This window comes from Camelus dromedarius, chromosome 22, assembly GCF_036321535.1.
Source record: "Camelus dromedarius isolate mCamDro1 chromosome 22, mCamDro1.pat, whole genome shotgun sequence".
Classification (NCBI taxonomy): domain Eukaryota; kingdom Metazoa; phylum Chordata; class Mammalia; order Artiodactyla; family Camelidae; genus Camelus; species Camelus dromedarius.
In genome coordinates, this window is record NC_087457.1 from 22,405,630 (window position 1) to 22,525,458 (window position 119,829).

Genomic DNA, 119,829 nt, shown 5'->3' on the forward strand with positions numbered 1-119,829 from the left:
TAATTCTGAAGCCAGTATAGTAACATGAAAAACATCTGTGACGAAATATTTATAAGAGCAGAAAATCGTATGTTGAAAAAATATGCACAAAAAAGAGACCAAATGGGAACGTACCAAAATAACAACAATGGAGAAGTCATGGGAGGTTTGTCTTTCTCTGTTTCCAAGTTTTCTTTTATGTAGCTGTTTCCAAAATTTCTGTTATGTATTTTTCTGTAACATATAATTCTGTTACAATTTTTTTTATTTTAAAAGAGATAATTAAAGATAATACTGACTTCCTCAAAAAGGAATCAGTAGGTGTTTATGTATTTTTTTCCTATGTAGCAAAAACTAGTACGCTATATGCAGATTTACAGAGGGGTTGTATTAGTGACGGAAGAAATAGGGAAGAAATGACAACGCTCAAAAGTGGTAATTAACTGAGAAGAATTTAATTAAAGGAAACAGAGTATGGTTGGACACCCTAGGGAGTTAGGTACTCACTGGAGAGACAAAGGGAGAGAGAGCAGCTGTCGCCCACAGAAGCTGTGATCTTCCATGATCAGGTCTGGGGAGTAAAACAAACATCCCTACGTTATTCTCTGATCTTCTAGATCACCTGTCCACCTCCCACTGATTGAACCAACCCGAATCCAGAGTGGAAGGAGTTCTCTGATGAAAGGTGAGCCTCCCATAACACAAAAAAGGCAGAGAATGGATGTGGAAGAGCAAATGGGAACATCCAGCCCGTGGGGATTACTTACAATAGCTGGGGGTGCTCTGGTGAGAAGACTCCGGAGCTCTTCCATACAATGTACACCTTTACACTAAAACCTGGCATCGGCAAAGTCTGAGGAATATACATTTCTGCAGCAAATTGTCCACGTGAACACATCCTCCCACATCTGCCGTAACAGAAAATCCAGCATGACTAATCTAGCCTACAGCTTGACAGAGCTGAATATACCCAATTACTCTTCGGGTCCCCCAGTTATTATCTGCTTAACCAACAGAACAGAAAGGATCCTGATGCCACTGGAGGAAGACAGATGACCCTGGGCTCGAAGGCTGGAGTTAGCCCAGAATAAGCACCTCTGGTGAGAAGCTAAATCCAAGATGTAGCTTTATGGACAGGAATTTGTGTATAAGTATGTGATAAATTTCTCCCTGTCCATCCTTTGAAATTACTTCTATATAAACCTGAGGTTGAAGAGTCCATAGTGTTGTCCCTTATCCCTCTGGTACAATCCAGCTGGCTTCCTACTCTAGTTTCATGTCTTTAAAGGAAGAAAGCTCCTAATGCCATAAACCTAACAGTGCTTTTGACTTCCTATAACCTCTTGGGTTTTTTTTTGTTTGTTTGTTTCTGTAAAACAGTACAGCTATAGAGAGGCAATTTTTTTTCTTGCAATTACAAACATAGAGCTTCGCTCATAAATATTCAGACAAGATAAAATGCCCAGTCAGCTCTGTCCAGCGGAACTTTCTGTGATGGCAGAAATGCTCTAGATCTTCACTGTCCAATTAAGTAGCCACTTAGCCACATGCTCTACCACTGAGCTATATACCCTGCCCCCTCCTTTAAGATGTGAAATTAACACTGTGTTCCAGTCAGTTCTTGGTTGCAAACACAAGGCAACACTAGTGAACTTACACACACAAAAAATGTTTCTGCCAGTATACAGACACCCCACAGAATCAACAAGGAGCCCGGAGAACCCAGCTGGAGCTGGCACGGACGAAGCGGATGGGTCCTGCCCCCAAGAACAGCCTGCCTAGGATGCCACTGCTGGCCTTGGCCCTGCTGGGCACTTGCCACCACACTGCAGGCTTCAGTTGCCCTTGGTCACTCTGCTGGCCATTGAACTCTCAACTCCACAATGGCCACTTTAATAATTTCTAACTGAATTTTTGCCACCGTGTCACCACTGAAAGATCATGCCAGTGCACAGAGAGGAAATATCTGCTCACTTTTAGGTTTATAGACACTGCTTTCTCCCCCACTTAAGGGCGAATGTGGATCGGTATAGACAAAAGCACTCATTTAAATGAAAAGTTCCAATTTTATTTGTAAAGAGATTAACCTTAGTGCAAACTGGAGAGAAGTGGAAGCAGAATCAGAGTGATCTGCTATATGGACAAATGTTCTTTTAATTCTTTTCAATTTTCTGAATATGTTTTTATTAATATTAGCCACTAAATTATAGAATAAAACTGTATAATTATAATAATTAGTTATAAGCATGTATAATTGATCATGAAGTTATAATTCATGATTTATAATTGGCTTGGTTAAACTAAGGGCTGATGCTACTAAAATCTAAGATACCAGGAGAGCTGCACTGTGTGGTATGCGCCTGCCATCTAGTGGCAAGATACATTAACGCTCTCCTAGAGACCCCTCAGGGCTTGAAAGGCAAGATTGGCCAGAGAGTTTTTCCCACTTTATAATTTTCCCAGTGTTTTGACCTAGTCCACCAGACACTCCTTAGGCCTTTGAAATTCTCTTCCATTATATTCCATTACATTCCAGGTTAACTGCAAACTATAAATCTCTTGAGAACCAAAGTGTATCTCAGCACCACTTTGAAACACATTCCCTAAACCAAGTTCCCTTTCTAAGACTGCTTTAATGTTACTTGTGTCCAGAAATGATGTGTGGTTTGGGCATGTTATGAAGGTCCCACAGAGAATATCTTGGTTACTCTTACACAAGTGCAAATTAACACTGGAGTCGTTGATGTCACAGATTGCTGACTTCTAAAGGAATTTCTCCTTTTTCCCCCAGAGAATGATAATCTTAGTTTAAGAAAACAATGAGAGAATCTATCAGTATTTTTTCAGACCACTTTAAGGTGGTTTGGCTGCAAAAATGAGATGAGGTTGGTACAGGCAGCATGAATGGAGGTCCATGGCTCCCTGGGCTTGGTCCATGCCATTCTTGATTCATACTATGAAAGGCAATAGGTAAACATTTTAATCTGGATCTAGAAGGAGGAGGGAGATGTGGATGACATAACCATGGTGACAAGCTAGACTGGAGGTTTGGGGGAGGGATAAGAGGAAGATCAAGTTTCCCTTGTGGGGGCAGGACCTGGTAAGAGGGGTTTTTGAAGGTGAAAGACATTGATAAATGGGTGGGTGGAGCATCATGGGAGAGGCCTGCTGAGGGCAGAGTTATGGTTCCTAGAGACCAGGTGGGCCAGGTAAGGGGACTTCCTCTTCTTCTCAGATGCTGCTCTTGCCCTCCCGCTGCCTGGCCATTCCTTTCCTCTTCTTTCCCTTTGTGTTGCCCTCTCCCTCCCTGGCTGTGGCTGACTCTCTTTTTCATAAGTGGCTGTAGCAGTTTTATCAAAGTTTATTGCCTGGAAGTCATAATTTGATGTCATTACTGAATATCTAAAATTGGTGACTCGGACCTTCAGTACTTCTCTCTAACGAGTAAGTCTCCAATGAAGTTTCTTCTTAACTGTTGATAAACTTCAAACTGTTCTTCTGGGGATGCACAGCTCCAAATAAAGCAAAACAAGGGATGACATAGCTCAGAAGTAGAGTGAGATTCTGGGTTCAATCACCAGTACCTCTACTAAAATAAAAAAAATTCCTGAGTTAGACTTTCCATTTTAGATGAGAGTGATACCCTAGGAGAACTCAGTAATGGTAGTACTCCTAAAATGACTCAAAATAAGTTGCAGTTATTCCACAAATACTTATTATAAATATGAATAATTAAATCACATGTTAGATACTAGTAATAAAAATGTAGCCTCCTTTAAGGATGTTACACCCGCATATTCTTCCAAAGGGTAAAAGATATGAAAACCATCAAATGCTCTCTCCATTGCCCACCCCAAAGCCCTGTAAGACTGAAGAGAAGCCGCACAGGGCACTGTAGTGTTCAGTATCTAAAGAGGCACAATTTGCACTTTCTTTTTTCCAGTCTGGCAAAATTGATCCCCTACTTTCATTCCTTAGAATTCCTCAGTCACCTTCAACACTGATTTTCTTATCTCTGTGGAGGTGCCTCAGTCCTGGTATGAACTTTCATTTCTCGTTTTTAGAGTCTTCTGACTGGGAGCGTAAGTTGAGGTTTCCAGGGAAGTTATGTTTTTATATTAATCTACCCTACCGGATACCTATAAAGGGTATGAGGTGCTACACTAATATAAAGTGATTCACTGGGATAGAAATGACCTCATTCCAATTATTTAAAGCCCCATGGAAACTTGACTGGCTTTTTCTATGCATTTTAAAATAGATGTGCAGAGATTCTGGTGTGTGTCTTTAATATAGTAGCTATTTCAAGAGAGAAGATCAGCTTGCTGTTTAATCTAGTCACAGGAAGATAATCGCAAAGACATAAGAGCTTAAATTTCTTTGACTGAATTTATGCAAATCAGTACTTCTTTTTATTTCTTCATTCTACAGACGAATATGAAGATGAATATAAAGTAATTTCATCCAATATGGTTGCCGTGTAGTGTAAGCACATATCCATTAATGTTAAATAAAATCATGCACATTATATATCATGATTATGTATATAATTCAGGGATGCTACATTTATTAAGGTGCTTCCACGTGGAGTTAGGTGCGTTCATAATCAGTTGAAGGGAAAAAGAAAATCTCAGAAGCATTCGTATCTTTTCCGTTTCATCAACCAAAGTGCCAGGGTTTCGGTCTCATTACCTCTAGGATTCTTTCAGGATTTTTAGCGACCACTTTCGAACCAGCTCTACGCCAAGTTGAGAACTGCCATCACAAAGGAAAACAGTGTAGCAAAGAACCGGCTGGAGTACACAGAGGGAACCCCCGGACTCAGGAGGGGCGGTGGGAATGGTTACTCTTATAATCTCTAAATGACTTAAAAGAGTTCAAATTCTCACAGCAAATAAGTGTTTCTAACTCCGGGGGGAGGGGGGTCTCTGGATTCAAAAGCCAAAGTGCTCCTTCCTCACCCACCGTGCACGCAGAGTTCGGCTCCGCAGCCGGACGTCGCGGCGCATTCCCGAGGCCCCAAAAAAGCCGGTTAGAGAGGAGGCTTCCCCGACGGCCCGCGCTCCTTCAGGTCTGGAGCACCAGCCCCGCCCTCGCGGTCCTCCGCCTGTTTACCAGGACCCGCAACTTGAAGCGAGAATGTTCCAAGCGGGAGGCAGGGACCGGGCCCTCGGTGCCTAAAGACTTTCTCGAGGTGCAGCCCACGGGGTGGGCGGCTCGCCCCCTCCGTGCTGGGCAGGCAAGGGGTCCACTCCGCGCAGGCGGCTCCCGGGGCCGCCCCTCCCGCCCCGCCCCCGTGCGTCTCCGCGCCCCGCGCGCCGCTATCGCCGCCGCCGCCGCCGCCGCCGCCAAGTGCCCTCGCCCCCTGCCCGCTTCACCCCAGCCCAGGGGCCAAGCAGAGGGCGGAGGGGCCAACGTGGGTCCCTTCACTCCCGCCTCGGGCGTCCCTGAGGTGCCCGGAGGCGAGGGCGCGAGGGCTCGCGGCGCAGCGGGGACCGCCCGGAGTGCCCCGAGAGCCCGCCCGCGGGGAGGCGGCCGCGGGTGGGGGCGGGCGGGACGCGCAGAGGCGGGGCGGAGGCTCAGCCGTCTCCTCCTCGCTCGCCTCCTCCTTCCCGTCCGCCTCCCCCTCGCCCTCCTCTCGCAGCCACCGCCTCCGCCGGGCTGAGGAGCCGGGAGTCCGCGGCGCCGGCTCGGGGCTGCGGGATGGGGAGTTAGCGCCACGGCGGCGGCAGTGGCCGCGGCGAAACCGGCCGCCGCCCCCGGGCCCGTCCCGCCGGGGACGCCGGGCGCGGCCAGCCCGCCCCGGAGCCAGGCCCGCGGGCGGCGGCGGCGGCGGAGCTGGGCAGGTGGATGCGGCTGGAAGATGGCGCCCTCGGGCCCCGGCAGCGTTAGGCGGCGGTGCCGGCGGGTGCTGTACTGGATCCCGGTGGTGTTCATCAGCCTCCTGCTCGGCTGGTCCTACTACGCCTACGCCATCCAGCTGTGCATAGGTGAGTGCGCGCCCGCCGGCGCCCCGGCCCTCCCGCCGCCCCCGGAGGACCGGCCCGCTCGCCCCTCGCCCCCTCCGCCGCCCGCCTCGACAGTCCCGGGACGCGGGGACCCCGAGCGCACGGCGCCCCGCTCCCGCTCTCCCCACCCCGAGACCCCCTCGCGCCCCGGGCGCCGCCAGCTAGCTGCATCTCCGCTGGCACCCCGGCTGAAAACAGCCCCGGGGCAGCCTCCTGTCACTCGCGCTACCCTTACCTTCCCTTCACAACTCTCAGGTCACCATGTCACCACCGCCCCTACGCACAGGCAGCCCGGCCACCCGCTCCGCCTTCCGCTAACCACCGCCACCCCAGCCACACCCCCTACCTCGGCAGGACGGTGCCCGGGAGAACTGTGGTCCCCGCTGCCCGCAGCCTCCGCGGAGGGGTGAGGCCCGGGGAGGCTGCGCTGGAGGCTGGAGGGCTCCCAGCTGGGCCCAGGATGCGAGCTGCGCCAGACCCGCGCGGGGGAGGGTGGCCTCGGCCTCGGGTGTCGGAGCTAGCCCTTTCTGGTTGTCCTTAATCCACTTTTTAAAAATTTGTGACAGAACTCAGGGGCGTTTTTGCTGCTTTTATGATTCGAGGTTGCCAATTGGACACTTTCTAGTTAAGAGGAGGTGGAGGAAACGGGTGAGCGGGCTACTGAAAAGTGTTTTGGAAGATATATGCAGTACGCAAGACCAAAATTTAGATGTTAGAATAATAGAAGGAGGGGTAGGAAGGAAGAGGTGACCATATCCGATGTTTTTTCGCGCAGAGAGCCAAGTGGCTCGAGTCCAAGTTTTAGGCTCCTGAATTGCTGTATAGGATACTGTCAATGCTGAAGATCAGAAGAAAACTAAAAGTTGATGGTGTACATTTAAGGAATACCAAATGTCCACCGATGTAAGCAGGCTTCTACCTTAGAGGGTTTGTGAAAGATGATCTGTGTTATCAGAGAAGGCGTTAAACCAGAGGAGGATGACCTTTCTGCCAGTGACTTATGAATGCTTTTTGTGTTTTCACCCTCCGGAGCACGAGCTTCCGGAGAGACAAGGAGAAAGGTTAAGTCATGGCCTGTTGAGTTGAACCTTCTCCACTTAAGCATTTTCAGAGCTTCAGGATTCAGACATAGAATCTTGCCTGAAGCCATCTTACCTCAAAATGTTGCCTTTTGTGAGAAATAGTAGGTATCAGAATAATATACTAATAATTATTGACGTAACTTTAAAGAGTATTGAGACTAACTTCCCATTTCATATAGCTTTAAAATATGATATGATTACTTTTTTGAATTTAGAGACAATAGTTTGGTACCAAAAAAGTGAGTCTTAAAAAAAAAAGGATTGAGTACTGAAATCAAGACAGTGCAACTAAAATATAATATTCAGGTTATCAAAGGTGTATAGGAAGAAAGTTGTCAGATAATAATACCTTTGTATTCACTGTTGATATTAAAGTAGCTTGTCTTACTGAGATGTACTGTTTGTGTTGCATAAGTATTTAGAAACCTTCATTGTTTTTCATTCCTTCAACCTTTTAGAAGCCAGGAGCAGTTTCAATTAATGTGACTGGTGCACAGGCAGGAAGTCTCAGAAGGCCTCAATTATCAAAAGAGACAACTCATTCACTTGTGTTATCACATTACGCTAAGAAGCTCAGCCTGATACAGTCTCACGCCTATCAGGAGGAAGCATATGAAGGCAGGGAGAGCTTTTCTTCCCTTAAAGTTTCCTCTGCCCTGGCTGAGGTTCTACAAGGGAGGTCTTAGTGCCTTAGGTGGACAGGTGATTGGGGAGGAACTAAATGGAAAATTGCTGTTTTATCTGGATATTATTTTTATATATACTCTCTGTAAGTTTAAGATTAATCTAAAGCATCCATGAAATCCACATCACTATTTTAGTAAGGGCCTAAGTGACCTGGCCTGTGTTTGATACTTTCCCTGCTGATCAAAAGTGAAGGCTCCTATCACTTCTCATTGCTGCCTGCCTGGCCTGGTACAGTGCCTGTCAGGTGGAAAGCAGTCAATAAATAGTCTTGAGTAAACAGCCACAAAAGAATGATTCAGAGGCAGTATCTCTGAAACTGTCAGAAAGTAGTTTTCTGTTTTATTGCTGTTGAAACATATTGTAAGTTATCATATGAAAGGTCTAGATGACAGAGCAGCTTGAAAATGAATTTGCTAGAAACTATGGCAGTTCAGGAATGGTAAGCTCTAAAAGCTTGGATAGCCCTGGTTGGGTGGGAAGCTGAAATTAACTGTACAGTTCCTTTACAGGCACTGAAAGAGCAGGCCACTGGTGTGACGGGCACGCAGAACCAGGCTCCTCTCTTTTCACAGAGAAAACGCATGGGAAGGCCTGCCCTACCCACCCACCCCCACCCCCCAGCATTATTCGTATCTCAGGCTGCCCTGCCCTTTGTGGATTCTTTTTCTCTTGGAAGTTGCTTTTTACGATCAGATTTTCCAAATTTCACCTATAAAACTTTGGCCTGGGTTGGGACCAGAGGGTGGGGGGTTGGAGGCTGGGAACGAGCGGGTAACAAACAGGATAGAAAAACAGGGCGGTTTACCCTGGATTCCTTCTGCATCTGCTGTCAGCTGGGGTGATCGTGAGTATAAATTACTTTGTGCCCTTTGCTGAATTAACTGCAGTTGAGGAGTAGTGCGTACCCTGGTATCCTTGGAAACGGGAGATAATGATTCTCATTATAGTTAGTTTCTATATTTAACAACGTGGATGTGTGGCTCTCGAGGCACTTTTCCAATTAGCATGTTTCCTTAGTGTTTGTATTTTTGGAAAATAAACTCATATCTCTTTTTGGAATGTGTGTGTATTAAAAGATATGTATCATGTGCATATATTGTATGAGAGCCAAGTACTTGGGGGTAGATTTCCTTCGTCTACTAAAGAGGAAATAAAATAGACCTGCTAATATTGGTGATCATTTGTAACATGTTTATCTAGTTTATTGATTAACTAGTCTCTTTTATTCATATTATTTCTCCCCTCCCTCCCCCCTTCTCCCTCCTATTCATCTCTCCACCCAGGCTTCTTTTGCATCTTATCTGTCTTTTGATCCCTTGAATTATTAGACAGCTCATTTTCCATAAAGTAAGACAAATTCCAAGGGTAAAATTTGTTAGGTGGTGCTTTAGGATGCAGAATAGAGGGAGAGGGGTAGCCTCAGGTGTGTGTGGTTCAGTGGACATACTAAACCTGGTTTATATGTTCTACAGATCCATTGTGGTAGGTACTGTATTAACTTTGCTGAGTAAGATAACTGAAGTTTTCCCTTTTAAGTGCTAATGTTTAAAATTGTTTTAACTATTTTTTACCTTTTTATTTGATTATAATTTTAAAGTTTCAAGAGTAGTACAGGAAAGCTCCACATACACTTGTTTAGTCCTTTTGGTTTCTCCTTTTTTTTTTTTCACATTTTTTTATTGAGTTATAGTCATTTTACAATGTTGTGTCAATTTCCAGTGTAGGGCACAATTTTTCAGTTATACATGAACATACATATATTCATAGTTGCATTCTTTTTTGCTGTGAGCTACCACAAGATCCTGTATATATTTTCCTGTGCTATACAGTATAATCTTGTTCATCTATTCTACATATGCCTGTCAGTATGTACAAATTTCGAACTCCCAGTCTGTCCCTTCCCATCACCCCCCCCTCAGCAACCACAAGTTTATATTCTATGTCTATGAGTCTATTTCTGTTTTGTATTTATGTTCTGGTTTGTTTGTTTTTTTTAATTCCACATTTGAACGATCTCATATGGTATTTTTCTTTCTCTTTCTGGCTTACTTCACATAGAATGACATTCTCCAGGGACATCCATGTTGCTGCAAATGGCATTATGTTGCTGTTTTTTATGGCTGAATAGTATTCCATTGTGTAAATATACCACATCTTCTTTATCCAGTCATGTGTCAATGGATATTTAGGCTGTTTCCATGTCTTGGCTATTGTAAATAGTGCTGCTATGAACATTGGGGTGCAGGTGTCATTTTGAAGTAGGGTTCCTTCTGGATATATGCTCAGGAGCGGGATTCCTGGGTCATATGGTAAGTCTATTCCTGGTCTTTTGATGAATCTCCATACTGTTTTCCACAGTGGCTTCACCAAACGGCATTCCCACCAGCAGTGTAGGAGGGTTCCATTTTCCTCACAGCCTCTCCAGCATTTGTCATTTGTGGACTTTTGAATGATGGCCATTCTGACTGGTGTGAGGTGATACCTCATTGCAGTTTTGATTTGCATTTCTCTGATAATTAGTGGTTTCTGCTTTTCTAAAATGTATTATTTCTCTGCTGTCACCTTAGGCAGGTGCTATGAAACATTTATTATTAAGTTGTGTGCTCCTGCATTTCTGAGTTTGCATGTGGATTTACTGAAGTCATTTCAAACAGTCGTGAAGATTGAAAAGCTTAAAGATCATCTAGGCCAACCCCCTCTGACTTCTGTAGATGAAGATGTTGATTGTTGAAGAGTTGCTCCAAGTTCTGTGTCCTTTCTCCAGATTAACCAGCTGCTGTGATTTAAACATTCACATGTCTCCCTTTCTTTGCAAACCCCTCACCAAATTTCTCTAGCCCAGTCAAATCATTTATCAAGTCTGTTAAACTTTGTTGTTGTTTAATAAGAGTTAACACAGCCCTGAAAGTAAGCTAAGAGCCTTTACACAATAATTTCAGTTTTCAAAGGGTTTGTAGTTTGAGCCAGATAGTTACATCTACTCAACTCTGCTGTTGTAGCAACTTTAGGTAGTATTTTAACAAATGGGTTTGGCTGTGTTCCAATAAAACTTTATTTACAAAAGTAGTTGGCAGGCCAGACTTGGCCCTTGGGCAATAGATTGCTGACCCTGGCGTATGTTAGAAGTTAGACAATTGGAATATTGAGGTTTTACTCATGATTTTGCAGTCTTTATTAATAAACATCTCCCCTCTTATATTCCACAATGATTACTGAACATATTCAAGAATTAAAAGAATTAGTCTACATACCTAGGAACTGGTTTGGGAGCTATGCAGTCACGTTTTCCTTCTTTTAAAGATATCTTTAAGGATAAACCATATAAAACCTCATACTTGGATTCTCTTATGTTGTGGTCTACCATTAATTCAAGGCCATGGCAAGTTCAAGAGTGGAGACTGAATGTGGCTTTAAGTTGCTTTCTGTCATGAAAGGAACTTGAGCCCCACAGAGAAAGAACTGTGTTCTTGTTATTGGTAAACTATCATTTAAAAAAAAATTATGCAGGACTTTAAAGTTTTTCTTAGAAGAAACTATAGACAGGTGATCTTGGGAATAAATACTGCTAATCTATAATTATTAAAATAGTTTTAAATGACATGGAAGGTACATCCATAGAAGATGGATGTGTACAAAATGTTTAATGCCTAAGTACTTAGAAATTATTTCTTGTTGACAGTAACGATGCAAAATATATTAGTTCTATGACTTTTCTTGGTATTATCAAATATTTTCAATATTTTAAATTATCTGAACAGAGGGATTAAAAACTCAACATTTCTTCATATCTAAAACTCAAATGCATAAAGTATATGCTCCAAATTATTGATCTGTATATCTTTTTACTTTAATCTAACTGGTCAGTGGGAAAGGAGAAGAAAAGAGACTGCTTAATGCTTTCTTGGTTCCATTTAGTGTGTCAGAAAATTATTTTTAAGTTATATATTGGACAATGCAGCATTACTGTTTGTTATTAAATCCTGTTAGAGATAACATATGCAGGGCAATTACCATAGTATTTAGCATGCAGAGGTGCTCAATAAAAGTTGAATGAATTAATGTCTGATTTTTACATGCAGATGTATAATATAAATAGGTAAGAGATTAGGGTCTAGAAGTCAAAACTCAATTTAAAAAGTTGTTGTAAAAAAAGTTTGTTTTCACATGCTTTCTGAGAATGCCATCCATACCATTAAATTCAATACTTGCCCAAATGTTTCTAGTAATTAAGTAGAAGCTGAAGGGATGGTTTCTTCAGTCAAGATAATTGTCTCTAGAGAAGGTGCATTTCCACGAGGTTAGAAAGAGGCCCCAGCTTCAGAAGGATTTGAGGGCTGACTTAGAGGAGATCTGAGTGGAGATCTTTTCCTAATAGCTAGGGGGAAAAAAAAATTGCCTCTGGAAAAGCAAAACAAAACTGAATCCTTCTGTCCGGATTGGACAGGAGGAAAGGGTTGTTAACTTTCAGAATGCCACTCCACCGCCCAGGGGCAGGAGAGCAGAAGTGGGAAACGAAACACCCCCCTCCTGGGAGCCTGTGAATTGGTTGCTGGACCAGTGTTAAGGAGTAATCGATACAGCAGGTAAAAGGAGCTGATGGGGAGCACTTCAGTGGTAGTGACTGTCTCGTCATCAATCTTCCCACATGGAAGCAACTCAGAGCAAGGTGAGGACCTGTCGTTTTCACCCTTGCCCTGACCTGCATGGCTGTTTCCACTTCCCGGTTTTGTACCTGATGCATGGGCCCCTTTCACTCTGCTCCCAGCTCAGGGCCTGTGGCTTGTGAGTGAATGTGAGGAGACCGTCCATCTCAGTGACTCCACGGGAAGACTGGAGGACCAAGCTTAGAACATGAGCAGACACTGAGGGAAGGTAGGGGACGTGGGGCTGACCTCGTACCAGAGGAACGGCCATTGGAGGAGCTGCTGCCCTAGCAGCCGGCCAGCCCCGAGCTCCGGGGCCGCCACTGCTCCCTGTGACTCTGTAAAGATGGCTCTGCGAGCACCGGCTGGCTGAGCTGGGGTGGTTGTGCCCACGTCCCAGACGGCAGGGTTTAGCAGGAGCAGGTGTTTGATCTCTTTGGCTTGCATGGTAGGAAGAAGTGCCAGGAAGGCAAAACACAAACAAACAAAAAAGACAAATATTCCAGAGATTAGTATAGACGAGGAGTTCTCAGTGAGAGGATTCTCAATGATTTCAGTTGTTTGTTTATTTCATTCATTTTTCTTTTTCATCTTGATAGACAATTTGTAGTTTTTCTTCTCAAAAATGGAGCCATGACTTACATGGTATAATTTATAGTGCTGATTTCATGCATTTTGACAATTGTAGCACCTCTCTCAGCCTTCTTTTCTCTGGAAAGTGGTGAGTTCATGGGTCCCCTGTGATGACCAGAGAAATACTATCTCATCTTACCTGCATGATGATAGATTAGCCATAGATTGTTAATATTTACTTTTGGGAAAATGATTTTCCAAGTATCGTTTAGAAAGGTAGTCTTCATAGTATATGGACTCCTATGATTTTATATTACCATGTAGATATATTACAGAGAATGAATAATAAAAGTATAAAATAATTGAATTAGGTTCTTTAATAGTCCATTAAAAATTGTTGAAATATTTTTCTCTAATTCTTTTAAGAGTAATATTATTTTATCTTAATTGTTAGTCAAATGCTGAGAATGGAAAAAGGTGGAATTTGCAGGGCAGGGGGTGGGGTGAGGGCAGCAGGGAGGAGACAGATGACCTGATTTCTTAAGAAGCATATGTTAGCAACAAAGTGACTGCCTATGATTGCTTGAAATTTTTCCTTTCAAAGTTAAATCACATTTTGAAACATTTGTGTAGCATTTTTCCTAGTTTGACTTTCATCTGACTGTGACTTTTAAATTCAATTATAAATATTAGTGCCAGGAATGTTAAAAATCCCCTTTTATTTGGGAGACACTGGAGCAAAACGATCTGCTGCATTTATCATCTTAGCTCTGCTCTGCGCTCTAAAACGCATGCTTGATGGTAGTTCTCTTTAGATGTGCTGTTGATTACATTTTAAAATGCAAATGAAAGAGAATGCTTTTATAGATGACTGAGCTTTATTTCTTTGCCAGTATTTCTCCATGGTATCCTGAAATTTCCCCTTATAGGAAGTGTCAGTTAAGCTTTCCTGCCATACTTAAAGTATTTTGATTTCTTTGTCTTTATTCACTAGCATTGCCACCCTAGAGGAATAGAATGGTCCGGGTCAGCGTGTCAGTAAAATAAACAACACGCAATAGTCAAAAACCTTTTTCTCTACATCCTTTAAAACCAAATATCCAAAGAGTATAGTAGTTTCAAGGTAGTTTGTTTATCTTCATGGTCATCTTGTAATAGATGTAATCCTTGTGAAAAGCAGTTCATGTATTTCCATGCACTTTATAGATTTATTTGATTGTAATTCAGTGAAATTTGGCAAACCGGAATGCTTTGTCATGCTTATCTATTTTCTTATATATATAAAATTAAATATTTGTCTCTGTTTACTGCATTATGTAAAAAGTGGATTTTCACCATATTTGAATGAGTATGTTTAGAATGAAGTGACTTTAAAACCCAGACTAGACTGTGTCCCTGATGCTCTGGTGGCCCAAAGATCATCTCAGAAGAGGTGGCAGGTGGCTGAATCTGAAGTGTAGCTTTTCACCAGATTTGTAGGGTTGTGAGAGATGGTGCAACTTCAAGCGCAGTGTCTGTAACGTCCATAGAATTCGCATTGGAAATGCTGTAGTGGGCAGAACAGCTGACGTTGAGCTGTAATGAGACACCTGATAACATTTACAGAGCAAAAAAAAAAAAAAAAAAAAAAGATTTAAATTTTATGAGCCTCAAACGGAAAGTCGCACGCCTGCTTTGAACTGCAGGGGCGAATTTGTGATCAGGTTTATTACTCAGTGGGCATCTCCGTGTGACATGTCTTAGGAAGAAAGGCAGTGAGGGATTTATGTACTTAACTGTGATGACGAGTGATTATCCAGGGCACCTCCAGGGAGGTCCATTAATGTGAAAGGATGCAGGGCAGAGACCAGCTGGACTTAATCAAGGTTTTAATTATAGCATATTTTTAATGAAATGAAGTTTGTTCCAGGACTGGGACATACTGAAAACTTAAGACGTGCAGAACTGAGAGCCGTGTGTCAGTTGGAGGGGGTGGAGAGGCGTGATTCATTACAGGCCCCTGTAAACTTGCATTTTAGCAAATTCTTTTAAAAACCAAGAATTGAGTGCATTTTAGCTGTCCATAATTTATTGAATACACTTTTAGTTTGTTCATTAATTCAGAAATATTTGTTAACTACTCTTCAAGTTTACATTCTAGTTGGGGGATGGGGAGAACAAATAAGAGACATTTGCTTGTGTATAATGTGTTAGAATGTCCTAAGTATCGTAACAGAAAAACAGAAAGCAGAGTAAGGAGGTTCGGGAATGCCAGTGGAAGTTTTCCCTTTGTTTTCTTTCCTTTTTTTTTTTTTCCTTTTTCTTTTCTTTTCTTTCTTTCTTTTTTTTTTTTTTTAATCACCATAATAAGTCTAGTTGTCAGCTGTTACCACATAAAGATACTAGTTAATTATTGACTATGTTCCCCACACTGGACTTTTCATACCTGTGACTCCTTTATTTTGCAACTGGAAGTTTGTACCTCCTAATCTCCCTCATCTGTTTCTTTCCTTCCCTCTGGCAACCACCTGTTTGTTCTCTGTATCTGTTTACTCTGTTTCTTTTTAGTTATGTTGCTCATTTGTTTTTTAGGTTCTGCATATAAGTGAAATCACACAGTCTGCCTGTCTTTCTCTGTCTGATTTATGTTGCTTAGCTTACTGTCCTCTAGGGCCATCCATGTTGTTGCACACAGCAAGATTTCATTCTTTTTTATGGCTGAGTAATATTCCAGAGTGTATATAGATAGCGCATCTTCTTTATTCACACATGTGTAGTGTGGGTGTGGGGCAGGGGGAGCAGAGTGGTCATGAAATTTAAGCAATGACCTGAAGATGCTGAGGGACTCATTCATGCTGGCATTGGGAGGAAATGCATCTCTGGCAGTGGGACGGGTCAAGTCGAAGGCCTGGAGGCAGGAGTGTGTGAGCGTGTTAGCAGAGGAACAAGATCGTTTTGGCTGGAGGGGCATGAGCAAGGGGAAGGGAAGTAGGTGACAAGGTCAGAGATGGGCAGAAAAGGTACTGATGACAGGGCCTCATGGGCAGCGGTGAGGATTTTGGCTTTACTTGGAGTGAACTGAGGAGCCAGGGCAGGCACCGAGTCCGGAGTGATAGGCTGTGTCTTAGTTTAGAAAGGTCGTCTGGCTGCCGCGTGTGATCCAGGTGAGACATGCTGGTCTGTGAGACCACGGTGGGGGTGCTGGCAACAGGGAGACGTGGCCAGCATCTGGGTGTGCTTTTAGAGACAGCAGGATTTCCCAACAGACATTTGTGAGTGGTTAAAGAAAGAAAGGAACCAGATGATTCCACTGTTTTGACCAGAACCATCGGAAGGCTGCAGGTGGAACTGAGCTGGTGGAACTGGCGTGGTCTTGGTGATGGTGTGTGGATGTTGAAACAGAGATGCGGAGGAAGCAGTTGCATAGATGAGTTTGGCATTTTGGAGAGAGTCTGGACCGGAGGAGTAAACTGGGGAGTCCTCAGCATTTAATAGATTTAATGAAGTCACACTGGATAGTTGTTCCATCAAGGAAAGGCATGTACACTGAGCAGAGATGTGGCCCAAAGAGGACCACTGTTGAGAGTTCAGGTGACACGTAGGAACCAGCAGAGAAGCCTGAGAAGGAGCGACTAGTGAAGTGGGGGAAATGGAGAGAGTGGGGGCTCCTGAAGCCTGGAGAGGAAGAGGTCTCTGGGAGGAGGGAGCAGTCCGCTTGGACAAACAGGTTCATGTGTTAAGTGAAATGAGGACTGGGAATTTAACAACGTGAGAGTGAACTCTTGCTTTAAATTTATTACTGACTATGCTCAGAAGACCCCAAATTTAACTTTAAAAGGTTTACCAAAATGAAACACGTATACCAGCGTGTGGGATATCTCCGTCTGTTCAATCCAAATTAAAAAGACTCTATTCTATTAGGCAAGCTTAACTGTCTTATTTTCAGAAGATAACTTGTGGAAAGCCACGAGAGTGGTAACCATGTCTGATTACGGCTATAGCCCTGGTGCCTGACACAGAGTAGCATTCGAGAGGTACTTTTCTTAAATGAATGAATGCTGGCTGAACCTGTTTCATGGAGCCTTTTGTGAGCACAGAAGACATTTCAAGCATCAGAGAACATAAATCCTTTATGAGAGAATTATCTGCTTAAGCTTTTTTTTTTTATTTCATTACTCAGATGTTCATAAATGAGTTTCTAATATTTTTACAGTTTTACAATTCGCAGTCCCCAGGACCTCAGAACATGACTGTATTTGGAGGCAGAGCCTTTAAAGCGGTAATTAAGTTAAAATTAAGCCATTAGAATGAGCCCTAATACCATGTGATTGGAGGAAATTTGGACTTAGACACGTACTGAGGGAAGACCATGTGAAGACACAGGGAGAAGACGGCTGTCTACTCGCCAAGGCAAGAGGCCTCAGGAGAAACCAAGCCTGCTGAATCCTGGTCTTGGACTTCTGGCCTCTGGGGTTGTCAGAAAAGATATTTCTGTTGTTTAAGCCATGCAATCTGTGGTACTTTGTTAGGGCAGCCCTAGTGAACTAATACACAAATGTAACAATCAAATGCCCCTTTTTTTCTTTCTGAATACTGAAATGTAATCATCTATAGTAAGGGCTTAGATGATAAAATTATTTGTTAACCCATTTGAAAAAATTTTTTGAAAGTCAAGAATAATTTAGAATATGCAAAATATTTGCCGTATTATAAAATAATCACTAAAAAAACCCAAAATAAGTGAAATGTATTTGTAGGAGGCACCCAAACTTAGCCAGCATTGCCCAGAGATGCTGTATTCCATTTTAATAGTTTTCAGATAACTAAAATCTCCCCTTAGAATGCTAAAATGTTTACCCATTTTAGGTTTAAAAAAAGAAAGACTTTCAAAAATGTTTTAGCTTCCCCTTTCCTTGCCCCAGCCTTCTTAAATAGAGTATACTGTAGATAATTTAATTTGAGGCTGACAGTCTGAGACAGATACATGTATGAAGTTAATATCCCAGAATTTCCAGGACCCTTGAAGTCTTTGGATTTTACACTCACAATTTCATCTATTTCCCTTTGACTGGAAAAGGCCAAGGAGGCATGGAATTGGTAATTTTGCAGGGGCATTCTTCAGAATCTCAGACACTGAGAATCTGTGAAGATTCATGAATGAGCCACTTCAGTAGAAGTGCCTAGCTAGACATCTACAGCTCGACAGAGCTTTGTTTTTCTCTACTCACCACTTCTGAGCTTGCTTGCTTCAAAGTATTAAGCAACAGAAACCCTTCATTGTGGAAATAACCAGAGATGGTAAAGAAAACTTCAACTACAGATGAATATTACTTTAATGTGTGGTTTGAGAGTAGTCTCTGAAGCAGGTTTTTTTTTTTTAATTTTTTATTGTGGTAAAATATACATAATATAAAATTTTACCATTTTACCCATTTACCATTTTAACTGTGCATGTGGAGTGGCATTAAGTGCAGTCACCTTGCTGTGCAGCCACCATCACCATCCATCTCCAGCACTTTCTTATCTTCCCCAAGGGACACTCTGTCCCCATTTAGCAATAACTCCCCATTCTCCCCGACCCCCAGCCCCTGGCACCCACCATTCTGCTTTCTGTTTCTATGACTTCTACTATTCCAGGTGCATCATACAATTGGATCATATATTTGTCTCTTTATGTTTGTTTATTTCACTTAAGCGTATGTCTTCAGGGTTCATCCATGTTGTAGCATGTGTCAGAATTTCATTTCTTTTTAATAATCTGTAATATTCTGTTGTATTATATACCACATTTTGTTTATCTGTTCATTGGTTGGTAAACATTTTGGTTGTTTCCTTCCACCTTTTGGCTATTGTGTATAATGCTGCTGTGAACATTGGTGTGCAAATACCAGTTCAAGTCCCTGATTTCAGTCCTTTGGGTACATAGCCAGAAGTGGAATTGTTGGATTATATGGTAATTTTGTGTTTAATTTTTTGAGAGCCGCCATACTGTTTTCCTGGAGCAGGTAATTTCGGATGGACCTGTGATTCCAGAGAAGCCTAGATGTGCCCTTGGAAACATAACTAAATCTGAGGTCTCTGGACGGGTCTGTGACGTCGGTGTCAATGTCACCACAGCAGGTTTTAACCACCTTGCCCTTTCATGGTGCAGCAGGAAAGCTGGTGGTCAGGGAGTTGCAAGTAATCCCATCTTGCCCGTACAGCAGCCTTCTTTCCTGGGGACCGTGTACCTTGTGAGAACACTGGCCATCACGTATGGCCAAGGCAGAAATGTTGAGAGCTGCTCGCCTACTGCGCTTAGTGTAAAATTCAGTAACAGTTTTGGGGGAACCAGAGCACTAACACTAACTGGTAGACATAATATCTTTTTAAAGAGCCACATGTTAGCAGGTGGTGCATTCACTGGGTAAACATGAACCGGTGGGGAGAAGAGGCAGACACGTACCTGTTTCTGTGGATGTGTCAGTAACCCACGGTATTAACCGTGAGCCAGATCCTTACCCACAGCACAGGGCGTGAGCACGATTCGTGAATGAATAGAACGGTATTTGTTTTGCCTGCAGGTCTAGGGTAAGTGACGGTGGTGTTAGGAACAGAAAAGAAAGATCAGTACATACCATTTGAGGAGAGTTTCCGGCAGGAAAGCTGAGATGTAGCTCACACACTGAGCAGAGGAGGAGACTCAGTCCAGGTATTGATGACTGTCTTCCTCGTTCTGTCCACCGTCTCGTAGAGCTTCCCACTGGCGTTGGTGAATACATCTCGTGTATAATTAGGTGGAATTTGTATCCTGTTGCGCTGCTGTACTGTGTCTTACCGCGGTGGTGGTGCAGATCTTTCCTCTGGGACCTGCCGGTTTAGGATTATGTCAAACTTGCTTTCGCTGCAACTGAGTGTACGTACTGTCACTGCAATTACTGTCAGGCAGGCTGTGCTGGTGCCGTTGTGAGTGCCGTATGGGCCAAGGACGTGATGGCTGCAAGTAAGAGGAAAAATGCATGCTGTAATTCAGGCTGAGATCAAAGGAAGATTGTGTGTCTGAGAAGTTTACTTCGTGAACATATGACAGTGAAGAGAAAATACCGCTTCCCAGTGACCCAGTACTGAAGGGTGAGGCAGTGAATAGTTTGATACCCTTGCATGTTTTAAAAAGTATTGTGACCCAGTGCTCTACTGCAATAATTACTGCTGATGCTAATGTTGTTTTAAATCTCTTAATTCATCCCTTCGAGTGTGCCACTGTAAATTCTATTCTGACGAGCACCGTAAACACAAAGGCTGGAATTATAGCTTTGTACAGTTCCTTTCTCTGGAATACTTCTACGGTAACAGAAGTGTCAAATAATTTACATGAACTTAGAAATATTGGTTTAATTTTTAAATGTGTTGTAGGTGCTCTGTTATCAGTACTCTGATCAAATAGTACTCAACATGTGGCAGCTAACCCTGGGAGATAGTCTTAGAAGGTTGTCTGTTTCCATGGAGAAGCAAACAAGAAGCGTTCATTTTTCTACTTAATAAATCAGAAATCTGATGTTTGGTAGTGAAAAAAAAATTCTCTCAGCATTATCATCTCTGTTATAATTCATTATCATCTCTGTTGCAATTCTGAGTATACCAAGTAATAAGAAATTGATCTAATGACATTAAATAATGCACTACAAAAATTATTTCCACCTGATTTTATGTATGTATTTTTAAATGCTAATGTAACCAGAATACAAGTTAGATTTTTGCTTGCTACCAATAAATAAATACATACCTATATAGGAAAGTGGTTACACTGGGCAAATCAATAATCATTAAGGCCCTTCCAATTCTGAAATTTGGGTCTGACTAACTAGGGAGATGTTTTCAGGACCTAAAGTCCCAACTTGACCTTCCCCCTGAGAGTAGACTACCATTATTGGGGAACCAGGTAGAACTTTGCTGAAGGTGTAGTGTCCAGCACCAACCTGCATGGTTCAGAGAAGTCAGTCATGCCTCGCAGGGCCAACCCAAAGAAGGGCTTCTGGAACTGGAAAGGAAGGAGATCGGAGTTGAGAAATCTGTGCATTGGAGGAACTTCAGTTGTAGCCATGTGTGGAAGTGGGAGGACCCATGCTATTCTATCTAACAGGGTAAATAAACTCACCTGCACTGAAATCCACATACCTTGTTGGCACTGAGAATCTCTTCCATTTTAATTTGAGACAGAGGGATTATGGGAATCCATGGAGAAAGCTTTGACATGAGGACACCAAGAGCAAGGGACCAGCCCTGAGATCTGATTCCTTATCTAACAGCACTGCTCAGTACAGTCAGTGAGTCAGGAACTGTCTCTCTCTTTGCCAAGGGGAAAGTGGCAGTGAGTGTTTTCAGAGCCACAGTCATGAGACAGAGTCTTCATTCTCCTTTTAAAACTGATGAATCGGAAGACCTTCACATGCCTAATGATTAAGCACAAATGTGCAGTGACTGTGTTCCCAGCCTTCAGTTTGGGTACCTTAGAGTTTACAGTGTCAGTTTCTTAGAGTAGAGCTTCTTAGATATTTAGAGCAATGATTTGGTCAAGTTGCTGAAGAATGTTGAGAGAGAGAGATGAACTTCTAACTTGAAAAGTTAGAATTACAAATTACCATTCCAAGACAGATGTACGTTCCATCTCTCCTCTGCTAGTAGGGGATAAGCCATAGGAGTGTTTCTGGGGAGTTCTGACCTCAGGGTGATCTTTCCCTCTGGTGCAGAGAAGGGAGGTCGGGAAGCCCCTGCACATCTCCCAGTCTTCTCCCCTGTATCACCATCTCACTCTTGTCCTAGGAACACAGAGCTCTCTCCCTGCCCCAGCTCTTGAATTGAGAGCTCAGGAAGGCTCAGCTCTAAGTACTAAAACATGACCAAATACTTGAATTATGTGTGTCCAGGGTTTGTAAAACGATCTGTTTCCAGGTTATGTTTAAGTTGGTTGGCGGAGGATGGGTGACAGAAGAGGACATCTTAAACCCTGATCTCCAGAGCATCCCTAGTGAGAAGTAGCAGGTAGTGGCCCAGGTGGTAAAAACAGACAGGCCAGGATGTGGGAGCAGCTGGAGGAGACAAGCTGCCCAGGACGAAGGAGCCCAGAGGGGATCTGCGGATCCTGGGAGGCCGGGTGGAATCAGTGAAAGAGTTTTGGAGTCAGAGTTAATATTTAGATCCTACCTTCATAGGTTATGACTGAATGACATTAGAAAAGTTATTTTACTTCTGTGAGACTGTCTTCCCAACTTTTAAGATTATGATAATAATGCCTTTTTTACAGATTATTGTAAAATTTAAATGAGGTAAGCATTGGAGAGAACAGCACGATTCCTGGCCTGGAGTAAATGTAGAAGAAAATGCTCCCTTCCTTCTGTTTATTCTCCCCCATTGCCCAGGCCCAGCTCCTCACCAGCCCTCTGATGCCCTCTCCTCCCCAGCCAGCCTTCGCCCTGCTCCATCCACAGGCTTATTTCAGAGAGTGTCGCGGGCTGAATCGTGTCTTCCCCAAAATTCATAGGTTGAAGTCTTAACCTGCAGGAGTGGAGAATTTGAAAATAAGGCCTTTAAAGAGGTAATTAAGTTAAAATGAAGTCATTAGGGTGAACCCTCATCCAGTATGACTCATGTCCTTACAAGAAGGGGAAATTTGAATATAGAGATATACAGAGAGAAAACCATGGGAAGACACAGGGAAAAGATGGTCGTCTGCAAGCTAAAGAGAGAGGCCTCAGGGGAAACCAGAACCAGCCCTGCCGACACCTCGATCTCAGACTCGTATCCCCCAGGACGTGAGAAGCCACCCAGTCTGTGGCCCTTTCCCAAACCGACTAACTCAGGGGTCATCGCTGAAGACTGAGGGGTGGGGGTGGGTCTGCTCTCGCAGCCTCTTGTTCCCTGTGATGAAAGGGAGGTGAGTCTGAATGTTGCAAACGCAAAAAGGCTTCCCTTGACACAGTAGCTGGTTTTTGTAATATTATTAATTTGCAATTTTGTAATATTCTTTCAGGCACATTAAGCATTAGAAAGGCTTTTGAGGGCTGATACAGAGGCCTGACCCCCAGGTAACACATGACTGGCATCACCTTTTGGATCATAACCTGTTCTGAAGTGAGAGACTTTCCGTGTCTTGATTTATAGTCTGACACTGTGGTTTGTTTTTGTCTTTGATGTTGCATTGTGGTGTTCCTCAGGAGAAGGTGTCATGGTGGTTTAATCATTTCTAACATACAAGATACCCAGTTTAGATCACTGTAGTTGGTTAGATATGAATTCTGGGGTACAAGTAGGGGGAATGTATCAGACCACCTGGGAAATCCTATTTCTCCCCAAATCACACAGCTCCCCTGCTCCTCACATTGAGACTCTGGTGTATGCCATGCCGGCTCAGTGCCTGGACAGGCCGTGGGAGGTGGGTGGGGGGCTGAAGAAAGAGCCTCTGGAAGGAGTAGGGAAAGAAAATGTAGTTTTAAAATTCACTGGTTTAGTGTTTTCTCATTATGTTAATTTGCCCACATTGTAATCCACCTGTTGATTCACACTCAGAAAGGTGTTCCAGCAATTTATTCCCAACCACCTGGCATTTCATTCTCCAAAGAAACTATAGCTCTACCGTAAGTTTAAGATGCAGGGTCTGCTTCTTTCTCCAGATTGTTTAAAAAACTTAACTCTGAAGCTTGGGGAACTCCTACTCTTAACATTTCACTGTTTAGCAATGTATTTATGCTCCATATTCAGCTGACATTTACTGAGCCCCTAGTATGTGCCAGGTTGTATTCTAGGCGCTTTTACTTGCATTACCGAGTTCATTCCCCCAAACAACCCAATGAGATGAATATTGAGACAAGACTGAGAGAGGATAAGTAACCCGGCTGAGAAAACATCCCACGGGGCAGAGCCAGGATGCAGACCTCAGTGAGGGTCATGGAGGGGAAACAAATAAAAACAATTACAGCTTGTGCTAAGTGCTCAGAGAGAAAGCGTGTTGTGATCAGGACTGTAGGGGCAGACTAGAGAGCGGGCCTTGTCTACGGCCATACCACCCTGAACGCACCCGATCTCGTCTGATCGCGGAAGCTAAGCAGGGTCGGGCCTGGTTAGTACTTAGATGGGAGACAGTGGGCCTCTGTGAGAGCTGACGTGTAATTGCAGCTGAAGGACGAACAGGGGTGAGCCGGGAGTGGCGCCAGGTGAAGGGGGTAAGGACACTAAGGTTTAGTGTGTTCTGGGAACAGCCGGAAGGTCAGCCTGTGTGCAGCTTCGTGAGCAGGAGGATGAGTGGTGAGACGTGATCTTGGAGAGGTGGGGGGGAGCCTGATCATGTTCCAGCACTGCGGCCTGAGTGAGGAGATTGGACTTAAGTTCATTGCAGAGCCATGGAAGGGTTTTAAGTGAGATGACATCATCGGTTTACATTGTTAAAGAGATCATGGTTTTCTTATTACAAAATATGTTCAAGGAACCGTATGGGGATCCGATGCAATGGGAAGTGTAGATTGCCTGGCCTGTGTTCGTGGTTGGGGCTGTTAGGAAGGCGAGGTCTGGCTTTTAGGTACCTGAGAGCCCACATTGGAAACCACATGTTGAGGGTCCAAGTGATGTGAAGCCTTACCCTTACTCTTTGTTTCTGTTCTGAAACTTTTACCTGTCCTTGACAAAAGAGTTCCTACAAACTCACCAATAAATTTATTTGTAGACTATTTTTTGCCCTAGGTTTTTCAAAGTCAATGATTTTTTTCAAAATACTTGAAAGTAGGACTGAGGGTAATTTTAGAGTTGGAGGACCCATCAAGATAAAGTACAAATTTTTGTTGAAACAATAGAATCAAAGCACAGATCAGCTGAATATCATGATCAAGTTCACACTTACTGGGAGGATTGGAGTCTGAGTCTTCTACCACACAGTTAAATGCAAGGGCAGAGGATCTAGAGAGGGGACGGTGTTGGCATGTTTAAGAAGCAAGACAGCCCAGAGTGGCTTAAGCCCTGTGCACAAGAGGGGAAGTGGCATGAGATGAGGTTAGCGAGGAAGGCAGGAACTTCTGCTGTCGGTAAAATTACAGTGCATGTGAGGATCACCAACGAAAACACAGTTGATAAAGACTTAAAAATGTAAGTAAATCTGTTGTAAAGAAAATAAATTCAAAAACATTTATTAGGAAGAAAAGGATGCCGTTGAATTGCAACTGGAAATACCGTGTAAATAATATGTTTTTCTTGGGTCTGTCATTAAAATGATGTGGCACCGTGTCACTGGTATTCATGGGACTGACTTGATGTGTCTCTCCTACCACCCAAATTCTGATCTCCAATACATTACAAGTGAACTAGAGCTTCTTGGAAAGTAGCTGAAAGGACAAAGGATCCTGCTTCCAGGGGGTTTTCTCTGGCCAGTTTCATCAAAGAATTCACTGTCGGTTCAACAAAGCATCTCAAAAACAGCCTAATTAATTCTGCTGGTATAACTCAAGCACCAAGAATTAGCAGTAGGGGGGTTGTTGGTGACCTTGACAGCAGTGATGCCAGTGGCATGTTGAGGCTGCAGACGCAGGTAGTGTTTGGTGGAGGAAGTAACAAGAAATTAGAAGGGAGAGGCAGTGCATTTGGATGACTGTTAAAATAAGTTTTCCTGTGAAAGGGCCAGGAAAATGGGATGGCAGCTAGAGATCTGAGGTCAGAGGAGCAGTGTTGTTAGTACAGGGGATAGTGAAGCTTATTTGTAGTACTACTCCTGTTTTTGTCTTGAGTTTCAGAATCTGATCTGCTTCTGTTCCTTAATTGAGAATGTTTTAATGTTTCAGTGTCCTTGTTTTTTCAGTTAGCTTTAACTTCTAACTAAAATGGTCCCATAAACTCTTAAGCTTTTTGAATAGAAGAATGGAGTCTTATTTACTATTTTATCCTCAACAGTGCAAGTATGGTATAGTCAGTGAATGTGTTTCAAAAAAAAAGAGTTAAAAATAAGCAGAAAAAAAAAGAGCTTGTCTGTAAAGTTATCCTTAAGATTTATTCATTGGAACGGATTCTTTATTTTTGGTATTCTTCGTTATCAGGCTGAGTATATGGGGCTAAGATGTGTCTGTGTCAGATGAACCTGGAAATAGCCTAGTGGATTTATAGAGAAAAGACACTGAGTGTATGCAATAAAAGTAAATTATTCCTCCAAAACAGGGAGTTTGAGTTTCAAGGTAAGAAAAAGAAAATTCAGATTAAGAAAAAGATAAAAATAAATAGATGAATAAATTCATCACATATACATTTGTGATGAAAATACCCCAAAACCAAATTGTTCTAAGAGCAATTATGTAAGTGTTCTTTGCTAATTTAAGGGGGGAAAGTACATTTTAAAAAAATAATCTACTATGAAGGCGTATTTTAGCATCTGAAGGTTTGGATTTTGGATGCACTTAGAACTAAAATTTGAACTAAATTCAAGTTACTGACAGTGTAACAGTGGTGGGCTCCAGCTTATCAAGATATCGTTATATAGATACCATTATACCTTGTATAGATACCATTTTTGACAGCATACTCTCAATTGTATAATCGCTTAAAACAAAATTTTAAAAAAATCAGTTGGTAAAATGAAGAACTGGGATGATCTTTGAGATGAACCTTTGCTTTTAATCAAGATCGAATTTAAATCAATTTAGACTAAATCAGGTCTAATATTTTTAGAGCTCTTTAGAGAACAGGGTTGGTAGCACCCTTAGGCTGTCATGTTAAGTGTGTATATAAAGTTAATTTGGATAGAATTATTTGCAGTCAGGTTTTTAGAGTATGACAGAGGATTTTATTATTGTTTTCCCTCTAGCAGATACATAAAGTTAACTTATGTAGTTACTTTGCTAGATGTAATTCTAACTTATTAATTTATAATAATAAACCTGGCTTAAGAACTGATGCAAAAGATCAACACATATCTTCTTAGAAGAATATTTCCAGAGTAAAAATGAATTATAATTCAAAGTATGATGATATTTTGTGTGTCATCCGGGCCAGGCTGTGGTGGCCAGTTGTCTAGCTGTTGCTGTGAAGACATTTTTTAGATATGATTAATGTTTAAATCAGTGGACTTTGGGTAAGGCAGGGTACCTTTTATAATGTGGGTGGGCCTCATCCAATCAGTTGAAGGCATTAAGAACAAAGACTTAGTTCCCCTGGAGAAGCAGTTCTGCCCCTAGACTGCCTTTAAACCTAAGGCTGCAACATTAACTCTTCCCTGGCTCTCCAGCTTGCCAGTCTGCTCTGAGATTTCTGACTGGCCATGTGTGCCCATCCTTAAAATTCATTCTCTCTCCTGTCCCTCCTTTTCCCTCCTTCCTGCTCTTTCTCCCTCTCCCTTTCCCTCTCATATATATATGTAGATACATACACATGCACACACACACGCACACGCCCATTGGTTCTGTTTCTCTGGAGAAATCGGACAAGTCACAGGGGTTGAAAAGCTTTCTCTACAGAGGACTAGACAGTAACAGTCCAGGCTCTGCCAGACATTCTCTCTGTCCCACCTACCCCCCTGCCGTGGTAGCACAGAAGTAGCCGTGTAAGTGAGTGGATGTGTCTGTTTCCAGTAAACTTTATTTACAGAAACAGGCGACTGGCTGCCTTTGGACTGAGGACTGTCGTTTACTGACCCCTGGATTAAATGACTTTTTGATAATTCATGCGAAAGAGATAAGTGAGGTATACGTTTTTAAGGATGAATACTCAAGCTAGATTTGGAAGAAGCAGCAGTTTGTCCTCCTTTTGTATATTAAGGGTTTCTACTTTGGCTGACAGACTCCTCAGCTTTGGTTTTACCTATTTTATTTTTACACAGTTTCTTAAGTCAGTACTACAGCAAAAGTATCACTCAGCAGCTCTAAGCTGATGCCTGCCCAATCAGCCTTTTCTCTGATGCCCCACTCTGCTTCTTCAAGAAGTGATTAATGAGGGAGGAGGGGGTTAGGCAGAAAGGGCAGCCAGAAAACAGAACTGGCCCCTCAAATGACCAGCCTTGCAGTATCTTGATGGTTCCACATTCCATGGTGTAATTCTTAAAAGCCTTTTTGCTCTGGCGCAGCCTCGGTAACACTTGTAATAATTTGTCATTCCCACACTCTCTCTTCCAACACACCATCAGTGCCAAGAAGGTATTCCTTTTTGTCTCATTGTATTGCAGTTAATCAGGGAAGTGTTATAAGTTCTGCAGGTATATTGGAAAGTTAGACATCTCTAAAGCAAAATATTATCATTGTAGGCTATGGAACTGGAAAGAAATTAGGCTAATCCAAGATGAAATTAGGCAAATAAATTTTCGAAATGAAAATCAAATTGTGACCCACAGTGTTACTATTGTACGTATTTAGGTGGTCACTAGATGTACAAAATGTTTTATTGTGATAGTAACAGTGCTCTTATTCTCAAGAGCAAATTGCGCCTAACTTCTTTGCCACATCAAGGATGAAGTTTTAGTCTCCTCCTCGCCCTGTGTTAAGGATGAGCACCGCCACCTTTGTTTATGCTGTCCAGTTTCTGGAATGACCCATCTGCATAAAGAGGTGAGATACCGAGATACTAAGTTATTTCTCACCTTTCCTTTTTCACTTGTTAAAGTCTATTTTCAGCCAAAATTTTGTATCAATTTCTTTCAGCAGTCTGTACAAATACTACTTTCCTCTTTGTAATTTTTCTTCGTTGTGGGTCCCCTTTCCTATATGTTACGTATTACAGTTAGTTATTAGCAAAATCAAATACTATGAATTGTTTGTACACTGGGGGGCTTACTGTGTGCCGGGTACTGTGATATGCACGTTACCTACGTCATTACCTGTTTTAATTCCGCAGCAGCTCTGATGGCACTGCTGCTGTTGGTGTTCCACTCACGTGGTGACGGACTGCTTGTGTGGAGTGACTTGTGTAAGCCCCCAGGTGGCCGAGCTGGAATGGAGCTTTGCCAGTCTTTATCCAGAGCATTTGCTCTTTAGCACCATTATGCTTAGTAAGATTCGCTTTCATTTTGACAAACTGAACTAGTGAAAAGTAAAATGAAGAGCCAAAACTTGGTAGGAAAGACCCTAGGAACGTATAAAAGTTTTCTGTCTTCATTCAAAGTTGCCTGAGGCCCAGTTGAAGCTAGTATATATCTTCTTCAGCTTTTCCTTTTTAAAGGGTCGTGAACACTTGATCTTCCGTCTCTCCTTCCTTATTTATATAATGAGGTTCTGCCTTCATTTCTGGGCACCTGTGCGAGCAGGTGAGTACAGGTAAGATTACTTTTGGTTTTCTAAATTGCTAGTGGAGTGTCCGCAGCGTGCTAACGTGACAGGTGAAAGAAACAACTTCTTTCTTGAATTGTTTGAGCCTACAAAAGAAAGAATTAACATTTCTCATAGGTCTGCTTTGGGGTTCCTCTTCAATGTGATTCAAATGAATGGTATTTTCTTCTGTTTGCCTTAATCGCTTTTTTATTCAGTAAACATTTATGGGGCAGATGTTCTATGCTACTTGCTGTGCTTTAATGAGGAACTAATTTTAATAAGATCCAGCAGAGCCTAAAGTCATAATATTTTTGTCACATGCATAAAACTAAGACTGAAAATTAACTAATGTGCTACTCATTGTGGCTTGGAGTAGAGGTCATCTGCCTCCATTTTCTTTTAATAAAAAATAGAAATAATTACTAATTTACCTCAAAAGCTGGTTTTTAGAAAATATGATAGTTGGTTATTAAAGATTTGAAATTTCTGTATGTGTGCAGTTGAAGAATAAGTATCACCATAATTTTTAAATTGACCAAACTGTGAAATTCTGTGAAATAATAAAATACCACTGGGTAAAACTCAAAATTCACACTAAAGCCCAATAGTTACTTTTGGAAGATCTGTCAATAAAAAATGATTGGTATTGCTATTTAATTCTCATGTTTGTGTAAATAATTAAATTACATTTGACCTACCCTCTTGTTTTCCCCAAAATGAGTCTGTATTTTCCATATACTATCTTTGTATACATACATATATTGAAACATATGTGGCAAAATCACAGCCTTTTCTTAAACACTTATGAACAAAAATACTTGCATTTGCAAATAACGTTGTATTCTATGTGTTTTTATAATGAGAAAGGAAACATTGAAATTGACAACTCTTTTGCTAAATGGAAAACTGTGAAGTGATCATTGACCTACTAACCAGGCAAACATGGTTGAAAGAACATTCGTTTCCTCAATATCGTAAAGCAAAATCAAGTATAGTCCATGTGTCTCTTAGCAAAAGAGGTCAGTGTGAAGGTTTTGATATTGCTGTTTAATCGGGGATAAATCATAAGATTTTGCTAATATTTACTAAGTCATTTGGAAGTAGTTATACATGACGTTATTTACATACGTAACAAATATGGGATTACTTCCCAGAATATATAAAAGCCTCTCAGTAAATAAAAAAGAATAGGGAAGTGGTAATTCAAGTAGAAGAGATAGGGAAAACCATTTTATTTTTAATAAATCTTACTTCCTTTCTTTGTTTTACGAGGAGGAGGTAATTAGATTTATTTATTTATTTATATTTGGAGGAGGTACTGGGGGTGGAACCCAGGAACTTGTGCATGCTAAGCATGTGCTCTCCCACTTGAGCTATACCTTCCCCCCGGTAAAACTTATTTTTCTTAACTTCACTAGTAATCAGGGAAATGAATTCGAAAACAATGATTTTTATTTTGGCCTAGAATGTTGACAAAAACTGAAGGCATGTTATGTTTATAGGAAATTGGATAGGGTCAGAATTTTTGTGGGTGTGTAATTGATACAGCCTTTTTAGAATTTCACATTTTACTCTATAAATGTTATCTGAATTGTTTACCATGAGTATGCATCCAGGAGTAACTTGTTTAATTGGAAAAAAGAGATAGAAGATCTGTGAATTTTGAAGTACATTAAGAGAAACACAAGCTGTGAAGGGCAGAAATAGCTATTCAGATGGTGTCTTTGAATGCATATCCAGCCAAAAGAGTAATGGTCCAGGTCAAAAATATTATCACCTCATACGAACTGTACTTCTTTTTTTAAATGTCACTTTGTTTTACTGTTTTCAGTTCTGACAGCTAGAGTCATGGGTTAGCAAATACATTTTCTTTAAAATGGCAGCATCTCTGAAATGGTCATTAAGGGTCATTCCTACATAAATGCACAAATGGAATCAAATTACTTTTGCATTTCCTTAGATTAGCTGGAGGATGGGAGATTTGATCCAAGGAAGAACTGTAGTCAGTTTTGGAGCACTTTGAAGACAGGGAAGTCAGTGCCTAAGGAGAAATGCATGAAGGATGTGGTGCGGTCAGATGTGAAAGACAACTTAACTAGGGTCCTTCCTCTGCCCTCATGTGAACCACTTCAGGATCCTGTGAGAAAGTGCACTGGGACTTTCTAGCCTCTGATTGACAAGCACACTTGCGGAACAGGCCAGGTGTAAGTAACGATCATCTGTGTCTGCCTGACCTGTGCTGGAGATCAGAAATGTTGAAGGAAATTGAGAGACCAGGAAATACTTAAAGGAGCCACATCAAGGTTGATGAGAAATCTGGAAATCATCTGTTATTTGGGCTAAAAGAGAACATTTAAGGGGGATGCAGTAACTTTAACTATATGAAGGTCTGCCGTTTAGATCTCTGCCGTTTAGATCTTCTGTTTATTGCTACAGATTGGAAGCCCAGATACCATAGGTAGAAGCCACAAAGAGGCTCATTGCAGCACAAGCTAATCTTACAATCATTCTTCAAGCAATCCAATATGGGGATGGGCTGCCCTCCAAAACTGTGGCTCCTGCTGGCTCTAGAAATGGCTAAACTGACTGGCTTTTAGTAGCTTTCTTGGGAAAGAGGTTGGTTGGATCAGGTAATCTTAAAAGTCTCTCACACTGTTACCCTCTGATACCAGTGCTTCTTAAGGCAATGAAATTATATTCCAGGACGAAGGCCTGGAATACCGTACCCCTTTCACTAGCCAAATAGGAACAAAAAATTCATAAATAAAGTCAAATCTTCCCTTGCTACAGCTAAGATAGTCCAAAACTCCCCAAAGACTTCAGTACAAATTGAGGAAGACCAAAGGGGAAACAAAACAAGCAGGCAACACAGAAGTAAGAAAACTGCCTGGGTTACTAGGTGGGGTGTCTTGTCCCAGCTTGTTGGAGCTCTGTGGTCCCTGCCCGAATCCACCTGCCAGCTTGGGATATTTACAGCAGCCCCTCAGGGATGGCAGTTTCTCAGGAACGTGGCCTGGGCCCCTCATTGTACAGTAGGGAGCGGTCAGTCATTGGCAGTAAGCATTGGTACTTTTAGAAATACGAGAAGGGAAGTGTGCACTGTGGACACAACATTTTTTCCCTTCTGGAGAGTGAACTTGGTGGTTGCCAACTTGTATAGAGCAATAAATGTCTCTGGAAACATGATGAGCTGGAGAACGCTGCTTTTATCCGAGCTCTGTAGTTGAAAGGAAAACCGAGAAACTGATTAATATTAGGAGTAAGACCTACGAGGGCCACGCTGGACAGGTCTGGTTTTCAGCGTGGGAGCCAGGGCTGCAGTGCCAGCAGGGGCGTGGCTGAAGCAGCCTCCAGTCTTCCCTCCCCCCGCCTCCCCCACCTTGCTGGCCTCTCCTCTAATCCAAGTAGAACAGATATGTAAAGAATGTTGGTTTGAAAAGGAGCCAGATTAAACTGCTCAAGTGCCTGTGTCTCTGTCAGGCCCTCTGTTTGCCATCAGCTTCGCATAACCTATCTCTTTTTTCTGTTTATTTCTATAGTATCCATGGAAAACATTGGAGAACAAGGTAAGATATTATTGCTTTAAATATAAAACTTCAAAAAAAATAGCTTGAAAAACCAAACAGCATTCATTGGTTGGAGTTAATCAGTTATACTTTGAGGATGTTTGGGTCAAGATGGGGTTAAAGACATCTCATTCTCCTAGTCTCCAGGCTGAATTCTCTCAGACACTTGGCAGGGAGCTCCACCCTGAAGTGGCAGTCACTGTGCCAAAGACTCCTGTGGTTTCGAGAAACAGGAAAATCAACAACTCAGAGTATTATCCCATACCTGAGTCACCTGTGTAATTCATGAAATATCATTGGCTCCAGTCATCTCACACTGATTTAAGTGCCTTATTAGATAATTGAATGTTTCACTGATTCTATGAGTATCACCATTTTTGAAAAAGTTAAAAATTGCTTTTAAAATTACCAAACATGCTATATTTTAAACTAACATATTTTGTTCAACTGTATCTGACTGAATTAAGTTATATGTTAATGTATCTGACTGAATTAAGTTATATGTTAATGTATTATCCAGAATTAATTATTATCATTCTACACGAAGTTAATGTTAGTTTTGCAAAGTACTTCAAGATTAAAACATCACACAAAGTGTGTTTATGTACATAATCTAAAAAAAAGTATTCAGAATGCTTTTCTTAACAGTTGTCCCATGTGATAACTAAGAAACTTGGACTCCTCTAGGAAGAAATCTCTTTGTTCACATGGTCTCTGTTTAAATGTTTTGTCACTGAAACAATTAGTGCCACCTGATTGGACTCAGGCTGAACAAAAGGAGACAGCTTCTCAAGTAGGAACTGCTTTCGCTATTCTTTGTTAGTGAAGCACAGTTCTTAAAGCCTGAGTGTTTTACCATTTCTTTAACACTGTGTTTATGATTTAAAGTTGCAGACATAACTGCCTTATTTTTACAATCTGGGAGAGGTCCTTATGGCCATTTTGCCAATAGATGGGCCTGTTTACAGATGAGAGGATTCTAATCATGGGGTATTAATTAAATAATTAACTTATTTTGTTATTTTAGAACAAGCACATCTTTTGTTAATACCCTGGTTTTAGTTATGTGTTTGCATTTACAGTGATAATTATGTTTCTCTCATTTTAGTTGTGTGCCTGATTGCTTATCATCTACTTTTCGCAATGTTTGTCTGGTCATATTGGAAAACTATCTTTACGTTACCAATGAATCCTTCAAAAGAAGTAAGTTAAAATATTAGTATAGTTATCTCCTAAAGATGGAAATCTGTAATACTGATGTCTGAAGTGTATTTTGTCTTTTTATTAATGTTGCAAACTTATTAAGTGTAATGATTTTTCTTATATTAATGTGTTAGTTGAATACTTGAATTTTCATTTGGTAAATAGTATTTTTGCACTGAGTGAATATTATGTTTCTAGAATCAAATCTGTTATGTGTTCCATTTGTACTTTAGAGTCAGGATGGATGGATGGATAGATATGATAGAGCTGAAGGCAGACATGTTTCTATTATAATTATCATACTAATGGTGCATTATTTGGCTGTCAGCCACCAGAAACAACAACAAAATAACAATGTAACTAATCTCTACTTTCAAAATCTGTAGCTAGTCTACAGCTGCCCAGGTACCCAGGCTCCTATCCTGTTGCTCTGACATGTGTAGCCTCCATTCCCAACATTTCCTCTTGGCCTAAAATAGCTGCTCTAGTCCAGCCATCACATCTGCATTCCAGCCAGCAGGCCAGAGAAAGTAGAAAAGAAGAGTAGAAGTAAATGTCCTTCTCTTTAAGGACACTAGTAGAAATTGCTGATACCATTTCCACTTATGTTTAGAACTTAGTTATATGGCCATATTTACTTGCACAGAAGGCTGGAAATTTAGTCTTTATTCTCAATGGCCATGTTAACCATATTAACTAAGTGAGAAGAAGGACAGAGTGGATACTAGGGGACAACTAGCAATCTCAGCTACACAAGGTTTTTCAATAGAGTTAAATGGCCAAAGTTGCATTTTGAAAAGATCATTCTTGCTAACTTTGTTCCTAGGTCATTCGTCCTGGTTAAATGTTTTTGAGCAAAGGACTGTGTCTTACTCATTTTTGTATCCTTGGCACTTAGTCCACGTTGTTGAATAGAAATTCTTTGCTTCAGTAATAATAGTGTGGTTTTAATAAGTTAGCTTAAAAAAAAAGTCTAGGCATCACTGTAAATTGTCTACTGAAGTAATCTGTTTGAAATGCAGCTGTGGTCAAAAAGGCCAATGAATATTCTATATGAACTGGGAAAGGATATTAAAAACAAAACCACAGATATTTGGACAGAATTAATGGCATGTACGGCCTCAAATGTGTTAGATATAGCCTTTTTTTCTTCTATTTTTTTTTTCTATGTTCTTTTCCTCCCTCCTACCATGTTTGCTTATTTCCTATCATCTTTCTTACCCCTATCCTGGCCCTAGTTGCAGGTTTGAAGGAAAATGCTGACTTTTATCGTAGGCGATCTCAATATTCTCTGGTGATTTACCTATGACCTCTACGTGGACCATTCTCAAATCTATTTCAAGCTCCGACCTCTCCCACCCATTTCAAACTTAGATATCTCCCTGCCAAACACAGCTCTTTCCTTAATCATTCCACTGACATCACAGATATTACACCTCAAAAACCGAAGTCACCACCCTCTCCTTCCCCAAACCATGACTCATCTGTTTCTTATACCGGTTCATACCACTGCCAACCACACTGTCATTCAAGCCAGAAGCTTGGCAGCCTTGCCCCTCCCGAAATACCCAAATCCTGGAATGTTTCCACCTCCTAGTTGTTCTTTTTCAGTCACAGCCCTTTTCCTTTATCATTGCCCTAATTCAGAGAGCCTCAGTCATCTCTTTTGCCTGAGACATTGCAGTCTTCTCCATGGCGTCACTCTTTACCATCTTGCCTGCGTTCCCTTCCGAGAACCCTGTAAACATTCATCCTTCATTCTAAGCTGAAGTTTAACATTTTCATTCTCCTGCTTGTGTCTATTCAGTGAGTCCATGCATCCCACAGGGGATTTTGTGTTTTTGTTGTTGTTGTTGTTGTTGTTGTTGTTGTTGTTGTTGTTGTTGTTGTTGTTGTTATTGTTTTGAGCAGAGAAAGATTTATTGCTGGGCTGAGCAAGGAGAATACATGGCTCATGCCCAAAAACGTCCAAACTCCATGAAGGGTTTCAGCTGAGCATTTTTAAAGTTCTGCTGAAGGAGGGGCATCCCAGGATACATGATCAGCTGTGCACAATTCTGATTGGTGGATGGTGCACAATCCTTGGGCACCAGAAGATCTGGGGGCCATGTCAAGTAGCTGATTCCTTCCATTCCCTATAAACCTTTCCTTGCTGTTACTTTTCTCTGTCACCTATCGTTCTGTAACTCATCCCAGAGTCCTCTTCCATTCTGTCCCTAGGCGGTAGGCTCTACAACAGCATGAACTTCATCTGTTTCACTCACTAATTCATCACCAGTACCTAGAGCAGTGTCTGACCCTTCAAAGGTATCCAGTAAATGTTTGTTACATGGTTGAAAGTAGAGACATTAAGTGTGTAGATACAGGTTTGTATTTATAGCTTTGGTAGAAAGTTGAGGTGGCTTCTGACTTCTCCCTAAAATTCTATGTGAGATCATCAACTAAGAATGATGGGGAAGGTAGGTTGACTGAGATTTGGGAGAGGAGAGAAGGCTTGAAAGTGTAGTCGGGAGAGGGGAAAAAATGAAAAGATACAAAAATGCAGAAGAAGTAACATAGTGTTGAGGGAGTAGTTGAGATTGATGACAGTGAGTTTACAGTTGTACCAAGCTTTGTTGGGTGATTTTTGAACAGAAGACATATACCTTATTCAGTTCATGTAACCGTGGGAGATAGGTGTTTATTTATTACCGTGTTACAGATGGAGCAGTAGGCTAGAACGTGAGCCCATTATCCTAAGGCATCGAGTGCTTGTATGTGACAGAGCTGACTTTCAAACCGAAATCCTTTTGACCATCGAGGCTGCACTCTTTTTTTTTTTTTTAACATTTTTTATTGATTTATAATCATTGTACAATGTTGTGTCAAATTCCAGTGTTCAGCACAATTTTTCAGTCATTCATGGACGTATACACACTCATTGTCACATTTTTTTCTCTGTGAGTTATCATAACATTTTGTGTATATTTCCCTGTGCTATACAGTGTAATCTTGTTTATCTATTCTACAATTTTGAAATCCCAGTCTATCCCTTCCCACCCTCCACCCCCCTGGTAACCACAAGTCTGTATTCTCCGTCTGTGAGTCTATTTCTGTCCTGTATTTACGCTTTGTTTTAGTTTGTTTGTTTTTGTTTTTGTTTTTTAGATTCCACATATGAGCGATCTCATATGGTATTTTTCTTTCTCTTTCTGGCTTACTTCACTTAGAATGACCTTCTCCAGGAGCATCCATGTTGCTGCAAATGGCATTATGTTGTCGGTTTTTATGGCTGAGTAGTATTCCATTGTATAAATATACCACATCTTCTTTATCCAGTCACCTGTTGTTGGACATTTAGGCTGTTTCCATGTTTTGGCTATTGTAAATAGTGCTGCTATGAACATTGGGGTGCGGGTGTCATCCTGAAGTAGATTTCCTTGTGGATACAAGCCCAGGAGTGGGATTCCTGGGTCATATGGTAAGTCTATTCCTAGTCTTTTGAGGAATCTCCACACTGTTTTCCATAGTGGCTGCACCAAACTGCATTCCCACCAGCAGTGTAGGAGGGTTCCCCTTTCTCCACAGCCTCTCCAGCATTTGTCATTTGTGGATTTTTGAATGATGGCCATTCTGACTGGTGTGAGGTGATACTTCATTGTAGTTTTGATTTGCATTTCTCTGATAATTAGTGATATTGAGCATTTTTTTCATGTGCTTTTTGATCATTTGTATGTCTTCCTTGGAGAATTGCTTGTTTAGGTCTTCTGCCCATTTTTGGATTGGGTTGTTTATTTTTTTCTTATTGAGTCATATGAGCTGCTTATATATTCTGGAAATCAAACCTTTGTCGGTTTCACTTGCAAAAATTTTCTCCCATTCTGTAGGTTTTCTTCTTGATTTACTTCTGGTTTCCTTTGCTGTGCAGAAGCTTGTAAGTTTCATTAGGTCGAGGCTGCACTCTTGTCACTGCTCCATGCTCTGCTATGAAGAGTAGACACCACACAGTGTGCCCAGGACATCAACTGGAACATGGAGAAAAAAATTAGCAAAACTTCTATTTATATGTTATTCTTTTATGTTTTTCCTTTTTCAGAAGTTTCATATATAAAGTCCATAATATATTAGCTAGTAAGAGTACATGTATAAATAAATATGCATATATTGGCAGTGCAGTCTCAAACTATTTTTTATTGATGGGGTACATGATCAAGAGAGTTTGGAGATCATTGTCATGAAAGAAGAAGCCCTTGCTTGCTGGTTAAAAATCTGGGGTTATTCCATTAATAAAGTGCAAGCTCTTGGGCTAATCTCCTAACTGATCAGCAGCCAGAGACCCTGCATTTTTAAAATGAGGGTCCTGGACTATTCTGACAGCTAGGTGCTCTTAGGTGCTTAAAATCCTTGAAAAACAGGACTAAATAAGTAGAAGGATAGATAATATAAGAAAATAATGTTAATATTTTCTTGTCACCATTGAGAGAATATAATTTTTCAATTCATGAAGTTTTCTCCCAATATGAAAGTAATAACAACCATACTAAATTATATTTTGAAAATGAAGAGTAGGCAAAAAGAAAAAGAAAAGAAATCTCCCCACTCTAATTCAGCCAGTTTACATTCTGAATTTCTGTTTTTCCTAGTTGTACTCAGAGTGCACATGTTCTTTTTTTTTTTCATGTAATAGTTCTTCATTGGTTTATTAAATCATTTAAAATAACAGCATAATGTTCTTATCGAAACACTGGGATTTTAGACTGATCGCAGCTTTTCATATTATAAATAATGTTGTTAACATGTTTGTATATGGAGCTTTACCTTTATTTTGAGTTATTTCCTTATAAATTCACAGAGGTAGAATTACTAGATGAAGAAAATGTAAGTCATTTGCCAGATTGCTTCCCAAAAGGACTGTAGCAGTTCCCAAGGCCACTGCTTTCATCAGAACCCTGGCACTGCATGTTGTTACTAAGAAAACTGTTGCCAGCTTAATAGGCAAAAAATTTATATGTTTTAATTTTGTTTCCTATTTGTTACTAAATCTTAGTTTTTTCCAATTTGTACATCTTTTAAAAATTATACTCTCCTTTAATCTGAAGACTACACTTGATCCCAGATCTTGATTTCTAATATCATTCTCTAATAAAAAGAAGACTTGGTTGAAGTATAACTGAAACACTATGAAATTAATTAATAGTGAGCAAATGCTGTGAACTTTTAATAGGAGGAACACTTAATGTGGACAATACATTTACTCAAGTATCTTTCAGAAACTCTTAGGGAGCCTAACTGCAACATATCTACTAGTTGAATGCATGTAAATTTGATATGCTGATTTAGAATAATTCATATTATGTAAAATGTCTACTTAGAGAAAATTTCTTTTTATTTACTTTACTTTAATGGGTCTGAAATTTTAAAATTAAAACATCATGCATTAGGGAATATTATGGTAACAAAAATTACTTACATTTGAAAGCTGGAGATTTGTTTCTGTTTTTAAAATAGCCTCAGCAGAATTGTCAACCTCTAAACAGATTTTTAATTTTTATTTCTCTGAAGATAAAGATTTAGACTCAAATATCATGACCTTGTTTTCACCAAATTGTTTTTCTTTCCTTCATTGACATACTTAGGTCATTTTTTAAAAGCTAATAAAGTGAAAACACCTAAACAATCACTCGGCCAAATAGAAACATTATTTATGTTTTCGGTGTCTTCTGTGTTCTCCCATGTTGTATTTCCCTGCATTTCTCAGTATAGCTATCCTGAGTTTTGTATTAATCATTTCCTTGTTTTTCTTTATAAATTTATCATATGTATGTATCTGTAAACAATAATACAGTTTAAAGTGTATTTTACTTATACATGTATCAATACGTTGAGAGTCTGTTGTGCACAACTGTATTTCATTCACTGTGAGGTGCCGTATAGGATTCAGTTATTTAGATACATCATACTCCTACCTATCTATACATTATCCTTTTCATGGACATTGGGTTGTATTTAGTCTTTTATATTTCAAAAAAGGATGCTGTACATGCCTCCTTAAACACACTTATAGGAGTTTCAAACAGACTTTTGAAACTGTTTTTTATGATTATCAAGTTGAGGAGCCCAGATTTTTGTTTTTCTCAAATAAGTATTTTTTTTAATTGGATGGGCCAAATTGGCAGGACAGGAAGTAAAGTTTAATGACTAGTCCTTTTAAGTCCTAGTGAACTCATGGAATGATTATCCCTAAGTCAAAACTCACTTCGATGAGAACACACGCTTGATGTCTTTCTATTCTTGTTTCTAATTATAGCCAATTGAAAAATGCATCCATTGAGCCAAATTTATTTTGCCATTTCATCTATTAATATAACTAATATTTGGATAGAACTCTACAGTTTAGAAAGCACTTGTACATGCTGTATTTCTCTTGATTTTCACAAATATCTGAGAAAGTAGGTATGATTATTTCTTTTGTTAGATTTATAAACTAACATTTATAATGATCCATGAGATTTAACAGACTTGCTCTGATTTCAAACTCTTATTACCTCTCTGAATATATATGTCATATACCATTAATATTTTATAAACACCTTTTTGTGGGCATAGTGGATCAATATGTTATCATTTCTTTGAGAACACTGATTAAAATTTAAATTTCTTCCACAGTTCCACCTGTCTTACGCAGAGAAAGAACTGCTGGAGAGAGAGCCCAGAGGAGAAGCCCATCAGGAAGTTCTCAGACGAGCAGCCAAGGACCTTCCCATCTACACCAGGACCATGTCTGGAGGTAGATGGCAAAGAGTTTTTGGCGGGACATGTTTTGGTGACTGTTAGCGTATTTATACTGGAAACGATCAAACACTCACTGAAACACATTGTGTTATGACCTGGATCATTATTCAGTCAGCTCCATAAAACAGAATGGAAGCTTGAATAGTGCTCTGGCACAGACATCTCAGCCAACTCAGAACTGGCTTTGCTTCTTATTTTACCTTCCTGGTTGTGCTCAGTGAAGGTGTTGGAACAGCTGAAATCTTGATGTGTGGTTGTATTCAGTTTTAAAGGTTTAATTGTAGACCTTCCTGTTCTTTTTAATTTAATTTAAAAGAGCAGTATCTATAATGAACATAACATTGATAATTTTACATGAATTTAAAAGTTATTATATAAATTATACAAAACTTAATTCAGGTATGGATACAATTTCTTTATCTTTAAAATGTATGGTAATTTTTAAATAAAGGCAACTTAATAAATGTCACTTGGGTCAAATTTTTTAGGTAACTTAGTAAGTATCTAATTAAAGAGATGTCTTGCAAATTGAACATATGGACCACCAAAATTCACCTGGAGATTCTGTGACTTTAGACCCATGTACCCATTATGGTAACCACTAGTCCTTTGTGACTACTGACGACTTAAAATGCAACTATAAGTGTAAAACACATGACAGGTTTCAAAGACTTGGTATGGAGAAAAAAGTAAAATATGTCACTAATATTTGTATATTAATTATATATTGAAATAATATTTTGAACATATTAGGTAAAGTAAAATATATCATTAAAATTAATTTCCCCTGATTCTTTTTACTTCTTTTAACGTAGCTTCTAGAGAATTTACGGGTACTCACAGGGCTCGCAGTGTATTCCTTCTGGACGGCACGGCCTCACGCTCTGATTACTCCCCAGGAGCCAGTGGTACCTCGTAGCTTCCCTTGGGGTGCACCTGGGAGACCTGTGCCTTCAGGAGATGAGCAGCCCGTGCCACTCATCTCCGGAATTCCTGGAAAAGAAAGTCATAAGGGGACGATTAAGAACTTATTTCAGCAATGAAAACAACTCATCTTGGCCTTGTTGTCTTATAAAAAAAAAAAAAAGCAAAAAGCAAATTTTATTCTTAGTTTGTAGTGGACGTTTCCTTTTTCGGTCATTCTAATGTTAGCTAATATAACCTTGGCAATTGCTCACCAGCATTTTTTTTTCCAAATTTTAAATTCATTAGTTTGGTTTTTCTGTGGTCCTACTGGACTGCTCACTTAACTACTTTCCTGTAGTTTTGGTAAACTGAGTGCATCCTGTCAGGCGCCTGTGTACTGAATGAGCATCTCGGCATCAGTCATCCATAAGACACAGCTGGCCATTGTCTTTGATTAGAGAAGAAAGGAGCAGGACTTTGGTCCCAAGAATCAGAATTCTCTACTGGAAGTACTTCTTCCACTACTCGCTTCTGATCTTGTATCTCACCCAGCAGACAAGATGTGAGCTCTTTCCCAGTTTAGGCAACTGATTGAGTTTACCCACAAATTTCTAAATTGTGTTTCTCGTAAAAGCTGCTAAAATGTGCTTGTATTCTCACCTAATTATCCTGGCAGGCACAGGGGATACATTGATTTGAGAGAGACCCTCTGTGTACTTTGATAGACGTGGACATGGTAGCATCCTTCGTGAGCCTTACTAGGACTACTTTATGAAGTATCCGTATACTCGAGAGTGCCTTCAAACAGTTTTCCCAAAAGATTTTCTTTTCTTGGGAAACCTTTTCAGAGAACTGAGGCTGTAGGCGAGTTGTTCCGTTTTTGTATTTACTCAGAGTCAAATATGTCACTTTTTTACCAAATTTAAATTCATTATGCTTGTTAGAATTTAAATTTGGATAGATGATTAAAAGCCATATCATTGTATATTCAACTTACTGTAAAATCTGAGGCTAAGTGGAGCTTTTTGTTCGTAGCAATCCGCTATTGTGACAGATGCCAACTCATAAAACCAGACCGCTGCCATCACTGTTCCGTCTGTGATAAGTAAGAACACCTTTTACTTCTAAAATGTCTACATGCTGGTGCTCTTTTTATATAATGTGTTAATTTCCTTTTCTGAGTGTGGCTGAGGACCATGATGAATTGTCCCTTTTCCCCCCGATTCATTTGGACATGAATGAAGTGCATGATTTTTAGCAACTCAGACTTGGCTAGTTCTAGTTAACAAATCCTTCTGTAACTGAGTTCCATCTTTATAAAGATGATCAGCTTCATGACAGTCTGGTGTTATATAATTAAAGGTCCAAGGACAGTACTACTTGGCTTAAGACTGGACATTAACAGAAAAGTTTTATCCAGACTTTCTGTAAATACGTTGACATTTTGCACTTTCTTTAGCATAAGATAGTTATATATTAACATACTGCATTGTTTTTAGAAAACGAGTTATTTTATTTGCACCTTAAAGCTTGTGTATGTTGAATTTAAAGTTCTATTATTGTATCATATATAATTGGCCACAGGGTTTGTTTTAGATGAGGACTTGTGCTATTACTCAGTTTTTAGATAAGTAAATAATCTTGCAATATTTTACTTGCCACCACTCTTTTGAAGTAACTGTTTTATATTTCCTTTTTATAATGTATGGGGATTACAGTTTTGTGGGATGTTGAGTTTTGTGTGTGTGGTTTTTTTTTTTTTAGATGTATTTTGAAGATGGATCATCATTGCCCATGGTGAGTATGGCCCTATGCTTAAGTTCTTTCCTTTATAACATAATAAGTTGAATCATTGATCTTTTTAAATCGTTTTATGAATGATATCTTGCCTTTGCTGACCTAGGAGGTCCTTTCAGATTTAGTTTGTGATATTTGTTTAGTTAACTCAGAAGAACCTTTCTTTATTCAGGAGAGTTTCCATGAAATAATTTTAACACCAGTTGGTTTACAATGTAAAAGTTATTTTCTCATATTTGCTCAGAGCAAATGCGTTTCTTTTTTGCATGTGTATAAACACAGAAATTCTGAAATAATTCCCAGAAATTACACCAAAATGTACACATAAATTATACACAGTGCTTCACTTGAAGTTTTTCTAATAAAGCTGCCTGTTTTTAAGAAAGTAAAGTATTATTAAAAATATGTATTATTACTGTATTTCCTCAAGTATGAAGTACATATCGAACTCTAAAATACTTGGTCATTATTTACTGACTTTCTCTGACAAATTACACCATGCCCCTAAGTAGAAGTTAAAGTAGGCTAAATTAGATGTTGTAAAAATCTATATTCAAAATCATTTTGCTTTCTATAAAAATGCTATTTGTCATCTGATACAAAAGCTGCTTCTTACATTCCTCTTGGAAGAGAAACAGTCTTTCCTATTCTCATGTTCCCCTAGTCCTCAAAAGGGTCATTGTCTTCATCCACATGGTCCAGTCTTAATGTTCTCAGCCTTTGTCTGTCCATTCTCTCCTCCTGAAACCAGTACAAGTAAGTGAAGGGAATGTCCCCTGTCCTTTTGTAACAGAACACAATTAGATGAGGCTTGTATGGAACTGTCTGCAGTATTCTTTCTTGCCGTTACTTCCTTCAGATATCCTAAGAGGCAATCTCAGTAACTGGTTTGCACTCGTACTGGAATCTTCTAGAGCTGCAGATGTGACTGTGCTCATACAAGGTGCACGCACAATTTTTGCCCTCTTTATGAATTCATTTGCCATACAAAATACCCTTAAGTTCCAGCATGACTAAATCTAATGCTGTTCCCTTTACCTTGTATCTTTTGAGGGAGGAAGATATAAACATTTTTCATTTTCCCCCCAAATTTCTAGTATTTTCATAAGCCCAGTAAATGTTTAATTTTTAATTTTTTAATTAAAAATTTTTTTATTGCAGGAACACTTACCATGAACTCTGTTCTCTTAAAATTTTGAGTGCACAATACAGTATTGTTAACCTTAGGCGCAGTTGAGTAAACATTTTTCATATCAGCATAGTTCCACTGTAAACATTGAGAAAGTCAATAGAGAGCGAGGTTACCTTACCCACATTAGAGCAGAAACAAAGGTATCTGAGGAGAGGAAACATGTATGTTCGATGCAATGGGTATGTTATACCAGTTAACAGAGTTAACCTTCCATCTAGGTCTTGTGTCATGTTTGTACAAGATCGTCCAGGAATTCCCTTGTCTTTATGAAAAAGGAAAAAAATTAAAAGCTTTGATAGAAAAATGACTATAAAGTACAAGTGGTATTTGTATTTATGTTTATTAATAAAGTAGTTGGAATTCTTACCGTCCCCACCCCCATCTCCAAATATAATGACTCCAGAGTAAAAACGGAGAATTATAAATCTCCATATTTGGAATCATAGCACATAAAGCTGGTGCTCAGAAAAGATCTCACAGTGCTTTTTTTGACAGAGAAGGAAAATGAAGTTCTTAGAGACTGTCGCACTTTATTAGGGCCTCATAGTTAGTTAGCATCAAATGTGCATGATGACCTGGCTGCCTGGCTCCCAGTCCTGTTTCTTTTCTTAAACCTCCCATTTAATGTACTTTGATCATCTGGTTGCTTCAGTGGTGCCCTAACGGCAAGTGGCTTGTGAAGAGACTTCATCTAATTTGGGAAAGCCTGAAAGATTTTTAAATTACTTAATCGTAGTTAGGAATCAAACCCAAAGGTAACATAGAGAAGAACTTAGAAAATTCCCCTTATCTGCTTGATATTAGTAGATTTCTCACAAGATCTAGGCTTAAGGCATGTGCTTATTTGAATAATTGGGCAGGAAATACAGTTACAGGGTTCATGATTGTTTGAAGCAGAATTACATATCAAATTTTAAAAAGCTGAACACAGAAATTCCTTTCTAGTGAAATGAATGTCTTTAAATGTTTGTATGTGTAAAGAAATCTTATGAGTTATGCTTAAAGAAACACCAATAAATTTTAAATGATAGGAGACCAAATACTTCTGTTAAGGTTGAACCTGTGTATACCTAGGGAGACAATGCAAAACTCATTGAAAATGTTGTTTTTTGTTTTGTTAACAGGGTGAACAATTGTGTTGGATTTTCAAATTATAAATTTTTCCTCCTTTTCTTGGCTTATTCTCTGCTGTACTGCGTTTTTATTGCTGCTACAGATTTACAGTATTTTATCAAATTTTGGACCGTAAGTCATTACCTTGGTGACTTTTTTTGGTATACAAAAATACATATATAGATTTTCAGTAGTGAATTAATTTAGGCACTAATGTTATAGACAGAGCTAATTTTTATATAATCAGTCCTCATTATTCGCAGATTCCGTGTTTGTGAATTCACCTACTTGCTCACGTTTATTTGTAACCTCAAAGTAAATACTCAGCATAGCTTTTGTGGTCATTTGCAGACATACACAGAGTAGGAAACACTTGAGTCACCCATGTGCACATTTCCAGTCGAGATCAAACAAGATGACCTGCTGCCTTCCTGTTTGAACTCGCATACTGTAAATAAGTGTGCTTTTCAGTGTATTTAGTGCCACGTCTTTTGCATTTTTGTGCTTTTTTTGTTGGTGATTTCATTGTTTAAAAGGTCCGCAAGCGCAGCACTGAAGTGCTGTCTAGTGTTTCTGAGCAAAAGAAGAGGCTGTGATGTGCCTCCTGGAGAAAATACGTGTGTTTAGATAAGCTTCCTTCAGGCATTAAGTTATGATGCTGTTGGCTGTGAGTTTTATGTTATTTAATATATGTTAAATAAGGTATTAATAAGGTGATTATAAGCAGAAGCATGCATAGAACAAGGTTACATATTGATCATTTGACAAAAATGTTGTAACCAGAGGTTTGCAGGAATCTAACCCTGTATTTTCCCTGGAAGAGGTGGTTCAGGGTTCACAGATTCGGTGTTCATGGCAACTTTGTAGAACATCACCACTGCGAATAACGAGAATTGACTATATAAGAAGTTTTTTTTTTCCAGTATTTAAAAACAGAAGTATTTCTTTATGTGTAAAAAGATTATCAAACTGTTATGTCTATGATGTCCTGAATTGTTATTAGGTATATGCTTTAGGCAGCTCATTTTCTTTTCTGCACTGTATATTTTAAATGTAAGCAAAATGAAATTCTAATTGTGGTTTTTAAATACCCAAAGAGACTTAACTCCTCATGAACATCAAACAATAGTTTAAAAAAAAAAAAAAGTTATCCCCTGCCAGAATTGCTTTATTACATGCATTAAATGATCCTTCATTTATGGTAAGACTTTCTGAATTGCTGGATCATTGACGTGAGATTCGAGCCACATTCAGTACCAGAGATTTATTGAGTGCCTACTATGTGTGGGTTACATCGCTAAGCGCTAGGAATACAAGGGCGAATGACCATGCTCCTCGCGTTCAAGAACACTTCCGTGTCCAGCGAGAAGAATGACCCCTGACGACTGTCCGAGAGCATATGCCTCACTGCTCCTCATTCCTGAGGATGGTTTCATATCCAAACCACAAAGGTGTGTGTGGAGGAATGACTGGTTTTCAGTGTGAGGACTCTGCTGTCAAAGCCGTCAGTGAGAGCTTGTGACCTGGGTCAGTCTGGCAGATAGTACAGGTCACTGGAGCAGCCTCAGCAGGGGACCCCTCCTAGCAGCTCAGGTGCTTCACTCAGTGTCCCCAAGCCTGCCATGCAGGAGGGAGGGCAGATCTCCTTGGACATATGCACAGTGAGAGGCAATCTGGTTTTGCTCCGGGATGGCTGTTTTCATCCAAAAGGTGTTGTAAGGTTTATGTTAGATAGGTGTTATACACGGGTGTTGACCTTTGCAGTGAAAACATTATTTAAAATCGCTTAAAGCCTTATTGTGGGTGTGTTGTATGTGTTCTTGTAGTTGATTCTTGTTTGTTTGTAGTGATGTAAAGCATCAATGAGAATAGTAGTTAACTTGTGCCAGTTCACCTTCATTTTCTGGCATTATAATAAAACTGTTCAAACGTCAGTCAATCTGGAATATGTTAACAAAACATTTTCAGAAAGTTAATTCAAAACTATATTCTGTAGCTTCCTTTTATCTTGCTTCCTACTGATAAAGTTTATACACATATTACCATAGTTTTTCTATGAATTTGGTGGTACAAAACAAACGAAATAGTCCAAATTTTAATCTTTTCCATATATATATATATACTCATGTTATAGTAAACATTTATTTGAATCTGAAGATGTATTTTTTTCTCAAAGTTTTAACATAACGCCATGTATCTTTCTCCAGATCTAAATTTAAGGAAAAATTTAAACAAACAAAAATCTTATTTATAAACATAGGGAAATACTCATCCCTTTGACAAAACATTTTATTTTCTTCCTTTCTTTATAGAATGGCCTACCTGATACTCAAGCCAAGTTCCATATTATGTTTTTATTCTTTGCTGCAGCTATGTTTTCTGTCAGCTTGTCTTCTCTGTTTGGCTATCATTGTTGGCTAGTCAGCAAAAATAAATCTACATTAGGTGAGTATCCAATTCTTGTAGTTAACAGAACTTTAAATACAAAACTAGACATTCATCAGAAGTTGCTATATGAGTAAATGCTAACCTGTCCTGAAACTGTAAAAATCACTCTTATTTCCCGTATTGTCTTGTGGGACAAATACAAATTCACTCATTCCATTTATTTTTTGACTGTCCATTGTGTGTGAAACATTGTGTATATACAGTGGTGAGCAAGGTTGAAACAGTCCAGAGACGGACACGGAAAGTCAGTAGCCAAACATGAAAGTGACTAGAAAATGCAAAGTGCTTTGAAGGAAACAAGATGCTAAAGTGTGAATCAAGGGCTAGAGGTGGTGAAGGGAACCTGCTGGGGCAGAGTGGTCAGGCAAGAGCTCACTAAAATGAAAAGTATTTAATCTAAGCAATCAGTCATGGAAAGAGACAGACCATCTCAGGCAGAGAAAACCGAATTCCAGAAGCCCTACAGAGATGGGGTGCAGCAAAAGCAGTGCTTTGCAGGCAATGTACAGCCATAAATGCTGACGGTAAAGCAGGAATTCCTCAAGTCAGTAACTTTACACCTTAAGGAACTACAAAAAGGAGAGCAAAGTAAACCCAAAGCTAGGAAAAGGTGGAAAATAATAAAAATTAGACAGCAGATAATGGGAATAGAGAATTTAAAAAAACAGAAGATCAACGAAATCAGTTAGTTCATTGAAAATATCAACAAATTTGACAAGCCTATAGTGAGAAAGAAAAAAAGAGGACTTCAATCATGAAAATCAGAAATCATGACTCCCAGCTTTGCAGAAATGGAAAATGATTGTAAGAGAATTCCGTGAACAATTGTACATCAAAAAATTAGATCACCTAGGTGAAATGGACACATTCTTAGGAACACGCAAACTACCAGTTTGACTCAAGAAGGAATAAAAACCTTAAATAGACCTGTAACAAGTAAGGAGATTGAATCACTAATTTAAAACCTACCAACAAAGAAACGCCCAAGACAAGATGGTTTCACTGGTGAGTCTACCAAACATTTAAGTAGAATTAACACCAATTTTTCTTAAACTCTGCCAAAAATTAGGAGAGAGGGAAATTTCCTAACTCATTCTATGAGGCCAGCATTGCCCTAATATTGTCTGACCAAAGTCAGAGATACCACAAGAAGGCTACAGACCAAAATCCTTTATAAATATATGTGCAAAAACCCTCAGTAACATCTGTAAACTAAATCTAGTAACATATTAAGAGGATTATATACCATGATCAACTAGGATTTATCCCAGGAATGTGAGAGTGGTTTAAGATACAAAGATCAATCAGTGATAACATACCACATTAATAGAACATTGATGACCTTGTTCAAGTTCCACTGCTGTTGTTTATTTTTTGTGTGATTTTGGGCGAGTCCCACAGCCCCTCTGAACCTCAGCTTCCATAAGCAAAGTGGGCATAACTGAATACAGCGTATGATTCTGCACTGGATCCTGACTTGGACAGAGACTTTAAAGTACATTTTTAATCAGCTAGAAAAAACATTTACGATTGGATGAGATAAAATTTTAATGAAACTGGAAAATGGAATTTATTAACTGAAAAAAGGTTGTAGTCTCACTTTGGTTAAAAAATCCATATATTTGTATCTATTTCTAGTCAGCCAGCCAGCCACCTATCTAATAAAGATCTAACAGATGTAAAGTTTTCATTTATTTGCTTGTTGGCATTTTCTGATTTTCTTCAATGCATGTGTGCTGCTGCAAGAATAAAAGGGTTACTTAAAAATTAAAGTAGATCTAGTCATATTTTCTATTTGTTTTAGCAGAATAGACCATCTTCACTGCAGGGCTATTGGTAGGCACATAAGTAGTCAGGGGAAGCCAGCCATTGGTTTTCAGAGTTTCCTCATTCAACCTGGTCATTTCTAACTCTAGGGGTTACTGGTTGATGTGCTCTTTACTCATGTGATTGCTCTCCCATCTCTTGTAGAGGCATTTAGAAGTCCAGTCTTTCGACATGGAACAGATAAGAACGGATTCAGCTTGGGTTTCGGTAAAAATATGCGACAGGTTTTTGGTGATGAGAAGAGGTACTGGTTGCTCCCCGTTTTTTCAAGGTACTTTGTTGTGAAAGTATTCAGCCTTTAGACTAATGCAAGTCATCCAACAAAAGATCTCTAATTCTGCGAAAGAACTCCTATTTTTAAAAAGTATTATATTATGATTCACTGTTACATCCATATGGAAATCAGTTCGTCACATCATCACATCCCCATAAACATGCTGTATTGAAGGCAATGTCTGATGCACACATTTTGTCCATAATATAATTATGTTCTACTCACAGACGTCATCTTTTTTACTGCGCAATTGTGTTTATTTTAATTACAGTCTAGGTGATGGCTGCTCCTTTCCAACTTGCCTTGTTAACCAGGATCCCGAACAACCATCTACTCCTGCAGGATTGAATTCAACATCCAAAAAGTAATCCCGTTTTTTTTTGTTTTTTTTTCTATTTTACTTTCAAATAATATATTTTATCCTCGAGTCCTATGATTATATGTTCCTTTGAAAAAAAATTTTAAGAACTTAAGATAATTTACTACAACTGGTTTCCACTTGGGATGGAGGAGGGAGGAAAGTGTGACTGGGGAGGGGTCCCTAGAGGGCTTTAGTTACAATCGTACAATTCTAGTAGTCATCTGGGTGGTCAGTAAACAGGTGCTAATTCTCTATACACTTTGGTTTATTGAAATATAGTATGATTTTCTAAATGTAGTGCTTAAAAGAAAAAAATTGTAAGCCCAAGTTAGTCTCCTTATGATCAAGTGAGCAGCCAGGTAGACTTTCCCTCTGACCCTCCAGGTCTCTCCTCTCCGTGGGAACTGTTAGAAAGAGATCAGAAAAACTTCCCTGGATCAGGCCTTAGAAGATCAAATGGAATCCCAGCCACCTGCTTGATAGTCCTGTTAGCAGTGTGCACCGTGTTCCTGGTGGACTCTTTCAAGATCTCTAAGCATGATCTGAGCCACTTCTGTGGAGAGAAGGAGTCTGGGGAATTCATTATCTGGAGACACCGTCCTCCACGTTAAGTCTCTTGGCTCCAGTCTATCAAGCATTTGAGGAAGACCTGAAATTTGATTCTCACTTTGCTACTAACTGGCAAAAGGCAAAACCACCAAAACTTTAAAAATGCTTTATATGAAGTTTATAACTTTAAAACTTATGTTTTACATCTTTAAGACAGATTTTTGTATTTTGGAATAGGACCATACCTCTCATTTTTAAATGAAAGCCAATAGCAAAAGCATGATCATAATCTTAAATTTTACAGATTTTCCTTTTAGGAACACCTTGTGCACGGCACCTTTGCTTACACTCCTCCTGTCCAGTTCCCATTTCTCACTGATCACAGCCTTTCTCCTGTGGAGCCTGACATGACACCAGAATCCTTCAGAAGGCAGTGACCCTGGTAGCCATTCCAGAATCATTTAAAATTGTCACAAGATGAAATCTATTTGCCACCTCATCCCCAGAGTGAGCTGTGTACAGATTAGGCCTTTCCAGTTAATGAGGAGGCCATTCTGATCTGTGCCACAGGGACATTCAAGGCCACCAGAGTCTTACTGGGTCTTGCCCTATAAATTTTGGCTTGAAAATTCAAGAGCTAAATCCTGTTTTTTTTAAAACCTCAGTGCAGAAAAATCTAGTTTAATAAATTATTTAGAATATGTCTTTATGCTTTTATAACATTTAACAGCAGTTTTCAATATTTTTTTTTATCCTTGTTAAGTGGTTTTTGTGGTTTAACACTGTTTGGGTTTTAGAGATAGTGTTTCTCCTGCTAAGTGTACCATGGGTGTTGGAGAAATCCTTTCTGGCACTGTTACCTGGCTAGGTGATCTTGAATAGTTCAAGTACCCTCTCTGGGCTTCTCTTCCCTTTCCTTTTAATGTTGAGATTGGATTTTGACGGCTAAATTCTCTTCTACAGAATTCTACAGTTCCCCCGATTTGCTCGTATAAATTTGCTGTGGATAGTGCTGGTCTTCTCTCCGTACTCCAGAGCTGTGTATTTGTCAACTTAACGTTACCACCTACATGTCTTAAAGTCATTGCTGACTGAACAAGTGCCAAGCAGATCTCTTGATTCCCAGCCGTCTTATACCATTGCCCACACCTGAAACCTGATTCTCCTCCCTTCTTTCATAAGTCGGGGTCGTGATCTCCATTCTCCCAGGGGCTCGGGCCAGAAACTTTGAAGTCACCCTAGATACCCTCCTTTCAGTGACCCTGTGTAACATTCCATTTGCAAATCATCAAATTTAGGATAGATAGACAAATAGTTGTTCCCTCAAAATATATCTATTATCTGAATACTTTCTTATCACCTCCCTGGTGCTTTCCTGGTTGAAGCCGTCATTTTTCACATAGAGTATTTCAGTACCTTCGTTACCGATCTTTCTGACTCCATGTTTTCCCAACTCCAGTCCATTCTCCATTAAAAAGTCAGAGTGATTCTTTTAAAACGTATATCAGGTAGTTCCACTCTCCTGCTCAGAACCTTCCACTGGTTTCCCATCCTTCTCAGCATGAAAGCTAATGAATGTCCTTACCTTGTCCTGACAGATCTGGCGCCGAGCACCTCTCTGATGTCATCCCTTACCACGTTCCCATCACTCACAGTTCTTGGACACATAATCTTGCTGTTCCTCAGATACACCAAGCATGTTCCTTATTAGTTAGTGCCTTTGTACCTGCCAGTTCCCCTTCCTGAAGGTCCTTCCTCCAGGTGCCGGAATGGTCTGTGCCTTCTCGTCACTCACTTTCTGCTCAGGTGTAACTTCACAGTAGCGGCCATCTTTAAAACCCTTCAGGTAATAGTAACCTGCCTCTCCCTTCCCTTTATACTGTCTTTTATGATTGTCATCGCTCTTATTATCACCTGACTTATTTTTTATTACTCTTCCTCAATCACAGCAAAATTTCCGCGAGATCAAAGACGTTGCTCATTGTTGTCATACGTCCTCAATGACTCTTGTTGAATGAATGGATCCTTGCCATTTGTTAGAGTGCTGTTAGCAGTAACCAATCTCAGGAGTCCCTGAACCAGGACTGGGCTCGCCGCACCTGGTCTGTGGTCCCTTTCTTGAGGAATAATCAGAATCAGAATATAAGCAGTTTTTCATATGAATAGGAGCTTTTCTTTTTCAAGATTTTCCTCCAAAATTTTAATGAGGGTTGTTAAAGCTGCACAAAATTGAAATATTCTCAAATTTTAGATAATGCGGTAATTATTAAGGAGCATAGGCGTATCCTTTAAAAATATATGTGAAATTACTGTCGGAAGGATTTTAAGTAGTTTTTTTCTTTTGAACATTATTATCGTTACTATGTTAGGGTGTTGTAAAAAGTACACTAATACTTTCTATGGAAATAATTTTTTTAATCAAGTGAAATGTTATTTTAATCATTGTATATTTTTTCATATTATCCAATAGGTCAGTATGTGGCACATCTACTTAAATTTTAAAACTTAAATTCTTTCTTTTAAACTCTTTACTTCCCAAATTAAACATCAGATTTTTAAGACCTGAGAATGTCAGGTGTTTTCAACATTTCTGCAAGATAATGTTCAAATTCACTGTTTCAGCTTTAGAGAGAAAGACAGAGAATTCTTTGTGCGAGACCAGTTAGGCTACTTTAGAAACGCTATGCCAGTTTTTTCTGAAACTTACCTTTCCACCATCACCTTCTTATGTTTTTTCCCATATCCACGTGCCACTTGTGAAATTAATATTTTTCTTTAATATATTTATTTAAATTGGTACTTAAATTTATCTTTAAACCAAACTTTATATCACTGTCATAAGTGAGAAACTATAGTATAGTTTGCCATAGAATATACCTTAAGAAAATAAAATTGGCAATAAAATATTGTTAGGTTCTGACTAGATTCCGTTACCTGCCCAAGTCTAAGGCTCAGGCCTATTCTCTGTGTTAAAAATGGAGATTTGCCAAAGTTAGCAACTGTCATCGTATTGCAATCGGAAGAAAGAAAAGAGAACTGAGGAGAGACTTAACTCACTGTGAGTCAGTGAGGTTTACTGCCTTGTTCCGGTTTTCCCCAAATTCTCTGGGGTAACTCCTGCAATTATCTTGCACCACAAGTGGTTTGAGGTCCATCCTTTGAGAAACACTCACCTTAATACTATCAAGAGTTAATGTAATGATGATGATGATGATGATTTTTCAGTTCTGAAAACCATCAATTTCCTGCCAAGCCATTGAGAGAGTCCCAGAGCCACCTTCTTACTGATTCTCAGTCTTGGAGCGAGATCAGCACAAACCCGGGAAAAGGCAAAACTGGTAAGGAAACTTGTTGCACGCCTTGGATATAGTTTATTTTTAGAAGGTAAAAGTGGTGGAAATTCTTCATTCTATTACTTGTGGAATTCTTGTTTTGGAGTCAGACTACCGTTATAAGTGTAGAATTATCTTCAAAGGACTATTTTTGAGGTACTCGGATTCATGTCTGTAAGCCATAGAAAATCACTTTGTGAAAGAGATCTACATTGCTTTTTTTTCCAGTTTAGAGAACCACATCTTTACTACTGCATATTAAATACAATGATAGAAATAAACTCAGAATGTAACATTCTTTTAAATTGGAAAAAAATGCAGTTAACGCCCACAAAAGGTTGAAAAGTATCTGCTGAAAAGGATCTCAAGTTATGTAGTTCTTTTACTCTAAGATTTCTATCCAGTTTGAAAATGTCAAAGTAAAGGGATTGCATGGTTGCCGTAACTTTGTCTGCCTGTTATTTCTTCATATCCCACTCACAGTTCTCTTGTTATTGGTGTCGATTTTAATCTTTTGATTACTTGGGTCAGTATAGTTAATTGGCAAAGAACAAGCAAGTCTTTGAAGTCAGATCTGATAATCAAATCCCAGTTTGAGCACCTAATCAGCGTGTGGTAATTGTTCATTCACCTCTTTTTGGACTTAGTTTCCTCTTCTTTAAAATACTGCTTATTTCTCAGGGTTGGTAAGGATTAAACAAAGTGTGTGATCATACATGCTGGAGTGTGTATACATGTGTGGTCCCTTGAGTGGAAAACTATACACCCATGATTAAGGCACTGTTAGCCAGAAAATCTCCACTTAATGGGTGTATATGTCCTCTGAAGAGCCCACCATTGAGGGTGTTCATAATTTGGTGTCTGTCTCTCCACCTTCAGATGTGCCATTCCATTTTTTAGTCTATGGGAAGTACTAGGTATTATCTAAATAAAAGCTGATGACACCTACTTGCCTCTTGAACCCTTCAGTTTCCTTAGAGACAAAGAAGTGATGTATATTTGGGTGGTAGAAAGACAAAACCCTCTTCTTCCTCTCAGAAGAGATTCATATTTCACCTTATGGTTCTACATTAACATAGAAGTGATTTTCTGGTTTCTATGTGCTTTTAATTTGGGGGCATGTTAGATGAATTTTCCGTTACTTTGATAGATGAGTTGAGAAATTGAAGTTTAAAGGATGGTGCAGAAGAAGGAAGAGGAATATGAGAATGGTGAGATGAGAAAGGGCTCAAAGATCAGTTTGACCCGACTGAGGCAGGTAGATGAAGAATGAGAACGTGGTACCTTAGGTGATGTGAGAAGTGCTGGGTTCAGTGTGTCTTACAGTATTTTGTTCATACCCCTACTTCCTCACGTGTGTGTCTCTATTTCTAAAAAGCTTTTTTGTGACACTAGTTGTGGCCAACTGTATTGTGTGTGTGTGTGTTTCTGTGTAACCTTATTAACACCCATACTATGTACAAGACACCTTTGGAAGAATACTGGGCGGAATTCATAGATGAAAAAACAATCTCTCCCTAGCAACAACAAATTGCTAACTTACGTTCTTTCTTGAAGGTATGAGCAATCCTGCACTGACCATGGAGAATGAGACCTAACTCTTCTAATAAAATTCACTCAGACTTTATGAAAGTAAGAAAAACCTTTCCTGTATTGTTGTTTTATATTTTTAGTAGTTTTCTAGTTCTCTTAGAGCAAATAATTTCCAAAAACAGTTATTTTTGAGTGGCTCAAATAAGAGGTGTCTTAGCTGACCTCTGGACATGGATTCAGCTTCAGTATCAGCTAGCATTTAGGTTAAGCTGATAAATTATAAAAAATAAGGTGATGAACAAATTTCATTTTTATAGTAAGGCATTAAATAGCAAGGATGCAAAATATTGAACTTTATATGACAGTTTATCTTGTTAATTCATAGAATCATGTACGATTTTTATTTTTGGTTGTTTCTGTCCTTCAGGGTGTACGGTGGTCATATCCTTGACCCTCCGTTAGCTGAATCTCACTGGGTCTAATTACAAGATGATTACATCTTGTTAGCACAGATCTCTGCCGCCCTATTTTCGGTCACAGTAAGACCCCAGAACATGTGTCACCTTTAAAGTGATAGGAGTTCCAAATCATTTTCTTTAACACATAATTTTCTTAAACCTGTACTTCCAAATCATTTTTCTTATAACCAAATCTTTTTATACGTCTATAGTCAATAAAAAGCTACAGTAAAGAGCCCGCCTTGGAACAAAGCTAGAAACATCTTAACAAAACAAACAACTCTATGTACTGTTACAAGAAACAATAAAGAGAATTGAATATTAAATTTACCAAGATCGCTCTCTACTTGCAGATCTGTGACTTAGCAAGAGAGTAGCATCTAAAACAGAATCATTTGTGTCGAAGTACTTCATGGCTGTCTGGCTTTAGTTTGGTTTTGGTTTTGAAGAATAGCTATGTAACTCCGTGTACCAGTGGGCAAGTGTTTTGGTTTTGGATAACTGTACGTGATGGTATAGTAGATCAGACTGATCATACCTGTGGTTGGAATAGTGAAAATTTAATGTTCTTAATTTGGTTACCAAAGAGACAATGTAAATTTCTGGAAATAATTCTTAAAGTGTAACTATGATTGTACAGATGTGAATCACTAGCCAATACCACACGCAAAATATTATAGTTCTGGAGAGCATACAAAGTTTCACAGGATTTTTTTTTTCAGTATGTTAAATTAGTTATAATTACCATTGTTTGTGATGTTGTCTGTATTAAACATTTTACAAGTTGACGTAGTAACGTGACGTCATGTGTAAGTCAGGTAGATTTCCCAGGATTTTGACAAGATCAATGTTGTGTTTGTTCATCATTATTCTCACCACTTTGCAGTGCCAGACACAGAGTAGGTTCTAAATAAACCATTGGTAAATAGGTGATAAAATAACACCATGAAATTAAAAATCTCACAGAAACTTGATTTTATTATATTTGAATATATGACCATAGTGGTCATAAAAACCCAATGGAGCATGAATCAGGTGCATGATGTGAGAAAAAAAGTCATTTTCTGATGTGATGTTTTTCGTTCTGTTGACATAACCAATGATAGGAAAATATTTCTTTAAAAAAACTGGATTTTCCTAAGGTAGCTAATAGACAGTCAGAATAGCTTTCAAAAGTTTTTCCTGCATTACATCTCAGACTTGTACTTCATTCAGTACACTTTATACTGAACAATATTATCTGATATTGATACACCTAATTTTACTGTATTACTAAATGAAATCTTCATAGTCTCTCCTCCTCTGTTTGAACTACATTAGTAAATGACCTGTGGCCTTTTTATAAAATGTTTCTTAGTTCATCATAGTTGCCACATAGTCATCCTGTGCCTAAGCCCACAGTAGTGCTGAAGGGTAGATTAAATTTAGCCTGCCCAAACTTTGCTCTTATGCAACAGAAATTTTTAAAATGTAGTGCTTCTATGCACTTGAAATTTTAAATTATTCCCCTAAATCCCCTGCCGATTTCACTTGTCACTCCTAAACGCCCATGGGTCTCAGACAAATTGAGAACTAACAACATAGAACTCTGTCCCTCAGACTGGGGCCCCAAGCCACAGCATTGGTATTACCTGGAGCTTAATAGAAAGGCGGAATTCTGGACCTTATCCTAGACTTACTGAATCCGAATCTGCATTTTAACAAGACCCTCCTGTCTTGTGTGTGTATATTATAGTTTGAGAAGCACTGATGTAGAGGTCTTTTTCTGTATTGAAGAACTCATCTACTGGGCCTTCTAGCATAGAAAACATTTAATTTTGAACAAGGATGTTACTGCAACAAACAATGAATGAGTTGGCTTGCTTTGTTTGCTTTTTTGTTTGTTTGTTTGCTTTTGTTTTTATTGTTAACACAATGGTTTCACGTTTTTCTGTTTCATTCCAAGGTATCAATACTGTCAATGGATGGAAGAGGCTTCCCACACGAAGGCACCATTAGCCAGTTTTTCCCATTTCCCTCTGGCTGGATATACAGAATATGAATTGATTAGTTCTCTCCAAGCCGTTGCTTAAAGCATAACACATTTTTAACCCAGTATACAGTTTGTTTCAACTAACACAAATTCCTGTTAAATACTAAAAGTGGTTATGGTTGATGAATCAAGGACAAAAATATCTTCTATCATAAAAACCTGAAATAAATTCATGGGCCAGTTTTCACCCAAATATTTGGGTAGCACAGTTTATTACATAAAAAGCCCATTTGATCCTCTGATTTTCTGTTCATAAAATTGAAAGTATTAAGATACTGAGATTTAAAGGAATTCAAGTCACATTGTAATAATCAGCTTTATTCATAAAACCTAGTAGTTACCTGTGAGAAGGGGGAGGTAGTAAATGGGACTAGTTTACTCCCTCCAGTGTGAATCCAGCCTCAGACTGCGTGGACTGTAAAAACTATGAATTTATTACAGATTTCAAATGGCCTGCAGTTGAAGATGACCATCAATTTTTTTGCCGGACTTTAATCTAATTCTAGCCTTTGTTCCCTGCTGGAAAAGAAGTGTGATCATTGAAGCTGGAGCTCAGCTGGCTAGAAAATCTTTGTCAGAACGAGTGCATTTCCATTACATCAGAAATGTATTTTCATCTCTTTTAATTATCTGAAAATTGGGGGAAAGTCTACAATCCCAATTCTGAAGATTGGTTTATGTTATTCTTTTGCTGGCTTGGCTTTTGAAAATCTCTTTTTAGGTTATTTCTCCTATTGAACATAGAAAAAATATTGAATTTCTGTTAAGAATTCTTCATGGACCAATAGATGAATCCTCCATTGATACCTGTTTTATTTCTGTGTCCTCTCATCAAAAGTTTGACAGTTTAACTACATAGGTCCTCAAAAACCGGCTACGATTAAATTATGTAAATCATCAAAAATCACATTTTGAAATATTAGTTCAGCGTGAACTAAACAGTGGCTTGCTGTTTGGAAACTGAGTTTAAGGTAAACTAAAGTGGTGTGTTTGTTGATGCCAAAATGTTCGGCTTCAGTAAATACACCAAGAAGCTCTTGTGCCTTGTATGCACTATTAAAAAAAAGTTTTATTTTATTCTTTTTAATTTGATGGAGTGCAAGTTTTGTAAATGTTAGCAATTAGAATATGCTGTATACATTTTTTTGGTACTGATTTTGAGAATTTAAAGCAGATTACCTTTTAAGACTACACAGCTAAGGAACTGGTATTTAATCAGAGAAAACGGTATTAAAGTTTTCAAAATCTGACTTAGACAAACTGAACACAAACTAGACTAGAAGATGAGAGGATAATGGAGTAAAAGATCCTTGCAATTATTCACGCTTGCTAAAAATACAAAGTTTTATATTAAATGACTTTATGAAAGAACCAATGTCAGCCCGGTCCATTTTATGTCATTTCAGTGCAGTTCTTTGAACAATAGGATGGTGGTCTTTTTCAGATTTTTTTTTTAAGCTAAAGCTTTTGATCTGAGAGTCTACTTCAAGAAATCTCAGAAGGTATGATACATTTTTACTTTCTATCTTAAAGTATTTTTGGTCATCATTTTTCATTACCTGAAGTGCCAGGTTGGAACCTGTAGCTGCTGCTTGAAGTCTTAAGGGCAACAGCATAATGTAATGTATTAAAAATTATATGCAGCCAGGTTTCCTCAAAGCACAGTACTAGAGCTGTCCTTACTGACAGGTGTCCCCTCCTGTCAAACTAGAAGCTAGGGGAAGAGTGGGCTTTTGATTCTTCACTTTGCTAGAGTGCTGTTAACCACCCCTCTTTAGCTTTTTCATGTAATTATTGAAACACATAAATCAATACACATTAGAATCAGATTTGAAAACATATTTTAAAATAAAATGTTTTTCATTAAATTGTAATGGTCCCCTTTTTGGTTTCATACAATGACAAATCTTTAAGGGTTTTTTGTTTTGTTTTTAATTTTAGGGGATTATAATTTTTGGAGATGATGGCACTGATCACTAGATATGCAGGATACATTTTACTGGAGTGAATAAAGCATCAAATAAACCTGCATTTTGTATGTATTTATAAATTGCACCTTAAAAACACCTTAAACATTTTACTTTAAATACTCAATAACTCAGATTTGAAGACACTTGAAGCATGAGTCCTGACAATCCATTAAACTGACATTTTGATTTTTCCTGTTTTTAGAGATTCTATCATATAGGTATCAATATTTAAGAATTTTTTCATTTAATAATATTGTACAAATGCTTCATATGTATTAGCTAACTATTTGCCATTGTGTAGGGAAAGAATTGTTTTTTTCAAAGAAAGAAAAACTGCATCTAAATACAGTGATGAGACATTCAAGGAAGTGCTTATCTGCAAACTCCCTCCTGTTATTCCATAATAAAGGCAGGTTGATCACCTTTGTTAGCTGTTTATATGCAATTGCCTTTGCACTGACAATCTAAATGGCTTTAAAGATACACTTTTCCTAACAGACTGCCAGAGCTACTACAAAACTCATGTCTGCAGCCTGCTCATAACATAGGTCTTTTGAGAAGAGATGGATGAAAGGATGATGTAATTACTCCTTAGTAGTTAAATGAGCCTGAAGACAATTAGGAACAGACAAAATTCAAGCACACTGTAAGCAACAGATAATTGGAAATTTGGTATATGTTTGACAGAAAACTATCTTCACTAGGAAAGTCAAACACAAAGGTCTTATAAACCATGTTCATAAAAAAAAAAAAGCTAGTAATCATGTGATTCATGTTTCAAGAAAACCTGTGAAAAAGCTGTTACCCTATTATCTTACCAACTAGCAAGTTTTCCCTATTTTGAAACAGTACGTGTAAACCTACTGGGCTGACTCTGGAGTTAACACTGTATACTTTGGTATACAATTATTATATTGTCAGATATTTACTTGTATAAGTGATAGTTCTGATACCTTTATGAATTTTTTAAAAATACCACATACATACAAACCCCATAAATGTTAAAAGCAAATCCGCTTACACCGTGAACCACGATGAAGGTATCCTCCAGTATGACCATCCCATCCACCTTCACAGACTACAAATTCCGATCTCGTCTGAAGTGACACAGTTCAACAGTGGATTTTCACATGTAACATACATCTCTAGGTTAAGAGCCTTCTGTAGACAACTGTCTGAAGTCATCCCAAATATTTGAACAGCCTGCACTTCTTTCCACATACTTAGCCAGTGAGGACTTATTTCCTCTTACGTGTGGAGGCAGACTGCCTTATACACCTTAAGTATTTGTTACTCTTTTACAAAGAACCACTGGAATTTTTTTTAACCTTGTCTTGGTAAAAATTCATAGACTCTCATGTTTATTGAAACTTCAGCAATTTGATCACATCACTTATTAAAAGCATTAAGTACATTCCAACATTAGAGAAGTCTTGATTTTTAAAACTAGCAGTCTTTTCCTCCACTAGATTTAGAATTTAGTAACACAAAAACCTTTGTTACAGAACACAAGCAACTGTGTTATACTTTTTTAATGGTCCAAACCATGCACTCTCCTTTTTCTCTTTGCCATGATGAGTTTGTTATTCTTTTACAGTAGAGTCCTGATTTGTATCAAGTGGACATCACTGAAGGGATGACTTCGAGTAGGCTTGTTTCAAAGGAACTCCTGTGGATCATAAACTATGCACACGAAGTATCTCCCAGCATGATGTTCAGTGTAGCAAGAGGCTCTGAAATAGGATGTTTTTTCTGTCTTCGGAAGAAGAGGATGTAAGTAAAGAGGATGCTTGTCCATAATGCAATCCTAGGTTACTAAGAGTGCAGACTCTGACACCCTTTAACTGTTCTTTAGCAACAAAAAGTTCAAATGAAGTAGCCTGGCCATTGCCAATAAAGACGACTTTAAATCATTTGCAGTCTTTAAATCATTTGCACTCTTAACTACAGGAGAGTGATAGCAAAAACAAAACTGGTGACGGTGCCCATAGTTCTTTGATATTCCTGTTCATAGCCACTATTCAGTATTCTGTTTACACTTGGTGGGGAAATATGCGTTGGGGTTATTCCTCTTTTGTGTTGACTCAATTCTGAGTACCAGTTAAACCAAAGGGGGCCTTTTGATAGGTGATTTTAAACTCTGATGTATGCTAAAGCAGCTCCTTATTGCTCAGAAAAAGCCAGAACTATTTAGATTCAGGAAAACAAACTGATTTATGTTGCATCTTCCAGGGAAGGTTTAACAATGTAAGGAACTCAATTCTGATGTGAATGTAATACTTATCTTAATACGTCTTGTTTGACAGATAAACGTGCTTAATCAAACTGAGGGGGAAAAAAAAACACCATACATTGGCTCCAACGTAGAGTTCTGTTGATGCTGAATTAAAGAACTGCTACCATGGAAAGCCTCCGTTCTGTTGTTTTTTATTCAGCTGAAAGTAAGGCTACTGTCAGAGTTTAGATTTCATGTCTTTTTTTTTTTTTGGTATGTATAGGCCCTAAAGTCTAGTATTAAAAGTACCTTGTGACCTGATCAAACATTTATTGTGTGAAAGTTGAATACTTTTTTAAAAAGCAACCTTAATTACACACTAACCTTAGTGTAAAATGCAAACATGTTTTAAAGTTCTTTAAAAAATATACTTAGGTAAGAAGTAGAGGATATGGATGAGTCCTGAATGGCTAGAAAGGAGCAACAGGAGGACAGTCTGCTTATCTGCATATGTACACTTCAGGTATGACGATTTTGTTCGTTTATGTTTTTACATGTTCTTTGCCCTGGTATAAGACTCCAGCTAACAATAACCGATGTTAATTCTTGCTTAGAAAAAAAAGAAAACAAAGATGTATGACACAAGTGAAATGGGTCCCTGCCAAACCAAGCACCTTAACATTTCATAAGTTTTTCAACTTGAGCAACTAAACTTTTTCCCGCTCCTTGTATATACTGTTACATCATCCTGTCTTAGACTCCGCTACTGACATAGCGGTTCCTCAGCTTCTTTGAAAATATTCTCACCTATAGTTATTCCACAGAAACTTAATAATTAGAAACTAATTCTTTAGTCACTTCAAACACAGCACTGATTTCTCAAAAATAAGGAATAGCTGGGCAGTACTGGTAATATCTGACTCATTAAGAGCCAAAGAAAAACACTCAAAATCAACTGTCTTCTTCCATAATTAACTGTTGATATTGTGCCTTATGTCCTCACTTTTCAAGCAACTGTTCTCATCAAAAAGCTGGTCTTAAATTCAAACATGATGTAACTCCCCATCAATAAATGGCTTTGCTTGGCTAACAGATGGGCCATTTATAAACATACTGTGGTTGTAGCCCTATTTTCATTTTTTATTTCTGTAAAGAAATTAGACTGTGATGAGGTACTTCAACTTCAAAATTCCTAATTCTCCTAACTGCTGCTTTCCCATGAGTTGGGAACACTGTGATGAGTACTTAGTCTGGTTATATGAATGAATACATGTTGCACTTTTCTAGCACAGTTACAGTGTGATAATTGCATAATAAATACAGTATTTTTTACCATATAATTTGATAATATAATCCACACTCCAATGTACCTTAAAAACACACCATTCAAAATGCACTTTTCTTGTTTTGACATACACAGTGCTATGGTACAGAGATACACATGGCTCTCCCAATGCTGTCAGGTCACGATGTGCATCAGATTTTGTAGCATACTGAGCAGGAATGTGAAATGAGAATGCCATGGGCAGTTTCTGCAGCAGTTGCTCAACTTTCCCACTGTAGTACAAAGATACCCACAGACAGCACATAAGTGATGAATGTAGCTGCATTCCCATATAACTATCTTTGGACACTAAATGTTCAATTTTATATAATTTTCACATGTCTAGAAATACTATTCTTTTAATATTCTTTTAATTTTTTCCCCAACCATTTAAAAAATGTAAAATCCATTCTTATCTCATTGGCCATATAAAAACAGGCAGCAGGCTGGTTTTGGTCAGTAGGCCAGTTTGCTGACCCTTGCTCTAGTAGATTTAATAAAATATGGTGAGTCCAGAATAAATGGCTTAGGAAAACTAAAAAATTATCAACCAAGTATCTTTTATCCAAAAGCTAGATTTAGTAAAATAAAGGTCATAAAGTTCCTCTTTTAGAAGTTATAATAAAATGCATTAGTTCTTAGAGACAGAAACCAAAATTGATACAAACTATGAAATTCAGCAACTACATGGCTGTTCAAAGGCAATCTTTATAATTCCTATTTTCTTAAGAAGATGAAGATCAAAATAAAGAGAAATCAACTAGATACCTGCTCTACTGTGTTGGCTTTAAAAAGAAACCACAGTAAGTTATCCAAATGCATTTACTTCGTAAATCTTTCAGAATAAATGCATTCCTGGAAAGGGTAGATAGAAGTCAGTTCTTAACATCTAGCTGAGGTATGCATAAAAAAAATGTCAACACTGTTGAAATGCAGAAGGTTCAGGTTGACTTTTCAATTAAGAGATTTAAAATCAGCTAGTTAATGAAGTTACTGAGTTCAATTCAGTTGCCCAAGTTAAAAAAAAAAAAAACCCACACTATCCCTCAAATAAATATTTATAAAACAAAATTACCAGTCATCAACATATATAAGAAAACATTTCTGAAGCCTTTATTTACAAAAGCTTTAAAAACAAATACCTTCTGTTTCGCAAATAATGTTTTGTTTAAAAAGGACCACCCAGTTACAGCATTGCAATATCATGAATAGAATGTACAAGGGGAACAAACCAATGTGGCTAACAGTTGGAGATTTGCTAATACTACTGATTGAAGTATAGCTAACACACATCATAACTTGTAGTCCATCATTTCAGGGCAGAGTTAATGATTATCAAAATGTCTTCCTACACATGCTCTGGTCTGGTCACATATTCTGCATGGCTAACTATTTCACAGTCTCTTTTGTCAATATATATAAAATAGATTGCAAAGATATACACAAAAAAATAAACAAGCATTACACTCCTCAGGTAATTTTATTAGCTATATTTGCATATAGCTAATAAATATATATTTCTTGTATTTTGTTGTTTTGCACCAAATCTGTCCATTATTTATCTCTGTAGTAACTGTGAAAGCACAAATTTTTTGTCTTCTAATTTAATTTGGTACAAAATATACCTAAAGACTTACTATCTTTGGATTTTAATGAAATTGATTTGTGGAATCAACAAATCAAGAGCATCCTAAGTATGGCTATAAAATTTTTAAAAAATTAAAAATAAGGGTACACAGCAATGGAATAAAAAGAAGCAGGTCAAGGGAAGTGTGCGATCATAAAATAATTGCAGCTTCAACATCTTGGATACCAATTTCCTGGCAGACACTAAACATCCAATCACAAAGTATTTTTCCTGAAGGGTGTAAAGCTGGTTTGAAAAATTCTTCAGTCACAGAGCAGCCTACACATGCCAATTAGAACTGACAGACACTAGATGTGCTTAGAAGATTAAATACTACGTACAGAAACAGCAGTTACTAAGCTCCTCAGTAGTTTTTTGTCTTTTTTTTTTTTTGTAGTCTTGCTGAATCAACCATTTGCACAATGCATGTGCTTTATTCTGTGGGTCAAAAACAAGTAAATACTGTATAAAGTTGACAGACGGTCATTTTTCCAGCTAAGAGCAAGAAAAACCAAAACTGCTGATAAAACAGAGGATGTGAGTCACAATCACTCTCTAAAGTGCAAAATTGATGGTCCACAATCTCAAATAGCTAAAACTCCTGCAGAATGGAAGGGAGACATGAAACAGGGAAATAAATTACAGTCAGTGCTAGTTAATTTAGGAAAGGGAAAAAAAATAATAAACCAAGCTCAAGTAGGTAAAGTTTATAGTATTCAATATGATGTAGCTTTCCCCACCTTGTCACATATATCTACTAACAAGTATATTAAGTTAAGGCCAAATTTAACCTGAATGCTTTTCTATTTATTAAGATCTGAGATAGGAATGGTCATACTTAGTACTGAAAGGCAGAAAATAAAATGAGCTATGAAAGAAAAAAAAAGAAAAAAAAGTAATGTCTATTGTTCAAGGGATTCAACAAGAGATAAAACCTATATACAAGCATGTGTGTATCTCAAATAAAATAAAAATAAAGGAACTATTTCATGTCATGACTGCTTGTTGGCTTCCTCTTCATATGCATTCCCTGTGCCATTCTGTACATAGGATGAACCAGAACCAAGGCCATACAAATGACCACAATATTTGGCATCATCAATATGATCTTCAAAGAACATCTAAAAAGGAATTTTGGAAAAAAAAAAAAAGATAATTTTAACCAAAAGGTACCACTAGTAATTTATATTTCAGCAATGTAAGTACTGACTGTTCATTAACTATGATGACAGCTCTTTCCTATGATGCTCCTTTGAAGCCACATGTTTAAAATCAATGACTGACTGATGTTCTCAGGAAATACACAGCTCAAAAGAAACCAAAGAAAAAGACTACCAAAAAATGTATAAACACACGTCTTTCCTATTAACACTTAGACCAATTTTATGAGAATACAGTCAAAATCACTTCCGAGTCAGTTCTCACTTGGCAAAATAGCTATTATGCTTTCTACTGTTAATACATTTCTACAAAAAATTTTAAACTCCCTGAAGTGTTTTCAGTCAATTCTTTAATGTCCAAGAGGATATACTCCAAAAATGCTATAGTAACTATTTTGCAAAAAGGAAAATTTTTTTGTAAGCAAAGGAGTCCATTCTGTTTTGTATCTGCACAGCTGGCTTTCTTTTCTCTGCATTTACCTACAGTGAAATATCCCTGTGCCTATCACTTAACCTAAAAGTAGACTTGTGTTCATTCAATTTCACTCTTACGTACCTAACTTCTTTATATTTGAAGAACTTATCTCTGCCTTTTGCCACTTAAGGAGTGTCTGCCCAACATGATTTTTAATTTAACTAACATTTCAGATTTATGTAACCACTTTAGAATTCAAAACCTCTTTGTAAGAACCTCCTAAAAAGCATGCATCCTACTTTGTAAACCCTCAAAGGACAGAAGAACAGCAAGAGCAAATGGTATTTTCAGCAGCAGTTTAATGCCTAAGAGAAGCCAATGCCAGGGGAACTTAACATATGGATTCCTTGACTTTACAGAAGCAAAACTGATGTGTCTACAGAAAGTTCTCTGGAGTTCTCACAATAGTCATCAGTATGACGTTGGATAAAAGTTGCTAGCTTCTAGCCTCAGTTTCTTCACCTAAGAAATAATATGGTTGGACCTACATGATTCCTAAGGTAGCTTAAATTTTTAAATTTTTTATTCTATAATGAACTTATTTTTTCATTTCCTTCTGAACTACATTTCAAGATGACTAATTTTTGATTACTTTCAAGTGTGGTGGATATGACTTATATGGTACCTATAATTTTATTGTCACTTAAGTACTTATTGCCCCCAAACTTTTGCCATTAGATTTAATGTTCTCAACCTAACAACCAAGAGAGAAAAAGGCACTGATGTCTTCATACTTCTCTCATTTTGAAAAAGGCCATTCCTGTGAGCAGTGAGTCAGATCCTGCCTGATGCTGTGGTCCTATCCGTTCCAGCTCTAACTGTTCAGCAACTTCCTGTAAACCACCCTAGAAGAAAGAAAAATTTGCCCGTCAAAAGAAAGAAACATTGGAATACCTGAATTCACAAATTACATAACTTAAACAATGATCAAAATAGAAATGAACTTCAGTATGTAAAGACGGACCTTATGAGGATGAGCAAAAAACAGAATGTGCATTACTGATTATTTGCTGAACGTGGAAAATTCATCATACAGGCAAAGTGACATGCAGACAACTGTACTGCAGATGTGGGGGAAGCAGGTCATACACAAGAGTAACAGGTATACAGGGTTATGTTTATCAAGCACATTCACAGTCCATGCATCAATTATTACAAAACTGACTGCAGTTACTTTTATATTTTCTTAAGCTTCACAGCAATCTATCTCTAAATAGTTTCATCTAAATAATTTGTACAAAACAAAGCTGTTATGACTAATCAAATCTGTAATAATTCACTAAATGCTTAACAATGGTTTTTGTTAATTTAAAAGAAGTGTTTTAAGAATAAGCTCCTTAGAAGGGTCCGCTAAACACGCCTACATTAATATTGCTAGGATTAAAAAAGAAAGATGAGAGTGAAACTTAGGAAGCAAGAGAATAAAACAGAAGGAGGGGAGAAGGAGAGGGGACGGAAGGAGAATAAAGAAGGGGAGGATGAGAGGAGAAAAAGGAAAGAGACACCAGGACCCGCGACAAAACACAAAACTAAATTGTGGAGGCCTCCGCCAGCAAACTAGCCCTCCCCGACACCACAGCTTCAAACAGTGCTTCGCACGCAGCTGCTTCTGTGCTAAAAATAGCGTGAGGATTAGGTATCACTAGCAGCTGCTTAGAGCAAGGAGAGAGTTATTCAGTATGGGATACTATAGGGCAAAAAAAAAAAAAAGTACCTTTGTCACTAACGTAAATTTTAACACAGCTGGTTACTTGGCATATTCAGAGTATCTACTGTGCTTAGAAATTCTCCAATCACATACACATAATGAAGAATAATTTGATTCTCTGTTCTCGAAACTGTCTTTGAACAGACATGTCAATTTTAAAAAGCATTTTCACAGCCAGATGAAAACACTTCGGCCTTGGGTTCCCAGTATGCAGTACTTGCAGGGGCTATCCTTTCCAGAGTAATAAGGATAGCCCACTGCAAGTTCACCTGACTCACAGAAGTCTCTTTAAATTGCACAGAATTCTGCTGTGCTTAGGTGGCACAAACGTGTAATAAGCTTTTTGAGAAATTTCCCTGGTTAGATGTTGTATCCTGTAACAAGGCAAGCAAACCTGGCCAAAAGACTGCTGTTTCAGTTCATCTGTCAAAAGCAAAGTTTCCTTATTCAATTCCTAAATTACTTCTTTCTGCATAAAAGTAAAGCTCTTAAAGGTTTTACCATTTCCTAGAAGTCTAACTTTCCTTGCACTTCCAGAAAGCTGGTGAGGAGAAAACTTGGTCAACTTTGATGTAGGTTCTATGAACCAACCACTTTACCTAAATGTTTTCCTTTAGTTAAAGCTTAAATACAAATACACCTAAAATAATTAAACCATTATATTCCTTAGGACCCTGTACCCCCACAAGTGAATTCATTCTCAAATTAAAGGAACACTTTTCCTTATTAAAGACCTTTGTTTTTGAAAGAATTAATGTTTAGAAGTAACAATTATTACATAGGTGGTAAAGAGTGTCAGAATGTAAGCTACTGCCTAGACAGGACCTACCTCACTGTAGCACTTACTGTTAACAAGCTGACATCCATGGGCCGGGGGAAAGAACCTTTTAGTGATGTAATTTACTCCTAGGAACATGACCCTACGACTAGACCCAACACAATAATCTCTAGCCAAAATAAGCTGACGGGGAAGCTCTCTCTGCTACATGACTGACCACCTCTGCACACTGCTGGCCACTTCAGATTTTATCTTGCACGGAGAGACTGCCTGTGTGTTGGAAGAAGGAGAATCTGCACTTCTGTGCAGGGAGCCTCAGTTTCTGTGATGCTCTGTGATTTTCAGCCTAACAAGCAATGACAAAAATCTGATCTTTGGTTTGAATCGTGCTGAAAAACTTATTCTGCCGATATATACTGAACCTTTGTAAAAGGACTTCATATAAATTATTACTTATGCAAGAAAAAGAATCAAATAACTACATTTAATATAAAACTTAAAAATACGGTTTAAATCAACATCCCAGCCCAGGATCTTGTAAGTCACCCAGTGTGAACAGTGCACTGATTACAGAAAAAGCCACTCCAAGCCTTACTTTGAGATTTTTGCAGCTCTTCATGAGGTACTTCACATCATAAATGACAGGAAAAAACAACCGAAGGATCTCAAAGAAGTCAAGTTCTTCTTCAGGCAAGTTAGAGTTGGTCAGGATTTTGATTAGGTAGCCAAAGTCATAACCACTAGAAAAGGGTTAAAGAATACAGAAGAGAGACCATAAATACCAGAGATGAAAAAATAAATTTTTTTCTGATACAGCTTTTAAGTGAGTCATACTGTTGACAAGAAAAAAAAAAAGGAATCAACCAAAAAAAGTACACAAAAGGACAGAGAAAATAAACATGTTTACAATTATGATGGGAAAATGCCATCAGTTCGGAATGGCATTCAGAGGGCGAAATAATATCTTTCCATCTTTTACATAAAGAGATCATATACTTCAAAAATCCAAAGAGTAATTCCCTAACAAAGTATTTTTACTTCCCTTAAGTGATTTTAAGAGGTACTCTGTCCCCTCAGATTCTGTTCCCATCTCAATCCCCAAGACACTGATGGGACTGCTGCACGTGAAAGCAGTGAAGGGAGGAAAGGCGGAGAACTACCACCCAGAGGGTAAGAAACCAACCCCACACTCTCACACTCTCACATCAAGGTCTCCTAACCTCAGTGTTTGACTTTTCCCACAGCTTTATGCCTCCCTATACTCCTGTCCACAATCAGACCCCCATTTTTCCTATCTGCCTTTCCTTTGAGGACCTCTCACAGGAGGCTCTGCCTGAAGAGCCCGGTTCCCAAAGACTGTTCATACATGCTGCTTCCTTGTACTGCCCTTGAAAGCACATGTACTGTTTCCTCCACATGTTTAATTAAACAGGGTAGGTATCACATCTAAAAAAAATTTTTTCTTATTGCACATAGTTGGGACTCAAATATTTCATGAGACATGCTATTAACATATTTTAAGTGGGGATTACAAATATTTACATTGAATGTTTAGAAATTTACTTCTTACTTCAGAAAGAAAAAAAAATTTTAACAATGAAGACCATTAACTAATATTAAGGTATAAGCAATAAACAGCAGAAACCTTTAAATTTCTGGTAGGTGACAAAGAGGTAACTTTAACTTTGCTGTCTATCTAAAACATAAGTCAATATATTTGCTTACTACTAGTAAAAGTAAGATATTAGAGTTGAGGATTTATAAATTTCTGAAACTAGTCTGTGTACTAGAAATAGATTAGAATATGAAGAAAACACTTAATGACATTTAGTAGAATAAAATCTTAACATATCCTGACAAATCTTCAAATATATCAGTCTAATCTGGACCCTAAACTCTAAGACATGACCCCTTTCTGTTTTTCCTCATCTTAAGATCCCAAAGCCTAGCACAGTATTTGCTCATAGTATTTTCTGAATGAAAGAACATGTCATGCATAGTAAAAAGGACAATGCTTTCCAGTTCTTTTATATCTTAATGACCAGAAAAGTGAAAAAAGAACTCAAAAAACATTCAAGTTACCAGAGACTTAAGCCTCATCTCCTGAGGTATAAGCTCAAGTGGAGAACAGAGAAGAAAGATAGGTGGAAATTAGTATATTCAATACTCCAACTGAAAAATTACTGCTGAATGCTGCACTGAAGTTTACCATATGAACAGTTCTTCACGATTCTTACTCATCACACAGGCCAGCGCTGGAAATTCTAAAGCATGCAGGGCCTTTTTTTTTTTTTTCAAATGTGTGAAATGGACCAACTATAAGAACATTAATACCTGCATAATGCAATACTTTTAAAAACATAACAAAAGGCCAAAGAAAATCATTCCCAAGGCCACTGATAGTCCCTGGGCTGCCAGTTTAATTTAGTTTACTTAAATAGGAAAACTCTTTCTCTTTTCTAAGTCTGTTTTTACAAAATGGAATTAATTTCACTTCCAGAAATTCTCTTCCACAAACTAGCTTTACTTCATAATAAGAAAGAATTAAAAACTACCAGTTACTGAGAATTTACTGTATATAAAACACTTAATTAAATGCTTTAAATGTTATTACTGATCATTAAAACAATTCTGTAAGATATTTCCAAGTGATTTCTTCCTAATACTATTTTTAAAAAAATTAATACCCACCACACACACACCCCTGGCTTTCTCTATGCCATTCTTTTTCCATAGCACTTACCACCATCTCAGAACCCACAATATACATTTCATCATTTAAAAAAAGTTGTCTACCCCCACCAGAATGTAAACTCCATGAAATCAAAGATTTTAGTGTATTTTGTTCATAGCTTAATTCTAAGAATCTTACCACAGTGCTTAGCATATGGTAGATAATAAATAAATATTTTTAATGAATCAATGGTTTCATTCATTCTAAGGCTTAGAAACGTTAAATAACTCTAGGTAACACAAATTCCAAATGGCACTGCTGGATTGAAACCAAAGCCTATTTCCCAGCTGTACTCCTTCCACTAGGCAAGACTCTCCTTCTCGCAGGCTACGGTGGATCCCACACCATTAAATGAACCTGTAAGCAGACCAGCATCAGCCTGTTGAGTTAGGAGACGGCTGTATGGCAGCTGATTCTTTGTAGAACTAAGCCTGGAATTCTGACACAGTGACCCAAGCCAAGTATGAAGCAGCTAGGGAACGGTAACACAAATGCCACTTTCAGGGCAATCTTTTTACCTATGAAATGACAGCCATTTGACCCCTTCACAGAGGACCACTCCTGATGTCATAAGAAGTTCTGCAAAATACTGGGTCTCAATTCCTTCCTCCTCATGTTTTTTAAACTGGATACCAGATGTTGTTAGTAGCTCTATAGAGTCCTGGGCATACATGTCCTCCCTGGCAGGAGAAAAAGAAAGACAACATTCAAAAGTGCCACAACTGTTTAACAAACTGTTTTTCTCCCACTTACATCCACAACTACAGTGCCAAAAACAACAAGTGAGAGGACTGGCTTGGGTCCATTTATCCCAACGTTTCACATATATGGAGAGAAAATAAAATTTAAATGCAAAGGTCATTCAGTGTTTTAGAAAAATGTACATATAGTAAATAATCATTCAAAGCAGTCCAATGGTGAGATTTTAATCTTTGCTATCAGTTTCATTAGCCTTTCACAAGTTAAATAAATTCAACTGGATTTGAAAAAAAGGGTCCTCTACTCACCAGTGGCTACCACCACAAAGTAACAGACAAGTTCCTGTCAGAGGCTCTCAGGCTCAGCAGCCATTTTAACGCTGCCAAATGGAACTGTAGCCGCGGGGGTGAGGGCCTGATCCATATCCCATGCTCTCAGCAGCACCAGGAAGGAGACCAAGTGGAAAACATCTGATGTGGCTGAGTTAAACCACATTCTGTCTTAAAGGAAAAGGAGATGCTTCCTCTCCCTAATGATGGGTCTTTCAAATGGCTCCAGTAAGCAGTAAACTGCTTAAAATGAAGGACTCCATTATAATAGCAATAATTTCTTCTTCTAACAACCTTAGTCCTAGAAGATTACCTTCCAAAAATCAAACCAGGAAATCTAAACATAAACCTATCTTTCAAGATTTCACTTAAGCCAAAAAGAAAGCCATCTCTAATTTCTAAGCACAAACACACAGGTAACCAAAATACTGTATTAAATCAATAAAGTGACCAAAATGAAGATGTATGTTTCTGAGAATAATGAAAAGTATTTGGAGCACTGACTGCTGGATTTCTCCTTTTATTTATTTTTAAAATTGTGAGGATACTGGTTTCCACTGCATAACAAAAGAAAATTCTATAAAAGCTTTAATAAAACTAAACTGAAAGGAACATTATTACCCTTGGGCCAAAAAGTATTCCTACGGTCTACTCTCTGGGAATCAATTTGCTTCTAAACGTCTTTGAAAAGTAACAAAACCAGGAACTGAAAAACAGAGTGGAACCGCAACAATTACTTTAAGTCAAAATTTCCTGGAAATTTTCCCTGGAAAACCCTTTTGGAGAGATATCTGAATAAATCCAATACAACTAAAAAAAATTATACAACAGGTATTATTGGCCTTAAGATGCTAAAACCTTGAACAAGTCGACTCTCACTCATCAGGCCCTGATGCTCACTGAGAGACATGCTTTAGCAACTACAACCAACCAAAGGCATAACAGACCCTTTCTCTAGGCTCACATTATTCTGAGACAATATGCTTCCTCTTCTTTTCAAATCAGTGTTCCCCAAACTTACCCAATGAAAACAATCACCCAGAGAACTTGGCAAAAATATGATGGATTCCCATGCCCCTCGCCTGGACCCACCAGATCTTAATCTCCAGGAGAAAGACCTGGATGAGTACCTCTCGTGTTTTGTGATCAAGTATCATATTTTGCTTCAATTTTCCTGTACATTAACAACTCCGAATTCAGTTTAGAGCGAATTACCAAATGTTCATCAGTACCTAACAATTCTAATTCTTGGATTTCAGCAATACAAAGCAGACAGAAGAGTTACGGGACCATGAAGTTATAATGGTGATGATCAACTCTCCTCAGCACTATGTCCCTGGTGGCTAGCACAGCTGCTGACACATTGATTCTAGGCACTCAATTAAAAAGTCAATTTTCATCTTTCAAGATTCTGTTCATGGTGCTCTTTCTCCACATTAGGTCGTATCAGTTTTATCTTCCAACTGACCTTTTCTATTTAAATAGTATTTTTCACTCTATCCTTCTTAAACATCTCTTCAGACATTAACCTTAGTATGAATGGCAGCAAAATCTGGTAGCAAAACTATCGTAGTACTCTCTGTATAAGAAAAAAATGCCTCTCAGATATTGTAATAACAAAGCAGTTATTAATAGAAAAAAGATGTTTCTAGAAAAAGAAAAGTGTCAATTTCATCAAAACTGAGACACTGATGGGTCACCTCCTACACTCATGTACTGAGATCACAACAGTACCTTAATAAAGAACAACGTTCTAATTATCAGCTTAGAAAAAAGGTAACATGGAACAAATGAAATGGGAAAAAAAAATTTTTAAGGGCTATCCTTTGCAAAAAGGATAAAAGGCAATTTTCAGAACTATAATACTTACAAAAGGTTATTATCAGTTTGGATAGAGATGAGTACTTTTCACCCTTTACAAAGTTCTGGAGAGTACATTATTAAATCCAACAGAGTAAAACAAAGAGTCAGGCTAAACATAATACAATTATAAGCCAAACTATTAAACCACTGACAACACTACCCTCTAAAATCATCAGTCCTGCTTTTTTTTTCAGCTCTTATATGCTAAATGCCACATTACAGAGCCTGGGAGGTTCTTACATTGGCACTACCATTAATTGTCCTATAGCTTCTTTTACTGTTTTTCAAATCAGATGTTAGAGCCTATGACACAAGCAGAGGCTGTCAAATAGAAGGATGCTACAACATAGTAACATACTTAAAACGTATTAGACATTTCCCCAGCATACAGTTTGTAAATAATCTGCCCTCACCCTAAGACACGGGAAACCTCCCTAAGCTATCAAGACTACTCCTACCAATGATATAGAAACACTGTTAAGTAGGAAACTAGGTTCTGACCCAGGGCTTAAGAAATCAGATTCTGAATTGTTTCTAAAAGAAACACCAGGTTCAAGAAATACCATTACTTCTTCTAAACATAACTTACAAGAGATTTTGTGGGCTGACCTGGGAATATAAGCATTATATTATATAATATTGATTTAAAAGGACAAAGCACCCAAGTTTCCACGAAATATCTTACCACCTATGACGTGTAATCTGCTCATAAACTGACCATAATAAAAATCTCTTCATAAGAAGGATAACTATTACAACAAACACAGATATATTTCAAATTGCACACAAAGTTTGAAAGCAAAATTAATGTTGCAAGGTCATTTTTTTCTATCAAGAAGTACTTTCAATACCCAGTTTTCTAAATTTTGAAAGAGCGGCAGTCATACTTTTCAAATAACATCTCTAAAACTCAAAGTATTTGAATTTAAAAGTCTTTATCCTAATTTTTTGGTCCCATAACAAAAAGAAGCATAACCTTTTGAAATTTTAGGTTTTAACTATTTCAGGATAACTACACCAAGTTTAGTTTTGAATTTCATTCATCATACTTAAGAGAAATTAATCTGAAAACTAAAAAACTAAAAAAGAAATTTGGGTTATATTAATTTCCTACTTACGTCAAATTAAATTTAAAGTTAAACTGCCAAGTTGAAGTTCCTGGAGGGTATTCTCCTTGTTCATTCATAAATGTCAGTCCAAGCTGAATTATCTTTAACAAGTCTACATTACACCGCAACAGCTGGTACTGATAGTCAGCATTGCTCCTGAATTCTCCAATGGGTCTTGCAACCACACCTGGAAACTCGGTGTCCTGTAAAATAGTTTTAAGATTCATTATTTAGTAAATATTTGAAACCACAATCCACAAATTCCTAGGATAAATAATTTGGGGTACAAGTCAAAGAATCCTATTATAGGTGATATTCTACACAGTTCATACTCAAAGTACCTTTTAACTAGGAATGGCATTACTTTTTAGAACCATAAAATAAAACTCTACTATCTTAATGACTTCTTCTTACTTTAAATATAGTATCAGTAAAAAATTACTATGTATAATGTACACATGATAAATGCAACTAAGTACTCTATTCCCTAGGAAGGGGGGAAAATCACAAACTCATATTTCTCAAGGAGTATGTGAAACTATGCTCACAGTATTCTAATGTTAAAAGCAATGAAGAACTGGTTAAAAAGAATGGAAAATGCACCATATCTTCCAATTGCTTTTCTGAAACAAGATTTATATGAACACCAAAAACCCTCCTAATTTCTTGCGCTAACAGTACTCCCTCTCTCTACAATCCACAGAAAGCACGCCCTTAAAAACTGCATGCCACCCACTCATTCCTGTAGAGTGTTATCACATCTCTAGTGTTGTCATTCCTTATCATCTGAGAAAATAAATAATCACTATGAATTTCTACTGGAAAAAAATAACTTCAATTCTAATTATGGGTAAAGTACATCTATTAAATAGAACACTGTCTATGTACACTCAAATATTCGTATTTTAACCAGTCAACCTGCCCCTCCCAAAAGAAGTGTATTTATTTATTTGGATTACATAGAATAAGAAAGTAATACAAGTATCAAAAGTCAAATTAGGAAACTAAGAACAAAACCTAAATACTACCTCACTATGAAGTAGTAAAGAAATTAAAACTTAACTAAATCCAGTTCAACCCAACAACCAGTATATTGGATGCTATGTGTTATGATAGGTGTTGAGGGGAGAAAGAATGATTAAGACATGAATCTCTTACTTCTCAGAGCCAATAATCTAGAAAACAGCAGAGCAGCCAAAACAGACATTCACAGCTAGGTGCTAATGTTCCTCTGCTGAACAGAAACAGTTTCACACTCTTAACATCAGACAAGGCCACTCTGTGACCGTAGCTGAACATACGCAAAAACAGACATTGTCCAAACCACAAAAATGATCCCACATCCTTCTATTGTGACTGAGTGACTGTTGCTTCCTGACAGCTTTAGCCTCCCTCTCGTCTTCTCTCATTCTAGGTGAGACTTATTAAGATACCCTATCACAGAATCACCCAGCTTCCCACCAGCATCCAATCCAGAGCAAAGCCCTGCTTCTTCACTCCCTCCCTAAAACCACCTGACACAAGCCCAGATTCTAAAAGTCTTTTTAACACTTTCTTACTCAAGTGTCCCACAGTTCTAACACTGCATTTTCCCTCAATGCAATGAGTAAAAAACCCCACTTGTCACACCACAGGTGTGTTCCTGGTGGTCTTCGGTTGGAGGTCATTGACAAAATTCTCTTTTCATAATTAAATTAATTCCTTAAAAAATCAACCAAAGGGTGGAACTCAAGATGTTTAAAAGCCCCTTTCCTCTCTCATAGAAAATATTTTAAGAATTTTGCTCATAGGCATACCATAGCAACGTAATTATATTTTCGGATAACTTGACGAATTTTCTTCATCTCTTCATCCAGGTTGCAAGCCCAAACTTCACAAATTCTTTGGCTATGATCTACAGTTGCTGCTGGCATAGTGAGGACACAAGGAGTCTAGCTGCCAAGCATCAAAATGTTATACTTGATTGAAGAACTGTTTCATAAAATACTTTATCCTTTATTTGTGTACCTGTCAAAATAAGAACCAGCTATATCAGGAATATGAATCATACAACAATTGAGTTGACAGAAACCTAACAGATTAAGTATTCAGAGTCCCTGATTCATAAGAAAATCAAAGTTTAGAAAGTGACTTGAAAGACTAGACCGTAAAAGTCACACAGCTAATCAGGAGAAAAAGGACTACAACACAGGTTTCCTGGTTCTAATATGTTATGTAAAAATAGTAGGTTTTGTGTATATACTAATTATTTTTTAAAACTTTCCATTAAAGATTGCTCTGAATTCAACCCACTCTTTGAATAAAATTTTATAAAGACATCCATCTCCAGATAAAAATGAAAAGTGAAATACTGATATACATCTGACAAGATAAGTTGTTACCAGGACAAAGGTAGTATTTGCTTTTATTCCTCATCAATTTAACATTCAAAGTCTGATTTGGTTACAAAATCTACTTTACTGGAGTTTATTCAAGTCAGACTGGAGGGGCTAAAAGTAAATCTTTTTTTTTTTTTTTAAGCTCCTTCTGAAAAATAAGTATCAGCCACAGAAACTGTTTCAATGTCCTTAACTGAGGATGGGAGAAAGAAAGGAAGCAATATAGTATATTTTAAATTGTTTCTTTCTAATTTCCTAAAAATCAGAGCATTTTCCCTGGTTACCGAACACACGTCACGTTTCTGGTCCATAAACACAGGTGTCATGGTACATAATGATAACAGTACAGACCAACATTTTGATTCTTGAGCAGGGAAATTCCAGATGCTCCATTTTTCACACAAGTTTGAAAACAAAATGGTAACATGTAAAAAAGGAAATTGTGACCTCCCCTTCTAAACTCTTCAGTCACCTCGAATGCTCTAAGAACAGAAACCAAAGATCCAGGGTACCCCTCCTCTGTAATCCTCTTCACGCCGCTAAACACACACACACACACACGCGCGCGCGCGCGCACACACGCACATACACCTTGGAAAGACCCTGTAGTTTAAAATCGCTTTCCTCCACCTCTCTCTCTCTACTACAGTTCCAGAAGCCCCAAAGAGGCACCAGAGGCCTCATTACTGGAGGTAGCATCTCCGAACAGCGGGTTCCCAACGAAACGCGAGGATCGTACAAACACGTTCAAGTCACGGACAACTCTCATCCCTGGCAGAGAGCCAGTGCGAAGGCGCTGATAACCCTTTACTGGAACCCGATTGACTCCCAGACACCGCTGCGTGAAGGAAAACGGGGAGCTGAGGATCTAGGCCACCGCCCTCCACTCCCGATTTCCGCCCCACAGCCTCGAAGCCCCAGGTACAAAGCCTTCGCGTCATCAGTCCGCGCCACCCCCTGACATACCCCCAAGCCCCGGTTACCCTCCCCCCTCCCCCCGGCCCTCTCCTTCGCCAGCCGCGCTCCAATGGCGCCATCGCGCACCCTCTTGGGTTGATCGTTCCCGCCCCCTTTCTATTTCCCCAACCCGCCCCTCCCCCCCCGCAGGGTTGAGGCAGACGCAAGATCTACTTGTGTCGCTGAGCTCGCGCTCCTCCTCCTCCTCCTCGCCATAGAGACAGCACCCAGCGGCGGCGGCGGTGGCGGTAGCGGCGGCGGCAGCGGGTGCCCCATAGACACCTCTCGCCCGGCAAGGGGGAAAGGGGAGCCGGAGCTGCGCCGCACCGCGCTGCGCCGTCGCTTCTCGCACGTCTGGGCGGCGGCGCCAGATGATGACGCAAGACGCAGAGGGGGCGGAGCACGCAGGTGACGGAGATTTGGGTGGAGGAGACCGGGGCGGTCCCGCGGCGTCCAGGCGGTGAAGGTAGGACTGCCAGTCCCGGGCGGAGAGTTCCCTCTCTCCAGCTGCCCGCTGTAACAGCATGCCCCCCGGCCTCCGAGGACCCCCGGCCGGCCTTGCTTAGAGAAGACGCGGCTCCCCAGCACTGGGGCCGGGGCGTCTCTGCCCGCTCCTCCTCTGTCGCTGGAGAGCTGCCGTGCTGAGCAACTGGGAGAAGCAGGCCAGAGCCTTCCAGGGCCTCGGGCCCGGGGCCCCGTGGAGGATGAGCTGGCTCTTTCCCCTGAGCAAGAGCGCCTCCTCCTCCGCAGCTGGGTCTCCCGGTGGCCTCACCAGCCTCCAGCAGCAGAAGCAGCGCCTCATCGAGTCCCTGCGGAACTCACATTCCAGGTGACTGGTCGCTGCCTCTCCGACAGGAGGAAAAAGTAGGGCGGGAGGGTGGGCTGGACCTGACCACACTCGCAGCTTCTCTGGCGGCTCCCCGCCGGCGGACTCCTGTTACTTATTTCCCTTGGTCCTGGTCACACGCTTGCTCTCCCGTCCCTGCCCCACGTCCAGGATTTTCTTCCCGACTCTCCCTTCCTCCCTCCCTCCCTCCCGCCCCACCACTGCCCAGCTCCTCTAATTCCCACTTGCTCATCCCTCCTGACACATCGCTGCTGACTAATCTGTCTCAGGGTCTATAATATGCTTCGCTTTGCTCGGCTTCCTCACTAACCTTTCCGTTTGCCGCGTTGGTAGAATTATTAAAATTCTGATTTTGGCTAAAAAGAATTGAGAGTGATCTTAAGGTTTCACAAAGAGCGGGCCGTTTTGAGGGGAAAAAAACTTTCAACATCAAAGGAAAGGGAAGACAGTTTTCATCAGAGTTCTTCTCTAGGAGTGATCTACTCAATCCTTTTAAGTCTAGTAGATTTGCGGCGTCCCAACAACCTCCCCCGTCTAGCAACTACCAGTCTCTGTATTCATCTTGATTGTTCTATTTGCGTGGAATGAGGTTTTAATTTTCAGTGTGGTCAGAGTAGAAATATTTTGCAATTCAAGTTATTTAATCCATTTTTACTGGACACTGGTTTGCTGCAGCCCTTTATATTGTAAATATCTGTGGCCTTTAGTGATTTTCAAAAATTAGAACTGCCACTTTTTATTGTATGAATTATGCAAGAGTATTTACATAACAGTGCCAGGTCATGTATTTTAATGTAAAGATGTCAACATCTGAACACTATTTTAAAAAGACGTTTCATACATTTAAAATATATTTTTTCAGAGATAATAGAATTGATTAATTCGTGTTGAAGGAACTACTAGGGGCCATTTTATCTGTTAGACTAATGATTCTTCCCAAGCAAGTGATAGTATAGCACAGTTTGGGTGTGCGGGTGTGTACGTGTCTGTGTTTTAGGGGGGAGGTAATTAGGTTTATTTTTCATTAAAGTACTGGGGATTCAAACCCAGGACCTCCTGCCTGCTAAGCAAGAGCTCTACCGCTGAGCTCTAGCCCATCCCCCTCTCCCCACGTGTAGAGTAGATTTCAATTAGATACGTTGTTAAAAGGGGAAAAAAATCACAACAAAATGAGCTTGGCTAACGTGAGCCCTATTACTGATTGAACTTCAGGTGTTTCTTGGTTGTTTGTCTCAACTGTTACGCTTTTTCAGAGCTTTCAAAAGGTGAAAATTTGTGGTGTTAAACAGGAAAGAATGTAAAGCTGTTTGGTTTAATGGTAGCTTTCTTTTTGGAAAATTAAGTTCACAGATTTCTTACAAGTCTGTTTTATTCTAAATAGTGTTCTGACATGTAACATGTTAAGAGCTACTCTTACAAAATGTGCTTATAAGGTGAATCCTTTTTAACAAGCATGACAAAAGTTTTGTCTACTTAAAAGATGTCACCTTGGAATACTTTGTATACTAAACTAGTACTGCTATTGCTAAAATACTTTTTAGAATCATACCTTTGGAATTAATTGCTTTTAAGCCTTTATTCTGTTAGATATCTTCACTGCTGGCAAATTTTTATTCTTTGAAGTTGCAGTTGAATTTTTCAAATGCTCCGAAGTCCCTTGCTGCTAAGGCTGGTAAATAAGGGAAGTGATTGATGTGATCTATTTTTTTTTTTTTTTTTTTTTTTTTTGGCCTTCCAGGTAAGGTGAGATTCTAAAGCAGAAATTGCTAATCTAAGGAGTTCTGCATTGGTTTAAGAGGATCAGTAAATATCCTAAGTCAAGGGCAGAAAGGATCCATTTTATTTGTTATTTTTTTGAGCCAAAAATTATGACTGTATAATCAGACATGTGACATTATCTACATTTTTGTAATGTTATGAACAGCTAACAGCTTGATTCCTTAAAGATCTGTTATAAAAATATTTGAAGTTTTATTTTATTGAAATATTGCACATTTATTAGCTATACTTGGATGATTCTGGTGACAATTAAATATGTCATGTATTTCCAGTTTTCAAATGGTACAATCTCAGAAAAAATGTCACGCACCTTTTCTTGTTAAGACAAGGCATAAATTTTAAAGCTAGCTGATAAAAATGATCTGTGCAGTATCTGACAATATGTTGGTTGGGTAACCAAATTCAATACAACTTATACTTAAAGAATTTTGTTCATAATGAACTGAATAATGAAGAACAAATTTGTTCTTTGAAACATTAAACACATGGTTCTTTAAAAAAAAAAAGGCACTGCAATTTGGTTATTCTGAAGGTGCACTCTGCAAAAGTTGAAAGAATGTTTCAAATGGTATTTTAATGAATAATACACAACTTCATCAGTTAGGAATATTACTATTTTGTTGCATGCTGCCCCCCTCCCTCATGCTTCATAATCTACCCTTCTCCAAAATAAGGTTAGCAGCTCTTTCCTGGCCATGAAAGTATCTGACTTTTCTCCTGCCCTCCTCAGTAACCTTTCCCCACCCCATTTGCTCGTCTACCTTCCAACTCGTATTTTCTTTTAACTCCTTAGAATTCAAAAAATCCCATTTCAGGAAAGAGTCTGTTTAATTCCTTTTCTCTAATTAATGTAAACCTCTTTTTTAGTTACCTTAAGAAATTCTTGCCTCATCTTCCTCAGGCCACTCTTTAAGGTTAGCTGAACTTTATATTTCTTCATCCAAGTCTCACTGGTAAGGCAGGGCGAATGGGAAACCAAAAAAAGTGTTTAACTGAAGTATAATAACACATTTGTCTGCTATGAAAATGGAAACTGAAAGTTATGTAGATTACTAGGTTCAAGTAATATATTTCACCTTCTAAATAACAGTCATCACAATATTCAGTTTACCACTGAAATTCCTAACTCTGGGCAGGAGTAGAACTGATTCTGTTGTTTCTTCTACATCCTAAAGAAGCTCACTCTAAGGGACACTGTTGGTTTCCCATCCAAGTCTATTTCTCCTGGTTTCTTGGAAGAAAACCTGCTTTTATATGGGTTCCCAGTCTGCAGGGCCATATATTTAACAGAGGCTGTGCTCTTTCTAACCCAGTAGGTAAATAATGGTTGTTTATGCCAATGATAATGGTCTCATTCCCCCTGCTAACTATTGTGGAATCGGGACACCTGACCTAATCTTGGTCAGTGGGACTGAAGAAGTCTGCTGGGGAGCTGCTCAAAACATTTTCTTAATAATAAAGATGTCTAAAAGGAAATGCCTCTCTCTGTTTTGGATATTGTTGTGTTGCATGGGACATCTGAACAGCTTGGATCATGAAGGAAGTCAGGCTGACTACCGAATGGAATAGAGCAGAAAGATGGAATGTCTGTGGGATAATATTGTGATGCTGAATTAACCACCTTTGGACTTCTGGCTATACAAGATTATACATATACACTTGTATTATACATACAAATAGCCCCTCACTGTTTAAAACACTTGCAGCCTGGTTTTTCAATTACTTGCAGTTGAAGATATCCCAAGTGATACTAATCCCAATATTTAAAGATTCTTTGAAAGCAAAGCTGTTAAGTATCCCACTGCATTGTACCTGCAATCAAAAAATAGTAGAAACTGATGGTAAGTTAATAGTTGCCATCCTAACTATCCTGCTTTTTTTCTCTTTCACAATATCTACAGTTAATTAGCTTCTTTATTATTTAATTTCCTTAGCTCTAAAACAACAACCTGGAGCTATGTTGTGAATGGTAATTATTATCTGTAATTAACTATATAAATTCAAAGTTACACAAGTAGTACTTCTTTGTTACCTTTTACTCTGGGACATCAGCTCTCTCAAGTAAAGGACTTCATCATTTTAATCATCAGTTAGCTACATGGTAATTCTGGTGCTATTTTTAGTTTATATTCAGTAAGAAGCTAATTTGGGAGTTATTATGTTTGTCAGAATTGTTTTCTTCGCTTTCACTCTGGTATAACTAACAGTCTTAATGAAAGAGGCCCTGAACCTGAAGTCAGGGGCTACTGAGGCATCATTAGCTGGTGGTGCAACCCTGGATGTCTTTGTAACCTTAATGGGTCTTAGGACCACTGATGTGAGAGGATTGACTACCTGCCCTCTTACTGCCCAGCGCAACTGTGAAAGTCTCTTGGTTCCTTGGTATGAACACTCTCTTAGAGATAGTGAATGAAATGAATTTGAGCAACATAAATGTTAGCAAGTAAAAGTGATTGACATCAAGAAAAGTAGCATGACCTAGGTGAACTCTAAGCTCCAGTTCCTACCTGTAAAGTCAGGAGAAGTTGTGGTTCCTGTCCTGTAGGATTGTTGATATCTAAGTTAATGTTTATAAATGTTTATTAGAGTATCTGGCACACAGTTAGCTAATACCAGATTATATTACTTCTTTCCACTGCATAGAAGCGGTGTGCCTGGAACTTTGCCCCTTAGCTAGCCTGCGTGCATCTAGCTAGCTTGCGAATCCCTCACAAGCCCACCTCCAGCTCACTTATCTCTGGCAGGACTACTTCTGACTTTCCATTTCAGAAAGCAAGTCCATTCCAGAGATATTTTCTTGACAAATCAAATGTAAGATTTCATTTGAAAGATTTTAGATGTAATACATGTAAAAAAAACTAGAATATTATCTGACACACAGTAACTACTCTGTAAATGCCAATTATTTTATTTTTGTATCTTAAATATAATCCGGTCTCCATAGTCTTTAAAAATTGTTTTGAAATTTTATTTTGCTGTCAGTTGTTGGATATTCTTTCTGATTACCCAAATCTTTAAAAACCTTATAACTTCGCTGGAGAGTCTGCTATTGTATAGTTTTCTACCCTGTAGCTGTTAAGTTTAACCCCTGCTCCCAGTTGTAAGGCTGTCTTCTGTAAACTTATGGGCTGCTGAGTAAACCTGGATTTCAAACCTTTCTTTCTGTAGTTTTCACTGTCAGCTCATAAGGACTCACAAACAAACTTGATAACACAACAGATTTGTAATGAGAGAATATGTGTATATGTTTTGACCTGTCCAGTGTTATATTTTTAAAAAATGAATCTGTTGTCAGCATTTATAATTTGAGATTTTTTCATTAACATATCCAAATTTCCAACTTTTTAAAAATAGATTTTATTATTTAGGGCAATTTTAGCTTCACAGCAAAGTTAGCACAGAGATTTCCCATATAGCATCTGTCCCCCTCCAGCTTTTCTTTTACAGTAGAAAGATCCAGAAAGATCTGGCACGTAGCAACATCTTATAGTGTACTTTAAAATTATGTTTATCAAACAGCCCCATAATTCATTGAATTTTGATATATTACATCATATAGTCTGTTTATAACCAGTGATTAAGAGTTATAATTGCAGAGTACATGACATGATAAAGCATGTTACCATTTAAGAAAACTTTTGCTACATAGAGCATAACAGTCAAGTGCTGTCTCTAGTTAATTTTCCCTTAGTGGTATTAGTCCATACCTGCTTAAAAAGTTACCAAATTGCCACACAGGTAGTCATTTTCCATTTCTAGTTAAATCCGGTCTTCTCCTTCCCTCCCACCTTTGAACTTCTTCCAGGTGTCTCTGCTATCTGCTCACCTCACCCAAAAACCTGGTCATCCTGTTTTCGCTTAGTTATCCCTACCACCACGGAGTTAACTGTTTTCTCTGCCTCCCTCCAGTCTTGTTCCCTTAGCTTTTTCTTCCACATGGGCACCAGAGTAATCTTTCTAAAATTCAAATTTGACCATTTTACTCCTTTCAGTTGCTTCCGAACTCTTCCCTAGAAGAGTCCAGCCTCCTTAGCTTAATGCCTAGTTGTCAGGGAAGATGGTGATGTGACTGATGGAAAGGTGTCAACAGACAGAATATAAAGTTTCCTTAATGGCAAAGGATCTAGAGGCTTTTAGAAACCTGTTAGTTCCTGTATGAAGCTTTTCTGATTGTGTTTCCTCTGCCTAGAATGTCCACTTCATTTCCCGATTCTCCTTCCTGGCTGTTAACTCTTAGTTGACTTTTAAATGTGGGTCAGATATTGTTTTTTCCCAGAAGACCCTACCCCCCTATTCCTGTTTAGATTAGGTGCTTTCTTCTGTTGTTCCTATAGCTCTTTGCACATCTGTCATTATCCAATGTGTTCAGTGGAACACTGTTCAAAAAATACTGTGGAATAAGTGGTCCATGTTAAACAGATACAGAAAAGAAACAAAATCAGAGTTTAGAATTTCTGAAAGCCTTTATTTAATATGCCAAAGTGCTTCAGTATTGTGCAAAAGAGGCATACAGTATGAAACATCTTCCAAACAGAGCACTGAACCATTTATTTGAGCTATTTAGCTTTTTTTTTTTAATTGAAGTATAGTTGGTTTACAGTGTTGTATCAATTTCTGGTGTACAGCCTAATGCTTCAGTCATAAATATACATACATAAATTCCTTTTCATATTCTTTTTCATTGTAGATTACTGCAAGATATTGAATATAGTTCCCTGTGCTATACAGTCGAAACTTGTTGTTTATCTATTTCATATATAGTACTGTCTGCAAATCTTGAACTCCTAATGTATCCCTTCCCACCACCATTCCCCCTGGCAACCATGAGTTTGTTTTCTATGATACCACTTTTATGTGGAATCTTAAAAAATAAAAAGACACAAATGAACTTATTTACAAAATAGAAACAAGCTCACAGACATAGGTGCTCATTTTAAGTTTCCAGTTTCATAATTGTTCATTTTCATATCAACCAATGTGTGTCTGTAAATGCATGTGCTGTTTTGTTCCTCTGAGGATATTACACAGTTTATAGTCTCCTGTTTCTCACTGAACTGTTTCCTTGAGTCTTTGTGTTTGGGCTTACTGAGTTTGGTGCATGCCTTGCATGATTCTGTTTTGTTTAGACCTTTTCAGTGTATTCCTTTGTGTATTTGAGATTCCTGGCTGCCTTGTTTGTAGATATTTAACTGTTTATCATAGTCTGCCTCAGGTGATAGAGGAAGAAGGACTCGCTTTGGTATGGGTCAAGCTGAAAGTTGTCTTTTGGAAATGGAGGCTTTGTGGCAGTCAGTAGGGTCCTCAGCTACCTTAGAGGCAGCCTCACTGTGCTGTCCGAGGGGCTGGTACTACTGCTGACCACTGGCTGGAACCAGCAGGGCACCTGGAGAGTGCTGTGTGCCTCCTGGTCCACGTGTCTCCCCAATGCATGCACTGCATTACCCTGAGAAGTGCTCCTGCCTCACCCTTTGCACTCTGGTCTGCATTGAGTTGTTTCAAGGGTTTGCAAAGGCTCCTGCTTTGCGTTGGTCTTATGTTTTGGGTTGCCATTAGTTCTCATATGCCTTTTTTTTTTTTTTTTGAACCCCTATTTCTTAAATCCATTCCCATCTTTTTTATCTTTCAAAGATTCCTCAAAGTTTCTTCAGTTTATAGTACTGTTTGCTTTTCAGCACTGTTATAGATTTGCTTTTTATTTACTTATTTTACTCATTGATTTATAAAAAATCTTACTATGTGCCAGGCTCTGGGGTAGACAGTGACTAAAATAGACATGCTCTGTCCTCATGGAGCTTTCAGTCCAGTTCTAGTTCCCTCACATTCTTCTGCCTAGATAATTTTGATCAAGGCCTGGATTTCCTCATGTGGGACATAGGCAGATGATGGTGTAGGCTCAGCACAGTGCCTGGCATGCAGCGGCGACTTAGCTTTCAATAATGACATCCTACCCCGAGACCTCATGTCTTCAGACGTTTGCTCACTTGTGACTTCTAATAATGGCAAATACCAGGGTTTCAGGAAACCTGAGTACTAGTTCATAGAGAAAATACTTCATTTTGAGGAACCAGTGGAGTAGTTTCAATTCACTGATTATTTTAGTATCGTTTCATTTGCTATACTTACTGGGTAGCTGTATCAATTTGTTAGTTCGAGATAGATTTGCTTCTTAAAAGTCACTTTTTTTTTTCCTGGAGATTGAGGTGGGAAAAGGAAGTTGTCTAACCTCCATCTGCCATCTTCGTGTAGGCATCTGAATCTTACTGGAGGGGATCATCTAAACACCCTTGCTTGAGTGCCCAGCCCTGTGGGAAATGCATGACATCAGTATCTTGACTTGATCTCTTTCAGTCGCTCGCCTTCCTCTTCAGGCTGTGTGCCCCCTCAGAGCAAACACCACACTTTTTCCGTCTCTGTATTTTCATTTCCTTGCAAGATGCTGGATGTATGGTAGCTGTTTAACTGAACCTAGTCTTAGTTACAAAATCCAAGTTAACACAAAATATAAAGTTAGGAAATGAATGATTGTTCTACAAAAGGAATCTTTTAACCATAATTAGTGCCTCCCTTGCATTTCAAGTTCTGTTTATAGTTTTAGGCACTATCAAAGAAATGAGGTTGCCAGTTAATCACACATTCTGACAAAGTTATCTGTTGTTCCAGCTTTCTTTAGTCCCAGACAGATTCAGAGCCACTGAAGTAAAACCATGCTAATACACTTCTCTCAGAGAACCTAGAAAATAAAATTATTAGTGGAAGGTCATTTAAAATTTTCTCTTGTGGTGTGATTACAGTGTTACTTTAAAATATGTGTGTGTGTGTGTGTGTGTATGTGTGTGTGTATTTACAGCTAAAGAGTACTCCCTGTCTGCATGAAGATATGGCTGTAAGAATGTTTATCAGAGCATGGTTTATAGTATTAATACTTGGAAACAATCTAAATATCCAGTAGTACAAAATAGGTTGAACATACACTAGAACATTATGCAGCCATTAAAAAATGTTGTAAAATAACATTTACTGATTTGGAAAGATTTTTTTTCTCAATGAGAATGAATTTTTTTTGGAATAAGTTTTTAAAAAGTTATTTAAGATACCAAAAAAATTCAAAATCACATTTGTAGTAAAGATTCAGGAAATGATTCTTATTTTAATTAAGTAAAACAAACATCTGCCATTTTTGTCCAATGCAGCTAGCATAGAGGAGGAAAAAGTTTTCCTGGACTCTCTTGGGGTTCCTAGCTGGGTCTGCAAATTAAACTGACAAAGACAGAGTAATAGGAGAAAACCTTACAGACTTAATTAATATAAGTTTTATATGACATGGGGGCCTTCAGAAGGAAATGAAGGCTCAGAGCAGCAGACCTGAGAATTTTGTGCAAGGCTGGATGACGAGTGGACAGTTGGGAAGGAGTATGATGGGTTAAGAAGTGCGACACTGCAGATTCAGTGGCAGACTACCTCAGGAAGGCAAGTTACATAAAGTTTTTGATTTCCCAGTGCATGTAAGAGTTATATTTGCGCTACTGTAGTCTGCTTAGTGTGCAATAGCATTATGTCTAAAAAACAATGTGTGTATCTTAATTAAAAATACTTTATGGCTAAGAAATGCTAACCATCTTCTGAGCCTTCGGTGAGTTGCAACCTTTCTGCTGGTGGAGGGTTTGAAATATTGCAAGAATTACCAGTATGTGACACAGAGACGTGAAGTGAGCAAATGCTGTTGGAAAAATAGCCCCAATAGGCAGGGTTGCCACAGTCCTTCAGTTTGTAACAACAACAACAAAAGGCAGTATCTGTGAAGCACAAAAAAGAGAAGTATGCTTGTAATTGTAGTAAACGGGGGCGGGGGCAGGGAGAATGGTTGTGGGGAGGACAATGATGACAAAGCAGGATCAGTTCATTAGGATTCTTCTTGGCATCGCTTTGTCTTCTGAGATCACAACCTTTCCTCTTGGTATAGGGAAGGCAGCTCTTAATGCGGTTTTATGACCTGTTTAAAGGAAGAGGGGGGATGAGGCAGAGGTCAGAGTAACCTTACTGTTTCTGCTACTTTCTTACATTCCTTTGCTTAAAATATTCAAGATGCCAAGGTGCCACATTTTGGAGCACATCCTGAACCCCATCAATTGCCATAATTGACCAGTTGTTTTAGAATTTGGTAATGATGGTTCAGCTCTCGTTAGTATTACAACTATTACCTTCAGTTATCTTTGCTACCTCATTTGTAAAGGTAACTTGTCAAAAATTTAAATAAATGTCAAGAATATAATTGCAAGACAATGAATTGAACACTTCCAGCCAATGATTTAAGTAAACATTATTTTAATGAAATTCACTTTATTTTCTATAAAATTTTCTGTAAAAATACAGTATCTGGAAAACTGAGTTAAAACTTTAGTAGTACAGATTTAGACAGGCTCCAACTCAGATGTGTATTCTAAATGCTTATTTAAGAATAGCTAACGTATATTGAACAGTCACTAGCATTACGTGGAGGGCTTTACATGCATTATCTCACTCTAACAACTCTTTTAGATAGACGGATACTTTTAACATCCCCATTTACTATTTGAGAGTGAAGACTTAAACAAATTAAGTTGCCTGTGAGCACACAAAGAAATGATAGAGAATGAGAACCCAGGAAGCTTAATTTAAGAGGTCATGCTCTTAATCACTAAGATGCTCTACTTGGCTTTGAACTTGTGGAGTAGACCCAAAGGTTTAACATTTGTTTTTAACATTTATGGTTTTATAAGTTCAGGTAAATATTTTTCTCAAATTTTCTCCTACAGTATAGCTGAAATACAGAAAGATGTGGAATACAGGTTGCCATTCACCGTAAACAACCTGACAATTAACATTAATATGTAAGTAGAATTGTATCCTATTTTTTTCGTGTAATATGACTTTAAAAAATCTTTTTATTGTTTCTTAATTATTATTAGAAGTAAACTGTTTAAAATGAACTTGTTTTCCTTTCCCATAACAATTTCTTAAACTCACACAATTTAATAAAATAAAAAATTTAAAGACATCATTGTAATATAGCCTTAAGAAACTATATGAGGAAATGCAATAAAAAGATGTAGTAATAATCCTTAGTACTAAAATCGTTTTTATTGATTTGCACCAAAGTCTTGACTGGAGGTCAGCTGAAAGAGTAAGAATGATGATGACAAACAACCAAAGGGATCATGTGTGGAAAACCATTAGAGGGGTGTTCACCTTGACATCAGAAACAAGTGAAAATATTCTAGTTCGCAGCAACAGATAAACTACATCAACCAGAAAGTTCAGGGCTGAATTTGATCTGCTGAATATTTTTAAAGAAAAAAAATTAAAAGTTAAAAATATAATCATGAGGTTATAATGTTACAAAGAGGAAAAGTTGGACAGAGTGATCACTGAAGTACTCATTTAGCCTTAAGTGCAATTACTAGTCCTTAGTATGAAAGAACGCAGTCATCACCTCAGATTGTATCAGGTGAGTGGCTGCTGGAGTGAGTGGTGGGTAAGGTGAAAAGGCACCTAACTTGAAGACAGGAACTGTGCTTTTTCATCTTCATAGCTTCATTGCCTAGCATGGTGCCTGCACATAGGAGGCTTTAGTAAATCCTAGTTGAATAAGTGAGTTAAAGCATGAATATATAACAGTGCCAACCATTAAGATACGTTGTCTTGATATATGGGAGCTTTTTGCATCCTCACAGCAGCCCTGCAAATTGGAGCAAATGACAGATACATAGGTAGTGAATAGCGTAATCAGGGTAGTTACTGCACATTGGTTGGGCAACAAAGGCCATTTATTGCCTTTTTTACCAAACTAGTTTAACCTGTTCAATGATATAAATGAAATAATCATCACATGCCCTAGGTGGAGCTAAGTAGGAGGAGCCAATAAGGACTTCATTTTCTTCTTGACAATAAATAATTTTCTAAGCCAGAAGAGGAAGAAAGGCAATTTAAAGGGACATATTCGTCTGAGTTTTGGAGATTTGGAAAACAGGGTTCCATATCCAGTAAAATCTCGTTTTTAAAGACTTCACTCCCTAATCTTAAATTTGTAGTAATTCAAAAAAGGTTCAGATTTTTTTTACTCTTTTTCTTTTTTGTATTGAGAATTTACTGTTCTTCACTTGAAACCATGTGCTTGACCTCAAAGTTGGGAGAGATGTGTTAATTGAGACATTTAGAAGACAGCTACGTTGTTCCAATCCTAGTACTCTCCATTTTATCTGCTTTTTAAAAAGTCAATATATAGTGAAATCATTCTTGGCAGCATTTCAAAAGTAGGAAAACCATATGGCCTGAACCTGTGGTCTAATATATAGCCAGTCTGGGTTAATATGGTTCACCTAGTACAAATGCCTGATCTAATTGTTAGCTGAGATTTTCAATAGCTTGGTATATTGTGTTTGAAAGCAGTTAAAATTGGCCTGGTGGGAAGAATAGTCTATAATTCTTGGTATCCTTATTCCACATTAAGGTTTTACTATATTAAGTTACTTTATAGTCTTGTTGCCAAGGTGTATCTTTTTGTATATTTTAATTGACTGAACAACCATAATAGAGCACTTATTACAATCCAAATGAAAATATAAAAATGTAATTTGCTTTTGAATAACTTTAAGATTATGACTGTGTACTATAACATCTGTCATCTTTGTTTTTGTTTTTCAATCTGTTCTACTTTTACCAGATTGCTCCCTCCACAATTTCCTCAGGAAAAACCAGTGATCAGTGTTTATCCACCAATACAACATCACTTAGTGGACAAACAAGGAGTGTATGTTACCTCTCCGTTAGTAAGCAATGTATGTATGTGGTATAATTTATTTCAAACATTTTCACTACATTTAATAGATAATACTGATTTGAAGGTTATTTGTTTTTCAGTGGTGAGCATCTGTTGATGTTAGAATTTTGTAGCTCTTCCATAGTTGTTAGGAAGGGATAAAATTCAAACATGCCTTAAAGTTCCTAGAATATGTATATGATAGATTAACATGAAGAACTATAACTTAAATGTACTCTCGGTATTTACCTTTGAACCTTCAAATTATTGTAAATAGTGAAGTGTGGAACTATTTCAGCTCCATCATTAGCTAAATTGACTTTTAACATCATCTATGATATTGATTCTATAAGAAAATATTGTAAGATGTGGATTGCTAGCATGTTCATTTGACACAATATCTTCTGCTTTTCATTTCATTCTTGACTTGCAAAAGTAGATTTAAGATTAAGTTCTAGAGTGACGCTTATCGTGATGAGACTTTCTGAAAGTGATTTTGATTATCCTGAATTACTGTTACTTTTAGTTTACAATGCACTCAGATCTTGGAAAAATTATTCAGAGTCTATTGGATGAGTTTTGGAAGAATCCTCCAGTTTTAGCTCCTACTTCAACAGCATTTCCATAGTAAGTATGTATGTAACAAATAAAAATGTGTATATGTTTATTTAATCAAAATATAGTTTAAAAATGCAAATGGTGTTAAGAGGCAACCCTCTACTTTCTGCATCCTCTCATTCACACAAATACTCCTACTTTTCAGAGGCAACTTTGTTTTCTTTTTTTTTAGCTGCTTCTCTTAGTATTTTACCTTCACCTTTCTGAATAACATATACATACTGCTATCTCTTGATTCTTTCATTTTAGGTATAATCTGTTGACTTCCTGTTATGATTGGGAGGATTTTAGTTATCTTTCTCCTCATCCTTTCAGTGAAATTATATCATAGTTTTTACTTAAATTCATGTTTGGGATTTTCATTACATTGACTCTTTAAATATTCTCTGCTGTTGAACCAAGCACTTTATCATGATTACATTTCCTCATGGGATAACTTTGCTTTTTTCTGGAGTTAATTCCATTTTCCATTGGTTTTGTTTCCTTTGATCTTTTTAATTTTCCACATCTTTCACCAGCTCTGAAAAATACTTTTCAAGTCGTTTCTTCACATCATCAAACCTGTCAGGTGATCTCTAGGTTCTGCTGCACAGCTGTCGTCCTGGGATTTCCCTTTCCCACTTTCCTGTATTGGATTCTCCTTTTCCTGAATCCTATGTTTTTTTCTCTCTCAGGCTATTTCCTAGTTTTTTGCTTTACTGCTTCTCAGTAGTTTCCTAAGTAAAGATATGTTCCAATAACTAGAGGTGAATATCAAATTACCCTGAAACGTGTGGTTAAAATAATGATGGCACTTATTTTCCTGTGAGTCTGTAATTTTGATTAGGGACTAATGAAGATACTTTGTTTTTGCTCCACGTTTTGCATCAGCTGGCATGGCTTAAAACAATGAACACATTTATTTTGCTCACTAATCGTCAACTCAGGAAGTGTTCTTCAGAGAGCTCTTGTCTTCTCTCCTCACATCAGAGGCCTTCAACTGGAGCACCTAGGTGTGACCCGGGCTTCCTCACATCGTGGCAGGGCTCCCAGGATGAACATCCTGGGAGAGCTGTGAGAAAGTCATCTTCGCCTTCTCTGACTTAGCTGCTGAAGTCATTCAGTGTCACTGTTGCTTTATTCACTTTGTTGAGGCAATCAGAAAGTCCTGACCAGGGGAGGAAAAGTCTTTTGCTCTTCATGGTGGAGTGAGTGGCAAGTCTGGGAAGAGCATATGGGACCAGAAATACTGCTGTAGCCATTTTTAGAAAGTACAGTATGCCACAAGATGCTTGGAAGAATAATTTTGACACTTTTTTTAAAATCTGCAAATGGCCTAATATACCCTCACACTTAATAGTTTATGAAGTTCAAATTCTGTGTTGAAGTGGTTTTTGAAAATTTTGAAGGCATTTTTCTATTGTCTGTACATAAGCTTCTATTGCTAAGATGTCCAATGCCATTTGGATTTCTAATCCTTTGTAACTTTTTTATCTGAGGTATTCCGAAATTGCATGATGGTGCAACTTGTAGTCTTTATAATTCCTCTTCCTGCAGTACTTTTTTGGCTTAATTGTCCTGTCCTTCTACTTAATTTCCAAGAACTTTTTCTTATTTCACAGTCAGGTGGCATCTTCAACTGGTTGGAGATCTGCTTAGGCTAGCTTACCCAGGTCATTAGGTATATCAGCCCCAGCCATCATCTTTGCCCTCCTGTGTCTTTGTCCTGGACATATGAGCCTTACTGACATTCCTTATCTATAAACTAATTCCTGTCCTCTGTCAGGATGGGGTTAGATATAAACTCATTCACCTTATTTGAAGATAGAAGCCAACAAGTTTGCTTGTTCTCACTTCAAATAAGTTCTGTGAGCTAGTACACATTATTAAAAAGGAAGTCTGATATATTTCTTAGATTATTTTATAGGTTGTACTTGCTACTGAGATCAAAATAAAGCAGATTGGTTCAGAATTATTAAGACTGTTTCAAGGATAGGATAAGTATTCTCTTATATTCTTTCTAAATAGCTTGTATTTATATACATATTACCAATATATACCTTTAGATAAAACTAAAGTTCTAAGATGAAGATGAGCCATACTTTGAAATGAACGAGCATATTAGAAAACTTTTTTTAACTTAATTTTTTTCGATCATAAATTCACTTGGCTCAAGATTTTAGGAGTATAAAGCGGTTTGGGGTGAAGTCTCCTTCCACTTGTTTTTCCCTTGCAACTTAGTCTCTCTTCTGTTGGATCCAGAGTTGTTTGGCTGAGTCTGTATATATAGAATTCCTGAGATATTTTATGCGTATACAAGGAAATATGTATATGTAGGATTTTATTCCCTCTTTTTTTATACAAATGGTAGCCTACTATTCCCTTGCATTTTTTTTTTCCTCTCACTAATTGATATGGTTTGGAGAGCTTCCAAGTTGCTATATAAAGCACTTCCTCATTCTTTATGGCTGCAGAGTATTTGTTTTATGGATGTACTATGACTTAGTAAGACTACTATTATGGATATTTTTATTGTTTCCAACTTTCCTAAAAGGTCCACCCTCCTTCTCCATCAGTGATGCAGTGTAAAAATGTTTTAACGAAATGTAAGTGTATTTGTTGGGTACATTCTTGAGGTGGTATACATATTTGTAATTTTGACAGGTACTGCAAACTTGTACAGAGTAAGTTGTACTAATTTCTACTCCTTTACACATTGCTTATTCCCCCACACCTTTTGCCAACGTAGTATATTTTGCCAGTGTAGTATATTATGCCAGTGGATCTTTGCCAATTTATAGGCAGAAAATGATATTAGTATAATTTTTTTTGTATTTATCTTACTACCAGTGAAGTTGAACATCTTTTCCTTTGATTTGAAGATGTTTTTCTTTCTTTTTCTTTAACCTGTGTATTCTATCTCTATTTTGCTGTTGGATTGTTAGTCTTTTATTAATTTGTATGAATTCTTTATATAATAGAGAATTTATCCCTGTTATCTGTGATATGAGTTTCAAATGTTTTCCCCAAATTTGTTGTCTTTACTTATGTTGAGCTTTGTCATGTAAAGTTTTGTTCCATTTTGTTTTTTTAATGTCATGGAATTTGTCATTATTTTCTCTTATGACTTCTGAATTTGGGATCACGGGAAGTCCTTTCCCACCCCACGGTTTTAATTTCCCAAGGCTCTCTTCCAGTTCTTTTAAGATTTTTTTTTTAAACATTTTAAATCTTTGATCTTTGATTTGGTTTTTTAATCCTATTATAAATATGAGAGTTGGGCTCCAGTTTAATTTTTTCCAAATTTCCCAACACCATTGACCAATCTATCCTTTTCCCACTATTTTGAGATCCTGTCTTTATTATATCTAAATTGCCATGTATGTTTGGGATTTTTCTGGATTTTTTAATTTAGTTCCATTGATCTACCAATATCCATTTGCCAGTATATGCTTTAAAAAAATTCTTTTGATTATTAAGGTTTTCTGATGTGTTTGGCTATATGGCAAGGTTAATCTCTCTTTACCCTCTTTTTTCAGATACTTTTCCTTCTATCCTTTTTCCATGTAAACATTAGTATTATTATAATTTCAAAATCTGTGACAAATGTTTTCTGCCAGCATAATTCCAACTCATGTTTATTTATGTCATTAGGTGAAATAATAGTATTCCCATTTTAAAAACTGTTCAAGCTTGATCTGTTTTGAAACATGTTTCAGTACTGTGATATGTGTTTTTTCAACACCACCAAGTAATTCTCCAGTTCTCAGCTGACATTGACTGTGTTTCCTACAAATTTAACTCCATTCTGATGCTATCTACCTGGAGATGGCATCAGATTCCACAGATTAAGGGCTCAGTCTAACAGACTGCCCCACTTCACACACCAATCAAAAATCCACGGGCTATTATTACCTATGCTTCTGATCAACTGGTTATAAATCAGAGGGTCTCATGACCCTTCCTCGGGTTTGATTAATTTGTTAAGGGGCTCATGGAACTCAAAAATAAATTTACTTAGGTTTACCAGTTTATTATAAGGGATATTATAAAGGGCGGATGAATAGCCAGATGAAGAGGTACAGGCAGCCTGTCATTAAGGCTGATGATTTCTTACAGATTTTCTGTCTGGATAATCTGTTAATAGAAGTGGGTATTAAAGTCTCCAATTTTTATTGTATTGCTCTATATTTCTCCCTTTAGGCCTGTTAATATTTGCTTTATATATTTAGGGGTTCCTACGTTGGGTGCATAAATAGTTATGTTATATCCTCTAGTTAGAGTGACCCCTTTATCATTATGTAATGCCCTTCTTTGTCTCTTATTACAGTCTTTGTTTTAAAGTCTGTTTTGTCTAATATTAGTATAGCTACCCCAGCTTTCTTTTGGTTTCCATTTACACGTAATATCTCTTTCCCTCCCTATACTTTCTGTCTGTGTGTGTTCTTACATCTTAAGTGAGTCTCTCCATATGCATGAGATAAAACATACCTTTAAGGACAAGACTAGGCGATGAACCTTATTCAACCCTATCCTAGCTCTTGACTCTCTCTGAAACCTTTGTGATTGTCCAAGCAACCTATTTTATTTTTAATTGCTCCCAAGAATTGAGGGTGTACCAAGACCTGTCCTCCCAAAGAGGAGGATCTCAACTCCTAGATTTAGGCTGATTGGAAGCAAGACCCTCAGGCAGCAGCTTTTAATGAATGCAAATATAAACATTCCTGTGGGACCATAAGCTTAAGTCCTGGTGGCCACCAGAGCCAGGTGGCCTTGAGGTGTCCCCTGGGCAGCAAAAATCAGGACTCCAGACGAGTGTATAAGCTCCTTTCTGAGAGAGAATGGTGAGCAGAAGTGCAGCAGAGGGAAGAGTGCAGGGGTGGCGTCCACTGGCCTCCTTTCCCTGAGAGCCCCCCTCAGACCTCTCCATGGGCGCCAAGCCTGAAGCCTGCCCCAAAGCCCCAGGACAAGCAGTGAGGCCTCTTAAGACTGTGGGTACGTTTACATCTGCTGTCTGTGCATTGCCCCGGTGTGGTGGCCTGCACAGAACTGTCTACAGCTGTTACAGTCCTGTGAGACTCGGGAATGTAAGCCAGGTGAGCAAGGGGCATTCCCTGGTTGAAGCTGCAAAAAAAACAAAGCACCAGACACTTGTAAGATCTCACCTACAAGACATGCTGGTGTTTTTAGAACGTGGCCGAGGGAGAACTTTAAGATAAAGCCCACCCTCTGAGGTCTTTGGAAAGGATTATATTCTGCCCTTAGATTTGTGTTTAATTAGAAGCCTGCCCCTCAGGCTGCAGCAGTGATAAGCTGATAGGCCTCCTTCACAAAAAGACTGAGCTCCTGTTGCCTCTTGCTATGCCCTGAGGGTGGTAACCAATTATTTAGTTATAATCTGTGAGACCTGTGAGTGCAAACCCTGATGGAAGTCAGAACCAGGCTATGTTGAGGTGTCCCCTGGTGGTAGCTGCAAACATCTGGCTGCCAGGCAAGGGTATAAGCTCCTTTCTCTGAGATACCGGTGCGCTGGAGGGAGGCAGAGAGCGAGTGCAGAGATGGAGTCCACAGGCTTCCATTCCCTGAGGGCATCTCCATAGATGCCTGGATGTCAAAGTTCCCAGACAAGCGGGTAGGCCTGTTTCACAGAAAGACTGTGGCTGTGTTTCAGTCTGCTGTCTGTGCAGTGCCCTGGGGATCGTAGCCTACCAAGAACTGTCTCTCTGATTGTTACAGTCCCCTGGGACCCAGGAATACAAGCCCGCCTGGCATCCAGAGCCAGGCAATCAAGAGCTATTACGTGGGCAGCAGCTGCAAAAACCAGGACACCAGGTGCATGTAGGAGCTCCCCTCCAGGAGATAACTGGCTCTCCAGAGCACAGCAGATGGGGAGCAAGATGTCACCCAGCAGCTTCTATTCCCAGGAAGTATCCCAGCAGGCCCCTAAATGTATGTTAAATGGATGCCTGCCCCTTTGGGCTGATGCTTTAAGATTGGCAAATAAGCCTCTTTTGCATTAATTCTGGGTGCCACTTCTGCTCTGGGCCCTGGGGCAGGGGAGTCAGAGCATGGGAGTCCTTTAAGAGCTGTTTTTTAGTCCGCTTATATATACCCTGTGAGTCTTGGACAGCAGTTCCTCGTCTTCAGAGCTAGATGTTTTGCGGGTTTGTCTGTCAGATACAGGCTTGTCTATTGCCAAGGGTGAGGTTTATGGTGAGATGTGCCTCAGCCTCTCCTGCCTGCTTAGATGTCATTTTCTTCCTGTTTGCCCACTGTGTAGGAGTCACTCAGCTAGTTGCTAATTTTTTTTCACAGGAAATTGTTCCATATGTAGCAGTAGATTCAGTGTGTCTGTAGGAGGAGGTGAGTTCAAGATCTCCTGTCACCATCTTCAGCCAAAACCCAGTATTTATTATCTTGCAAAAATGAATGGTTTTTCAATCATATCTTAAGTTATACTGCTGTGCCACTTTTTCTGACAGATACACATGGCTTTTGTATGCATCCTTTAATATTTTAACAGCAGCTTATCTATACTTAATTTAATATTTATATTTAATTTTTCTTTGAAATTTCTAGAAAAGCAGCCTTGAATTTCAGTCAGATTTTTTCCAAATGTAGTGAAAGCAACTTGAATAGATTTTCTGGATTAAATGTTGTTCTCCATTTCTTCTGTGAAGGTACTCATTGATGCCAGTAGAATGCTCAAAACTCACATATGACTTATTTGTTCACTTTTCATGGGACCAGTCGAATTGTATGTTTTCTAAAACTTTTCATGGAAGGAAACCAAGAAGGTTCATATTTGATCAATTTGTATAGTATCTAATTCAGTTGTATAATTGTAGTAGTTATTGGTACCTGCCATAAACAGATCCCAGCTATAATGTGCGACCATTGCTATTTAGAACAATTTAGAAATAATTATACAACTTACCCCGAAAATCTAATCTTATGTTTATTCTAATCTTAGGTTTTCCTCTTCTTCTCTTTAGTCTGTATAGTAACCCAGGTGGGATGCCTCCTTATGCTTCTCAGAGTTTTCCATTTCTTCCTCCATATCCTCCTCAAGAAGCCAACAGGACTATCAGTTCTCTGTCTGTTGCTGACACTGTTTCTTCTTCAACGATAAGTTACACAACAGCCAAACCTGCTGCTCCTTCAGTTGGTGTCCTCTCAAACCTGCCATTGCCTGTTCCCACGACAGACACTTCCATACCGGTTGGTATCCTCAAATATCTATATTCTGTACTCTGGAAATATTCAGTCAATAAACATACACCTCCTTGTACCAGCAACTAAGGCACAAAATAGGAAAAGATTAAATCACATTTTCAACTTAAGTAACAGTGTCAGAGAGGTGACCAGCAAATAATTAAGCAACTGTAAGTAAGGATCTTCCAATATAGAAGAGGTAGTCTAGAGGTCACGGGAAGACTCAGTTGAGGGGAGAGGTCAGTGCTCCCAGGGATCAATGTAGAACTAAATGGGAAAATGTGATTCTCTTTTTTACATCACTTTGTCCTTGGTGCTTTGACCATGCCTGATACATATAGTAGGTGTTCAGTTAAAACGAAGCAGATGAGTGAAGAATGAATTGACACTTGAAGGCAGATTTTTAGATGGTAATGAATTTGCCAGGGTGACAGGGGTCACATAAAGTGTTCTGTGAAGAGGCAGCAGCACTGACAGGCGGGGAGGCAGAAGCTAGATGGCGTATTTGTGCAGGTGCCTGTAGCGGAGCTCTCTGGTCGTCACACAGGCAAAGGCACAGGAAGTGGTCACATGGGAGAAGCATGTATCAGCCACACGTGCAGAGGGTCTACTATAGCAACCATGGGCTTCTAAACCAATGTCCCACTGGTTTAAAAAATCATGTGTTCTTAAATTAAGATGTGACTATGTGCGATGTTTTTGAAGAAGAAACTACTGTTTGGACATAAAACATATTAAAGAGATTTAAAAACCTTAATTTTTAACCATTAGTGAATATCACCAATAGTAATACTCGGATATTTAACAATTTTAATATCCAACTTTATGAATTTTAGTGTTTGTAATAGTTTAGAATATAGACTCAAGTGGATTTTGTTAGTAGTATAAATAAAACTACAAGAGAACTTTTTATGGGTCCTTAATTTTAAAGTCATCTATATTCAAACTATGGATACTCTATTCCTTATCTGCCCTGTTGTCTCATGGAACTTGGTTATGTAACTATTCAAACTTTTGTCAACTTACTTTTTCTATACTTAATGCCTTTCACTTGAGTCAGACACATTCACCAGTGAAACCCACTGATAATTCTCCACATTTGTCCCCAGATACACTTAAGAGATTTATTTTACAGCCACATACTTGCCCAAGTAAGAGAGCTAACACAGGTACTCACATAATACCCACCAAAAAAAAAAAAAAGGTAACCCGATGTGTATAAAGGTGCACTGAAAAAAATAGTGAAGAAAGGGGAGTAAGGACTATAAAGTGCTAAGATGACAGTTATGGGATGCAGTACATTAAAAATTATTTGTATAACTAAATAGGAACATTCAAAAATACGGCTGGAATTTAATACCATTTCAAACTCTCTTTAGATAAGCCAGAATGGTTTTGGTTACAAGATGCCTGATGTCCCTGATGCATTTCCAGAACTCTCAGAACTAAGGTAAAAAACAAAACAAAACAAAAAAAAAAACCTTAGATAGTAATGTTGGTATTTGTTATCTGTTTAATTTGTAAATACAAACCATCATTTTCATATCCATATGAAATAAAAAGATTTTTAAAGTCTGCACTATTCCTTTAGTATAGTTGTCCTAGTGGAAAAGCTTTACAGATCAGTTGTATGTCTTGTAGGCTGTATTTATTGAGTGCCTATTCTGTACCCAGGGATTTTTGTAGATGCTGGGAATGATCTAATAGTTACCAGGATAACAGTGTCCTTTCTCTCATGTAGTTTACATTCTCATGAAAATTATTTCCAAGTACATGATTCTTGGAGGTTTCAAAATATATCTTGGCCTATTTTAGACCTTTACATTATTCCTTTAGTAGATAGAACTTTGTATGTAGAGAAATAGGTTGAAGTTCTCGGAAAGTACTAACAAGGAGTTTTTATAGAGCCAAAATTTATTCAAATTTATAGCAAATAAGTTTGTAGTATTCAAGTTTAAGGTATCATTTTTCATGGAACAGTGCTCCTCTAAGATGTTCCATTAAAAAAAAAGTGTTTTGTGGCCACTGAAGTTTGAGAAGTATTGCATCCTTTATACCCCTGTTGAAGGTTTATAGTACTCATAAGGCTGTTAATTACTAAGATTGTGGAATGCAATTTAAAATGTTTTGCAGTTCTTTTTGTCTTTAGTATATATCCCACCAGGGATGTACAGCCAAATCCAGTAGTTTAAAAAAAAGTTTAGCTTTATTTGACCCAATGTGTAACAGTCATTTCTAGAAAATAGTAATTTATGATTTTCTGCTAATAATATTAATTAATGAAGTTTATGTCACATACACATTAGGATTAATGTTTGCAACAACCCCATAAAGTAGGTATTATTGTTGCCATGTTATAAAGGATTCTTTTATTTTTTCTTCCTTCCTTCCTTCCTTTTTAAAAAAATTATTATGAAAATGTCAAAAGTACAAAAAGGAGAACCTCTTTGTCTTGCTTCGTATACTCTTCTTCCAGCTTTTCTCAGGAAGTATGGGTATGGGTCAGGGTTATTTTAAACCAAATCTCAAATATCATTTTCACCCAAAAGTTCTTCCCTAAATTTCTTCACCAGGTTAAGACTTTTGCTTTGCCATAACCCCAATCCACATCATCATCATAGCTCACAATATTAATGCTGATTCTTTGATTATTTTTCCAGTGTCTTAATAATTAAACCTTTTGGTTGGTAAGTTTATTTAAATCAGAATTCAAAGCAAGATCTACCTATTGCATTTGAATACTATTATCTCTTACATTTCTTTTCATCATGAACCATTTTCCCATCTTTATTAATATTTTTGTGTGTGTAATATATATATATATATATAACAAACACATATATATATATCACAAACACATATACACACATATATGCATACATACCTATAATATACACACATACACATGTAAATACATATATATGATACATGTAAATTAAACATATTTTATTAAATACTTATTTAAGAAGCTGGTTATTTGTCCAGTAGAATTCCCCATACCTAGTGTTCGCCTGATTGCATCCTTGTGGTTCCATGGAGAATGTTCCCCTGCTTTTCGTATTTCCTTCTGGTGGCTAGATGTAGAGTTTTGATTAGATTTAGGCTTACTTTTATCAAATTATTGCATTGTATATCTTAAACTTATCTCTCAAGAAAGCTATGGAAAAAAGATGTAGGTTTATTTCTTTTACCAAGACTATTTACATCGTAATTAGTGCATACACCACATAAGGCAGCAAAGATGGCTGACTGCCCTATTTTAAGACATTAAGATTAAAATAGATTGAAACACTTGGAATCATTGACTATGCATTATTTCATTAAGGATTGCAAATGTGATTTCCTACTGCCAGAACTAGCCAGAAATCTATGAAGAACTTTCCTAAATCAACTGTTCAGTTATATTGAAGTAGACTTCATACAAGAAAGGCAAGATGAATGCTTGATTTTTTTTTCCTCTTAATTTATCGATTTTCACAATAATGAGTTAATGCATCAGCTAGCTCCAAAGGTTCTGATAGGCGAAAGGGTTTTGTTTTTATAGTTGTTTCTGAGTTATTATAAACTCAAAAGTTTAAAAACATTTTTGGTATGTTTCAATCAGTTGCAGTCATTATTCTTTTTGATGCTTAGACAGGTCTATCTTTAGTCCCTAGAAACCCTTCAACTGGTTTTCTCTATCCTTTCTGGCAAAACAAAGATGTCATGGGCTCACCTGGAACATATTTTCCCTGACCTGAAGCCAGTGATTTCTCTAAAAGGCACTTGTTCTTTTTCAAAATAACAATACCAGTAAAATAACAATACCAATGATTATTGAAAGCAGGATAAGTTTTTGTTTTGTTTTTTACACTTCTTTTGTCTTTAGGATATTTGGCACCAGAGATGTGCAGCCAAACACTGTTTTTTAAAGTCTTTTTAGTAAAACTTCCCCAGAGGATTGTATAACTGAGGGGAAAAAACACAGGTTCATTTATTTTCATTTGCTTTGCATTTTCGAGACTTTTTTTCTTTTTAATTTAATTTTGTTTTTTAATTATAGAATGCTTTTATATGGATCTATAGTCAAAACTGAAAGATAAGTTCAGAAAGATTCAGCTGCTTCCCTGTCCCATCCATCCAGTTCCCTCTTCTACTCTCTGGATATGGATTTTTGTTTTGGGATTAGCCTTCCGTGATTGCTTTTAAAAAAACATTTTTGTGAATATATGTTACACAGACACATATAAATATATCTTTTATTGTGATAACCTATCAGCTAAATAGGCATAGAGGTTAAAATTGGTAAGATTGTTAGGGTTGTCCACAAACTCTAGTCTATTTAGAATCCTATCAACTGAATAAAACTAAAAAGTTGTGAATATTTATCCTCATGGAGAAAAACTAGATGACTGATACTCATTAACATTTTTTTCTGTTGTGTTTTTAGTGTGTCACAACTTACAGATATGAATGAACAAGAGGAGTTATTACTAGAGCAGTTTCTGACTTTGCCTCAACTAAAACAAATCATTACTGACAAGGATGACTTAGTAAAAAGTATTGAGGAGCTAGCAAGTATGTCTTCCCTTCCTTCTTAAATTTCCTAAGAAAAATGTGATCCTTGCCTAGAAATAAATTAGAAATTTATCTTACAGGAAAAAATCTCCTTTTGGAGCCCAGTTTGGAAGCCAAAAGACAAACTGTTTTAGATAAGGTGAGTTATCATTTTGAAGAAATCCATATAATTTTAAAATAGAATTAAACAGCATTTTTATTTTCTCTTTTAGTATGAACTGCTTACACAAATGAAGTCTGCTTTTGAAAAGAAAATGCAAAGGCAGCATGAACTTAGTGAGGTAAGATTGTTTACCATAAAAATTTTTCATCTTCATGTGTGTGAGCCACATTCTCACATTCATTATTATCAGAAAGTTTTTCTTAGGTATCTCAGTCTATAAGGCATGATACCTTTAAATGCAGGTGTACAACTCTCAGTTGTGAACCATAGTAAATCACTGATGCTCATGCGAGAGCATTTGGTTCCAAAACAGAAAAAGATGACAAGCCCCTAAATAACTTTTCTGGGAGAATTACTGTAAGTCTAATAAAAGCTAACAAAAATTTTTTAAATTTTAGATTTACTTGTAAGCTTATATACAGATTTCTTTATATGGCAAATTGAAAAACATAAAATATAAATTCACCACAAATAATAGATTTTTTTCCTAGAAATCCAGTTATGTGAGAAATCAAATGCATTTTATAAAATCCAACCCATATTTCTGAAAAAATTAATCTTTAAAAATAAAAAGGGAATAGAGGATATAATCTTTATATCGCATATCAGTAACCCACATTGTAATTAACAATAATTATTTCCTTTAAAATCAGGGATTCTGGAAGGTAAAATCAGTGTAATAATACATAATATAGAAATATAACAACAATAGCAAAAAAATGATGGTAAAGGAGAATATAAATTTATAATAGATTTCAGATAACCCAAATATGATCATTCTTTAGAGTAAAAGATATAATAACATGTAACATTATGCAGTTGTTGTCTCTTGCATTGCACTAAGCTATTTACATATATTGTCCATTATTCCACCAAAACCCTATGAGGTATATATTGTTACTATTTTTCCACTTTACAGATAAAGAAACTGAGGCACATGGATATTAAATGATATCCGTGAGATCACGTATAAATAGAAAGTTTCAGAGTCAGGAGTCAAATATAAGCAGTCCTCCTTCACTCTTGACCAGAAAATCTGAGAAAATCAACTGAACTACTTCTAGATGCACATTAGAGCTTAGCAGATGCCGCAGAAGCTTTTCACAATAATCAACATCATTGCTTATACAAACTCTTAGTAAACTAAGATAAAATTAATTCCTTAACTTAATAAAGAATATTAGAAACCAACAGTAAACAGTCACACTTAATAACTAAACATTTCCAGAATCCCTTTAATTTAGGAATGAAACAGTGATGGCCCAATATCACTGCTCTTTAACATCCCTTGGGAGGTTCTGGACACTGCAAGAAGACAAGAAAAGGAAAGGAGGTATAATGTAAAAGAAAAGATGAAGCAGTTATTAACCAAAACCAAACAAGTAAAAGTCTTAGCAACTAGAGAAGGTTTTTCTCTAGATATCCAGCAACTACCTGTGCAAAGTGAAGTAGAGGAGAAAACGTCATTTACAGCATCAACAAAACTGTCAAGATATTTAGAACTAAACCCAATGAAGTAAGTTAAGAAACTTTCCTGAATGACATAAAAGAAGACTTGAGGAAATGGAGTAACAGAATTATTTATGGACTGAAAGATACAGTATTATAAAGATTTCACTCTTCCCCAGCTTAAAAATGTAATATCCTTCCAGTCAAAATACCAAGAGTATTTTTTTTTTATTTTAATAGATTTATTCTAAAGTTCTGAAAGACTTCCCAAAAGCAGTCGGGAAGAGCTTGAGCAAAGAAAAAAAATGAGGAAGAACCTCCCTTACGCAGTACCGAAATACACTGTAAAACCTCATTGTTTAAAACAGTAGAGTAGCTTACTAGGAAGAGAAAAGTAGTTTTATGAAACAGATCCTGCAGTTCAGAAAGACTCATGGGTAAGTATATGAGTAATTGGTTAGAAAAAAATTGAGGATTTAATAAAATACACTATTGGCAGTCCATTTAGAAAAAGTTTAGATCCCTGTAGGTATACACAGAAAGATACTCTAGAGGAAGTTTTTAGGTGGAAACCATAAAATTATGAGGGACAACCATCTAGGATTTTTTTTAAGATCTTTTCAAAGCATTACAAAAGGCAGAAGCATAAAATGAAAAATTAAGTATTTAAGCTGTATGTAAATTTACAGCTGGTGTACACTGAAGATCATAAAATCGAAAGTGAAGTAAAGGGGACGAATATTTGTAGTGTATATGACAATATTAATGCCAATGGTCCATACAGAATCCTTAAACACAAAGGGAAGAATAGGAAAGTCACAAAAGGAGAAATAATGAAGGTCCAATAAGCATTCTGATATAACACTTATTCTGACTTCTTGAAACATTTTAAAAACCCTTGCTTGCTAGGTTCGTTTCTGGATGTGCTCACTCAGTCTCTGAGGATGAAGAATCTTCTGTACACTAAAATAGAGAGACCACTTCACTGGACTGTTGGTGGCATTAGTGCAGGAACCTGTCCTGTTGTTTTCCCCCGTATACCCAATATGTGGTCCAGTTCTTGGCAAATAGTAGGTGTTCAACAAATATTTAATGAGTAAGTAAATGGAAACATTTGAGAAGATGCTCAACCTTACAGTAATACTAATAAGGGAAATTACAGCATCTGTGTGAGCCATACTTGTAAAGATAGATAACCATTGTAGGTAAAGGTGATTTAAAAATGGTACATTCCTGTATATTCCTGTGTGTGATGTATCTCAGTGCGATACCACCTCACACTCACTAGGATGACTACTATTAAAAACAGTGTTAGTTCTGACATTTATGTCTTTGATCTGATTCCTAAATCCCCAGGAGAGGACGATGATTGGCCCGGTTCTCTCACTTAATAGTTGGCAGCCAGTGGATTGGTTTGTACTGTGTTAGGTGTCCACCCTGTATCCACAAGGTGAGGACTTGGTGGGGCCAGGTTTCCTCAAAAAGAGGCGATGTAAGCACATAATGAATTGCGTCTCCCTACATCTACTTCTACCTCCATTTTCTTTCCCTCTAAGGAGATTTTCTGAGCATTAGAAACTAATACACTTAATTCTGTTTTTCAGAGCTGTAGTGCGAGTGCCCTGCAGGCAAGATTGAAAGTAGCTGCACACGAAGCTGAGGAAGAATCTGATAATATTGCAGAAGATTTCTTGGAGGGAAAAACTGAAATAGATGATTTTCTCAGTAGCTTCATGGAAAAGAGAACAGTATGTAATACTCTTTGGTTGAGGACAAGTGACAGCATAATATCAAATTACTTGTGTACATTCATGAGTAAAAAAACCTTCTTAGCACATTACTGGGCTGGAGTTTTGAGTGCCGTGAGAGGAAACTGAAGAGCCTCTGTGAGAATGACAGCAGCCTCCTCCTGTCCCTTTAGAGCTGCTTGTTGCGAGTGCACAAGTAGGTAGATCACGTAGCAGCTCTGTTTCAGAAACCACAGTGTCTGTATCATCCTGCAGTAAAGCTGGTAAATTAGCCCAAGTCTGGTCTTAATAGTTGTAATACACTCCTGAATAACCTGTTTCACAAGCTTTTTAAAAAGAGAATAATCCATAGAGATTTAAATTTTTTTTGTTTTTATTATTATTGAGAACATTCTGGGAATAGTTTCTGTTCTGATATTTTCATTACATTTAAAGAAAAATTTTAAAAGTCAGCTTAGCATTATCTTGTCCTTTGATCAAGTCCTAAATATTTACCTGATTTTTCTGAAACATCTCATTTTTAAAATAACCTTTTATTAATAAACCTTGTAAACATTTACTATATGTGTGTGTATGCGGCAAAGGAAAATGGGGCAGATTTTTAATATCCCAATTTTCCAGGAGAGAAAAATTAAAGTTCAGAGACGTCAGTGACTGTGGTTGTAGCATTACCAAGGCACTGAGTTCTGGCCCGTTGTTCTTCGTATGATATAACTGTGCCTTGAAATGTGTGTTTGTTAAGCTTCCCGGTTAGCAACAGTAAGATCTATTTTCATATTTTTAAAACAGATATTTGAACTTACAGAATCAGAGAATTGGTATAAAGGGTCAGAGTGTGTTTTACATTCTGGAAGTTTACAGGTAAAGATTATCTTCCAAACACAATTAAGTGTTTTTTCCCCCCAATTCTTAAATTCTGCACTACCTTAGACATTCACAATTTAAGTAATGTCAACAAGTTAAAAGATTGTTATGTAGAATTCTCTGAAAACGTAGGAAGTAGCAGGCAGATTATTGGAGAAGTGACTGGTACTTTAAATAATTTATCTTTTAGATTTGCCACTGTAGAAGAGCCAAGGAGGAGAAACTTCAGCAAGTGATAGCGATGCACAGCCAGTTTCATGCTCCACTCTAGGTAAATTGTATTCCAGAAGGTTTGGGTCTCAAGGCTACTGCATGACTATTTCTAATGGCGTGTCCTTACCCATGCTTGTTCAGCCAGCTTTAAACACCATACTGTCATTATTGCTTTTGTGCTACACAATATGTAGCATGCTTTGTATTATACATTAAGCATAATGTTACATACCGAAGCAGTACAGATTGTTTGCATACTTTCAGTATGATATTTGCGTACATGAATTTTTTTTCAACATTTGATAGCTACTTGTGTAGAGTTGTAAGCCATCATTAGTTCCTTTCTCCTGTCTGGTGCGTGGAGCATGCCCTGTCACTTAGTTGACGTATTTCTCATTCGTCTCCTTTGTCATTTCTTCCTTTAAAAATGAACTTCTGCTCTCTTTTCCATCTCACATTAGGATTATTCAGTAACTTTCTGGCCCATCCTCTGCCTTTAGGGTTTCTTCTTCCTGCACAGCACTGACAGAATGATCTTCCTAAAATACCACTCTGTGATAACATTTCTCTGCTCCAGAACCCGCAGTGAGCCCCTAGCAGCAATAAATGCTGAACTTCTCTCTCTGGTTTTAAGCCTTCTATAATCTGGCTTTTGTATTTAGATAACCCGTTTTAATTTTCCATTTTCCCCTTATGTTCTCTCACGTCGTGTTCTTTTTTTCTACCACCATGTCTTTGTTCATGCTCTCACCTGACCTCAAGCCACTCTTCCTTTTCCTCTCCATCTGTCTTCTTAGGATGGATTTAGTTGCAAGGACTAGCTCCCACCTTGGCAAGTTTAAGGAAAAGCTTGTGTTGCTGGATGATGCAGGGAAACGTAGAGCCAAAACGCAGGAAAGGACACCTCATTCACCTGGGAGTGAAAACACGACACGAGGCCATCCATAACCAAAGCAGCTCCTCTTTCTCAGACATGTCCTGAGGCTGCTTGTTTCTCATCTTTGTTCTTTTCTGCCTTTCACTCTCACTTGCTGTCTCGCTGGCTCTTCAGAGAGCCTTTCTGTGCTATACTTGCACGTGACTCAAGCATTGCTGCCCACAGGCCTGATCACATCATGACAGTTCAAGCAGCCATTGGAGACCGACAGGGGTCCCGCCACAAACCCCCAGGAAGGAGACTGGCCCAACATAGATGGTGTCCTCCTGACCTCAGCAGTTTGACCTGGAGATTGGTGTCGTGTGGTCTTCTGCACACCCCACTGGGCTGCAGGAGTAGACCTGAGAAGGGAGCATGGGGTTCTCTAAGAAAGGGAGCAGGCTGCAGGGAGGAAAATGCCAGGCACTTCCCATCTCCAGCTCAAACCTGTCTGCCTCTTCTCTCAGTGTAGTTGTCCTTAACATTAATGCCAACATTGAATTATTTTATTTTACAAATCATACTGTTATTCTTTGAGGGTAAGAGTTGATCTTTAGTATCAAACATGTATTTCTGAAGCTTGAGAAGTAAGTGGGCACTGAGTAACTGCTTACTGATACGAACCTGCTAGAATCCTTTCCCCACCTCTTTTCCCTCAGAGTCAAGTTATCATCTTATGGATAAATCTTAATTTATCATCTTAAGTTAAATCTTAGATTTTTTATTTTCTTTTCTTTCCAGATTTTCTTGAAAACATGAACTGCCAAGAGAGGAATGGGACACAAAACTAAGCACATTTATATTTATAATTTGCAAATTGGCATTTCATCACAGTGGCTGAATTCATAGATCTACTCTATAGATTGGATACAGAACTGAGACTGATTTTGTACAGATTAGAATGATTGCTGTGATCTTTGCTCTGAGGATTTTTTCTGCACTATTTGCACTAAAAATGTTTATTTATTGTTGAGAAATCCTATCATATTTAAGTTCAACTGCTCTTCCTCTCTTATTGTCAATTAAATACCTATGCATGTAATTTTAGCTAGTTTTGATATTTTATAAAATTACTTCATTTAAATATGTATTTTTAATTTGAAACTGCCTCATTTCTTTATTAAGAATAGTTTGTTTAGATTTTTTTTCCTCTCAACCTTTTTTGAAAAATTATCATTTCAACTGTAGACTCTTATTTTTCCTTTCTTTCTGGATGATAAAAAATTCAAATATAATTTGTTCTTAACTATTCATAATGTCAGGAAACACTGATCTTCCATTGTGCTGCCTCCAGAAAGTAACTTTTAATACATACAATAAATCAAAAGAGCAAACCAGCTGTTTTTATATATTGTTTTATTTTTAAAATTAAAGATGCATTTAAGAGGCAATAAGGTGAATAAATAATTTACCTAAGAAAAAGCTGCCTTTTACTTAAACTAGTCCAACATAAACTTGCATGCTAACTTTTTAAGTACATGATGGGTTTGTGGTTAGATGAGGATATGCTCACTAAATTCCCAATGTTAAAGTTTAAAACAATTTTTTTGTTAATAAATAGTAAATCTAAACACAAAAAAGTCAGTGAATTTTTCTGACCTTTACTGTATTAGCTTTTCATAAAAGAAATGCTTTAGTAATAATATTTTTAGGCAGTCTAGTTTTTAATTAATTTAATTAGATTTTCCTCTGTACCATGTTAAGCAGTTTGCTTTTATATCATATTACAGAATGAACGTATTTTATGGATAGCCATGAAAGCTAATTAAATAGAAAAATCTGAACTAAATATCTGAGGCTTGGTAAAGTAGTATCCAGATCACCAGACAACCTAATGCGTATTTTTGTTTAAACTTCATCCCAATATGATTGGCACTCCAAACACCAGCATAAAATACAGTTGTTTCTTTTCGTCATTCTTTCTGTGCATGTTTTTGGCAACAGAACTTTAAGAAAAACAAAATTATGTTCTTAGACTTGAAAAATACTTAACACTTACTCTATGTGGAAGGGCAAGTATTCACATGGACTATAAAGATACAATTTGGGTAAAGAAATTAACTTTTATTAATCTCCTATCTTCCTGGCCCTGGACTAAGGGCATGCCATTTAATCTTCAAAAAGACCGGACAAGGAAGGTATAATTATCCCGGATGTATAGATGAAATAACTGAGGTAAGTGTTCAAATTTGTGTCAGAGTCTTCTGGGTATTTAGAAACTTTTCCATATTGTGCTGGCCACTGGAAGCTCTCATTTTCCAGGACAGAAAATAGCCTGCATTTGAATACGTATAAATTTTGGTTCTGTTATTACAATAAAAATTGAATGACTTTTTTGTAGTTTATGGCTATATTACTTTCTTTTTAAATTTCACCATATTGGAGAAGCAGGGACAAAAAAATGCCTGCCAAAGCAGAGATTCTGATTTTACTTTAACACATAATAGAAGACTAGATGGAACTCAGAATAGTAGAGAATAGCCTAGGAGTTATTATTCAGAGCAGGGGTTTGCCATGGATAGGAATTTAAAGGCTGATACCCCAAAATAGGAGAAAGTGTTCTAAATAAATGAGATGTGTGTTAAAGATACTTGTTTCAAACTTGGAAAAATCTAGACTAGGAAATTTATATTGGAATAGAGATTACTTGATGGGTAAGTCTGATCATAATTCATACATGCTTAAAGCGAAGGGCAGCTCAGATTCACTGTTAGGGAACAAAAGCAAACTAACTGCTCTTAAATAATAAAAACAGTGGGGAGGGTATAGCTCAGTGGTAGAGCATGTGCTTAGCGTGCACGAGGTCCTGGGTTCAATCCCCAGTACCTGCATTAAAATACTAACAAACCTAATTAATAAAAACCTATGCCAGGGTTTCCCTTCTGTTCCCTTCTGTAAAAAAGTTTCTTTGTTGACTGCTGAATCATGATCAAAATGCTTACTTCACATCATTAAATTTTGCTGAATATCACTAAATAAATAATTCACTTGAGCTGTAAATATTATTAGTTGGGGAGTAATCTGCCTTGAGTCAGTTTTACGTTAGTCTATTCCCTATGCTTTAAACCAGCTGCTCTAAATAAAACACTTCCTGATTGATGTTTTAAAATGAGAGTGTACTGTTAGAAATTTTAGTCTTTTTGAATTGGCCATGCTCCTTTAAGGCTCTGTAACAGCACAATAAAGTTTTAATAAGCAATAAATGTAACCTTTTTTGTAAATTTCAGTGTTAGGTCAACTTCTAATAAGTAGTCTAAATAATATACACATAAATTATGTCTTATAAAATGTTTAGGAGTGCTGAAAAATTTGATGTAAAAGACATCACATTAAAGAACTAAATTTTAAAATATCAAATATTTCTATTTGCTTTTCAAAAAAAAGCAAATTTTATTTGCTTTATTTATTCCTGTTGGTATGGTTACTATGTCATTTTTCTTAAATCTGTTATTTATTTTTATAGATGTACACTGCCCAATGGAAGAAATTAAAGTCTCATCCTGAGTATTAGGCAAAGAAGTTTGAGAGTTGACAATCAGCTACAAGAATGGGATGAAGTGAGTTGTCATAAAAATGTAACAGCTATTATGACTATATCCTCAGTATGATTAACAGGGTATTCCCTACTATTTACAGTATGTTATAGAAAATTAAACATTCCTTTTTTTTGATTTGGAACTGCTTAGTACAGCACACTCAAATTGTATTCTGAAAGAGTTACACGTGCTTTATTTACGTTGACTTGAGTACATTTATAGTACAAGTCTCTAACATATTAAATTTTTCTATTTTTAAATATGATTGACATGATTACAATTATACTGTATTATCTCATATATATTGCTAGACTCCCTCCAGTTCCTCATACTAGAGATTTTAGCAGTGTAGTTTTCTTGCCCTCTCTCTGGTTTTTTTTTCCCCAGTTTTATTGAGATATAATTGACATGTATCACTGTATAAGTTTAAGATACACAGCATAACGGTTTGACTTACATATATTGTGAAATAATTACCACAGTAAGTTCACTTACCATCCCTCATCCCATATAAATACAATGAAAAGAGAAAGCAAAGAAAAAAAATTATTTTCCTTGTGACAAGAACATTTAGTGTTTATACTCTTAACAAACTTTCATATAAATTATACAGCAGTGTTAACTATAGTCATCATGCTGTACATTATATCCCTAATGCTTATTTATCTTGTAACTGGAAGTTTGTACCTTTTGACCACCTTTCTCCATTTCCCCAACCACCTCCCACCCCACCCTCAACCCAGGTTAACTACAAATCTGATCTCTTTTTTATGACTTTGGTCTTTTTTTTTTTTTTTTTTTTTACATTACACATATAAGTGAAATCATAACAGTATTTGTTTTCCTCTGACTTATTTCACTTAACATACTACCCTCAAGGTCCATTATATTGTCACAAAAGGCAGGATTTCCTCATTTTTTATACCTGAATACTGTTCCATGGTGTGTGTGCTCTTTATTCATTCATCTCTTGGTAGACAGGTAGGTTGTTTCCATGTCTTTGCTATTTTAAATAATACTGCTGTGAACACAGGGGATGGGGGTTACAGATATCTTTTCAAAGTAATGTTTTCATTTCCTTTGTATATATTCCCAGAAGTGGAATTGCTGGATCATATGGTAGTTCTGTTTTTAATTTTTTGGGGGGTCCTCCATAATGTTTTCCATAGTGGCTGTACCAGTTTATGATTGCATCAACAGTACCTTTTCTCCACATCATTACCAGCATTTCTTATCACTTGTCCGTTTGATGTTGGCCATCCTATCAGACGTGAGGTAATGTCTCATTGTGGTTTGGTTTTGATTTGCATCTCCCTAATGACTAATGATACTGAGCATCTTTTCATGTACCTGTTGGCCCTTTCATGTATCTTCTTTGGAAAAATGCCTATTCAAGTCTTTTGTCCATTTTTTATTAGATTATTTGATTTTTTTGCTATTGAGTTGTATGAGTTCTTTATTATATTAGCCCCTTCCTTATCAGATATATAGTTTGCAAATATCTTTTTCCATTCCTTAAGTGGTTTTTTTCACTTTGTCAGTTATCTCTTCTGCTGTGCAGAGTCTTTTTAGTTTGACTAAGTTCTACTTATTTTTCATTTTGTTGCTTGTGCTTTTGATGTCACATCGAAAAAATCACTGCCAAGACACATGGCCGGGAGGCTTTTTTCTGTCTTCTTTAGGAGTTTCATAGTTTCAAGTCTTACTCATTTTGAGTTAATTTTGGGGCGTGATATAAGATACAGTCAAGTTTCATTCTTTTACGTGTGAATATCCAACTTTCCCAGCACCAGTTAAAGAAGAGACCGTCTTCTCTGCACTGAGTAGTCTTGGCTCCCTTGTCGAACAGTTGCCCATACATGCTTTGGTTTAATACTAGGCTCTTGATTTTGCTCCACTGATCTATTTTTTGGTTTTAAAGCAGTATCGTTCTGTTTTGATTGCTGTAGCTTTATGGGAAAGCTTGAGATCGGGAAGTGTGATGCCTCTCTCTTTGTTCTTCCTTTTCAGCATTGATTATTTCATGTTTTTTTGTGGTTCCATATAAACTTCAGGACTGTTTTTTACTAGTGTGAAAAATATCTTGGGAATATTGATGGGAATTGCATTGACTGTATAAGCAGCTTTTGGCAATATTAGTTCTTCTAATCCATGAATAGAGGATTCCCCTTCCATTTATTTGTATCTTTGATTTCTTTTATCAATGTTTTATAGTTTGCAGAGCAGAGATCTTTCACCCCGTTGGTTAAGTTTATGCCTAAGTGTTTTAGCTTTTGTAAGTGGGATCGTTTTCTTTCTTTCTCAGATAATGTCATTGTTAGTGTATAAAAATGTTATCAATGTTTCATGTTACATTTGTATCCTACAACATTACTGAATTTGTTGATTATTTCTAAGAGTTTTTTTGGTGAGGTCTTTAGATTTTTATATAAAATCATGATATCTGCATATAGAGGCAGTTTTACTTCTTCCTTTCCAATTCTGGTACTTTTTATTTCCTTTTCTTGTGTAATTGCTCTGGTAATGACTTTCAGCATTATGTTGAGTAGAAGTGGTCAGAGTGGGCATCCTTGTCTTGTCCCTGACCTTAGTGGAAACAGTTGCCCATATATGCTTGGGTTTAATACTTTCAGCACTGAATATGATATTAGCTGTGGGCTTATCACATATGGCCTTTATTATGTTGCGGTACATTCCCTGTATACCTAAATTTGTTGAGAGTTTCTATTGTGAATGAATGTTGTATTTTGTCAAATACTTTTTCTGCATCTATTTGGGTGGTCTTTTTTTTTTTTCATTTAATTAATGCACCTTATCACATTGATTTGCATATGTTGAACCATCCTTAAATTGTCAGGTATAAATCCCACTTGATCATGGTGAATGATCCTTTTCATGTGCTGCTGAATTCAGTTTGTTAGTATTTTAATGCAAATTTTTCATCTGTTTCCATCAGGGATATTGGTCTATAGTTTTCTTTTTTGGTGGAGTCCTTTTCTGGCTTTAATATCACAGTGATGCTGATATCATAAAATGAGTTTGGGGGTGCTCCCTCCTCTTAGATTTTTTTGGAAGAATTTGAGGAGTGCCACTAATTTTTCTTTAAATGTTTTGTAAAATTCACCACTGAAGCCCTGTGGTCCTGGGATTTTCTTCAGTGGGAGATTTTAATTAATGATTCAATCTCTTTACTAGTAATTGGTGTATTCAGACTTTGTCTTGTCCTCATTCAGTTTTGGTAATATATTTCTAAGAATCTTGCATTTCTTCTAGGTTGTCCAGTTTGTTGGTGTATAGTTATTCATAGTAGCCTCCTAGGATTCTTTATTTCCATACTATCAGCTGTAATGTCTCCTTTTCTTTTACAATTTTGTTGATCTAGTTTTTTCCCTTGGTTCTAGCTAAAGTTTTATCAATTTGGTTTATCTTTTCAGGGAACCAACCCTTAGTTTGATTAGTCTTTTCTGTTCTTTTCTTATTCTCTATTTCATTTATTTCTGCTCTAATTTTTATTATTTCTTTCCTTCTGCTAACTCTGGGCTTAGTTCTTTTTCCAGTTCCTTAAAGCACAGAGTTAGGTTGCTTATTTGGCATCACTCTTGCTGCTTAATGTAGGCATTTATTGCTATGCTCTTCCCTCTTAGAACTGCTTTTGATGTATCCCGCAAGTTTTATTATGTCGTGTTTCCATTTTTCATTTGTCTCAAGATACTCTTTATATCCCCTTTAATGTCTTCTGTGATCCACCGGTTGTTCAGGGGAGTTTTAATTTCCATGTGTTCATGAACTTCAGTTTTCCTCTTGTTACTGATTTCTAGTTTCACACCATTGTGGTCAGAGAAGATACCTGGTATGAGTTCAGTCTTCTTGAATTTGCTGGCTTGTTCTGTGGCCTAACATACGGTCTATCCTAGAAAATGTTCATGTGCACTTGAGAAGAATGTGTATTCTGCTCTTTTTGCACAGAATGTTCTGTATGTATCTGTTAGGTACTTTTAGTATATAGTATGGTTCAAATTTGCTATTTCGTTACTGATTCTCTCTCTGGATGATCTACCCATTTTCTGGAGTAGGGTATTAAAAAGTCTTCAACTATTATTTCTCCTTTTAGCTGTTAGTTTTTGCTTTATGTATTCAGGTGCTCTAATGTTGGATGCATAAATTGTTATATCTTCTTGATGTATTGACCCCTTTATCACTGTATAATGACCATTCTGTGTATCTTAAGCCATTCTGTGTCTTTTAATTGGAGAATTTATAACTCATTTAAAATAATTATTGATAAGTAAGGACTGACTATTGCCATTTTGTTGATTCTAACATCCTATTTTAAATGACAGCTTAACGTTAATAGACTTCCTAAGCTTTACACTTTTATTTCCCTCCTCATTTTAGGTTATTAATGTTACAATTTACATATTTTTATATTGTGTAACTAATAACAGATTATTGTAGTTATGGGTATTTTTAGTATATTTGTTTTTTAACTTTTAAACTAGAGTTGAGTGAATTATAAACCACCATTATCCTATTACAGAATCCAGCTTTGACTATGTATTTACCATTACCAGTGAGTTTACACTGCCTTCTTAACGTTTTTCTGATGTTAATTAGCATCCTTTAACTTCCACACAAAGAACTCCCTTTAGCATTTCTTGTAAGGCGGTCTAGTGGTAATGAACTCCCTTAGCTTTTGTTTGTTCAGCAGGTTTTTCCTGCCTTCATTTCTAAAGCATTCTTGGTTGACTGTTTTGTTTTTTTCTTTCAATGTTTTGAATATGTCATCTCATTCTCTTCTGGCCTAAAAAGTTTCTGTTGAGAGATCCACCAGTAGTCTTCTAGAGGTTCCCTTGTATGTAACTTCTCTCTTGCTTTTAAAATTCTGTCTTTGACTTTTGACAGTTTAATTACAGTGTGTCTCAATGTAGCCCTGTTAGGGTTCAAGCTGTTAGGGGTCCTTTGGGCCTCTTGGATCTGGATGTCTGCTTCTCTCCCCACGTTTGAGAAGTTTTCATCCATTGTTGTGTTAAATATGCTTTCTGTTTCTTTCTCTTTTTCCTCTCCTTGAATTCGCATAATGTGAATATTGTTTCATTTGTTTCCCATGAGTACATAGGCTCTGTAACCTTTTTTAAATTTTTTTTTTTTTTTTTTTTTGCTCCTCTGATTAGATAATTTCAGTTGTTCTATCTCCCAGGTCTCTGGGTCTGTGGTCAAGTTTGCTTTTGAAGCTGTATTGAATTATTTTGTTCAAAGTTCAATTATTGTAC

The 119,829-nt window shown here is 37.9% G+C and overlaps 3 protein-coding genes across 3 annotated transcripts; 2 read left to right on the plus strand and 1 right to left on the minus strand.

Annotated features, from left to right (window-relative positions):
• The first annotated feature begins 5,799 nt into the window (after positions 1 to 5,799).
• ZDHHC2 (zinc finger DHHC-type palmitoyltransferase 2) lies at positions 5,800 to 60,585 on the plus strand. The gene is made up of 13 exons (XM_031440212.2): positions 5,800 to 5,969; positions 32,732 to 32,758; positions 33,867 to 33,961; positions 40,607 to 40,727; positions 42,674 to 42,743; positions 43,403 to 43,435; positions 45,752 to 45,872; positions 48,053 to 48,185; positions 50,160 to 50,286; positions 50,561 to 50,653; positions 54,425 to 54,537; positions 56,089 to 56,163; positions 58,468 to 60,585. The coding sequence occupies exons 1-12, from the start codon at positions 5,843 to 5,845 to the stop codon at positions 56,127 to 56,129; spliced, it is 1,101 nt and encodes a 366-aa protein (XP_031296072.2). The 5' UTR covers positions 5,800 to 5,842; the 3' UTR covers positions 56,130 to 56,163; positions 58,468 to 60,585.
• A 4,567-nt stretch (positions 60,586 to 65,152) lies between these two features.
• CNOT7 (CCR4-NOT transcription complex subunit 7) lies at positions 65,153 to 80,255 on the minus strand. Its single transcript, XM_031440213.1, has 7 exons — positions 80,055 to 80,255; positions 78,342 to 78,552; positions 76,555 to 76,748; positions 73,064 to 73,225; positions 70,407 to 70,551; positions 68,060 to 68,170; positions 65,153 to 66,811 (listed from the first exon to the last, which is right to left on the minus strand). Exons 2-7 carry the CDS (start codon positions 78,456 to 78,458, stop codon positions 66,683 to 66,685), a joined length of 858 nt encoding a protein of 285 aa, XP_031296073.1. The 5' UTR covers positions 78,459 to 78,552; positions 80,055 to 80,255; the 3' UTR covers positions 65,153 to 66,682.
• A 60-nt stretch (positions 80,256 to 80,315) lies between these two features.
• VPS37A (VPS37A subunit of ESCRT-I) lies at positions 80,316 to 112,360 on the plus strand. Its single transcript, XM_010995707.3, has 12 exons — positions 80,316 to 80,709; positions 91,299 to 91,373; positions 93,206 to 93,320; positions 93,828 to 93,928; positions 100,894 to 101,119; positions 102,493 to 102,563; positions 105,543 to 105,670; positions 105,751 to 105,809; positions 105,883 to 105,951; positions 108,887 to 109,030; positions 110,085 to 110,165; positions 111,765 to 112,360. Exons 1-11 carry the CDS (start codon positions 80,585 to 80,587, stop codon positions 110,163 to 110,165), a joined length of 1,194 nt encoding a protein of 397 aa, XP_010994009.1. The 5' UTR covers positions 80,316 to 80,584; the 3' UTR covers positions 111,765 to 112,360.
• Positions 112,361 to 119,829: the final 7,469 nt, after the last annotated feature.

Excerpts from the sequence above, each read along its gene's own strand:
- ZDHHC2 (XM_031440212.2), top strand. The coding sequence starts at position 5,843 with ATGGCGCCCTCGGGCCCCGGCAGCGTTAGGCGGCGGTGCCGGCGGGTG. Across the intron at positions 32,759-33,866 it reads GGAAAACATTGGAGAACAAG|TTGTGTGCCTGATTGCTTAT; the intron begins GTAAGATATTAT and ends CTCTCATTTTAG. Across the intron at positions 42,744-43,402 it reads CACTGTTCCGTCTGTGATAA|ATGTATTTTGAAGATGGATC; the intron begins GTAAGAACACCT and ends TTTTTTTTTTAG.
- CNOT7 (XM_031440213.1), bottom strand. The coding sequence starts at position 78,458 with ATGCCAGCAGCAACTGTAGATCATAGCCAAAGAATTTGTGAAGTTTGG. Across the intron at positions 76,749-78,341 it reads AATATAATTACGTTGCTATG|GACACCGAGTTTCCAGGTGT; the intron begins GTATGCCTATGA and ends ACTATTTTACAG. Across the intron at positions 66,812-68,059 it reads CCTTTTTCAAAATGAGAGAA|ATGTTCTTTGAAGATCATAT; the intron begins GTATGAAGACAT and ends ATTCCTTTTTAG.
- VPS37A (XM_010995707.3), top strand. The coding sequence starts at position 80,585 with ATGAGCTGGCTCTTTCCCCTGAGCAAGAGCGCCTCCTCCTCCGCAGCT. Across the intron at positions 105,952-108,886 it reads GGCAGCATGAACTTAGTGAG|AGCTGTAGTGCGAGTGCCCT; the intron begins GTAAGATTGTTT and ends TCTGTTTTTCAG. Across the intron at positions 109,031-110,084 it reads GCTTCATGGAAAAGAGAACA|ATTTGCCACTGTAGAAGAGC; the intron begins GTATGTAATACT and ends TTTATCTTTTAG.